Source organism: Homarus americanus, unplaced genomic scaffold, assembly GCF_018991925.1.
Source record: "Homarus americanus isolate GMGI-L3 unplaced genomic scaffold, GMGI_Hamer_2.0 scaffold30231, whole genome shotgun sequence".
Lineage (NCBI taxonomy): Eukaryota > Metazoa > Arthropoda > Malacostraca > Decapoda > Nephropidae > Homarus > Homarus americanus.
The window spans coordinates 1054296-1198474 of record NW_024756966.1 but is presented as its reverse complement, the minus strand read 5'-3'; the positions used below and the strand labels follow the sequence as shown (position 1 = coordinate 1198474).

Sequence of the window (144179 nt, the reverse complement as noted above, 5' to 3'; positions counted from 1 at the left end):
CAACAACAACCACAACAAACACAATCAACAAACACCAAGAAAACAAGAAAAACAAACAAACAAACTAATCAAGAGATATAGTATTTATGAACAACAGAAACTTTATGTACAAAAATTCCCACGACGAACAAAATTACATATTTCTCTTTTTTCTTTTAATAACAATAGTTCCATAATGTATCGACCAATTGACATTCTACGCTGGGACGGAGAAGACGAATTTCTTATCAATTTTTCTCAATATTATGCAAGACAAATGAAAACGAGTGATAAGATATGCAGTCGTTTCATTACCGAGAGCTCGACATGTGTGACCTTTTTATGTAACTGTAGTTGTGTTTTTCTGGTTTTAAGTTGACCTTTTTTTTTTTAGTTCAGGTTCATGATGAGAATAAAAAAAGTATGTAAGGACTTTTATAGTTAATGAATTTTATTAATTATACGTGTTTCTTGACCCACAGGTAAAAGAACTTAGATCACTGTACCTGTTGGCTTTACCTGAAGAAACACCTAAGTCACGTTCATATTAACTATGTATATCAAACCTACACTAGGAGTATACATATCAACCAATACAATAACTATGTATATTTTTTTTTCATTTTTATATCAACAATTGATTTCTAAAGGCAAAAAAAAGGAAACTTGAAAGGAAACTGGAGAGTGAATCGGGTCAACTCACTCTTCTGTGATTCGGTAGGTGGGAGGGCAGGGTGAGGGGGTGAGGAGAGAGGTGATGAGATGAGGGGGGGAGGGTGGAAAAACAAACAAACAAACCTGGACGACAGTCACCAGCATCCCTCATCAGCAGTATGTATTAAGTTTTCTTAATAACATCCTGAAGGATGATGCACACACACACACACACACACACACACACACACACACACACACACACACACACACACACACACACACACACACACACACACACACACACACACACACAAAATGCACCCAAACCACTTAACTACATGTAAACAAACCCCTCAATGGCTCTATAGTTCCTCTACATCACGAACACAAATTAATGTATAAACTGTAAAATTTGGGCTCAAAAATAAATAAACATTCTAGGCCTATTCCCTGGTTCCCTCTCCTATACACCAAGTACATAGGCCTACTTTGTATACCTGTGACCTTCATCCCTGGTAATGTTAGTGATGAATTTATGCACCTGCTCTAACAAAGGTACCATTTGGCTTTCAGATACTACTACTACTACTACTATTGCTATTTCTATTACTTCTACAGCTAATACTATTATAAATACAATTACTACTACTATTATCCCTACTGCTATTACTATTAAGAAAACTGATCCCTGTATAACTAAAGGCAGTTCATCACGAACGACTTAAACTGCAACAAACCCTAAAATATCCGTTTAAAAGCATTCAAATAACCGAACATATATCCTAAAATATCCGAAAACGCTACAAGTAAATCCGTATAACCACTTAAATATCCATGATACAGTCCTTCAAATACCCCCCCCCCCAAAAAAAAAACGTAATCGAATATCCGCAAAAACGTAGCCTTAAATATCCAGAAAAGTCGCTCAGATATCCATGGAAAAGAGAAGGAGGGAGGGAGGGAGGGAGATAAAGATGGGATACGAGGAGGTGGTGGAGGAAGAGGAGGTGGATGAGGAGGAGATGTAAGAGGAGACATTGGTGGAGGAGGAGGAGGAGGAGGAGGAGGAAGGAGGAGGAGAAGGAGGAGGGAGAAGGAGGAGGAGAAGGAGGGGGGCCAGATCAAGCGAGAGGTCGACCAGATTGTTTCTCGATCTTTCACCTCAATTGGCTTCCCCCGACCGCCCCGTCTCGGCTAATTGCTTCCCCCCTTCCATAAACTTTCCCTGCCGCTTGTCTTTCCCGGAATTGTGAGACTTTTCCACCGGATATTTGACGAGTTTTTCGGCAGGGGGGGTGAGGGGCGGGGGAGGGGGGCAGGTGGGACAAGGGGTAAAGCGGGCAGGGGGCAGCAAGGGGCAGGGGAGGGAAAGGGGAAGGGGGGGGGTGTTTGTTTTGGTTCCTATCCACTTTTCTCTTTCTCTCATTTGTTTTGGTTAGTTTGTTTGTTTGTTTATATTGTTTGTTTATTATTTATATCATTTTAATCTATTTTATTTTATTGTATTTTTGTTATTATGTTTTTCAGTGTAAAATGTTAGTCTGTCTGTCTGTCTCTCACACAAAAATCCCCTTAACTAACTTATATTATTTATCAACATTGTTCTTTTTCTTCTTCTTTATCTCCATTTATCACATTTTCTATAACTTATTTTTACGGTTTTTGTTTCCCTTATTCTCCATCATCACTTACTGTCCTTTACTGAATTGAATTGAATTTGAATTGAATTGAACTGTCCATTTTATGACAACTATGAGACTTTCTGACAGGATATTTGACAGATTTTCGGCTGTTTGTTTAGCCTGGTGTCTCCTCCTTGTCTTGTTTATCTTCCTTTGTTTACTATAGCTTTGTTTATAACGTATATATGTATAGCTTTTCCTTATATACTGCAACTAAAAAAAAATCTCGAATGTATAGGAATTTATTTTTGAGGGGTCATTTTGATGGGTTAATCTGGGGTCACTTATTTTTACTACGAGAAGTTTTTATTTGGGTGATAATTTTGTTACTACTACAACAACAACAACAACAACAATAATAATAATAACAAACTGCGCCTCGAACATTTCTTCTTAGCAGTTAATTAAAGTTTACCAATGAACAAATACAAACAAATACAAAAAAAATCGTACAACTGTCGACTGTAGCTTCAGTCTCTCTATAAACTGACATCACTAAGCTGACAGTCTTCTCTCACGCCCTAGAGACGTTCTGTAACACCACCACCAGACAACAAACTCCTATGTCCCTCCCTCCCTGCTTCCCTACCTCCCTGTGTCCCCCTCCCCCCCCTCCCTTCCCTCCACTCGTCCAGATTAACACGCGTCGGATACCAATGTCCCAATTAATCCGATCAATTAATTGAGAGACACGACAATCCATTTGCTTCCACTAATCTCCCCAATCAGCTCCCGAAAATCCGTGGGCGAGAGATCCCAACCAAACAAGAAGCCATTGAGACTCAGAGGAACAAATCTCTTTTCCTCCCCAGTGCCCTTTCTATCCCCCCCCTCCCCTTCCGACTTCCCTGGCACCCTCACTATGTCTCTCCCCCCCACACACACACACCCTGGCCCCTAAGACTGGCATCCATCTTCTCATGCCCTTAAAATTGGCACCTATCCCCCACAAAGACTGGCATCAATTCTAACCTCCCCCACCCCCTGGCACTGGCACTTATCTCCCATTTCCTCCTCTTTTCTCACCAAACTGGCACCCATCTCCCCAAAAGACTCTCCGACTCCCCATCCCTCCCTCCTCCTCCGACACTTCTGCTCTCCCCTCTCCTCTCCTTTTCCCTCCTCCTCCCACACTGGCACCTATCCTTCCGTCTCTTCCATCTCTCCTCAAGACTGGCACCCCACCCACCCACCCCACCCGACACTAGCAACCTACCATCCCTCCCCTCATACACTGGTCCCTTCCAAGGTCCAACACGTCGACTTAATTGGCCAAACAATCTATCAATTAATTCCCCGGGAACCAATCTGGACAAATAAACTCCAGGAGAGAAATACACCACAGCCTGACCAGCCAACCAACCAACCACACCCACCCACCCACCCACCCACCTGTCCGCCCGGGGGAAGAAAATAAAGAAAAAGAAAAAAAGTGTGTGAGGGAGGGAAAAAAAGGAGATGAGAAGACCATTCCAGGAGAGAAAAGAGAAAGTGTTCCAAGAGTCAAAAGAAAATCCAGGATTCCCTCACCTTCTTCCTCACCCTCCCTCTCCCCCTCACCCTCCCCCTCCCCCTCACCCTCCCTCTCCCCCTCACACACCCTCACCCCCTCCCCACCATCTCGTCTCACCTTCTGGTCTTCAGCCTCGAGTTAATTGTCCCGGTGATCACTCGGCCGCTTTAATCAATTTCTACTTATCAAAGACGCGAAAGGAAACCAAAACCACAAGAGGAGAGAGGAAAAAAAAGTTATAGACAGTGTCAGAGGGAGAAAATCTGGTGGTGGGGGGGGGTGAGGAGAGGGGTGGGGAGGGAGAGAGGGATAGGAGAGTGAGAGGAGAGGGGAGTGTGCGTCAGGGGAGGGAGGGGAGAGAGTAAGGGGAACGACTTGTGCTGGACGCTGGTCATCGACGTTAAATACACAACCTCGAGGTGAACGATATATTGAGAGGGGGAGGAAAAGTTGGGAGACACTGTTGCTGCTGATGTTGTGTTACGGCTGGGGAGAGAAGGGGGTGAGGGAGGTGGGGAGGAGGGAGGGAGGAGGGAGGGAGAAATGAGGTGAAGAGGGATGGAGAGAGAGAGAGAGAGAGAGAGAGAGAGAGATAATGTTTAAGAAAGATGAAGAGGAGGACAAGGAAGAGGGAATGAAGATAAAAAGGGGGAGAGATGGGGAGGAGGAGGAAGAAAGAAGAGAGAAAGAAGAGAGAGATAAAGTAGTACCCAAAATTTACATCATGGGGCTGTGATGAGAAAACAATTAAACAAATAAAACATGAAATGAAAGTAACTTATCCATAACGCTTAAAAGTGGAACAAATCAGCACACTAAAATTAATGATTAACAACAACACTACGGTACAATTGCCTCGTTTACTAATGTTTAAAATGAATAATTATTATTTCCTCGGGGTGTTGTCCATCCACATAAGGTCAACTATGAATAATATCCCCTAGTTGAATGAGACGTCGCTTGTCACATAATTTGGTATATGGATAATACCATCCGCGTTCAATAATACCAAGTGACAGTATTATTATCCTCTCTTCATAATTGGTTCTATTACTGCTACTGACTGTATGGTTAAAGTTCACCACTAACTGTGTTTAACCAGTTTAACTTACGGACCTCATGACGGTCCTGTTAAGGCATTACCTGAAGAATCTCCACCCCATCTTATTTCACCTAAATATTAACCACACTAAACTAACCTTACCTAACCTAACCTAACAGCAAAACAGGCCAAAGGTAGTGGTCAAATAATACTCTTAAACGGGTCAACAGACAAAAAACGGCTCAACGGGTGAATAATTAAATTAAACAGGTGACTCCGAGAGGCTGCGTCTCACCTGTACCTGGGCAAGAATTAAGGTGTGTTAACGAGGGGGTCGGCCACAGTCACCCAGGGCATAAGTGACGTTCCTGTCTCCCTTCTCAAGCGGACACACACACACACACACACACACACACACACACACACACACACACGAATAAAGCATGTAATAGACACAACTAACAGAGGAGGAGGGGAGGTGGAAAAGAACAAAAAGATGATGAAGAGGAAGTGAACAAGGAGGGAACAAGAGGAAGAAAGAGGACAAAGAAGAAAATGAGGAATAAAGGAAGGGAGAAGGGCGGAGGAAGGTTGAAGAGAAAAAAATGGAAAATGAGATAAATTGAGAACATGAAGAAGAGGAAGATAATTAAGAAGAGGAGGAGGAGGAGGAGGGGACAAGTCTTAAATCAACACCAAACACACACACAGTAGACCGAACCTTGAGACCACAAAAAAACACCAAAGTTACAAAATAAATAAAATACTAAATAAATGAGAGAGAGAGAGAGAGAGAGAGAGAGTAGCCGCCGCCGCAGAGGTCCAGTATTTAGCACCTATTAAGGGGATTATTGGCGATTATTTGCCAGCTTTTTCCACTCGGCGGTGCTCGAGGGGGAGTCAACAGCGCTTCCAGGCTGATGACTGCCGCTGGTCACCCTCCCTCCCTCCCTCCCTCCCTCCAACCATCACAAACTTCCCTCCCTCACCTCCCTCCCATCACATCCACCCCAAACACCCAAGCGACAACTCCCTTTCTCCCCATCTCTCAACCATCTCCCCATTCACCCAGCTAACCTTCTCCCCTCCCCCCTGTCAATCTGTCTGCAGAAGTCTTACTCCCCCTCTCACCAGCCCCTCTCCCCACCAGCCCCTCTCTCCCCACCCAGCCCTTCTCTCCCCACCAGCCCTTCTCTCCCCACCCAGCCCTTCTCTCCCCAGCCCCTCTCTCCCCACCCAGCCTCTCTCCCCACCCAGCCCTTCTCTCCCACCCAGCCCCTCTCCCCCACCCAGCCCCTCTCTCCCCACAGCCAGTTAGTAAGTTTTAATTATCTCGTGATCTTTGTCCATCCCCAGCAACGCTTACGGTGGCCTGGAGGAACAAGCGTCTCTCAGCACCTTCATCTAGAAACACTCAGCAGCAACACTCTCTCAGCACACTCAGCAGCAGTACACTCTCAGCACCTTCATCTAGAAACACTCAGCAGCAACACTCTCTCAGCACACTCAACAGCAGAACACTCTCAGCACCTTCATCTAGAAACACTCAGCAGCAACACTCTCTCAGCACACTCAACAGCAGAACACTCTCAGCACCTTCATCTAGAAACACTCAGCAGCAACACTCTATCAGCACACTCAGCTAGGGACTCTCAGCCACAATCTCAGCTTCAAGGACTTGGAAAATCTCCCCACTATTCAACCTGTGACTTAAAAGTGATTGTTAATACTCGATGGTCGTCCTTGAAGTCTTATCATCGAGTGCTTTGTTTACACAGACACACACTCACACACAAAGAGAGAGGGGGAGAGAAACAGAGAGAAGAAGAGTGAGTGAGTGAGTGAGTGAGTGAGTGAGTGAGTGTGTTTTCACAACTATTATGAGTTCCACAAATAATATGGATTTAAAACATTTCATGTAAGTAAAAGTTCAAAGTGTTTTTTTTTCCATTTCCCAAAACTTCTCAATGTTGAAAGAAATCCTAAGAAAAAAAAACGTTCTGGATTAATTAAAAACGTTTCCAATAGCTCTTGGCATTATAAATAGTAAATTTATATCATAGTGAACAATTAATTGGTATATTAAGAACTTTTGTCACCTTGTAAAGTAGAAAAACATATCAACACCTTTTATGAGTGAGTGAGTGAGTGCGTGAGTGAGTGAGTGTCCATCAGTGTGTGTGTATCGATCTCACAATACATCGTTCGTTCGTTCGTTCGTTCGTTCGTTCGTTCGTTCGTTCGTTCGTTCGTTCGTTCGTTCGTTCGTTCGTTCGTTCGTTCGTTCGTTCGTTCGCCATCTCAGAAAACTCATGGATTTATCTGTAATAAACAACCATAACCAACTCAAATAAACTTAATGTAACTTTTATAGACTAAATTTACCGCAGCTTAACTAGTTGTCGCCGTGGTAGAAGCTCTGTACTTGGGCGTCCCTCAGCCCACTCACCCATTGCTGGAGATATGATTGTTTAAGCTGTCGTAAGCTGTGTTAATTTACCTCTACCAGTCACTCTCATTAACTTCTTCTAATGAATACTATAAACTATACCTCAAGTTCCCATTAACTTTGAAGAGAAAATTTAACCCAAAAAACTAAGAATTTTCACTAAATTGTAAAATCATCCAAGGAAAGTTAAGACCATAGGGGAAAATGATTAATACTGCTTATAAATTCATGAAAACAAATAAACAAACAAAATTCCACGAAGGAGGAAAATTGATACAGGTGAAGGCGGAACACAGGTAGCAGGTAAAAATAATTAGTCTCACCGCAGTCAGTTGAGGGAGAGGTTAACAATTTTGCTGGTCACTTTCCAACAATATTCACCAACTGATGTTATGACATTCAACTTGAAATCTCACTGACCACAAATGATTCCCAACCTCAAACGTCTTACATGTTGACCTAAGACCCTGACCTCTGACGACACAGACATTCTTGATTAATAAACTTGATCATCTAAGTCTTCCAAATAACTAACCTTCGTATATAAGACTAAAACTATACACAGCCATATCTAAAGAGAGTTTAACAACCAGGTGACCTTAAAGTGACCATGACCTTTATGATTTACCCAGATACAGACCAGAGATTTCCCCGTGTCAAATATCAAGACAAAAAAGATCAACAGATTCGAAAATTATAACACACACACACACACACACACACACACACACACACACAAACAGAAAAACACACAGACAGATGCAACCAATTTGTCCTACTCAGTTACAGAGTGGTTGGTAACAACAATAAGAGGAGTGATCCATCCAGGTCTATTCACCTTCACACTAACAACTACTGAATTAATGCTAAGGTCTTTTTAACTCAGGGAATATAACATAAACTGTTTGATGGAATAATGACAAACTCCTACCCACCCCAGCCCTCAAGCACCCACTCAACAGATACCGAGCTCCTGGTGACAAAAACACACGGTACAGCTGACAGAAAATGGGGTACTGGTGACAGAAAATGGGGTACAGCTGACAGAAAATGGGTACTGGTGACAGAAAATGGGGTACTGGTGACGAAAATGGGGTACTCGTGACAAAAATGGGGTACTGGTGACGAAAATGGGGAACTCGACAGAAAATGGGGTACTCGTGACGAAAATGGGGTACTCGACAGAAAATGGGGAAGTGGTGACGAAAATGGGGAACTGGTGACGAAAATGGGGTACTCGTGAGAAAATGGGTACTGGTGGTGAGAAAATGGGTACTGGTGACAGAAAAAATGGGGTACTGGTGACGAAAATGGGGTACAGCTGACAGAAAATGGGGAACTCGACAGAAAATGGGGAAGTGGTGACGAAAATGGGGTACTGGTGACGAAAATGGGGTACTCGTGACAGAAAATGGGGTACTCGTGACAGAAAATGGGGTACTCGACAGAAAATGGGGTACTGGTGACTAAGAACAGGGTACCAGTGACAGAAAATGGGACCCAAAAAAAAACCGCAGTCCTCCTTACATAAATATTACTGTTTGGTGTAATGAGGAAAAATTTTCAGTGTGGTAAAAGACAATGTTTTAACCTTTGACCTTTCGTGACCCTGACCTTTGACATAAACGCTTAAATGTAGTAATGAGCACCTTGGTGATGACACATACCCTTGTGTGGAGTTTTAGTGATGACAAGAATTAGGACATGGATAATGTTTGACCTGTAATATGAATACATTTGTTTGATCTAGTGGAACGTTTTGACCTCTGGCTTTCCTATGACCGTAACCTTTGACCTGGAGAGTTATGTAGATCTCCTACCCTCTCCAACACCCTCTCAACAGCTCCTACCCTCTCCAACACCCTCTCAACAGCGCCTACCCTCTCCAACACCCTCTCAACAGTTCCTACCCTCTCCAACACCCTCTCAACAGCTCCTACCCTCTCCAAACACCCTCTTAACAGCTCCTACCCTCTCCAACACCCTCTTAACAGCTCCTACCCTCTCCAACACCCTCTCAACAGCCCTACCCTCTCCAACACCTAACAGCTCCTACCCTCCAACACCCTCTTAACAGCTCCTACCCCTCCAACACCCTCTCAACAGCGCCTACCCTCTCCAACACCCTCTTAACAGCTCCTACCCTCTCCAACACCCTCTCAACAGCTCCTACCCTCTCCAACACCCTCTCAACAGCAAGACAAAAGAGGCACTCCTCTCTTAATTCTTCTGGAGCATAAAATAAAAATCCTCATAAAATACAGAAAAAAAAATTCCCTCACTCACTAAAAAGACAAAATAATCTATCAGTCAAATCAGGAATGGCGAGAGAGAACTAAACAAAATAACAAAAGATTAAAAGTGTTTCCATAAGACCAAACAACAAAACTTAATCCTGGAAGCAGATTGTCGGGAGCAAGTACGATAAATTTTTCCCCTTAACTGGAGATGTGAGATCGTATTAGCTAAACTGATTCACTTAAAGTCATAAAAAAAAAAAAAACACAAGTAAAATGAAGTCAAGTTTACCCAGAGACTCGATGGATCCTCATATATCGTATTACTTCAACTACATGACGTAAGAATCCTTGAAAATACGAATCTTAAGAGAATCCTGACCCCTGGTGATTCTTGGTAACTAATCGTGAGCAATGGAACCAATTTACCCTTCTTTCATTTACACCTCTGCTCCCCTTCTCTCTCTCTCTCCCCTATTACTCTCTCTGTCTCCTTATATCTTGCCTTTTCATTTACACTTCTTCCCCTATTCCTTAACCTCCCCCTATTTATCACCTTTTTTATTTTAGCCCTATTTTTGACCACACAATTTCCACTCTTCCCTAAACCCCTATTCCAACTTTCCCCATTTTCACACCACCTCATCCCCCCTCCCCTGCACCCCCTCTTCAGTAGCCTGTAGGAGGGGGGGGTGGGGGGGGTGGGTCAGGAGCGTTGTTGACTTCATGTTCAACAGTAATAGCTAACACTTGGGCTTTGTTATTGGACGACCCTCGACTGGCTCTCTCTCTCTCTCTCTCTCTCTCTCTCTCTTACTGTATTCCCATATTTCTACACTCCTTCCTTTCTATCTATTCCTTTAATTTCTAGCTATAAAGTGAGTGAGTGAGTGAGTGAGTGAGTGAGTGAGTGAGTGAGTGAGTGAGTGAGCCATAAGCAATATCCGTCTAAAATATCTGTCTTGAGTTTTCCAATTATTCATGGGAAGCTGTAGGAGCAAGGACACACACACACACACACACACACACACACACACACACACACACACACACACACACACACACACACACACACACACACACAAGACAGTGTAGCCAGAAGACAAATACACAAAGATGGAGAGAGAGAACAAGGAACGAAGAGGGAGAGAGAGAGAAAGAGGGAAGGGGAGGATAAATGAACAGGACAGGGAAGGTGAAAGGGGTGAAGGATAATGAAGGAAGAGGGAGAGAAGGAATGATGAGATAGATAAATATATAAAGGTGTGGAGGAACGATCAAGGGAGAGAAAGAGGTTAAGACGGGATGAAGTAACAGAAGATAAAGAGACAAGAGACATCCACGGAAAAGAGAACGAGAGGAGGAAGAGAAGAAGAAAGGAGAGAGGCGGATATAAAAGAGAGGAAGATGAGGAAGGACAAAAGAGTGATAGTTAGATATGTAGGTAAGCTGGGAGGGAGGGAGGGAAGAAAGGAGGGAAGAGGAAGGGAGGAGGGAGGAGGAAGGGAAGAAATGAGGGAGGAGGAAGGGAGGAGGGAGGAGGAAGGGAAGGAAGGAGGGAGGAGGGAGGAAGGAGGGAGGGAAGGGAGGAAGATAAAGGACTGTCTCATTGGAAGTGGACAGACCAAGGGAGGGGACCTAGCGAGGGAGAGTGACGAGAGGGAAGAAAGGGAAGGAGGGGAGGGAGGTAGGGAGAGGAGGGAGCGGAAAGGAAAGAATGAAGGAAGATAAAGGAGTGTGCCCTCAGCGGGGGACAAACAGAGGAAGGGGACGAGGCGAGGGGAGAGATTTGTGGTCAGCTGATGACCCTCCGCCCACTAATTATTATGACGTGACCCCCTCCTGCCTGTTGCCCCATTACTGTCTCTCCTCTGTCCTACTGTGGTGGGTGGGGCGGGGCGGAGGATACTGTGGGTGATGGAGGGGTGGTGGGGTGGGGTGGGGTGGAGGATGGGGTGGGGTGGGGTGGAGGATACGGTGGGAGTGATGAGGGTGGGGTGGGGTGGGTTGGGGTGGGGTGGGGTTGGGGTGGGGTGGGGTGGGTGGGGTGGGGTGGGGTGGGGTGGGGTGATGGTGGGGTGGGTGGAGTTGGGGTGGGGCTTGAGGTTGGGGTGGGGTGGGGTGGGGTGGGGTGATGGTGGGGTGTGGGGTGGGGTTGGGGTGGGGTTGGGGTGGGCTGGGGGGTGGGGATGTGGAGTAGGGTTGGGGTGGGGTGAGGTGGCGACTATGGGGATGAAAGTGGTCAGTGAAGAGGTAAGTTTCAACACCAAATATTACACGGAAACAAATTAGGGAGATGAGTGGCCACCACCCTACAGGGCACTGACAGAGGCTAATGATACAAGCCAAGAGGGACGGTAATGGCTGAGACTGTGTTGGTCACGTACTAACACAACAACAAGCACCTGAAGAGATGCTTCCTGTATTACCTGACAGTAGTTGAAGAAGCAGTAAATAAATTATCTTACATTTTTAATAAGGTTACATTAGGAGTGACAATGGATGAAGAAACTGTATCAAAATGAGTAAATCTCAGAGTTCGTTCGGAGGTCTTGCGAAAATTGAATTAAAACACAGGAGGAACTCGGGAAAAAACAAAAGAACAACTTTACGACGGGTCTTGGCATAAACTCACCTAATCACGGACCAGCTGAACTTTAAAGACATATAAAAAATAGATGGAAAAAAACTCAATAAAATTCTCTCTAGCAAAATTGAAACCGCAGACTGGAGAACTTATCGTATATAAGAACCACAAAACACACGATATGACCTGACCTTCACCTTACCTTGACATTTGACCTACTTTCTCCAGACAAGTTTGACGAAAATCGATAAAAAAAACTAATATTTTCGCTCCATGGCACGCAGACAAACACACACACACACACACACACGCAAGGTCCAAACTATGCCAATACTTGTTCACCCACATGACGGGAGTACTACGTACACACACACACACACACACACACACACACACACACACACACACACACACACACACACACACACACACACACACTTGTAAACACAGAATGGAATTAAAGGTCTCCTACTACACACAAGCACTCGTTTAAGTAAGTTCAGACACGCGGGCGCGCACACACACACACACACACACACATACGGTATCAAACGCATACACACATCACACATACCTCATGTTTACTCACAGAACACAAACACAAGCAAATTACACATACACAAGCAACACACACACACAGTACAAACAAACAACACACACACACACACGCACATACACACACACACACCAAACACGTGTTACTAGTTTGTGTTCATATTTTTAACAAAGTCACAATTTACAGCTTAATGCACGACAACCACACGAGCCCACTGTTATTGTTGCTCGTCATGGGCGTGTGGATGTGGGTGGGGATGGGTGGGAGAGTGGGTGGGGATGGGTGGGAGAGTGGGTGAGGGGGTGGGCGAGGAAGGAGTGAAGTTGGCTGGGTGGGTGAAGGAAAGTGGGGAGAAGGTGGATGGTTGAGATGTGGATGAGGATGAGAGAGGGTGTGGGTTTATAGAGGTGTGGGTGGAGGGGGTTGAGGGTGACTAGTGACAGTGTGGGTAGTGGTAGTGATGGAAGGGTAAGAGGAATGGAGGTGAGGGAAAGGAAGGGTAGGGATGGCTGTGGGAGAGGGAAGGTGAGAGGGTGGATGAGGTGAAGTGGTGGGTGAATGTTGTGGGTGAGTGGACAGATGGATAAGGATAGGTGAGGAGGAGGAGGATAGAAGGTAAGGACGTCTAACAACACTACACGTGACGTAGGTGGATGGAAAAGTGTGGTTTGGTGGGCGGTGTTGGGTGGAAAGGGAGAGTGAGGTGGGCGGAGGTGGGTAGAGGGGGAGAGTGAGGGGTGGAAGTGGGTGGAAGGGGAAGAGAAGCAGAAATGGGAGAGGTGTGAGAGATGGGGGACATTATGGGGAGCGAAGAATGGGGTGGAGGAGAAATCATATATTTGGCTCTAAAAAGTTGGAAGGGCGTGGCTCTACGGAGGGGCAGGGTGGGGCGTGGCTATAGTGACAGGGGGCGCGTCTCGAGATGGGTGGGGCGTGGCTAGATATGGGGAGAGCGTAACTATAGCGATGGGTGGGGCGTGGCTCTAGCGATGGGTGGGGCGTTGCTGTGGTGCTGTAGCGATGGGTGGGGGGTGCGTGGTGGGGTGTGGGCGATGGGTGGGGGGCGTGGCTGTGGTGATGAGTTGGGCGTGGCTGTAATGATGGGTTGGGCGTGGCTTCAGTAATGGGAGGGACTTGTCATAAAAAGTAGACTTCACTGTAGCATCAAAACATATATATTTGGGCAAATAATACACACGCCCACACCTACTGAATCTATGTGTGTGTGTGTGTGTGTGTGTGTGTGTGTGTACTCGTAACTGTGTAGTGGTGAGTGACTGGGTGTTGGCAATGGTTGTGAGTGTCTGGCGTGTTGTTTGGTTGGCAGTGAGTAACCCCGTGTTGATGGTGGTAGTAGTAGTAGCGGTGGTAGTGGTCGTGCCTGCCTACACTACCCCCACTCACTCTAATTACAATTACGGTTCGTTATTACACCACCACCAACCACCACCGTCGCCCTAATTATCAAATAACACGGACCAACACACATACAACCAGGTGATATAAAAAAGACTACATAATTATCTTTTTGTTTTTTCTTTAGCACACACGTCATATATTATTTTTGTTTTTTAATTCTTTTTGTTAGTTTATTTGTTCTGTCATTGCTCTTCTTGTTATTGTTGTTAACTGTTTTTATTATCGTATGCATCATCTCATCTGTTTTTATTATTTTAGTATTTGTCACTATTTTTGTTGTTTTCATCATTATCGAATCTATTAATGTCTTTGTTAATGCTGTTATTTGCTATGTCTTTGTTGTTCTTGTCATGGCTGTTTTTATTATCATTAGTGCCAAAGTGATCACGTGAGTAGGAGGGTCAAAGTCACCTGTGTATAACTAATGACGTCACATTTCTCTAATTCAGGGGCAGGTGCCTTTTGTATTTTTTTCCGGGAGGGGGGTGTGGGAGGTGGGGCTGGGGGTAGGGGAAACAGTGGGGGGTCAGGGGAGGGGGGGGTAACACGAGGAAATAGGGACAAGGAAAACTACAGGAATAACAAGGAAACAAATATTATCCTAAACTAGGGATAATTGAGGGAAATTTAACTCATTGGTCTATTTTTTCCTCTTTTCTGGGGATTTTTTTTCTTCTAGGGAATAAATTAAGACGTTCTAAGAAATGGGAAGGAATTAAGTCAAGGAAAAATTCGTAAGTTTAATGAATAAGAAGAACAAAGTGTCATTCTATACTTAAGGTTGATGTCTAGGAATAAATCTAATGGGGGTTTAATCTCTATTGCACCATCTTATAAATCTTTCAACATGTACAAAGTCATTTAATACACTACCTAACTCGTATTAACTTAACCTAACCCAACTCGTATTAACCTAACCAACACGTATTAAAAATTGATGACAAGTAGTAACATTACATAAGGCAATCCAATCTTATACCTGTAATTATAGTACACAAAGGTAACCCAACCTGTGAAGATATTAGACACGTAGGTAAATATCCCTTAACAAAAACATCAAATAATAATAAGAAAATATATATTCACCTCTGTTCAAAATACATAATGCAGTTCTGGTTATGTTTCAGAGTCTAAATACCCAAGGTCAAGGTGGTGTGAGCTTACGACACTACGCCTGGAACTATGCTGAGGTAAATCTCTTATCAAAAACACTCTATTAAACTGACCCTTAAGACCTAAGCTGACCACCGGAACTGACTCCTTATGACCCTGGCTTTATCAGGGTCGTTTTAACTCGCTGATTCCTCTAAAATCGAAGTCGTTTGGATTAGTGGGTTTTCTGTGTAGTCGTGTAGTCGTTTTTTTGGAGGTTAGGATCCCATAGTCGTTGTTATAGCATTCCTTGAGTCGTCTTGGTCAGTCAGTTACCCTCATGGTTAGTGGTCAAGGAGTCATACATCACTGTGTTTACTACTGACGGTGGCAAGGACTTGACTGTCTGACTGCCTGACTGTCTTGTCTTGCCTGGTCCTCCGTCAGAAGCGATGTGTCATAGCTCCCAACACGCTCTGTTTTTCCTGTCACTTATCCGCCCATCTTCCAATTCTGCATTAACATTCCCCTCCTACCCCCCTCCTCCCCCCCCACCATCCCCTGAATCCTCCGCTCCTCACTCCCAACTATCTAAATCCTCACTCCCCGCTATTCCTCCCTAATCCACCTTTACTCACCTCCTCCCCATTCCCATCACCTTGCCTCCGTCCCCATCCCATCACCCACTAACTCCCTTCCCATCATCCCATATAGCCTCCCCATCCCCCCAACTCTCCCCCACTACCTCCAAATCCTCTACCCTCCACATCACTTCCACTCTACTCTGCCACCGCCACATCCCTAATCCCCCCACTACCTCCCCACCCTCACTCCCCACACCAGCAGCTCCCCACAGGTCGCCACAAGAGGTAGAGACACACGGTGATTACCCTCCAAGGTCAGCCCGCATTTGTTCCCTAAGACACGTCTCTCTCTCTCTTCTTAATACACACTTCTTAAACACACGTGAATGGGTGAGATATGTCGAGTAGGGGGTTAAAGGGGGATTTCACCAGGTCTGAGTGTGTGTGTTTGAGCAGGATTTCACCAGGTCTGAGTGTGTGTGTTTGAGCAGGATTTCACCAGGTCAGAGTGTGTTTGAACAGGATTTCACCAGGTCAGTGTGTGTGTGTGTGTTTGAGCAGGATTTCACCAGGTCAGTGTGTCTTAAACAAGGATTTCACCAGGTCAAAACATATCAAGAAATGAAACATCACCAGGCCCAATATACCACAGAAAAAAAAACAAATATATATATATCACCATACAGAGTATCTCAAGAGAGAATTTTTCACCAGGTGGGGATAGTGTGTCTTAAGAATCAATATCACCAAGAAAGAGAGTGGAACCGTGAAGTCCTTGTCATGGTAATCTCCTACTGTGTGTGCTCTTCCCAGTGTTCACCAGGCAGGCAGTGTTGGTGCTGTCACAATGAGCTGGCCTCGTCACCCCGTCCTCGTTCCTGTAATTCACCAAACACTTCACGTCTGCCTTTCTCTGTTAATCCACTTAACGTTACATTATTCTTCAGTCTGTGTTCGGTCAGGTCCAATAACCTGCTTACACTGACCTTACTGATGGATGTAATTTTCCTTTAAAGTTTATGAGGGATGTATTTTCTAAAGTGTGGGTTAAGGGATTTTTAAGGGAGAATGAAGGGATTTTAAGGTATAATAAGGGTTTTTAGGGTATAATAAAGGGGTTTTAAGGCAGAATAATGATTTTTATGGCAGTTTAGGGATTATTAAACCACAACAAAGGGGTTTTAAGATAATTTAAGGGTTTTGAGGCAGTTTTAAGGATTTTAAGGCATATTAAGAGGTTATGTAGTTCAATTTAAAGGTTTTACATTTTAATAAAGGGTTCGGTACTTGGATATAAGACTTGGTGTTATCATCTTCTACTCTAAGAAAAAATAATAATTCTTTAAAATTTGCATATAGCGGAATTAAAAACGAGAAAGAAAGAATAAACAGGAACGAAAAGTAGAGAAGGAGGGAGGATGGGGTAGTAAAGGGGAGAGGATGAAATAAGAAGGAACTGAAGGAAGGATGAGAGGAAACAAGATAAAGGAAAAGGATGGGTAAGAGATGAAAGGATTGTCAGGTCCTTCCTTCCTTCCTTCCTTCCCTCCTTCCTCTTCTTCCTTCCTTCCTCTTCTCCTTTCCTCCCTCTTACTCTCCCTCTCCTCCTTAATCTCCCTCTCCTCTTCCTTACCCTCCCTCTCCTCTTCCTTAATCTCCCTCTCCTCTTCCTTACCCTCCCTCTCCTCTTCCTTAATCTCCCTCTCCTCTTCCTTACCCTCCCTCTCCTCTTCCTTACCCTCTCTCTCCTCTTCCTTACCCTCCCTCTCCTCTGCCTTACCCTCTCTCCTTTCCTCCCTCCCCTCTTCCTCCTGTCCCTTAAACTTTGCATTGGCATTCGAATAACTTTTTAACGAGGCTGAGTCTGCCAAGCTCACACAGGCTGGTTCACCCTCCACCCGTTGCCTGAGTCATCCGTCAGTGGATGGATGAGTGAGTGGGGTGGATGAGTGATAGTGGATGGGTGGACTGCTTGGTTTGGGTAAGTGGAGTGGGAGGTTGTGTGGGTGGATGGAATAAATGAGTGGGTAGATGGATGGATGAGTGTGAGTGAGGCAAAAGAGGAAAGATACAAGAATTTAAAACCACGAGAGAGAGAGAGAGAGAGAGAGAGAGAGAGAGAGAGAGAGAGAGAAGGTGTAAAAGGAGAAGAAAAAATCTGACAGACCTGTTTATTTACAAGGTGTTAACGCATTCATGGTTAAGTGTTTGAGTTTCATTGCGCTGTGTACCAAGAGGTGTCAGTGCGTAGCGTAGGAAAAATAAAAGAAATTTTTTCATCGCAAACTTGAGGTGTTACGGTAAATTAACACCACAATTTAATTATGTCGTAAAATCACCGACTTTAAAATTTTAGGAAATGAAAAATACTGGGAAGTTGTTTCATCACAGTGTTGAGATGTTAAGTTTGGGAGTTTTTTTTTTTTTTTTGCAAGTGTAAAAAATATGAACTTTTTATAAATTTTAAATGCATTTGAGTTTTTAAATCATCTTGACGATTCTGTTATAATGAATAATATATAAAGGTAACTTAACACTAATTCACTATATTCAGGTAAATTTACATAATTATCTTTTTTATATTATTTCAATCCGCCAAAATTAAACCAAAACATAAAAAAAATAATTAGTATGTTCATGAAATCTCGTCGTTCTAGTAAATTAGTCAGTTAAACAATTTCCTTCAATAATTTTTTCTTCAATATATGGACTCAAAAATAGTCTAATTAATCACAGGTAAAATAAAGAAGGTAAAAAAAAAAAAAACATTGAATAACATGACCTATATTGGGGTGTGGTGAGGTGTGTGGAGGTGGGATGTAGAGTGTGGGGAGTGGGGGTGTAGTGTGTGTGTGTGGATAATGTGTGTATGTGTGAACGTACGAGGAGGAGGAGGGAGGAAAGTGAAGACGGAGGGAGGGAGAGGAGAATAATGAGAAGGTAATGGAGGAGGAGGAGGCGGCAAAAGAGAGAGGAGAGAGAAGAATTGAAGGAACTACTCTGATAGATTACAATATTCGAGGAAGAGAAAAACAGGAAAGAGAGGAGAGAGAAAGGGGAATAGGAGAAGGTGAAGGAGAAAGAAAATAGCAGTAGGATGAGGATGAAGAAGAGGAGGAGGAGAAGATGGAGGTGAAGAAGGTAAAAAATAGGAGTAAGAGAAGGATAAAGAAGAGGAAGAAGGGAGTAGGAGGTGAAGCAGCAACAGCAGGTGTATACAAAGGTGATCTCTGTTTATATTTAGCAGTAATGGAGAGGACAGCAGGTAAACCTTCCCCATGTCCTAAAATGGGGTTCAAACAGACAGACTGACAGACATACCAACTGACAACACAAAGGATATACTCGAGGTAAAGTGAAGAGGTCAGGCATTAACCTCGTCACCTGGACCAAAAAAAGCTTAAAGGTAAGATTCATATTAATGGTCAAAAAAGCTTAATACTAGTGGTAAAGGTAAGCTTGACTGATATACAGGTACGGGGAGGGGGATACGATAGAGATTAATATTAAGCTAGGAAGGGTAAGGGAGGACTAAGCTGAAATAGGTAAGATTAGTGTACCTGGATGAAATAGGAGAGGGAAGGGTACTTGGTTGAAATAGGTACAGTGATGGTGGTCTTGGTTGAAATGGGTACACAACTACATAGACACTTGTAATAACTGATAAGAATATGTACTTTCTTGTAACCAAATTGATTAGCGCCATCGACAAAAAAAACAATAATTTTTTTCTAATATTCCTCTGTAAGTAATGAAGTTATAGACAAAATTTACATCCATTAGTTTTCGTCACTTAAATTTTTTTTTGAAATTTTGCATCTTTTTCTCTCTAACAAAGACCTTTCATCAGTGGTCCTTCAACGAGCTACCAAAACCTGACTGAAATACCGACACAAAAGTCAATCCAAAGATCACTTACAATTACCAATATTAAGATCCCATGATGACTAGATTAACACATATTCAGTCACAGTGTATAAGGCACAATTAAAGTTCTTCATTTGCATATTGTCTATAACCCCAAAGATTATAAGGAAGTAAATAAAAGAATTCCTCCGGCTACTTGCATAACCCTGGTTTAGACTTGCCGGCTTCTCCTTGTTTCGTTATTCCCATCTTGCACTACCTCTTTTGTGTTCCCTCCACGCGGTGACAGGCTCAACTCCCTCCCTCCCACCTCCTGTAATAAGACCACTAAAGGCTTCCCACTTACCAACTTGTCTCATCTGCTTCATCTAAGAGCAGTCTACCCTCCTCCCCCCCCCCATCCCTCACATCCCCACCTCTTCACTCCATCACCTCCAACCCCCCACATCTACCCCCTTTCCCTCAGTTCACCCCCACACTTGCACGTATGCCACTGAGACATGACCCCTCCCTCCCTCCTCCCCCCTTTGGGCCCCTCCTTCACCACACACACGTATGTAAAAGGATTTCCCATTAAAACATGAACTCGTTGGGGAAATAAAAAAGACTCGCAGGTGAATGTGTCAATAAAAAAAGTGAAATAGTGAAAGCAATAACAACAGAGTAAAGGTTATCTCACCACCCCATGACGCTCTGTGGCCATCACCCCTCCCTCATGACCGTAGGTGTGTCTGTACTATGTTAACTAACCAACCCTTCCCATATAACAAAGGTTCCATCCTCTCCATACTCACAACACCCTTCCCAGATGTTCCCCTATGCACTTACAACACGTAAATCTCCTCTATTCAGCCAAATTCCCCCCTTCTCCCCACCTCCCTCTCCTGCACGTATGCCACCCAGCTCTCCCTCCCCCCACCGTACTTGTCCTTCTCTCTCCCCCCTCTTAATCTCCCCCACTGCACGTGCACTACCACCATGGCCCTCACAAGGACACACCAGGAGGACCCAGGACCCTGCACCAACTAGCCCTGTCGGGGCCTTCATTGGTTAATGAGTCGGGGAGGCCGTCTGACCTAGAAACACAACCGAGGTGAAGACGGCTCACTCCTCACTACGTCTACCTCCCTCACACACCCTCACCTCCCTCACACACCCTCACCTCCCTCACACACCCTCACCTCCCTCACACACCCTCACTCTGATTCAATGACACTCCATTTACATAAATAACAGTACAGGTTTAGGTAAAGATATCTCTAAAAAATGAAAATATACCAAATCCTGAAGTTCGACGTGCTTACGTAAAACATTTGACACATGGCACGCGAGGAGTCAACACTCGTGTGATACATCTAAGTAGAACAAATATGTCGACTTACTCAAACGTTTTACTCAAAGCATTTCGTGCACGTAATTTACCGATATGGACAACAATATTTTTAAACATATCTACACAATTACGTAAACCACATTACACAACATATTAACACGCCCTGGTTTAAAATGTTCCTACACAGTAACGCCTAAACCCAGAAAATTATAATCACCTTCACACAATCACCATACCTAAACAATGACTCACACCTGAAATCCTCACAGTCAAGTAACCATCACCAATACAATCATAAAATAAACTCTCCTAAACTGATGGAACAATTTAAGGTGTTCTACTTTACACACTTACTCCATAAACCTCCTAACACACGTACACCAGAGAATCCCTTCATCATCTTAATGCATAAACAGTGTCACACCTTAAAAGATGGACCACACTTGACGACTTCTGAGTAAGAGGAGTCATCACTAGTATATGCAGGACATTCTTTATACTGTTGGGGGACATCAACACTCATCACTCCTGCTCCTCCTACTGCCACTGACCACCCCTAACCCCCTACCCCACACGTCCTCAGCTACCGTGATGTGGGTTTAATGGGTAAAGGGTGGGTTGGGGGATAGGGGGGATGGTGGGGAGGGCGAGAAGTGGGTAGAGAATTGTCCCCAACTTCTGTAATGGCGTAAGAGAGAACACAAAAGAAAGGGGTTGGAATCCTCTTCCTCCTTACTCTCCCAACGGCTTCTACAGACTATGTCCTAAATCCCTTCCGATGAGGACATAATGGAAGGGCAGGACGCAAAAATAGGGTTGGACTCCACACCCCCCCCCCCCTCTCACTCCCCAATACCCTCTAATGGGGACATAATTGAAGGAAAAGAACATGAGGCAAAGTTGAAGTTTTTTCCCCTAAATTCGCAGATCAATGAGACGATATCCTCAACCTTTCTAATGGAGACATAATGGGGGAAATGGTCTTAGAAATAATGGGAGGAGACTTGTCATGGGGTATAGACGATGTACAGGCAAGTATTTAACCTCTGTCGTATGGTAGAGTGAGGCATAAGACCCATGAATGGTAGACGGCCATCATGGGAGTAACGATGGGTCGGAAGAGAAGGGTGTAAAAAAGTGGGAGAAGAAAGGAAGAGAATGAGTGAGAGAATAATGAAGTAATGGGTAGGGAGGGAAAGGAAGATAGTTAAGTAATGGGGCGGGGGAGAGGATAATGGGGTACGGTAATGGGTAGAGGAAAGAATAATGGGGAGAGGGGGGCTGATGGGCGAGTAGACAGAGGAGGAAAGACAGTGTAAGAATGACATAAATGACAAATACACGAGTGACCAAAACCCTTCTCGTTAAGACACCAACATACCTGTACTGTAGTTCCCCGAGAGGTCAACAAGACGACCTTAAAACACCTTTAACACACAACAACTCCCTCAGAAACACGTATCACACTTGACTCACGCTAACACCATTACCTAAAAATTTATTAAGAGCGAAATGTTAACTAGACAAAATCCTTTACTTAATACCACCAAAAAAAATTAAACTAGACAGATAATTGTTAAAGTTAACCTCCATCACGTGGGATTTGTTCACCTGTGTTGAGATTTACCTGGAATATATGCACCAAGGGTCATACGTGTTACTAAAATATAAAACATTTTCCCAGGTACAATAAACTTATTTTTTTACTGTTATGAATAATGATGTTTAAACACGTCTCAGGCCTTAAGAGTACAGAACATTCTTAATACTAAACATATCTCATATCTAACATACTTACTGATGACAAATGAGTTATAATTAGTCACAGAGAGATTTTCGACTCAAAGCAAAATAAAACTAAACATTAATACAGACACATTACACGAATATAACTGTGATAATAACACCTGTTTAAGTCATCACTAACAGGTAATTACAAGGAAGGTTTAAGCCCCAGATTAGTTTATGTTATTCTTGGTTAATAATTAAACTCGTGAGTTGTCGTTCTTAGCTCTGGAAATGGAATGGTCAGGTGTACTGTACTAGCCATAAGAAGCGACTATTTGTACTCCTGTGCCCTGTACTCGTACTCCTGTGCCCTATACTAGTACTCCTGTGCCCTATACTCGTACTCCTGTTCCCTATACTAGTACTCGTGCCCTACCCTCGTACTCAACCACAGCTCACCAGGTACAGCTGTGTATCACATCACCCTGACATAGTGTTTTGCATGTTATTCAGACATAATTAATAATGAAGACCAGCGTTCATAAACTTTAAATCCAATAATATATTCAACACCAAAGTAACTAACTGCCAGGCACCACCAATTACCAAGGCCGCAACTGTATCTTGGAGAAATTTTATTACAAGCGTAAGAAAGTACTTGTCGGCCCTACAACTGAAGAGGTTAAAATGGGATCGACTTAAGGAAGAATATTAGACTGAGGTGAGGTAAGGTAAGGTAAGGTAAGGTCATAGGTTATGCGCGCAGCTCAATAAACTAGAAAAATAACTCATTGGATAAAAATTACACCTTCAGGCATAAGTTACTTGTCCATTACAGGTGTGAGGTGACATCTGTGTGGAGTATAAACGCCCAAAGTTGATACAATAACTTTATGCAAAAGAGGATTCAGAAGTAGCTGTTGTCGTGAGTTGTTGTAGAGCCCTCTGCTGGGTCTCTACAACAGTTACATACCACGTAAAGTTACAGCCAGACGTAGTAATGACACCTACAAGTGTTACTAAACACGGTGGTGACGACTGCTAATAACAGACCAGCAAGCAGAGTACAGTAAGGATGAAGGGTGGCAGGTGTTCAGGAATTAAGTCAGGAAAAGTTGATGGAATGGGGGATTTTTTCTCTCTCTCTCTCTGTCCCACAACACAAAAATCCCACCTAATTAGTTTTTAAGAAAGTCTCAACACACTATGAGGTTAGGTTAGGTTATTTTTCCATCCTATAATCATCATACAGCTTTCAGAAAATCAAAACCCCTTTTTTCGTTCTAATAATGTAAATATCAAATTCCACCCTTAATTAAGACTTAATTGGCATTCCAAAGATTAAAACCCAAGTGACGAAAAATATATCAAATGCCCTTACCAAACACAGACGTCAGGCACCTCTCCTACCACAGTGTCTTACGGATTCCTTGGACGTGTAGCTGTCAAATCATTAACAGCCTTGTGATTTGGAAGCAATAAACAGTGCTTCATACCCTATAGTCCAAGGCCTGTATGTTAAATGTTAAGAGTAAAATGTGTACTTGGCGAATAACAATCAACATTCACTCGACCTTGTTACCCACACATCATCATAGTCTAAAATAACTAATGAATTACATCTCCTTAACATTCTTATATAACTAATTTCACATAGGGAGAGGTAACTTGATGCAGTGTTTTGGTTAGGTATAAACACATCGTTTCACTGTCAAGAGAAGCTAGTTGTGGTGTCCTATCCATCACGAAGAGTACCTACACACTCTACTAACAGTAATTTTAGTCTCCAGTTCAGCGGCGAGGAAAATGACCTTGTGTCTAGCAGCTGGATGTGCCGTAGACACTCATCCTTGGGGACTTTACTCTAACCTATCCTCAGAGACATAAGTTCTGCATGATATAAACGGCAGTGAGGAATGAGAGAAATAGTAGAATGTGGTCGAGTGCAGGAGGTTGAGTGCTGGAGGTTGAGTGCAAGAGATTGAGTGCAAGAGGTTGAGTGCTGGAGGTTGAGTACAAGAGGTTGAGTGCAAAGTCTCTACCACTCAATGAACTTAATGCTATACAGTGCTCGAGGATCAGGCCATGTAATTCTCGTCCTTACTGTCTTAGTGAAGGCTTATCAGAACTCAGACGTTTACTTACTGTACAATTCAGTACAGTTTAGTGCATCTCTTTAAGTCAGTCACTGAAACACACTCTCTCCTTAGATACTGTTTTTGTTTAATATGCTCCATTTAACTGTTACTTGAGCCAACTACAGTTACTATTCAGACCCTACGTCACTGACTGGTGGCCTTAACTGACTGTTGGTGTTACGACCATTAAAAGTTTATTTACACGAAGTCGTTATGAGGGGAGACGACCCCGGCCTGGCACGCTTAGACGACCCCACAAACAAACTCAACGGCTGACTTAATGACAACTTTATTCTCCCAGTTTGAGAAGTAAATAGAATTAGCCACAATCCTTTTATTTGCAATCCCCAAATAAAAATAAATGGTGGCCATGTGTATTACCGTGAGCGATGGTTATGTTGTTGACGACCAACCATCATTACCGCCTTAACACGTGTCGTAATTGGCCGTTACCCTGAACAAGGACCATGAATCCTCATTAGCCAGTCTTGCATGAGGACGAATCGTTTGTTACCAAGCCCCGCGTGGAACAATGCCGGATTTTATGGGATTAGCGTGTGTTGTGGTCAGGCTGCATACCATCATATACCCCGGACTGCGGTGACATCACGCTGCCACGGTGACATCACTTTGGCTACCAAGTACTTCACCACAGTGGCTCATGTATACAACTGCGGTGACATCACACCAGCTGCAAAGTAGGTAATCAGACTGACTTAAAGACGTAACTAAGGTGACAATACGCTGGCGGTCAAGTACGTAGCCACAAAAACTCATGTATACAACTACGGCGACATCAAAACAGTTGTCAAGTACAACATCCACGATGACATCACACACTGGCAGTCACAAAATCCTGGCAGCTAGACTCGGGTAAATGGCACACAGCGGCGGCTAACTTTAATAAACCATATGATATGACACGTGTCCGCGAAGCTTGCATGCCATACCACATGACACTGACATACATTCCATCACTATTACATACCAGGACATTAACCACGATAATTTAACACCGCCCATCATCACATGCCGCAGTGGTGCACGTAGCTACCACCACCACCTACCACCACCTACCTGCAGATGATTGGAATCCGTCAAGGTACTCAACCACCCATGACTTGAGAAACAATTCCCCTTGATTCACAGTGACATCAACACTCTACCTTAATAACCTAACCTAACCTAACCTAGATCTGTCACCCTCTTATTATCAAAGACACATGACCCTGCAACGATAACATAACCATCAAATTAAAACTAAATTACAGGGGGGAAGGGGAGTGACCTCAAATGACCCTATATATCAGTTAAACAGATTCTTAGACCAGTTTTAACCTCGTATTCAATAAATAAAACACCGGATGGTCAAACAAAACACAAAACAAACACTCTCTCCAAGCCTTAGTAAAGAAAGTATGTAAATAAAACAGAACGGAAGAGCTTAATCATTGTGGTAAAACACCTATTTGTTTCACTTGTGGCAGGGGGGGGGGTACACTTGTGTTGTTAAATAAAAAAAAACACTAATTAAACCACAATTAAAACCGGTCCCACTTGGCCTGTGTTTATTCGACTTTGTTTAGTCTTATTAACGACGCAATTTACTTTGTTTAACTCGTCTCTCTTAATGTCACTTAAGTTTGATAATTAACATAAAACAGCAACTTGTTTATGTCCTCACAATCATGTTTTAAATGTTTTGTTTGTGTATTAAAGTGTTTGTTTGTTTTGTGTACTAAGTGTTTTGCATTGTTTGTGTACTAAGTGTTTGTGTGTGTGGTAAACAAACACACCGTAACACAGATAAATTAACAAAAATACAAAATATACACAAACAATAATTATCTATACATTCTACTTAAAAACAAAAAAAATAGTCAGTATTTAAATCATATTATTAAACAGTAAGTTATTTTATACAAGATCAAATACTTAATTATTAATATCTTCTCAAACATGTTTATCCAAAGTCAATAAAACACAGATTCCATTCTATACTCCCCCCCCCCCTAAAAATGTCCAGTGTACAATATTGCCTGATGACTGGTTCAACTCCTAAGGTGCATTTACCATTCTGGGCTGGAGTGAAGTAAGTGAACAAGGAAGCATATCAGGTACCACTTTAAATACTGTGGTCTAATGGGGACTCGTCAACCACACCAGACTAAGGCAGAATTTTTGCAGGAACTTGTATTTTTAGATCAATTTTTAGACCATGATTGCATTTTATTTTTTAAGCATGGGGTGAAAAAAAACTTATATTTCCGGCTTGATACTTGTGAGTTTCAGAATGCTGCTATTTCTCTGGATTTGCCTTGTAATTCAACTAAAAAGCCTTAAGCATGCCAAGTACCAAAACCAAATTGTGGCATTCTGCTTTAATCGATTCATCTACAAAACTAAGAAATCATATTAAGGATACACCACACAGCCTTTCTCAAGATAGACTTCACTAAACTAATCTTTTTTATGATTTAATATTACCTGCCTGTATACGAAACTTTCATAAGACCTGAAAATAGATTTGTCACATCATAATACGTCAGGAGCGTGAGGCATAATTTCACTTTATGGTAGACTCTGTTTAATCCATAAACCTAATTACATTGTCTCACCTTTCATATTTTTTTTTACTACAGATGAAGATATATTGTTGGTATTGTCAGCTGGGAATTATTACACAAGTTAATAATATTTATCCTTGGTATAGAGTCACGACACGTAATATATCATAAAGCAATTGAGTTAGACACGTGAAATAATAAACTGTGGTACTGAGAATCCTGCTGTACCTGAATAATTATTTCACCAGTTACAGTACTACGAGCCACGCCACACGGGTACAGTACGAGCCACGCCACACGGGTACAGTACGAGCCACGCAGGCCACAGGTACAGTACGAACCACGCACGCACGCCACACAGGTACAGTACGAGCCACGCCACACAGGTACAGTACGAGCCACGCCACACGGGTACAGTACGAGCCACGCCACACAGGTACAGTACGAACCACGCCACACGGGTACAGTATGTAGCATTGCCGGGCGTAAAGTGCGTAAAAATCACTGTACTGTATCGCACTAATTACGAATTGTATCTTGTAACATAAACATCGAAGGTATAACGTCACACACTATGCCAAGGGACGAGTTCTCAGTTTTTTATAACCTAACCTAACCTAACCTAACCCCTGACCAATTCTGACTAAAGGATCATCAACACTGTTAAAATCGGCTTATAAATGCGGTTACTCCAATACTAACAGACAGACAGACATTCACTTACGGGACCATAAAGATTGTCAATGTACTTTCATAGTCAGTCAGTGTGTGTGTGTGTGTGTGTGTGTGTGTGTGTGTGTGTGTGTGTGTGTGTGTGTGTGTGTGTGTGTGTGTGTGTACTCCCCCAGACAGAAATTATTTTAATGTACTATAATTTTAAAACTGCAACACATAAGTAGAGTAAAAAAAAAGTGAATCTGAACTCAGGAGACTCACGTGTTAGGTTAGGTTAGGTGTATAAAAGAAGTCAATAACACCTGAACTATCCACTAAAAACAATTAACTATGTCTTTGTAAAAATAAAAATAAATAAACCAACATAAACGAATCAAATAAAATAAAAAATATATATATAAAAACACTAACTGGTCTCTCGTCTACTATAATTTTAATACAAAACAAAAAAGAAAAAAATGATATGAAAACGTTCCATAATGAAGTTACGAAAAATCTTCCCACGATATCTCCAAGTTAACTACACAATGACACGCCACAGACAATCTTACTGGAAAGTTGTACAAGGAAGGAAAAATAATCATAACGGGATGTAAGATGTACTGGTAGTGTGTGTTTTTATGTTTAAATAATAGTGAAACATTATTTTTGCATCTGGCTGTATTTGTTCACTGAATTGTGTACGTATTAAAAAAAACACATGAGTGAACGTAATGTATATGTAAGTTAAAATTGCCATGTTCATCAGAGAAGTATTGAACATATATATATACGTAACATACATTGACGTACAGTATAGTTGTCGAGTTAAACCACATCATTATTAATATTTTCGTTAACTAGTCATTCTTAACTACAAGTCCCCATCCGTCCCTCCCAACACGAGACAGATTAGTGTGGTAACTCAGTGGTCAGTGTTGGGTGGAGGAGGGTTGTAGCCTATTAAAAAACAATGATAATCTACAGTAAGTGAACCTAACCTAACCAAAACCTCATCCAACTCACCGAAAATTAAACCAAAGCATCCATCATCCATCGGTAATATATGAAAACTTGGTGAATTCTTACTATGTACTGGGAGTTGTTAGACCACAGTATAAACATTAATAGCACTGCCTGACAAAATCACTCCCAGATAACAATTTGCCGTGAGCGAGACGAGGAATTCACAATTGACCCATCGAGACGAGTTACTTAAAAAAAAAATCAATAAAACAGGAATTTTATCGTCAACGGTACAAAAACATCGAAATTAAGTTCTCCTCAGATCAAGATGCACCGTAACTGTTAGGTCGATAATGATGGGTCAGAGCAACATAACCCCACCCTTACTGACGATGATTACACCTGACGTCGAAATAGAGGTATAAAATAACTTAAATTTACACCTCAGAATCACATGTCAGCTTTAAAATCAATAAAAACAACAAGAGAGAACAGGTATATACACTCACTCTCTTGCCACTCAAAAAAAAAACTTATCACACTATCAATGTCTAAAAGGAAATTCGTCTGGTTACTTGAAATCACTAAATTAAGAAGAATCAAATGCTTTAATTACTCTCAACAAAAGCCACAAACAGAATCAAATCCTTTAATTACTCTACAAAAAACACAAACAGAATCTATAGTCAACAAACCTACATCATTCAGATTTAAATAAACCGTAAATAGTAAACTTACTTCTACTTATCCTTTGGAATTCAACCATCTCACCACTAGCCACAAGACCAGTTAAAACACTCCATCAGTCTACCTGTACAGCCCGCCTCATAATGCTATTAAAACACTAGTCTGGATTTTTCTCCCAGATATTGTAAAAATCCAGATAAACAGAAAATTAACTTGTTAAAAAAAATAACTCCACTGGAACAACAAAAAACGCAAAAACCAGCATCGTCACTAATTATTTTTTACAACAGCGTTAAATTATCCGGGGAAATCTTGTATTACTGGCTAACTTTCTCGGTAATTTCATAGTTTACATTTAGCTTCTGTAAGTCACGGTAATTGATAAGTTCCACCAGGGAGTCACTTACTACGAGAGAGTTTTAGCAGAAGTAGGAAAAAACTATCATGTGAGATTTCTAATGGCATTGTTTCATATCGTTCTAATTACCTTCAACAGTGGAAAAACTCCTTTATAAGTTAATTTACTATTTTTAACTACAACAAGAAGTTAAATAAACTGAAATATTTAGTAATAACAAAATACAACAATGAATTCATAAGAAACTTTCCTTTTTAAGTTAAATAAGCGAAACGCAGTAACTGATATATTACTAATGACAGTCTTTAAGTGATGCTGGGAGACGCTGGCAGAGGGACTGGTACAGTGGTCATTATAGTTGGTTTACCTCACACTTAACTTCCCTTGACCAACATGCTGAGAGAGAGACGATGAGTGGGGGAGGGAAGGAGGTGGGTGGGGGAGGGAAGGAGGTGGGTGGGGGAGGGAAGGAGGTGGGTGGGAGAGGGAAGGAGGTGGGTGGGAGAGGGAAGGAGGTGGGTGGGGAAGGGAAGGAGGTGGGTGGGGGAGGAAGGAGGTGGGTGGGGGAGGGAAGGAGGTGGGTGGGGGAGGGAAGGAGGTGGGTGGGAGAGGAGGTGGGTGGGAGAGGGAAGGAGGTGGGTGGGAGAGGGAAGGAGGTGGGTGGGAGAGGGAAGGAGAAGGAGGCAGTATGTTGAATTTGATCAAGATTAGAAAAGCTATGTACACACGGGGACACTCGCCCTGGTATAAAAAAAAGACAGACAGATGTAATCAACGCTCCATGCCGACGATAGCGGGGCATAATAAATTCGTTATTAATCTACTAACCTCTAATTTTGTTATAACCACGAAAGCAAAGCAGCCAACTAAGCGTGTCGGCTAACCATTACACAAATGAAGTTATTTTTCCAAACATACTCGAGGAAAGTCATTATGTCTTAATAAATTCAAAAGCAGTTTAAAAAAAACGTTGGTGACCTCTGTGTGTGTGTGTGTGTGTGTGTGCGGGCGCTCTTTTGAATAACATTTCTGCCAACTCAAATAAAACTGTAAGTAAAACCTGACCTGACCTGATGATAGCTATTCATTGCAATAAACACTCTCCTGGCTATAACGGACACCTAAGCTATTATTGATTCAGTATTTTGTCCTTAGGATGAACAAACTACATCTCATCCACGAGGTCACTGTTTATATACTGTTACTGTGGCCGTCCTTATACCGGTATTACCAGAATGTATTGATTAGTAAAAAAAAAGTTCCAATTTACCAAGTTAGGTTAAATAATAATAATGTTGGGTGGTGGATAGCGCTGGTTTGGTTTAGGTGAGTTCAGGTAAAACTTGGGTTAGGTGAGACTACATTCTTCCCCCTCCAGGTAAAACACGACTGATGATAACTGTCTGGAAAAGGTTCGTTATCTTCATTAATTATCTGTTTTCGTCAGGATTTTGGCTTCGATGTTTGTATTAATGGATAGAGAAGGACAGTTAACCCGTGACCTCCCTCTCTGACAGACACCCATCACTGAACTACGTCTGAGCAGGAATAAATAACACGGTACTCAACGCAGCTCAAATCAGACACTTGCTACAATCCAGACACCACCAAGATCGTTTCTGTTTTGGGTAACGTAATATTATGAGAAATTCCACAATCTATACGAGTTATTACCGGTACTTATAATATCCCTCCAGATAGACCAAATTCCTTTAACACTATAACCAACCAGTTTACAAATCTCTTTAAAATCTTAAATCAAATAACAGTTCCAGATAACGTCGATACACGCAACATTCTTCTAATAAAAAAGTCAAAGAATTCCTCAGATAAATGTCAATGGTGACACCGGCTGCACCTCGACCTAGGAATATTATTGAGTAGTTTATATTGTATTCACCTCAGGTCACAGATAGTTTACCTAAGGCTATTAATTTTTTGATCAATTAAGAGTTTTCCCAAGACTACTAATTTTTGATCAATTATTTTTAAAACTGATTCTGCCATGATTCGAACCAGACACCGGGAAATGCCATTGGCGGAAAATAATCATATGTAAAATTATACTCCAAAAATTTAACATAACATTAATAAACTATAAAATTAAACTTTAATTTGTTTATCATCACTGCCACCTTCAATGGTTGGCTAGAATGAAACCTTAAAACAAATTTAGAATGCTACATGAAAAGTACTGACTCAAGTGTATTTTACAAGAAATTTAGGTGTGAAGGTCATTACACCTGTCTTATATTTCGACGGTATAACTAATCTTCGGGACACACAGGCAAGTGACTCGTGCAGGCCGCTGTAGGGAAGACCGGTAGGTTGCATCCACAGTATCATTACTCGATAATACTTTACAACTATCACCTCGAGGGATCTTGTTTACGTTAAACTTGTTGCTTGAATGTAATTGCATCTAACGGACTTGGTATTGAGTCTGAGAATAAACTACTTTTTATTTCCTTATGAAACAACAAGTACTTCGTGGCCCCAGTGCCCTCGGCTCTCCAACAACCTGACAGAAATCATTACGGGTTAAAGTTTGATTTTAAAATTAAATAAAACACTAAGTGATACATATCAAAATTTACCTGTTCTACGTGATTCGTTTTCCGATAAAATCAAAGCTATTTTCCTGCGGCTTTTTACCACCCCGAAGCGACCAGCCTACATATCGTGACCTCAGTAAATCCAGAATATTTTTTACTCAGCTCAAACACCTGAACACTCCGTTAAACTACAGGTACATTCAAGTCACATGCTAAAAGTAATCCACAAAAACTGAGTTCAAAGTGCCCCTGTAGTAAGTTATAATCATTACTTTAACAACACACACCGGTTTTTAAGACCAAACTAATAATTAGTTGGATACAATGTGATGAGGAAGAACTCGCCCTGTTGAACGAGCCGTGGTTACACCTCAGCTACCGTAGCGACCTTCATCCCTTCAGTTAAATAAATCAACTTTCTATAAACAAACTCACTCGTTAACCATAGGTATAGTGGTCAATAAAAGCTCACAGACTCTTAATGTTCACCAGAAGTTCACAACAAGTTCACTATAGTAATTCAACGAAAAATTCCATAATTACAGCCCATTTCATCGTTTTTAGATGATCATAATTTTTTCTAATGTAAAATTGTGATTAATATCCATTCACGACCTTCATTTCTTGTGTATAAACCTAACAGACAGGGACGGTTTTTCGTTATACACATGAATAAAAACCCAACAAAACCAGACCTAAACCTACTGTGTGTGTTGGTATACGTTCTCGAGTTGTTGGTTAGGTTTAATGTGAAGAGTTTCTGAATGTTTCTGAATGTAAAGTGTACTGATATGATATTGTATCTGATGTTCTTGCTAGGAGTAGCGGCGAGTCAGACGTATTAACCCATAACCATTTTAATAGCTCCGTGTGCCAATTATAATACATGGCATAACACTAACCAATACCTAACCTAACCAAAGTTTTAATCATACCTTCATTTAGATTCCTGGCGGAGAGTCAAGCCAAATCCTGGTGTAGTTAACTGTGGTGAACCCTCTTGTAGTTTCCACGTGTATTAATTGACTTCACTTCAAAATGCACACCTGGAAAATTCACTACGGTACCTCATCGTACTTTTAATATTCACTAAAAAGGGACTTCCACACGTGAATTTTTCCTTAACCTTCAATTAAGCTCACTACCTCCGTTAACACTATTTATTTCCATTAATCCAATCAAGTTATGGGTCCACAACACTTCACTTGGCATCAGTGACAAATATCCTCTAATCACATCGAGTCACATCAGTTCACTTCTTCACCTTTTAACCAATATTTCCCATCTATTAACACAACACTTCACGTTACGGGTCCTCCAGTACTTCACAACACCGAACACTTCCACTTATATCAGTATATAGCACCGAAAAAGTATCAAGTTTTTAAGGAAATTGTTAAAAATGAAGGAATAATGCGCGTCCACCTTGACCACTTAAGGGACGAACAGCAAATAGTGTGGTTTTAGTCTTCAAGGTGCCCATACATGTTGCCATATCGCTGAAATTTATTTATTTTTAATTCTCTATCGTATAAATCGTTGATGATGTTAGAATAATGACGGATGATATCAATTATATTCTAAATTATCTTATTACTCTAAAATAAAACCTTGGTGAGCTTTATTGGAAGTAATAAAGAAAATAATTAAGAAAGAAGGTGGTGGCAGTCCCGATATCAGTCCACGAGGAACCCAAAATGTAAACAAACGAGTGAACTATCAAACACGCGCTGGAACGACCCTTTACGGTACTTTAATAACAATTCACTAATTATTTCATCACTCATATATTACCGTTGCTAAGCGAGATTTAAATTACTTTGTAGCAGATTTTAACGAACACGAAATATAAAATAAATAAATAAATAAATTAATTAATTAATTAATAGGAGGAGGGAGGAGAGACAGTCCACACACTACCTCCTGCACCTTCATTTATTATCATCTTAATAAATACGTACAGGGAGGTCACACACACACACACACACACTAATGACTGTTGATACGCAGTTTTATTTTGACTTGTTTTTTGAGGACACCTTTTTTCTGTAATTAACACACCTTTACAAGTGTTTTCGATGCTAATTAATTAAACAGTGGCGGCGTTATGGCTATAGATCACCGGCGTCAAGAATTACAATAGTTTTTACGTCCTAGATATCTTGGCCAACAGCAGCGTAATAAGGGAAGCACATCACTGCCATCCTGCGTTTTAATTAGCGGATTTTACATGACGTCATCCTGTACTGATATTAATTGCGTGTTTTTTTTATTACGGTTAACTAGTAATAATGTTAAGAGTTCATGTCAGGAATTCAGTGTTGGTAACGAGACAGTTGTTGTGACGTTTATATTGTGTGTAAGGGTAGAGTAACTCATACACTCTATACACGTCTTCACACACACAGAGCAGGGGTGAAATACTCAGCTGGTAGGGCACTGGCTGACGAAGGTATACACATAACCCACCGCCAAGGGCATGTCTCCTCCGTCAGCTGCACGTCGTAGTATAAAAGAACGCCGTTAAAGGAAGGTAAACATCTGTTGGGTGTAGCTTCCATCAGTATGTCACTAAGGGGTAGAGAGAAGGCGGGGGGGAATGTTCATCTTATCTCCTGTACTTAGTTTGCAGTCAGGTGAACGTTCGTCTGGCGCAGGTAAGACAACGTTTATCTGGTGTAGCTACCGTATGTGTACCATTATGGGGAGGAGATGAATGCCAGACGTTGGTGATTTCTCATGTTGGCGTTGTGGTGACTGCTCGTGTTGGCGTTGTGGTGACTGCTCGTGTTGGCGTTGTGGTGACTGCTCGTGTTGGCGTTGTGGTGACTGCTCGTGTTGGCGTTGTGGTGACTGCTCGTGTTGGCGTTGTGGTGACTGCTCGTGTTGGCGTTGTGGTGACTGCTCGTGTTGGCGTTGTGTTGTATGGCAAGAGCAAGAGAGTTGTTGATGTATTTCGGCACTAACTGGGGAGGAGGTGTTGTGGTCTGGCCAGTTCCGTGTCTCCTGTACTCAACTATTATTACACCTGATATTTCCGTGACTCAAGGACCACTTTACCAAGTTATTTTCTAAATGATAAAGTCAGTGGTTGTTATTTTATTTGGGGTGAGGAGGGGACGGGAGGGGTGAGGAGTGGGGGCAGGGGTGAGGATAGGGGGAGGAGAGGGAGGGGTGAAGAGAAGGAGGAGGAGACGGGTGAGGAGAGAGGGGGGAGGAGGGCCGCCATCAACCACCTGGGTCATTACTGCCAGACATAACTACGGCTTCTCACTTCCCTATAGCAAGTAGTTAACTATGTACTTACTACCATTATACCTCATGATATGTCGTGATACAACAGATTACTTTATGAAGTTGTTTCGTAGTTATCCTCTAAATTTGAGGTTAATTAATGCACGGATAACGTCAGCCATGGCCAGTTACCCGAAGCACTCAACACATACTTGACTTTCATATGGCTGTTATTACGCCAAGGAAATCTTTCATCACACACCAAGCTCCTGCACTCCTGGTAGAAATATAACCACCATATGGGTGATAACAGGTAAAAATAAAAAACATTGAAAGAGATAAAATAAAAAAATAAAATAAAACAGTTCTACACAAGGTGAACCAAACTGGACTTTCATACATTTTAATGAAGGCAAGACAACCAGTATCGTTAAGTTGTGTTTTCAGTTTTTTTACCTTCCATTACGGTGTTCTGGTCGCTCTAAATCTCCCCTAACTGTTGATACTTAAGTCTTGATTATTATTAACAATATTTTTTAGGAAGTTAGTACCAACACGATAACATTTTTACCGGGAGAAAAAATTCATGTGTACGTGTGTGTGTGTGTGTGTGTGTGTATGTGTGTGTGTGTGTGTGTGTGTTTCTCATGCTTCCGGCCATCCTTCATTTATTTACTAACATATTTTTATCTCTTAATTGCCATCGTTACCTGGACTCTGATGAATTACCTGAGTTTACCTTACCTTTTTGTACCCGCCTACAGGGAATATACAGTTTGTCTTGTGTTGACGTAAGTGTGTCTCTTGAAGTAGGTATATAGACTCATTTTGGTTGAGGTTACTGACCCGGATCTAGAGTTCAATAACCTAATCCAACCTAACTTAATCTGAATTAAAACTAACTTAATCTGAACTAAAACTAACATGAAGTAAACTACATGTATTTTAAACTAAACCAGACCTAACTTACCCTAAACTAGAGCTTTTATTAATTAGTCTAACCAAACCAAACCAAGCCAAGCCTTTACCATTATTGTTAGTATAGAGTCTGGACAGTAATCAATGACACCCACTGCAGTTCACCCATGCCGTGTGACCCGGGCCAAATCACCGTCGTGGTAGCGTGCGGGTGCCGCGCTTACACCGTACACCAGGTAAGGCTCACCCAGCGTCTCCAGCGTAAATAAATTATAAACAGGTGTGTGTGGGTCAGCGACAACATAATCTCTGTTTTAATGTTTTTTTTTTTAGGTTTATGTTTAATGTGTATTGGTTTACGTCAAGTTTTATAATGGAGACGTTTACTTTGATTTTTTGTTGAATTGTCGACGTTTAAATTGCATTCATGTTAACTAAAATATTTGATAAACACGATAAAAATTGAAAATATAAAATATAACGAAATAATGATAAAAACTACAACTACTATTACCACCACCACCACCACTACTACCCACACTAAAACGCCACACCTCCTCTCCCATTCAGCCCCACATGACCTGACCCCACGGATATAACTAACCTCAAATGACCTCAAACACCACTTTAACTGACCTTTGACACAATGTAAAACACTATCACATTGTGGAACTTGTCTATTTGTGATAACCTTACAAAATAACTTGTCTCAATAGGACAGAACAGCTACTTGAAATGTTTTTTTTAATCTTTAAGCCAAAAATCTTAAAAAAATTCAAAGGGAAATAAAAAATGGAGTTTATGAAGGAGGTACGTTTAGCTACTTGTCCGTATATTAACAAATACTGTACGTTTATCCACCTGTCCGTAGATTAATTTACTCAATTTTGAAAGAAAGGCGATTAATTATAACCTTTTTTGCCTTAAGAAATAATAAAAATAAATAAAAATAGGATGTGGAATACGTTTGACACTGATGTAGAATATATAATAAGAATAACAAGTGCTAATAATACTAATAAGAGTAATGAAGAAGGGGCAGAAAACACAGGTAATTAATACACACCTGTCAGCCACTACCCAATCTTACCTGGCTCTAATAGTATATTCATTTGCAGTATTTTTTAACACACCTTCCGTTCCGCCCAGATAATCATCCCCAGTAAGGGAATAATTGGCACAAATAATCGGGGGTATAATCCGCTACCAAACTGTCATTCGCGTCATTATGCCATTTCACCACAAGCGTGAGAACGACAACAACTTTTCCTAACACATATATCCTTTTATTTATCTTCCTTACCAACTGCGGTGAGAAAGAAACCAAGAGAAACGACCTATAATTTCTTAAACTCTATCATCCAGACTGAATTATGACCCACCAACATAATCTGTGACGTTATTAAGCCTATAGGAATTATCATACATCGTCCCGCTTACCTCGTGGGGCATTAATTCCCTTTCTTATAAAATCAAACCATGAAAAAATTTATTCCCCCGTGTGAAATAATTTAATAATCCCCCCCACCCCCCCTTCCCCCCGTGTGTAAATGAGCACCTGGGGATTATTACTTTGGTGATGAAAGACTTAAAAGGTAACAATTAGTGAGAGATTATAGAGAAAATTAATCAGTGTCGCGCAATGGCCATGGGAACCGGAAGAGGATGTTGACATTTAGACAAGAGTGATTAATAGTGACAATTAAAAGAAAACGTACTTGTCCATTATAAAGAAAACGGGAGGTAATTATCTTCTATAATAATTACAAGTTATATATCGTCCTTTTCCTCACCTAACTACACTAATTGTGGGGAGATAAGTGAAGTAGTTTCTTGATTTGTGGCAATTTGCTTTTTTTTTTTTTACAATTGCCTCTTCCTTCGTCGGTCCGTGAATTATAAAGTCCATTTTTTTGCCTGTCCGTAAATTAACAAGATCGTTTTTATTACCTGTAAGTAGATAAACAAGTACGTTTATCCACTTGTCCGTAGATTAACAAGAACATTTTTTTACCAGTATCTATCCGTCGCTTCGTCTGTCCGTCCGTCCGTCCGTCCTATGCGCCGTCAGCAGGTATCAACACCACTTATATACCTTCACTATTACCCTTAACGTACACACACACACACACACACACACTTCCGGCGTGGTCGTAACAAGCAGAGGCAGTAGTTGTACACACACACACACATATATACAGACACATACTTACACACCCATGATAAGAGTTGATCAAGTACCAGAGAACAAAGACATTTAATTTATCTAAGTTACTTTTGTGTAACTACCTGTATACAGTAACCAACAATAAATGAAATTACTCTTTTTTGTGTTACAGACGACGAAAAGGAGGAGAAGAAGAAGAAGAAGAACAAGAAAATAATCTTCGCTATAACGTTAAGTGTTAATCGTGAAAGGAAGAAGAGGAGGAAAGAGAAGACGAAGCAAAAGAGGAACCAGTGAAGGTTTTCTTGCTGTCCAAAACTTTTCCAGCCACCCGCCTTCCGGCAACTCCCAGTAGAGACCCCACAATTAAGACTGATAACAGCAATCTTGAGTAATTAGAGGCAAGGTTCCAGAGACCAGCAGACACACAGCCAACTCTCCCTGGAAATTAGACCAAGTGGGGGGGCGGGGTCGTCTTCCAGTAGGGTGATATGGATGCTGGAAGGTTAGTGACGATGGCAGGGGTGTGGGGGGGTCGTCTTCCAGAAGGGTGATATGGGTGCTGGAAGGTTAGTGACGACAGCAGGGGTGTGGGGGTCGTGTCTTCCAGTAAGGTGATATGGATGCTGGAAGGTTAGTGACGATGGCAGGGGTGTGGGGGTCGTTTTCCAGTCGTCATCTAAGTAGTAAATCCCGACTCTGGAATCTGGAATGGCTGACCAGGAAGGGTGCGAGGAAATAGTTGACGATAGATAGAAAAACAGAGAACGTATCGAGTACCATTAGTTTATCAAATGTCTGTTGACAGTGGAGGTGGGTGAAAATAATGGTGGTTTTTATGGCTTATGGGAGAGTCAGAACAGGAGCAACACATCCACAACAACGGTAGCAGATAACGGGACCAACAGGCATCCACAACAACGGTAGCAGGTAAAAAGACCAACACACACACACCTATAACAACGGTAACAAACTACAGGAGCAACAGACACCCACAACGGTATTAAGCAACAGGAACAACAGACTCCACATCCACAGTAAGAGGTGAAGCTAAAAATAATGAGAGGTGAGGTAGTCCTTGAGAGCTGTCGTTAAGTCGCACTTCGATCCAAATGACACATAATGAACCTTCAAGCCAATTAACCCTAAGAAAAATGGTTCGCGTTTGATTCATGGTTTCGAAACATACAATTTGAGATATACGGTGCAGTGATATGTCTATTTTGATCTGGTGTTTCGGAATGTGCTTCGTTGTCTAAAAGGATTTACTATTATTCTTGTTGTTATTGTGAGTTATTATTATTATTGTTATTATTATTAGTATTGTATTTTCGTATTTTTAATCTACTCACTGATCCTTTTATGCCACTGCAGGTGATGGCAAGGGAAGGGTTAATACGTAGCCTCCTTTCCTCCCTGTCTGTCTGTCTGTGGGTCATCCTGATACTCAATGATGTGTATGATTCAATGTGTCTTTGAATCAACTATGTGGACAACCGCTTCAAGTGATAATCATAACTGGTTCGTGAAGCTTTTTTTCGATACCGATTCATCGATCCGTTCACACGCTACTAAACGTGATGATTCACAAAGCCGTGTCCTCTCGAACTATAATATCTACTGATTCGGTCACATGATAAACAGATTCCCTTGTTCTCGAAGCTTCTCTTGTTTTTGTTTTTCTCTTCGTAGCACACGGAGCCATATGTTACCAGAGCCAATGGTTCATGAAGTGTCGAGTCATTTCGGATCAGTGGGTGTCAATTGCAGTGTTTCCGGCGCCTCTCATCGTGACCCCAGCCACTTGTGTCTTGTTACAGGCGCCTTGTTCCCACCATCACCCATTACCACCTACACCACACCCCCACTATCACCTCACCACCCCCACCATCACCACGCTTCTCTAGTGCATGTATCAAGCTGCTGACGTGAACAATGTTGACACTAAACCAAGACAAAACTCTCACCAAAACGGAAAGGATTTGATCTTTCATTATAGAATCAAGAACTTGTACGAGTATCACTGTTAGTTCATGTTTGGTTTGTATTTATCTAGTAAAGGAAGGGTTCAAGTTGGCCGCCCTAAATATATCTCCAGGAGCACCATCAGGTTCGAGTACAGACAATCAAGATGTTAATATGTCTCTATCAGCTGGGTGTAAGGCAGCCCTTATATCATCCTTGGAAAAAAATCTTTCAACAGAGAGATGCGGCCACTGAGAAGAGAGGGAAGGAAGGACGCAGCCACTCAGGAGGGAGGAGGCCACTCAAGAAGGAGAGGGAGGGAGGGACGACGCGGCCACGCAGGAGGGACGAGGCCACTCAAGAAGGAGAGAGGGAGGGAGGGAGAGGGACGACGCGGCCACGCAGGAGGGACGCAGCCACTCAAGAAGGAGAGGAGAGGGAGGACGCAGCCACTCAGGAGGGACGAGGCCACTCAAGAAGGAGAGAGGGAGGGAGGGACGACGCGGCCACGCAGGAAGGAAGGAGGGAGAAAAGACCGCAACCACTCAGGAGGAACGCGGTCACGCAGAAGGGACGCAGCCAAGCAGGAAGGACGCGGTCACGCAGGAGGGACACGGTCACTCGGGAAGGAACGAGGGAAGGACGCAGCCACTCAATACGGGACGGAAACTCCAAGTACCACCGGTAATGAGTCACCTAGAAAGGAGTGCTTATTAAAACACCATCTATTGATATATGAAGGTGCTTTGTCCCTTGTTATCACCACCAAAGATCGAGTCACTGGGGCCCGTCTGGTCGAGTCACTGGGGCCCGTCAGGTCGAGTCACTGGGGCCCGTCAGGTCGAGTCACTGGGGCCCGTCAGGTCGAGTCACTGGGGCCCGTCTATGTACTGTTGTTGCGTCATGTAATTATTTATTTTCTGATGTCTAATATGATATTAGTGAGTTGCCAGGTGTACAGTCACCCACTAAACACCGGTAACCTGCTTCAATATTCTCAACCCCCAAACTGAGACTTCGAGCTACGGCCGACTGTCTACGCCTCCAGCTCCGAGATCCAAGATATTGTCTATAGGTTAGCCACAGATGTCGCTCCTGTACGCAACTCAAATATAAAAAAAGACGACATTGGCAGGCGTAAAGTTTGGTGGGACTAGATAGTTTAGTGTTGGTATGAGTTTAAATAGTAAACAACATGTAAACAAAGGAAGACTTTATCCTCCATATTCCTGCTGTGTGAGACGAGAGAACGAGAGCATCACGATAAGTCCTTTAATATTAACTGTACAGAGGCAAACATCACCGTTGTGAGGGACTAATAATGAAATACAGGTAAGGTAACCTAACCTAACCTAACCTAACCTAACCTAACCTAACCTAACCTAACCTAACCTAACCTAACCTGACCTAGTAGAGGGATAGAAAACATGACCTCCCCTTCTTTCAGACGGTGGGGGAAGAGGAAGAAATGGGAAAAAGTCGAGAAAAATACGTAAACAAAAACATTCGAGTTAATACTTAAAAAATCGTAAAAGAAAATCATAAAATAACCTTCATTTCCTTTAGTCCTTTTGTTTACCACACTATCATCACCCCCAGCTCAGATTCCTCCCGCTCCCTCACCTCCCGCGACACTACCTTCCCTCCCTCACCTTGCACCTCCTCCCACTTTACCATTTCCTCCATCTTGTAAACTTTCCAATCATTTATACCTTCCATAATGAAAATCAAAACAAACATGTAGTTCCTTACCTCTTGAGAGTAGACCACAAGCAGCGTAGATCAGGGCTTAACAGCAGAGTTAGATGAAGCCTTAAGAGGACTTCGGGCTCTCAACTCGTGTCCACCACTTTGTCAGTAATGTTTTTGGTTTTTTTTTTTTTGGTCCACTCTGTACCTTTATTTTTCTGGCTAAATATCTTTTCAATATAAGTAGCAACAGATTATATCCAGGCCTATATACTTAGCATTAGCAACAGACAATATAGTAACCACATCCAACACTTACACTGGACAGCAACAGTAGATCGTGTCATTCAGCAAGAGACACAGAGAGGAAAGATAGAGGAATTGTAAGTAACGTCTAGAGATGAAGTTTGTGGAGCCGAAACATAGATGGCGGTCATCTCAGTCACTCTTTAGGCAGCCGACTGTTGTATATACTTGTTAGTTGTTAAGTAGGAGATAAATGTTTGATGTTCTTGACTGTTTAATCATTATTATTGTCATTATAAGTTGTTTTCAGTCATTGGGTGTTATAAATACGATGGTCTCGAATTGTTTATAGACTGGGATGGTTAGGTAGTGTATAGATGACAGTAGTTAGGATCATTGAGCAATTCGTTATCCCAAATGAAAACAGAGATGAAAGTTGACTGATTCATCCGATGCTTCGAGTCGAGATAAGAAACATTATTAACTATTCTTCAAGTTAACCTCAGTGTAGCAACACACTGATCAAATTAATCACTGATAATTAATTTGATGTTCATTGTGGTTTAGAAGATTAAATCCAACTTATGTTTTAAGATTCAGCAGACTTATAACTTCAGCTTTGCAACGATTTAATGTTTTTTTTTAATTTGATTCATTTTGGGTTTTTTCATGGTCTTGTGTTTTAATGCATTATTGAACATCATCATACAGTATATTTCCTTTAGCCAATAATCTATTTCTTCTGATTGAAATAAATTGTTTCCCATTTTGTTTTCTTTAATATTGAAATTCATAATATTTTCTGGTTTTATATCATGGTTTAATAGGTATAAATCAACATGGTTTTCATTTATTTTATACCATTGAGTATTTTTTTTCCATTCAAGATTTTTTGGTTTAATATTTTCCTTTTTTGGGGGGGGATTTACTCACCAAATTAAACCAATCTCAACTTACCTGTTTATAGATATAGTGTTCAGTATCCACCATAACAAACATACTCTTACTCTATTCCATAAGTATTTCCCATATCAAAACATCTCTATTTTCTTTTAGTGTCAGAAATAAGACAAACTTATCTCATCATTCATAAGGTTCAAAACAAAACAAAATATGACTTATAATCCTTCAGAAAGGCGAAACCAAAACAACCCAAGATTTTGTTTACAATTAGAGAAAAGGTCACAAGAAAACAACCAGGCATTTTTGTTGATTCTTTCACATCATTATTGATCAGCATAAGCAGACTACATGGATAAGGATTAGAAAAACCTAAATATAACTTATATATACCAAAATAGAACTGCACAATATGTATAAAATAACATCTACATCTAAAGGGACAAGGTTAAGGGTTTGTTCCGTCATCAAATATTTACTCGTATTAAAAACTTGGGAGGGGAGGAGAGAGATATTAGGTGGGGGGGAGGGTAGAGAGGTGGGAGGAAGGGTAAGGGAGGGGTAGGGGAGAGTTAAGAGGGGGGGAGGAGAGAGGGGTAAGGGGGAGGGGGGTTATGGTCGTAAGGTTCATGTGTTGTGTATAAATTATAGGCAACATACATAATTATTTCTTGAATGAACACAACAGCAGCGGAGTGTAATGACTGTACAGGTGCATCGATAACTAATCAAACCGGATAAGTTCGACCAACAGATAAGTGCGAGACCGTCGGGGCTGATGCCTATTGGTTCGTCAGCCTTTATAGGTAGGCACTCCATCTTTGGGGGATATTTGTGACGTCAGGAGCTCCAGCCAATTAGATTGCAGCCTATTTGATTACGTCATGAGGGTTGGATATTGGGATTGGGGTGTATGGGGTGGGAGTCTCTGTCGATGACGTCATGATAGTTTAAGCCAATAAAAAAGAGGCTTATTCAAAGTGATGTCATAGACCCAAGCTCCAATCAAGTAACTGGAGCTCCTAAGACGCTGGGTATATCAAACTGTGACAAGATCAGCGACGGAAGAACCTTTACATAGACAGCTTCAGTAAGACTTGGTTCTCTCACTCACTCGAGAGAAAACTACGCGAAGAACCTTACTGAAGCGTCACCTTGAAGGGTCAACCTCGCTTACAGTCACCAAGAAGGGTTAACCTACAATACTTGTGACCTAGGACATAATTATAGTCAGGACTTGCTACACACACAGATATAGTGCCATTTGGGGGGAAACACAACTACGTGACCAAAAACAACCAATTATGAGCCTTTACGTAGACTTCGTTGTATCTCAACTTCCTTCTATTCACAGCAAACGTGGAGAGATGGGATCCACAGAGGTGGCTAAATAAGGGCCCATAACCACGTAAGTCGTCACACTCTCTCTATACATACATACATATACATATATATATACATACATATACATATACATACATACATATACATATATACATATACATATACATATATATACCGCCCCTGCTCAATCCTAGGAACTTGTTGTGAGGTAGAAGCCTTCCCTCGTCATTAACAACCTAACGTTATCAGTAGGCTAAAACGTCTTAAGGTTCAGAGAGCTTCTTGGGAGGTGGACAGCGAGTCGACTGAGCACATCAACCTGGGATAAATTCTTCACCTCCAGGTGCGTCAGATAACCCTCGGAGATAAGATGTGACGTCTAAGTGTGACGTCACAGGGAGTAAGTATGATGACATTTCTGTGTTCATTATGACGCCAGAGATGCATCACGACGACAGGGAATAAAGTTATTATTTAACTGTGACGTCAGATATTAAAGTTTATGCTGTCAGGGAATAATGTGACGTCAGGGCGTAGTGTGACTGTTGTTGAGCGTGACGTCAAAGACAAGTTATGACTTCTATGTTTACAATGTGACGTCACCGATACGTTTTGACATCAGAGAACAACGTAAACACTTTAGTGTTAACAACGTGACGTCAAAGATACACTGGACTCAGATCTCCACGTTATACAGATAAAAAAACCTCACTAACTCCTGTCACAATGAACCACTAGTGTCTCGAACAGTCATGAACCGAATCTGAACCCTCGATACTAACGCCATTTTAGACCCCCAAGTTCAACGATCAGTTCAAAAAGTTCTCATCTAACTTTCACTTCAACCCTTATTACAATCACCTAACTGCATAACGATAATAATTTTCTTCGTTTCGTTCTTTATTTCACTTCCATAATTCTTCAGTTCAACGATTACAAGTCAATTTCACCCATAAGGTCACCACAATACCTTAAAACCACTACAATATTTTTCTACCTGTATATGCAAATCGGGTTTATTTTTATAATACATCCAACTGTGTATATAAGTGGGGGACCCTCTTGAGGTAACAGAAAACGGGAATTTATCAAAACAAACGATGTATGTGGTTGGTCGCTTTTTTTAGTCTTCCTTACCCACCACCACCACCTACTGTACTTTCTCATGTATTACAATCTACTACAATGTATAAATCTGTAACTTTGAATTTTTTTTTATTAAAGGATTGTATTTGTGATAATTCAATGTGTATTAATGTCGTATAATACAGCACCTGTTGTGTAATACTTTATATACGTATTCCCTTTATTTACTGTTTTATTGTATGATAATCCTTTAAATATTTGTTTCATGGATCAATATTCACTGTATTAATTCCCTCACTGAACAATATTTCCTCATTAATTCCCTCAGTGATCTGTCTCCAACAATTCCTTCTCTCAATATTCTCTACAACAACAATCTCCCTCAATTCTCAATGGTCTCTCTCCAACAGCTGCCTCCATTAATTCTCAATGTTCCTTCTCCAACCTTCTCCCTCCCCTCAATTTTCTCTCTCCAACAATTCCTACCCTCAATATTCTCTCTCCAACAACTCCCTCCCTCACTGTCCACCACCAGAAGCCCCCAACAAACGCCCTTCTCAACACCTACACTAAACAGGCTTGCCAGGTGTGGGAGAATTTGATTGATTACACTGACGTAAAAAATAAACAAGAGCGACTACCTACTGTACCTTCAGACACGACCAAATAAACAACAATAGTTAAACAATAGTCCACGGTGGTTAACGATAGACGTGAGATTATGAATGAATTACGTAATTGGGTGATAGTAAACAAACGACGTTGTTGTTGAAATGTAAACAATGACGTCACTGTATTGAGAGTAAACAATACGTAAGAGTTGAGAGAGAGAGAGAGAGAGACTTACGCTGCAAGTTGTTTCCTTAACGTTGGATCAAAGTCACTTATCGTAAACCAGTTAATTATCAATACTAAAATAACCAATAATGATTAATGGAAAACTGTGATGACTTCGAAATATAAAACAGAAATTTAATCCAGGGGTCAGATGTGTACACGTGTCTCCTTCGTTAATAAGTAATAATATTTACTTTGGTGTTGTTCATAAGAGGTACGTGTGTTTGTCACTGAGGAAGAATTGTTGTATAGATGTTCTTGTTAGGCAGATCTACAAGTGTTCAGGTTAAAGCCAGTGTGTGTGTGTGTGTGTGTGTGTGTTACCTGGTTAGTATCATAGAGGTAAGCCTCATTAACACGCGCCCTGCATGTATAAATAATGTGTACTAAATGTTCATCATGATACACACACACACACACACACACGTTGTCATATTCTAAACAATCCTCAATCATCCTGTTGTTAACGTGTACATATGTGTTAGGCAGTTTATTCACCACTAATAAACAGGTGTTGTGGCTTACAGACAGGTGCTTCCTGCAACACACAGGTTACCCATTTCACATCTGGTCTACCTAAAGTTTATACCTGCAATAAACTTGAACACTTGCCTGCACAGATACATATATTTCACCACGTAAGACAGACACGGCGGAACTATGGCCCCGTGTCATGAAAGATAACGCCATCATGAGCGACCAACAGTGCCTGGCGTTCATTGCCACTCTCACAGTGACACGGGTGTGGAAGGCATTAACCAGATACACGTTCGTCTGCCTTCTACCTGCAGAGGCGTTCTTTTAATGCCAAGATAATTTTTAAAGTAATCTTGTATGAATGAGTTTTAAACACATCAAAATATTAGGTTTAGTAAACTCGGACAACAACAACAACTGGTCAGAGGCGGAAATGATTTACGCATAACGAACAAATAACTTACATATAACGAACATTATATAATGATAGAAATCGTCGCTCAAACAGGGAAAAGGATGTGTGAACTAGCCGACAGATTCACGAAAGGTTATATTTATAGGTAACGACACTCAGGAACTCAACCTTAGAGGGATTGGCAGAGAGCATTATCACCCTTTCTGAACCCCGATATCAAAAAATTGCGCATACGGACAGCCAGTTTATACCTTATCTATGCTAATAAGCTCTTGAAACCCCAAATCCTACATGATGCAATACACCATTTTGAGCTTTAGATACGACTACATTAAGGCCGAGTTTTCCAGTGGTTGGTGGTGAAGAAAAAAAAAAAACCTTATTCGAACTGCATTGAAGAGTTACAACTATGAGTTTGAAGAGGAGCCAAAACAAACAAGTAGGAGAGTGACGTGATTGGCTGGTTCTGTAAAAAAAAAATCCCAGCCTACCAATGAACGTTCAGCTTTTCGTGCCCAGAGATTCTCCTTTGACGCCCCCGTAAACCAAGTTGGAATTGTATCAAATACCCCAAGTGCAGCTTTTTAATTTTTCCACGCCCTAAAAACACCCCCAGGTTGGTCTAAAATTTGATTACCTCAGATGACATTTTTTAGAATTCAGTTTTAGCCATTAAAGTTTTCTCTTAGAATTCGATACCTAAGCCTCAAAATTGCAATTACTGCCACCTATAATCAGCGATCCGATACCAAAGGAGAACAAGCCGATATAACCCTTATGCTACTAGCGCCCGAGACCTAGATTCACAAACAAGACTTGGATATGGAGCAACTCTATCGGGTTCACTCTTCTAATTGGTTCCCTTCTTCTGGCGTGGAACGTGATTGGCTGTTGGGTTAAATGCCAGATATTTTCCAAAGTTTTGATTGGTTCCTTATTATCAGAGTGACTACACAAAGTTGAGATTTATGCTGAGTTAACACATCGTATACTATTAAATAAGTAATGAAAATCACAAACATTAAATAACTTCACCAAATGTCTACATGAAGTCCACCCCCACTAAGATAAAAACGTAAACACGCGGAAGTCATTGTCGTTAACATCAGCTGTATCTTGTTAGCAATTACGTCCTCTTGCTAGTGACAACCGCCAGTTTGCCACCCGGATTTATTCTCACCACCGACTGCCCTCCCTCGCCTTCATCACTTTGAAAAGAAACCAAAGATACAAAAAAAAAACACTATATTGTCAATTTTTCATTTTCTCGCTCAATTTCACTTCAAGAGTTTCCACAAGAACATATCCGAGTAGTTGGCTTTCTAACTTTCTTTCAACTGAGGTAAGTTAAGTTCCGGTAAAACTAGCTCACTCGGTTAACCAATTAGAAAACAAGATTCACAAACAAATCCCCATAGTAATGCTTAAACCTTGAAACACATATATAATTAACTCCATTCCCCTTACCTATAATTAATTAACATCAGGTAACCAATAAAAGATGAAACAAGTCGTGTTTCTAAATAAGGCGTCACTCTGATCACTTCTCATTTGGCCATATTGTCCAAGAGACGCGGCGGCGCCTTTCCCTCCTCCTCTCTCCCTGAAAGACACTTGTTACTACACACTCCACGGCAATTTTTTATTAGGGGGGTGAGGGGAGGGGGGGGAGGAGATGAGTGGAAATAGCACAGGATGATCTCTAGACGGTGATGATCGCTTTACAATAAACTACTGTACTCGACTCACCCTTCCCCCCCATGCAGCTTCAAACTCAGGACTTACTAAGAGTTTCAAAAGATCCGTAAAGGAGGAATTTTTTATTTTTGTGTGTTTTTCGTAAGTAAGTAGGGATTTAAGTAATGTATTTAACTTGCCTCATTTGCTTCCTTCTCCCCCTACCCTTCTTCCTACTCCTCCCCCCCCCCTTTTCCCCTCCCTTCCTTCTCCTCCCCCTTCCTCTGGTGGTATAACGACTAACTAATTCTCAGAAACCCCTACGTTAATATTTTTTTTTCTTCATGATTATTGATCTTTAAGACACTTTTCGGATTCGCTCGTAAGTTTATCCGTAACATTAATGTTTTTTCGTAAGTTTGAGTTTTAAAAGAATACACTTCATTGAGTCTTTATGCCATAATGATAGTGTCAGAAATTACGAGTAACATTTATCTCCTCTAATTAATTGCGGTCATTCACTCTGTGTTGAGGAGGACAAGTTAAGTTACGAATCTTGGGGAAAAAGTTACGAATCTTGGGGAAAAGTTACGAATCTTGGGGAAAAAGTTACGAATCTTGGGAAATCTGGAGCGAGCACTAACAGGGTACCCATGATGCCTGACACACGCACGCCTCCATCCGCTATACAAGGAACCATTTTGCACAGACAGTCGACTCAACCCAAGACCAATTTCCTATACAAGTATTTTTATCGGGTTTTTATCTATGAATCAACACGAATAGTAAATAAAACACGAATAAAAATAATTAAAAACAACTAATATCATCTTTAAACGCAGACAACAACAGAAGTGAATATTGATACAAATAATTCCTGTTATTGATATTTATTATTAAATGTTATTGAAATGATTCATGATTCACCATCTAACTCTCGCCGTCTTTACTGAATTGACATATAGTTCATAGATGTTAACTGAGTAATAAACGACTTGTAATTACCATCTGATAGTTAGGTCATATGAGGTCATTCTACTTACTCTTTCCCCATAATTTCACACTAAGACGAGAAGATTGGAAAGAACTTGCTACTCTACATAACGAAACATCGGAAAAATATTTATAAAATGTAATATTTTTATGATATATTAGTGATATCCCTCAACCTTATCGTTATACTCGCTGTTATGAATACTGATAACAAATTTGCTTTCCAGTTTCTTCAATATATATTTTATTTATCAACTTGTAGTTCTTCCCCTCTTAAAAAACATCTCCTTATCCTATCTGCATATTTTCTCAATTTTTTTTCATATGATAAACTACAATTTTGTCCTGTAATACATTTAATATATTGATGACAGTTAATAGTTCATCCTGGGGGTTGTAATCTCCTCACACAGGTAGCATAGGGAATCATTACCTGTAAGTTGTCCAATTTACATCAGGTGTAAATAATCAACCCTTTCCTTAGACTGTGTGCATGTGTGTGGCCAGAAGATATCTCCTCTGACCAGATAGATCACTCGAGGACGACCTATTCCATCCGGCCAATGAAGAACATCCTCCTCCACACGCACACAGACCCTCTCCACCACACACGGCAACTTGGGACAAATGATAGAAAGTGAAATCATACAAACATTCAATACAATAAAAGTTGTTTCAGCTATAATGAAAAACTACCCGAGGTTGTTGTGAGTTTATTCATTAAATCATAGGACCACTTGATAGGTGTTATTAACTACGACAATGATAAACAATACTGTGTCTGTGTACTGTAAGAGAGTTAAACCATGTGATTGGTGGAGTCTTAGCAAGATTAATATCATAACCAAAAAAATGTGAGACAGAAAAACCCGACATTTTTTAAACTAATTAAAAAAAAATCCTTGATAACTTAATTAATTCCATATAACACACACACCTTATCACATAACATTACTTGGGCTGGGACACTGGAACAATGCTTTAGCCTCTACCAAACTATCATCAGATCTGAGTATTTTTTTTTTTTTTTTAAGAGGGACAATTTTCCTATTAATAATCTCAACAAAATTAATGATAGAGGCTTTAAGTGTCATTCTAGCATCCTTTACAGGTTACGTCATCTGCTGCTCCTTGTTCAGTCCTAATCACCATCATCACAAATCCTACAAAACACCTTCCTTTCTTTTATACACTTCACATATCCTTCACAAAATCTTCTAAAAAATACATCCTACTTGACCATACCTTTGTCCTTAGAGCGCCAAAATATTATCACAATATCACTAAGGAACAAAGGTAGGAATGTTATCTTTTTTTTTTATTTATTATTGTTATCTTAAGAGAGTAACGTGAGGTAGGAGTGTGATCAGCCAATCACCAACACAATATACAGAAAACCCTCATTGTTATTGGTCGTGACGTCACAGTTCGCATCTCACGTCACAAGAGGTACATTCAAATCCATCTTTTGTTTGTGTTTTTTTTCTCTCTCTCTACAGTACTTGCTAGTCCAGACCGTCTAGGTGGGGGGTGAACCATCTAATAATGCCAGGCCTCACATCACTCCTCAGAGGAACATAAAAACTTTGAGGATTTTATTTTTTGTTGTATATAAACGTGTATACAAATATTTATTTTTTAGTCATAAATTAGGAACATTGTCAGTAACATTTAGTGGCTTCTACGCCATAACACAGGTGAGATAATGACCCTAGTAACAAGTAATGACTCTACCTGTTTATATTTCTGGTACCTGGTTGATACTATACACATAATTATAACTTATGGTGAGGGTGATGAGGTATTGTAGTGTCACGTCACCATACCACCAGCCATGACTGTCACGGAGGCATTTAATTTGTTACTCGGGTCATTTTCCTTCCCTGGGTAGACGAGAGGTCACCTTAGGTCATCCTGTGCTCCCCCAGGTGTAAGTTAGGTGGTCAGTCTCCCAGCTCAGCTAACTCAGTCATAACAAAGATCAAAGCCAAACTCCTTTTACCGTGATCCCGGGACGAGAGGAGAAAACGCCCGTGTGATCAAACTGCATCAAGTGGTGTGAGCTTACGACACAACATCCACACACTCCCCCCTACACCACCACTTAAGTGTTTCTTACAAGAGGTCAGATGAAGACAAAAAATCAAATATACAGGTACAGATTTTGTTGAGAATTCATAACACTAGACACAACCCCCCCCCCCCCCTTTTGCTGTTGTGTTATAAGCTCACACCACACGAAGTTTAATAACACGTAGTGATGTGTACTGGTGGTGTGCGTGTGCTGGTGGTAAGGCTGTCCCTTCACCCAGGCCCTTCCCTCTCAACTATTGGTGGGTTAAATGACACCCACGCCTGACGTCACTCCCTATACTGGCTCATAATTGGTCGAGTCAATAGGTGAGAGAGATAAACTCGTTGGTATTCTATCTGACGTCACAGTAGACTCGCTTTTACACTAACGCATCGGCCAATCAACAACCACTTCGGATTATTTTAGTATTTAGCCGTAATGAGCCTTAATTGGTGATTCTGCCAAAGGAATTCTGTACTTTTCTATCGTCTGAAGCAAGATGATGTCATTAACTCTGAAGCAAGATGTCATTAACTCTGAAGCAAAATGACGTCATTAATTCACTGAAGCAAGGTGACGTTACTAACTCTCTAAAGCAAGATGTCAAACTCTGAAGCAAGATGACGTCATTAACTCTGAAGCAACAACAAACATGTCTTACCATCCTTTTGATTCACATAGACTCAAACACCGACGCTAAAATCCGACAAAATTTATTTTAAATTTATCTGGTTTAAGTTATAGAGTAAAGGTCAAGTCTCGAGGTAATTTCGATCACATTTTTGTTTTGTGTTTTATCGTAAGTCAATAGTTGAGATGTTTCCTACGAACCATTGAGACTAGTGGGACAGTGGACGACTATGTGGCGTCATCTGCTCAAACTACGCGAGAAATTTTGTCGTGTCGGGAGATCACACGACGGGAAAAAAACCTCTCAGATAGGTTAACATTGTGAAGGACCCTGGGGAGAGAGACAGACACTCAACGCTGAACAATTTGTACCAACCGTGACTAAAGAACTCAAGACTGAACATCTACTGTACGTTAGTCTGTCTGTTTTAGTTTATTCTTTACTTCACCGTTAAATTATCCACTGTTTTGTTTACTTACTAATATTATGAAAGTAGGAATCACAGAGACACAAATAGGAACTTGTTACCTTCTTTCAACCCTCGTTAAGTTCTTCAGCTGTGTGCATAGTGTGGGTGAGTACTGATGCTGTGACACGGGAGGAACAAAATATCTCTGCTGCAACATCCAATAGGTGCTTCTTGTACTTTGCTCAAATATGTACTAGGAAAGATCAGTGTATAAAATATATCAGTCTGTTTGATATGTATTATTGGTTTTTTTAAGGAACATACAACCGTTTGCATTGTCATTTAAATGCCATTTTTTTTTGGCACCGAAATGTGAGCTGAAATTTGCATATCTTCATTCAATAGAACTGTCTTGATCTACGTTAGTAATGTTGAGTCACAAACAAGCGTGCATGAAACTCTTGAACGTTTATATAAGACTTATGAGGAACTTTCTACCTTGCTCTCAGGAACTCTAAAATGGCAACGCTGGGAGATGACCACCTGATATGGCACCACTGGGAGATGATCCACTACTATAGAAATATCTGGGATGGCAACACTGCTCTGTACTGAAAACACTGCACCTTAAATGTCTAGGATGGTAACACTGCTGAATGACCACAACACATGGCAACACTGCTGCATGTCTACAAGACATGATGGCACACTGTTGCAAGATCGCAAGACATGGTAAACACTGCTGCATGGCCACAGGACATGGCAACACTGCTACATGGCAGCAGTACTGCATGGCCTGGAGACATGGCACTCCAGCGTCAGGCTTGGCCACATGGCCCTGCAGTGGACAAAAGGTGGATATTATTGTTCATTTTCTTAAGAGTAAAATATAAACATAGTTAACCTGGTTAATTTTTGTTGTTAAAACTTACACCTGTCAAGCGAGCTAACTACCATGGCACTAACGAAACATTAAAGAATTATAATGACTCCTCTAGTGACGAAAATCGTTTTATAAGTTTCCGCTACAACATGGAGAAAGGTCGACAGCAAATGGTAATTACTGATAGTTTGTCGAATATAAGAAGCTAATCCTAACTAGCCTACTGTAGGCGGGTGCCCGTGCCAGGTGGCCGGGCACCGCCCCTGAACACGTCCCAGGGCACCAACACCGCACCGCCCTCACGCCGCCTCAAGGGGACCTGACCAGGTACTGGGCGCACCTGCGCTCCTGGGCAGCGCCGCGCCTCACACTCTGTTCTTGCTTCTGTTTTGACCCCGACAGACTGACCTGTACTCACCTCCCTTTACCTGTGTTCACCTGCCATTAGTATCATATCACTCAAACTATCATGACTCATCTCAATATAATCAATCCAAGAAGTCACTGGTAATTTCATGTTAAATTTGACCGTCTTTTAGTGCAGGTGAATGTTTCCAGGTAAATTAAACCATCATCACCCATAACTCCACATGACTTATCAACACTTTTATTTTCCTCAACTCTGGAATATAATTTATTATTAACTTCAATTTTATTAACTACAACCATATATTTTTCTCTATGTGATGACGTAGACAAGAGGCGTGTGTGAGGTGCGGCGCCCCCCAGGCTGTCTGTAATGCTTCGGAAACATAAATGTTGGTTCTGAGTGGTGCGGCCTCGGGGGTCCTTCTCGACACTCACCTGTAACAGCTGGACAGGTAAACAAACAAGTTTCACGTAAACAATGAGCTTCTTAGATCCAATTCTTGCCAGGACTGATGAGTGTCGGTAAGACCCCTGAGAGCTGTGAGGGGACTCTTAAGTCTTGCCTCCACTGATGTGTCTGACTGTGAGCGTCAAACTCTGCTGCGATGCTCTGTAAAAACGGAATCAAAATATATGGAGAACTTGGTCACAGAATGTGTGTAGCCGGACGGTGTGGGTGCTGGAGACGTCCTCCTGAGGGCGCCCCGTCACCCTCACCGTCAGCCACACTTTGTATTGCTCTTGACCTCGTCCTCTACAAAGTGACGGATCAGCGACTTGAGCCTTCTATCATTACTCTCTGTCTATCTATTCTGAATAGCAAAAAATTACCCTTATCAAACCCCAAGTTAAAGACTAACACTTGCCGATCACATCACAACCATTGATAGGAACTATGGAACCGGTCTAAGGATTCTTAACAATTGAGAGGTAGTTCGGTAGTTTGCTTGCGGTTGCCTCAGGCAGGTGAGCGGTGTCAGTGCCCAATTAACCCGGTCTTCCGCGCCAACCATCACAACAATAGCACACTCATAGTACCATAGTTGGTCCACCAGGCTCCCGACACTACTGACCCCCCCCCCCCCTCCTGGTCCCTCCTCTTATGTTATTAGAAGTTCGACACAAAATTCTACTGTGATGATTTTTGAGTGTCGTTATTTCCTATGTGATATTTTTACAACCTTCTTTGTTATTCTTGATTCTCTTTTATCATGTTATAATTCGCTCTTGTTAGTTAATTACACTTTGACAACATTATGACCTCACTAGCGTCTAAGAGAAGTACCAATAACTCACACTTGTTCCTGGACAATAAATATAAATTCCAAAAGCAACTCTGAACAAATGTTAATTAAAAAACAGCTGGTGTGAGGCAACAAGAGCAATGAATCTCTAAAGAATTTGACACAAACTGAGTTAATGAAGACACACACATGACTGGACACACACATGACTGTAAACATGAAACGGATTAATTTCTTCAGCAACTGGTAACAAGAAGGTTTTTAACTGTAGTGACGATTAGGTTAGGTTAGGTTAGGTTAGAGGAGAATATTGAGGCTGGGAAGAGTTATTAAGTGACTTGTGTCTCTCCACCAACAGGAGTTATTAAACTTTCCTCATCACATGTTAACTGATGCTCTGGCCTCTTGGCTTGACGTCCTGTTAGACCCAAGAAGCTGCGTCAAGAGGTTTATGAATAACTAACAACAACGCTATAAACCGTGAGGACCGAGGACCTGTGAGGGCCGGCCAGTAGTGCCAAAGGTGCCTGCCAGAAGTGCCAAGAGCCTGGCATTAGTACACAACAAATTAATACGCCTACTATTAACATCTCGCCACTGCTCTTCTTCTTTCCCTTCAAACTGTAGCCGTCCAATACATGCGTCGAGGTCGTCAGCGGAGTGTAAACCTTCTGCACCACTTCAGGAAGGTTCATTTTATCAACATTTTGTGAGTACAGATAAGAACCTATCTGAAATATAACCAAATACAAGGTTCCTATTCGCTGACACCATCACTGTGTATCACTAATAACTCTTGTGTGGACTTATGGTGTAGTTCTTGATAAACCTCCGAGAACAAGTTGACGGCTTGCATGTATGTGTGGGGGAACGTGGATAAAACTTTATTTTTTCTATTTTTTTTTTTTTTTGCATCAGAATGCACTTGTGTATATATATATTTATATATCCCATGGGGGAGAATCTAGTGTGCAGATGTTAGGGAATATATACTGAAGAATCTTGCGAGGTTTCCTTATCCTAAGGTTTCAGGATTATCACCTTGACAAGTGTGAGTCCTCCGCTGCTTCTTGTACACCTGGGCAGGTGAGGAACTGGTGGACGCTCGTCAGCGTCGCCGGAGATAAAGTAAAGAAGCGGCCCTTGACCCGGGCAGCGCGGGGTCGCACTATCGCTACAGGAACATAGTACTGGCCACGATAAACCTACGTAGGAACCATTACCCACAGGATCAATTGATTGTATGAATGAGTGCCCTCGCCCGTGCCCGCGCCGCCCGTGTCCACCAGCGGCTACCGACACGCCCACGCTTCACACGTGCATGCGGCCACACATTGTGAGGCCTTCCAGGCTATAGCGTGGGTGTGTGGGGGTGGTGGTGCGGGCGGCGCGACGCGGGCGTGGCGGTGTGCGGCGCCTGGTGACCGCTAGCTAAAACACGACAACGTCTACACGGACACAGGAGCGGCGAGGCCACAGCGACACACGACACAGTTTGTGGGGCGCCGCCGCGGGGCGTTTACTGCGAGGCGTTAAGTGGGCGGGGCACGAGGCCCGGCCTGCGAGGAGGGGCTTGGCGGCCCGGGCCAGGGCGGGCCTGGTCCAGGAGGCCCGGGGGCCGCGCTGGTCACTGAGGGTAGCAGCCAGATGGCCGATTGGGCCGGAAATGGTCCACCTTACTGGCTGGAAGCCGGTTGTGGCCCGGGGGTGGCGGCAGCGCTGTCCTTGTTGATGTTGGCGTTGGTGTCGGTGCTTGGATGCGCCGCCTGCGCCAGGGCAGTGATCTGCTGCACCACCGCCGCCACCTCGGCATCCTCCACCATGGGGCCGCTGGCCGAACTCACAGGCACCGAGACTGCACGATGTTGCTCGCTGTCCAGGTGGCGCCGGTAGTCGGCTAGGGTGGCGGCGTGGTGGCGGCACGAGGTGCACGCGTACAACAGCTGCGTCAGTCTTAGGACGCCGCGGGTGTGGTCGAGGGCCCGCTGGTGGGCGGCCAGGAGGGCGGGCGAAGGGAACACAAGGCGGCATGACTTACATACCCACCCCACCTCTCCTTCAGCGTGCTCGGCCGTCTCGCCCGCGTCAGTCGCCCGACCCCCATCCAGCGTGAAGCTCGCCCCTGACGATCCTACAGACCTCAGGTGGGCACTGAGCTCGGCGTGGGCGGAGGGCGGGAGCTGCAGCATGGAGAGCGGCGTGCCGCCCCCGTAGGATCCTCCTGCTACCTGCTCGAACCCACAGCCGCCCATGGTGGCGCCACCTCCACCACTGCCGCCGCTGGTGCTGGTGCCGCCGTTACCTGCGGAGAGAAGATCACCGTAAGTCATGGGCCACATGGTCACCACACACACTGTACATTAATATACCAACACGGCCTCTACTGCCTCTACTGCCTCTACTGCCTCTACTGCCTCTAGTGCCTCTACTGCCTCTACTGCCTCTAGTGCCTCTACGGCCTCTACTGCCTCTACTGCCTCTAATTACATATAAGAAACACTAAAAATTATTAAATATTAGTATTAGTAAAAAAATATTAGTAACACAATTATGCCACAGTATAGTTAAATAGACCCTTAGTACAGTACCGTCACTCTACAATGTTCAAGTCAAGTTTCACAATGGTTAATGGGGAGCTGAAGGAGGAGACAACTTCACGAGGTTAGTAACTCACGATACGACGGAGAGACAGACGGACATGATCGTATAAAAGACATTCTACAATAATTTGTTTGTTATAGTTTACCTCTAATCCTTATAACACACACACACACACACACACACACACACACTCTGTCACTGCCTCTAATATCTCGTCCACTTGCTGTCCTAATGGGTCCGCCCACTCGCCCACCACTCCCTCCATTAAGTCCCTATCTCTAAGAACTCATCCATTTGCTATCTAATGGGTCCACACCCTCATCACACCCACTAATATCCTCCCATTACTTTTCTAATGGGTCCGCCCACATGCCCACCACTCCCTCCATTACACCCCCTTACCTCTAGGATGCCGCCCATTAGCAGCTAAGACGGCCCAAGGACGCTCCTCTTCCTCCTCCTCCTCCTGTGTGTGTGTGTGTGTGTGTACCATAACAAAAACTATATAACGTCACCATACAATTTGACTTTATACGTAATATAAAACAACAAATAACAACAAGTAACTTAACAAAAAAAGGTAGGTAGGTAGTAGGTAAGTAAGGTGTGGTGTGACAGGGTAGGTAGGGTGTGGTGTGACAGGGTAGGTAGGGTGTGGTATGAGAGGGTAGGTAGGGTGTGGTATGAGAGGGTAGGTAGGGTGTGGTGTGGTGTGGCCGGGGTTAGTTCACCCTCGAACAGTAGCAGGGTAGCTTCCAGTTCACATAACCTCCCTCACACCACCATATCCCCGCCACATCATTAAGATCCAGGTGGTAAGTGACACAGTACATGACTCTCCACCTTACAGCATCACCGGGTATGACACTCTCCTGCCCCCACCATCCACATTTGGCCTTGATAATACCCGCTGTCTCAATTTGCCGTAATTAATAAAGAGTCGAGATAATTAGACACATCCTAGCCAGGCTACTCCGGTTTACTGCATACACCAAAAGTTTCCACAACAATAACAGATGGTTTTAAGTACACATACAGTACACACACACATACACACACACACACACAGATATACATACACACCAAGAGCCAGAACTTACCTGTCTCTACCCACCAGTAGCCTCGCCATCACTACAATGAAATAAACTTTTTCTTTTTACTCCACTTACCTACACTAAAGCCTCGATGAAATTGCATGGAAGAGCTTCTAATGATAGTATTTAATAGGTGGCTGCCATTAGACCATAGACCAGTGGCTACTACTTCGGCGGAGGAGCGGCCACACCACCACCACCCCCCCCTCCCCTCCCCCACTGGTGCTCACTCCCAGCTGTTCCGCCTACCAAGGTTCCACTATAATTGAATAATGGAGCCACCACTGCAAGCCGGCCGGCGCCTGGCCACCTCTCCGCTTTATGAGGACGCTGCTGCCTCACCCACCAAGGAACAACACCATCATCAACAAGGATTCCAACCTCACACTCATCAACATTCTGCAGTCATTACCTGTACGTTCCTCAGGTAAATGGAAATCAGAATCACACTAAGACAACAAAGAGGAACTGTGTTGCGAACGTGGCTCATCCGGTAGGGGTCAAGGAGGAGGAGGTACGAGGAACAGGAGGTAAGAGGAGGAAGAGGAGGAAGATGAGGATGAAACCCTCGCAGACGCAGCCTTCACCGGGTGATTGTAATTTCTTAAGGTGGTATAATTTGCGAACATAATTTTGCATACATTAATGTGTTAGTTCGGGAGCCGCTGCCCAGCCCTCCATCCCTCTCTCCCCCCCACCATTCCCCCTCCCTTCCCCACACACACGCCACAATCAACCGCTTCTTTGGTGGTCATGTTAAAATTATTATTACGATAATCACAGCTTCTGGTGTTATGAATGTTACCATCTTGGGCTGACGTACTGAAGGTGGTGGGGGAGGGGATGGTGAGGAAGAGGGAGAAGAGATGGGGAGGGGAGAGGGAAGGAGAGGGAGGAGGAGATGGGGAAGAAAGAAACAGGAAAGATTAAGATGAGCAGGAGGAGAGGAGAAGCAAAAGGTTGAAAGCAATAAGCGGAAGGGAGGGGATGGGAGGGTGGTGAGAGAGAAGGAGAAAGGAGTAGAAGGAAAAGATGGAAAGGAAAGGAGAAAAGGCCCGGGTTCCTCTGCTACATAACCATGAAATAAACCATAACACCTTTACACACCTAGATAAGGGTTATGTATAATTAGTCACTGGTACAGGTTAACACACACACACACACACACACACACACACACACACACACACACACACACACACACACACACACAGCCTTCTCTCACCCTCTCCCGTGTCTGTGTGTGTTAGTCATGCGGGTAGCCTGGTGGGAGTGAGTGTGTGTGTGTGTGTGTGTGTGTGTGTGTGTGTGTGTGTGTGTGTTTTGCGGACGATTCATCCACTTGTGGCTGAGATTATGTGAATACGGGCGTAGTAGGAATATACTCAGTGGGTATGAAGTGGATGGGGGCAGCTGTATGTGGATATAGAGATGGATAGTAGGTTAAGAAGGATAATGTGGGTGTGAAGTGGATGGGGGCAGCTGTACGTGGATATAGAGATGGATAGTAGGTTAAGTAGGATAGGATATGTGGGTGTGAAGTGGATGGGGGGCAGATATATGTGGATAGGAGGTGGATTCACGATTATCCGGACCATTTCTAATTATCCGGACCAATGCTTAAATGGACTAGTGTAAATAACGCAATTCTAATGTTAATACTATATGAATTTTCGATTATCCGGACAAAAACTAATGCTCACAAGCCCAGGTGCTCACAAGCCCAGGTGCTCACAAACGCCTAATGCTCACAAGCCCAGGTGCTCACAAACGCCTAATGCTCACAAGCCAGGGGACACACTCATGTAGGTCGTAATGAAAGTGAATTAATGCGCTATTCGAGTCAACGAAGCTTATGTCGAAGTGTTCCCTGGGCCCATGGTCGTCGCTAACTAACTCTCTCAATTGTATAATGTTGGTAATTTGTGTGTTAAGGCTTATTGAGTCAGTGTTGGAGCCTTTTCTGGTCATCTAGCCCTTTGGTCCTGATTAAAGACTAACTTTTAGCATTAATGTCTGTTCCAAAATATATCGTCGGCACTGAACCCCTTCAACGGGGGTCTAGCAGAGGTGAACGAAAAATGTCCCCAAGGTGAACATTAGTTAGGGTGAAAATTAACCTTCCCCATCAGAGATTAGAGTCAATGTTGACCCTCCATAAAGCTTGGGTCATGTTTCATAATCTTTCATGCTTTAATGGCCCCTTTTTTGTGGCGCTGCCTGCGTACTTTTTTTTTCCACTCCGGTCCGAGAATACGGGACGAGGTGGCCCTGTACACTGTGCCTTCCCGTTGTAAACAAGAGGATAGAACGATAGCTTATCTTCTATCCTCCAAAAATAGTCCTTGACCCCGAGCCTTGGCAGACATAGGTAAGAATGAGGTGATATCTGAGGTAATTGAAGCATTTGGGGCAGTTTAGTACTAGAGTTCAAAGGTCACGTAGGTTGATATTCCTATTGTGTGACGGTGGTAAACTTATCCTTAAAGGGGAGGAGGTCAATAGGTCCTTGTGGTTGGAGGAGACGTAATTCTCTGCAGCTTGCCTTGAGAGCCATTATGAAGATTGACACGTGTTTTCATCGTCAGCTCACTCCTCATCATCATTATCGTCATTTTCATCATCATATTCATCATCATTTGAGGTCAAGATAGTCTATGATTCTCCACCCTCTTGGCACCTTCTTCAACCCCCTCCCCCTCCTCCTCCCCCCACGTTACCCACCCCCTCCTCCCCCCACATTATCAACCACCCCCTCCTCCTCATCACTCTCATCCCCTCCCCTCACCCCACGATCATCACCACTATCTCGTCACCACCACCACCATCATCATCACCATCACCATCCATTCTTACAGCTATTCACAACCAACTATTCCATCACCATAAAACGTAATCACCATCCTGAGTACTCTAGATCACCATTACAATCAGTTATTTGAGTACTATGATAGTCCCATGAGTACAATGAATTGATCTGTGAGTACGTTGGCAGCACCCATGAGTACATTAAACATGAGCACAAGTAATAAGATATTTTAACCCCTTGAATACGACTTAAGAATTGCATACAATACCTTAAGCTCTTGAGTACGATGATGTACCAAGAGGTTGTCATTGTATTCAAGGGTTGAGAGAGAGAGAGAGAGAGAGAGATCCCAACAAAACAGAAACACACACACACACACACACACACACACACACACACACACACACACACACACACACAACACACACACACACACACACACACACACACACACACACACACACACACACACACACACACACACACACACACACACACACACTCTACAGCCTCTTCCCCTAAAAACAAAAAAACAAAAACAAAAAAATTCATTGTCATAATCTCAGTGACAAACAATAGAAATTGTTCACTGCCATCATCCGGTTCTTTGTGAGTCACTGTTAAAGGTTAATGAAGTGTCAGGTAAGTTTCTGTTGCCCTCTCTCCCTTCCTCCCTCCCTCACTTATGATCATTACCTTAACCTAACCTAATCTAATCTAATCTAACCTAACCTAACCTAATCTAACCTAATCTAACCTAACCTAACATAACCTAACACCCTTCAATTTCAACCATTTTTCTTTTATATCGCCAATCCATCAATTAACCCAACTTCCTTAACTTTCATCAATCCGACCATGTGTTAGGTTAGGTTAGGTTAGGTTGTGTGGATAAATTAAATTAGTTAAGGCTGGGTAAATGAAAAGGAGAGACAACTTAAGCCAGGATGAACTAAATGAAAAATATGACGTAGGGTGAGGCAAGGTGAGGCAAGGTGAGGTAAGGTGAGGCAAGGTGAGGCAAGGTGAGGCAAGGTGAGGCAAGGTAAACCATGATGAATAATAGAACGGCAGGTAAAGTCAGGTTTAAGTTATGGTTTATGATAAGACTCACCTGAGGTAAGCTAAATTGAACAGGTGTGACAAGATGAGGTTAAACCAGGATTATGTTAAGGTCACGTTACATGTACCGGTAGGCCAGGTATCCATAGGTACCGGTAGACTAAGTGTCCTCAGGTACCGGTAGGCAAGGTGTCCATAGGTACCGGTAGACTAAGTGTCCTCAGGTACCGGTAGGCAAGGTACCTCCCCACCCCAGAGGGACTTAACATAGATTATCGTGTCATTGTCTTCAATTGTGGCCATAAGTAGCACACAACAGGGCCATAAGTAGCACACAACAGGGCCACATGTAGCACACAACAGGGCCACATGTAGCACACAACAGGGCCACATGTAGCACACCACAGGGCCACGGGGGCCACAATCACCTGTCATAAACACAGTGGCCACATACCAGTCTTACTGTCATAATTCTTTTGTATTCGCCATACTTTTTGACGCCTCCTTCTCCTCCACCTCCTCCTCCTCCTTCTCCACCTCCTCCTCCTTCTTTTCCTTCTACTCCTCCACTTCTTCTTCTCCTCTTCCACACACACACCCCCACCCCCTCCACCCCCTCCCCACCCCCCCTCCACCCCCCCCCTCCCACCCCCCCCCACCTCCACCCCCCCTCCATAGTGCCATTTAAGACCATTTTACATTCCACCCACCTCTCTCTCTCTCTCTCTCTCTCACTCTCTCTTCTCCGGCACTAGCCACTCAAAACACTAGGAACTGAGCCATTAAGGGGATTAATATTTGATACTAATCCACCGCTTCCACCTTTATGCTGAGTTGCTGTATTGTACTTTTTTCCCCTTTGTGTTTTAAGGTTTAATATAACACTAAAGGTATATATACTATTTTGGTTTGATTTTTATATTGTTTGGGATATATTTTATTTGTTTTGGTTTATTTTTGGGGGATAATATAGCAAGTTGATTGGCTATATTGGTTTTATTATTGGGGGTTTAAGGTTTAATATAGCATTAGTTTTTTATTAGTTTTATATCGATTGGGGGAATAATATAGCCAGTTGTTTTATATTAAGTTGCTATATTAAAGTAGTGTTTTCTTTAAGTATTAATAGAGTATTAGGTAGGGTAATAGTGCAGGTGAGAGGCAGGTGTTAGGGAAGGTGAGAGACACGTGTTAGAGAGTTTCAGGTGTGTGTGTGTGTAATTAACATGTGTGTCTGGGACTCAGGTGTAGTGTCTTTAGTGTCTTGATCACGCTACCTAATTACCATTGATGACTCTCTCTCTCTCTCTCTCTCTCTCTCTCTCTCTCTCTCTGTATTTCCCCATGTATCTCACTCTTTGTCTCATCCCTCCATCTCTCTCTAACTCTCTCTTCCTCTCTCTCTCTCTCTCTCTCTCTCTCTCTCTCTCTCTCTCTCTCTCTCTCTCTCTCTCTCTCTCTAAGACTACCACATATAATTTCTATAGTTAAAATTCCTTCCTTTCAGGTGTGTGGAAGGGAAGGTGGAGGGGGGATGGAGGAGAGTGGAGGGGGGATGAAGTGGAGGGGGAAGTATCAAGGTAGAGGATGAATATTTTAACATTGTACCGATTTACAGTAAGCCGAACACTTGCGTTAATATTTGATCGTTATTAGCACCGTTGATAATTCATTGTTAGTGAGAATCAATGGAATGGTTTAACAAATACTGTGTTCTTATATATCCTGTAGAGCCACCATATTAATATAGGTAAACTAACATGATTGTAATATTAACTAACATGATGGTGATATAACGTAACCTAAGCTAACCTAACCTATCCTGCACAGCCACCATGTTAATATAATTAAACTAACATGGTGGAAATATTTACTAACATGATGGAAACCTAACCTAACCTGATGGTAATAGGATTTAATATAATATTATGTTTTCTCGAGTCGCCATGGTAATATAAATTGGATTCAAGACCAATGGGTATTTTGTGTGTGTTTCTCTCGTCCATCCCTTAATTCCGGGTATTGCAGGAGAGACTAAAGTAAGTAACACACACACACACACACACACACACACACACACACACACACACACACACACACACACACACACACACACACACACACACACACACACACACACACACACACACACACACACACTTCACCCACCCCCCATAAAAACAAACAACTTATTCTTCCATCACTAAAATCTAGTTCACCTGGGGAGATAGTCACCTCATGAGGAGCCATTAAACGACCTGCAACACGAGACACACCTTAATAATACATGCTACTTCTACATTCCCTCCCCTCCCCCCTCCCCCCTCGACCACGAGCTGAGGGGGGAGATGGGGAGGGGGTGAGGGGTGAGGAGGAGGGTATGGTTTTGGTGGTGGGTGAGGTTTAGTGGGGTGGAGTGGGTTGAAGGTGGTGTTTGGTGGGGTGGGGTGGGTTGAGGTGGTGAAGAAAGAGGTTAATGGTCGGGGATGGAAAGGGAGGAGGGTGGTTGATGGTGGGGAGGATATTGTTAATGGTGATAAGGAAGAGGGGAGAAGGGGGAGATTAATGATAGGTGAATATAGTGTTAATAGTGAAGTAGGTAAATGCATAAAAATAATAAATAACAAGAAAACTAATAATTATTACCACTGAATACCACACGGCTAGCATTACCACCACCAAAACCATTCACTAAACACCAATAATACACAAACATACATAAACATACACATCCGGCGTACAATGAGGCTATAAAGTATATTTCTTCAATACACAAACCGGTTTATATTTAGATCCAGTTTTTAGTAAGGAGATTTTTTTTTTCCTTTCTGTAAATATTCCGTTTATTCGAATTTTCTTCATATGATAGTTTATATATATATTCTTTTACGGTGATTCAGTGTTTTATTTATCCGAACTGTTTTAATATTTTGGGGGAATTTTTGTCGTCTGTTTAGTGTAGTTGGTTTGCCTTTACTGACTTGACTGATAGATGAGGTTTGTCGTGTGAGGAATTTTATGTTGTTATTGTTTTTGTTGTGGGGTTGAATTCAGACAATGATTCATTCTTGGTTATAAACTGACACCTTGACTAACCTAACCTAACCAGATATCTGCCTAACCTAACCAGATGTCTGCCTAACCTAACTTGACATAACCAACAGTGTCAACCAAAGTAACTTAATCTAACCTAAGTTACCATATATTAACCTAACTTTACCTAAATTAACCTAACTTAACCTAATCTAACCAACAGTATCAACCAAACAAACTTAAACTAAATTAACCCAACTCAACCTAAATTAACCAACCGTGACCACCAAACTAAAGGCGTCGATTGGATATTTGCGTTCGTACCACTAATTATCTTCAGCTTTCGTGCGTATCAACCATTAATTTGTCGAACTCCACCAAAAAAGTCTATTGGGAGCACGAGAGAAGAGAGAGAGAGAGAGAGAGAGAGAGAGAGAGAGAGAGAGAGAGAGAGAGAGAATCATTCTCTCTCTCGGTTTTTTCCTCCTTGTCGTTGTTATTGTCATCGCTAGTACGAAGAATGACCACAAGGTGCGCCACAGTGAGTCATTCTACACCTCTCAGATTAATTCCATCACATACCACATGCAAACAGTGTACCATCGTCCCTCAGCAGAGACCTTTATTGCTTGTGTTCTGCCTCCCTGATACCTACCCGCCTTCCCTATCTTAACTGATGGATGTCGGGTTCTGGCAAATGAGGGATATTTTTTTTTTCTTCTTCTAAGTACAGGTTAACGAGGCTAATCAATATACCTGTACTAGAGAATTTGGCATCATTAACTACCTGTAAATTACTGTAGTTTTGTACCTGTATTTGTACCTGGAGTTTTGTAACTATACACCTGTTTCAAAATAGATCACGTGAAGATTAACTTATCTCACCTTACGATTAAACTCACCTAACGAAACCTAACCTAACCTAACCTAATCCCACAAGGTAGTATTAGGGTGTTTAAATCATCAGGTGAAATAAGCTAGAGGGGGCAAATCTTCACCTGAGCGTAAATTACAATAGCATTAATGGAAAAATCTTCAACCGCGTGTAGTCATTGGTCTGCTGTAATCACTGTAATTATAATATTTGTTTATGTTAGATGACTAATTAGGATGAGGTGTGTAGTGTACAGGTAAAAAAAAAATACAGGTATCTTATTGTATAGTATTTTTCATTATTATTTTATTCTATGGTCAAAGGATTTATTATTATTATTATTATTATTATTATTATTATTATTATTATTATTATTATTACCACCGTTACAGTTATCAGTAATGTAGTTAATGACTTTGTGTTGAAGTGTGTGTGGTCTTGCCGTAGATATTTTTAAGGTGTAAACAGCAACAACCAGAACGACAGGCAGTGCATGGCGTTCACAAGCTCCGCCCACTGCAGAATAAACCCACCAATCACAAGCCATCAATTAACATTACCCAGCTCCTCCCACTTGTACATAATTAACCAATCACGGAGCCTAGCGTGACACATTTCAGTAAATTCCACTGGTGATTAATCAACCAGAAATAAAAGCAATTCAACCGTGACTAAAAAAAAAACCTCCAGTTAAAACGAAGCAAAACACGAAAAAAAGGTTATTTTATTTTTGCTTTTATTTCCGGCATTAAATATAACGCCTATAAATACTTACAGTTAATAGGATCTAAATTACAAACAAAAATGGATTAATTTTTTCCCCTTTTCATGTTTTTTTCCCCACGCTATAATGCTGTATATGGTTTGGACTTGGGAGGAAACTAGGGAAGGAAATACTCTCTCTCTCTCTCTCTCTCTCTCTCTCTCTCTCTCTCTCTCTCTCTCTCTCTCTCTCTCTCTCTCTCTCTCTCTCTCTCTCTCTCTAACATCTGTGTGATCACCTTCCTAGTTTACTTTCACCTGATGATTAAACAAACACCATTAACGTTACCTGGAAGAGGGGGTAGGGTAGGTTAGGTTAGGTTAGGTTTTATGTTATGTTATGAAGTGTATAAGTTGTGTGTGTGTACTTCCTTCCTTCCTTCCTAGGGGTGGTGAGTGGGGTGGGAGTGGGGTGGTGAGTGGGAAGGAGGTAAAGTGTGGAAGTTAAGAGTGGGGAAAAGGGGGAAAGGGTGAGAGAGGGGTGATTGAGTGGTGAGTGGGGAGAGTGGTGTTGAGTGGTGAGTGGGATTGAGTGGTGAGAGTGGGATTGAGTGGTGAGTGGGATTGAGTGGTGAGTGGGAAGAGTGGGATTGAGTGGGGAGGGTGGTGTTGAGTGAGTATCTTCTGAGAACCCTCATATCTCATAAACCATCTCACAAATAACTCATCATGCAGGAATGTGAGTTTCTCCTGTGAGTTATAAGAAGCTGATCAATTATGAGTTCCAGTGAGTTGATCTTTATGAGCTCTTAACAGTACCCGTCGCCCTCTCACACAACTTATTAAGATAATTATGAGTTATAAGTTATGAGATCATTACGAATCTTACTTTATGAGGTCGTGAGTGCCGTTCGTTCCTCTCACAACTCATATAAGAGCCTTGTGAGTGATGAGGTGCCGGTTTTTGTGAGTTATGAGGAGTCGATCCTTAATGATGAGACTTTAAAGCATCTGTCGTCCCTCTCATAACTCATACACGGTCATACAAGGAATTATGAGTCGTAATCACCCCAACGGACGATAAAAACAGTAAAAACAGTTCCATCAGGTATTGTAACTTTACCTGTCGGGGGCCACAAAAAACAACATCATATTCCCACAGTACTAAAATTTCTATCGAACCCCAAATAATAAAAAATTCCTTCGGTCTTACATCCCCAATCTACCCCCCATCCTTAAAAAGAATCCTCCTCCTTCGGTCTCTCATCTTCCCTCCTCTGTCGGGCCCAAAATCCACTTCATTCATCTGATTTATTAACCCACACTGGGGACAATTTTCCACTCGGAACAAGTCGGTGATCATTATCGTCAACGGAGTCTCCTAAAACGCACCATGAGGACGACTGACCACTTTTTACGTTCTGTTCTCCGCCGTGCTAAACATTCTAATCGTTCTCACGTTCGTCTCCATCGCATTTAGTTCACCCTGGCACCCAACGTTCGGCCATGGGAGGGGGTGAAATGAGGGAGGTGGAGTGGAAAAGTATAGGGTTGAAGGGGAGATGGAGGAGGTGGTGAAGAAAAAAGGGAGAAGTAAGGAAAGTAGGGGCTGAGAGAGGGAGGGTTGGGGGAAATGAGAAAGGAGGAAGTAGGGAAGGAGTGGAGGAAGCAAAAGGAGAAGGATGAGGAGGAGGTTGACGTGGAGAGAGGAAGTGAGGATGATAGGAATGGGAGGCAAGTTGAGGGAGGATGAGGTGAAGGTGGATGAGGTGGGGGAGAGGTGGAGGAGATTGGGGAGTGAGGGATGGAGGAGAGGGGGATAGGTTGGTGGGGGAGGGGATAGGTTGGTGGGGAGGGGGATGGGTTGGTGGGGGGAGGGGGGATAGGTTGGTGGGGGAGAGGGGATAGGTTGGTGGGGGGGATAGGTTGGTGGGGGGAGGGGGATAGGTTGGTGGGGAGAGTAGTGTTGGGGTCTCATCTGGCTTCGCTCTACCTTTGACACTAACACAATATGTGGAGTATTATCAGATGCTTCATGCCTTGTGGGGAGAGCATATGATTAAACAGGTAATAAAAACACAAAACAAAATAATCTCTTCAGGTTGTACTTTTCACCAACAATCCTTCACCACACACACCTTCTCCACCCTCTTCCTTTCTACAACAACCACTAACAACCCCATCACAACTATCATCCCCTCCCTCCTCCTCATGCCACAAACATCATCCCCCTTCTCTCCCTCACAAGCCCCTCCCTCCTATCCCCTAGCCCCTCCTCCCTCCTCTCCACCCCCCACCTACATCAGCGGGCAGAGATCAAAGCCAAAATAAAGAAATGTAGAAGAATATTAAACCTTTTTTTTTTTTACATTAGCGTGGGCAACCCTGCAAGAGATGGATTCAATCATCAAAGAAAACGGCTTAAAGAAAACGAGAGCTAGTCAGGGGAGGCGGGCTGTGTTTATCAGTTCATCGAGGAGAGACAGAACGATGTACAAGCCCACGCGCGCGCACACACACACACCACACTCACCTGATAACACCTGACCAGTAATGGATAGCCAGATGTGACGAGGTATTGCACGGTCCTCGGGTTCTAGTATGGGGTTTATTTCTTCGTCAGGGTCTCGTGTCTATACTCATTTTATTCCCTGGATGTTGGACAGTCAAGCACAAGTCCTAACCTAACCTAACCTAACCTAACCTAACCTAACCTAACCTAACCTAACCTAACCTAACCTAACCTAACTTAACCTGATTTGATCTGATCTCTGCTTCGTCTTAATTATTCAATGCATTTTACTTGTCTAAACACTCACCTGATTCTATTATCATTTTTCTATAGTTTTCGGTTTTTTTCTTATTCTTACGACACACACACACACACACACACACACACACACACACACCTCACCCCCACACACACACGGGCGACACTTCACAGATAAAGTCTTAACTAATTAGCCAACTGGACAGGTGACACGAGGCTTGGTTTGTGGTTTATGTGGGTGGAGGAGCGGGTGGGTGTGTGGCTGTGTCTTATAACTGTTGGGTTTTAGTCGCTTGATACTGACGATACACGCGAGTCTGAAGCCAGGTGTGTGATTGTACCTGTGTGATTGTGTGTGATTGTCCTCGTGTGTGTGTGTGTGTGATTGTCCTCGTGTGTGTGTGATTGTCTTCGTGTGTGTGTGATTGTCCACGTGCAATTGTCTTCGTGCGTATGGTTCTAACAGTGTATGAGCGATTCACACCGTGTATGAGTGAGTCACACCGTGTATGAGTGAGTCACACCGTGTATGAGTGAGTCACACCGTGTATGAGTGAGTCACACCGTGTATGAGTGAGTCACACCGTGTATGAGTGAGTCACACACCGTGTATGGTGAGGTCACACCGTGTATGAGTGGAGTCACACAAGTGTATGAGTGGTCACACCATTATCGTGGAATCACACCGTGTATGGAGTGAGTCACACCGTGTATGAGTGAGTCACACCGTGTATGGAGTAAAGATCACACCGCGCGTATGAGTGAGTCACACCGTGTATGAGTGAGTCACACCGTGTATGAGTGAGTCACACCGTGTATGAGTGAGTCACACCGTGTATGAGTGAGTCACACCGTGTATGAGTGAGTCACACCGTGTATGAGTGAGTCACACCGTGTATGAATCACCTTGTGTATAAATCTTACCAGTGTTTAGTCTGGCTTTTGATCCAGAGTGAGGGGGGAGGAGGGGGGATGAAAAGGGGAGGGGCAAAAGGGGAAGGGGGAGAGGGGGAGGGAAGGAGAGGCAAGGGGGAGGGGAGACGGGAGAGGAAAGAAGGACTGGAGGAGGAGAAGGAAGAAGAAAGAGACAAGAGGGGGAGAAGATGATGAAAGAGAGGAGAAGAGGGAGAGGAGAAGAGGAAGAGGAGAGAAGAGGAGAAGAAGAGAAGAGGGAAGAGAAAAACGACATCAAGATTAACAGTATAAATAACCTCACCTATACTATACTTACGGTAGAGGGGGAAAAGGTACTGACTTACCTTTACAAACACCTACAATAATTTAAGAGCTTGTCTGGATATACAAAGTGTGAAACATATCATAAATAACTGAGAATATGTCTGTCTGTCGTACTGAAACAAGAGATTTATTTATTTTTTACCGTGTTACTACGTCTATGGTGATTCCTCCCTCATTTGCATATACAACATCCATCAGTCGGTTCAGGAAAGGCGGTGTTTGGATTTGACTCAGGAACCAACAAGAGATGGGATTTAGATGGATATATTAGGGTGTAAGTGGGTATAGTAGTGGATATACTAGGACTTAAGTGGATATTTATCATCCTACATAAAACCAGACCAGGAAAAAATACCTAAAAATTATTAACCTAAATATTACCTTAACTTAAAATACCCTTAAAATCACAAATTATGTCCTCTTAAATATTCTCCACCCTAAAAGAAAAAAATCACCAGACAGACAGAACGAGCCACAGACAGACAGACAAACAGAACGAGCCACAGACAGACAGACAGACAGAGCGGGCCAGCCAAAACAGTGGTCTAGCCAACAGAGTTAACAGCGGGAACCACCAATTTCACCCCTCCGCTGATCTTAAAATTGGGGCTAATGACTTGTGATTGACCTCGAATTGTTCTCCTTCTGATAGTAATTTATAAAACCTCGGCTGGCTAACTCACACACCACGTGCATTAAGGTCGTGTTCCTGGCGGTCTTAAGAGGTGATTTTCGATCTTAAGGAGGAATCGTTTGACTAGTGTTTACTCTTAAGATGTTAGGAACGTTTGTTGTTTGCTTTTATGATTAGAGAACGTTTGTTTGTTTGCTTTTGTGATTAGAGAACGTTTGTTTGTTTGCTTTTATGATTAGAGAACGTTTGTTTATGTTTGCTTTTGTGATTAGAGAACGTTTGTTTGTTTGCTTTTGTGATTAGAGAACGTTTGTTGAGATCAGCCAAAACGTTGACGATGTGTGAGTGCGAAAGTTGTAAAAAAAGACATATTTTAGATAGATTTATATAGCTAATTTATAAAACTGAATTAATATAAAGGTCACATATATTACTACACAGGTTACTCTTGAGTTTACAAAGAAGAAAAAAATGGTGTCAATATATTCTCAGGTCAAAACACACACACACACGACCACACACACACACACACACACACACACACACACACACACACACACACACACACACACACACACACACACACACACACGACCACACACACACACACGACCCGTACAGACACTACTAAAATAACTTTCGTCCTAATCCTTACATGAGAATAAATTACCCCTAAACATACTCACAAACTCCAAATTACAAAGTAGAATCATTAATTAGTCGTTAATGAGGAAGGTTTGATGGATAGTTATGATTCCTACATCCAGGGGGAGGATAAAGGGGGAAAGATAAGAGATACAAGGGAGGATAAATCTACAGCCAGGGATTAGGACACGGTCTCCACCCTCACGGAACAGAGTCATAAGGCTGGCATTTATGACATTCATGCACGGAGTCGAGGTTCTAACAGTGATACCAATACCCGTGGAAATAAAACCTCTCGGGTGACAAGAGTAGTGGGCGGGTTGTATCAAGGATGTGTCACACTCTTGTATCTAGCACGACGGAAATACTCCGGGGTTGTGATTGGTCAATGGGGGCCAAGTGTCAATATTATCTAGCTTATAGTTGGTTTATTTTGAGGGGTTTAAATCATAGAGGTACGTTTTCTGTCAACTCGGACGAAACTGTAAAAGATGGCAGAATTTTTATTTTTTTTTTCCATAAATTCACACGTAATATTTGTTACCTTAATTTACACGACATTTTATTTACTTAATTTACAAGATATTTTTTTTTGTTACCTTAATTTACAGATTATTTTTGTTACCTGAATTTACACGACAGATTATTTTAAGGATAATTTTTAAGGTTAATTATAGTTTGAGTAATTTTACAAACTTTCCCTCGACAGTATTAATAAAAAAACAATAAACAAGATCAGGTGCTAAGTAAAAAAACAAACAAATACGAAGTAAAAAAAGTAATGTAATGGTTACTGGGGCGAACTTGTTTATTTGTTTATATTGAGTAAGAAAATAAGTAAGTAAAGAAATAAGTAAGAAAATAAGTAAGTAATCTGCTAGTTTAAGAGTTCCATTCATCTATGTTAATCTCGGATCACAGGATATGTATGTGTGTGTGTGTGTGTGTGTGTGTGTGTGTGTGTGTGTGTGTCTAGGGGAAGTTTGGTGTAGAATAGTAAATAAAGAACTCGGGAAAAATTATTCCAAAACATAAAAAAAATATGAAAAAAATAACCTAACCTAACAAAAAATCCAATAAAAATAAAAAACACAAAAAATCAAAATAAAAGAGACCAGTAACAAAATACCAAAAGAAAACAATACCACAAAAACAATAAAAAATAAACCAAACAAGACCACAAAGAAAAGTTAAAATAAACCAAACAAGACCACAAAGAAAAGTTAAAATAAACCAAACAAGACCACATTTTTTTAAATAAACCAAACAAGACCAAAAATAAAATAAAATAAACCAAATAAGAAAAAAACCAGTTAAAATAAACCAAACTAGTCTAAATAACTTCACCGCAATCAAATTAATCAGGCAATCGCGTTCAAACTTTCAACGCCGTTTTGTGTGGCTTCCACCGGCCAAATACTACAGGTGAAATATTGACGATGACGTTACGAAATAAACAGGAGATACCCGATCGATCCCCGCCGCGTTTCGGATAATTATTGGTCGGGTGGAAGGACGGTGGAATATGGAGTTAGTTAGTTAGTCGGGTGCTGGGATAGGTTGGGAAGGTTAATTTATTCATGTGGTTGGTTGGTTGATTGATTGGTTAGGCTAGTTGGATGTTTTGGTTTGGATGGTCGGGTATTTAATCAGATGATCATCCTACACTCTTCTTCCTCCTCTTTCTCCTCTCCTTCCCATCCACCCCTTTCCATTTCGTCCCCCTCATCCTCCCTCCTCTCTTCCTCTTCCTCCTCCCTCTCTTCCTCTTCCTCCCAGCTTCTCCAATCATCGTCTCTGACCGCATCATTATCTTAATCAAGCCGGACCTTCTGCGTGATGTGAACGATTTTGGTTTAAATCTGCCCAGTTAATCTGTCTCGCGAGCCCCTGTTCCGTCCTTCTTATCAGACGGGCGAGAGAAAACGGGATATACAGACAGACGGAGAAACAGACAGACAGATGGACGGACAGAGAGAGAAACTGAGAAACAAACACAGAAGATAGATAGATAGATAGATAGATAGATAGATAGATAGATAGATAGATAGATAGATAGATAGATATAAATGGATGGAAGGATAGATGGGTGGATAGATGGACGGATATACCTGTATGGTCTTCCTTATTACGCGAGTGTCATACCTATTACGCTTCTATCCATACGCCTGTGCTCTTTAGGTCAAGTCAGGTCAAGTCAGGTCAGGTCAGGTCAGGTCAGGTCAGGTCAGGTCAGGTCAGGTCAGGTTGGGTTAGGTTTGATTCAGTCCATTTAAAAAAAAAATAATCTGTAAAAAACAAAAAAATATGTCTCTTGCTTGTGTACATTTACCCAGCAATTTGAGGCCATTAATCCCGCTGTCTTGGTATGTAAAGTATCTTAGTCACTGGTGATGTTTTTGATCAGTCTACCACAGTTCTAACAGAGTCTACCACAGTCTACCACACACCTTAGTCACGTCTCGTCTGTTTTTTAATGTGGTTGTATGTGTATCATCATATTCATTTCTCATGATATGGAGGAGGTGGTGGCGGGAGGAGGAGGAGAAGGAGGAAGAGGAGAGGAGTAGAATGAAGAGAGGAGGAGGAGGAGGAGGCGATGGTGGCGAAAGACAGAACTAACCAGGACCGGACACGGAACCAACCCCTCCCCCAACAATACCCCCCTCTTTTCTCACCCACTCCCCCCCTCTCACCCTCCCCCTCCCTGGTTTATTCGCTCCCCCCCTCGTTCCTCCTTCTCTCCTTCATCTCAACCCCCTCCCCTCCTTCCCTCCCCCTCTCCCCCTTCCCCGGTTGATTCGTGGGTGTCGTGTGAGCGTCCCTTAAAAGCATCGGTTCGTGATTATGTGAGTTTACGGCGACAGGTGAGCAGATCAGGTGCTCTCTGACTCACCTGAAGATTAGGCACCCCTGTTTGTTTAACCTAACCTAATCTACCAAACTTAACCTAACCTATACCTAATTTAATCTAACTTACCTAGCAAACCTAACCTAACTTACGCTAACCAAATCTACTTAATAACCTAACCTAACCTAACCTAACCTAACCTACATTCTGTCCAGCATCAAGAATCACCACAACTCTTCCTCACAACACACCTCATGAATTACTAAACACTAATTGTAGGTCAGTCAGGAGACACAAGTATCACATGAAGAATAACCACCCACAGATTATTTTACCTGATGATTAAACACCCTAACGATACCTGAGGGGGGTGGGAGGCTAGATCAGGTTTGAGTACATAAAATTAAGTTAAGTTAAAGGTTGGGTTAAGTTAAAGGTTGGGTTAAGTTAAAGGTTGGGTTAAGTTAAAGGTTGGGTTAAGTTAAAGGTTGGGTTAAGTTAAAGTTTGGGTTAAGTTTAAGTTATGTAATGTTTGGTTAAGTTACGAAAGGATAGAGTAAGTTATATAAAGCTTAGCTGGATTAGGTTATATTTAGTGAAGTTGGATAAGGTTAGGTTAGGTTAGGTTAGATTGATGATACATACCAAATTGAGTCAGTTGATGATAGAAAGGAGAGAAGTTGATTTAGTAGTGAGAGTTGATGGCTGGAGAGTTGAGGAGCCGAGTAGTAGTAGTACCTCACGTGATGGATGGAGGGAGTGAGTTGTCAGTGGTCAGGAATGTGTCGTGGCTGGTGTGGATTAAGGGGCAGGTAAAACACACCTGTATGACGTAGACTAATCACCCAGGTAAAGTCTAGAAGCAAATGGATACAGGAGTCACAAGAGATAAATCCAACTGTTCAAACTTTTGGTCGTCTATCCATTAGCCAGGTACATCCATCTATCTTATCCATCTATCTACTATAACTCATCCACCAGCCGTCTAGCCCTCTCTACTCATCCAACTGGACATCCAACAGCTCTCATCCATCTGTTTAATCATCCATCTGTCTAGCCATCCACCTGTAATGGTTTTACCTATCTATCCAGAAATCTGATTAGTCGATTTATCCATTTGTCATTTATCCAACACATAGGAGGCAAAGCAACAAGACAGACAGACAGACAGACAGACAGACACAGACAGACACACACACACATACTTATTAAAAAATCTGAAGTCAACAAGCCAACGAAAACACGACCCAACCAAAAATAAATAAATAAATAAAATAAAAAATAAATGAAAAATAAATATTAATAAATATAAATACGTCATCGAAAATAAGTATTGGTAAGTAGGTTTCAAGTCACTGAGTCTCATTAATAAAAGCAAAGGTCAAGGAAAGTAAAATAAAAAAAGAAGTAAAATTAAGTAAATAAAAGGCTAAAAGTATATTAAACTAACACTAGACATTTGACAGTATTACCAACACGTGAGGAACTGTTCTTGGAAACTCCCGGAACGAATGTGAAATTTCGTGGGAACTAACTTCAATAAGAAATAACTTCAATAATGTTAATGAACGTAATGTTAACTTCGCCAAAATTATGTTCACTAAAACTGACTTCACTAAAGTTAACTTCATAGACAGCTAACATCATTCAAGTTAACTTCAGCAATGTTAACTTCACCAAACATAACTAACTAACTAACACAGAAGCTATGCCAGGTCTGTTCCATCGCAAATCACACCTTAATTCATCTCATTAAAGTCCCACAATAGAATCAATAACATTCTTTTTCGTGGTTTAAGGCAGACATTCTTCCATTCCCGAGAGGTGTGTCCCTTGGCATTAATATACACCAGGTGAGTTAATGGAATTTACAGGTGTGCAAAGGTAATCATGGGTAGATATGTTGGATGAAGGATTTTTACAGGTATGGAAAGGTAATCCATTGGAAGGAATGTTGGATTAAGGATTTTTACAGGTATGAAAAGGTAATCCTGCGTAAGAAATGTCAAAATAAAGTCTACAGGTATGAACAGAAAATGGGTAATCGTGAGAAAGGTAATATTGGAGTAATGATTTTTTACAGGTATGTCAAAGTAATCCCTCTCCTGTTAGGTTGAATTAATGAAGTCACAGGTACAACGAGGTAATCCAGAGCCTGGCAGCCGCTGGGTCGCATGTGTGGTGGTGGTTAGGTAGAGAATATTGCTGTTAATCCTAGGTTAGTGTTTTTCCTGTCTAACTGATTGCTTTCATTCACAGACTTTGGCTAAAAATAATCACCAAGAGCCGGGTGGTTGTGGGTAGTGGTGGTAGTAGAGGGGTAGTGGTTGTGGTAGTGGTGGGGGGGGGGTTGAGGTGATAGTGGTTGTGGGTACGGCTAATGGCGACAGAAAACTTGAATAGCGAGAAACTGAATAAATATGTCTGGTGGTAGTGGTAGTGTGTGTGTGTGTGTGTGTAGACTAGTTACTCACACACACGATCAATACCTGTGTCATGTCACCTAAGCTTCTTTACCACAAACAACAACAAACCACCTGGCTACACCCCCTCACCTTTAACCCTGTATGTCAAGTCTAGGTCATCTGCTGTCACTTAATGCCACTTTTTAACACTTTATGCGCCACTTACACTCAAGTCAAAGACCCTATAACACACACACACCCCCCACAGCACTTATCATCGCTTAACACGCTACTTACACGTAAATTAAGGACACTATATCACACTCCACAACACTTACTGACACTTATCAGAGTATTTACACTTTATACTACAAGATTGAACACAGCACTTAACATAGCTTCACTACACTCTACTACACACATACTTTACCAAACACCACCTCACTTATAAACACTTAACACAGCCTAACTTCACTACAGACACTTTACACCGTACTTATATTCACTTCAACACAACCTAACCACACTATAGACACTTTTACCTCACACTAACACACTTTACTACACTTAAAACATTACTTAACACTACAGTCATAAAGCATTCACCTCTGATAACACCGCCACTACGAGCAATCAAACACTACCCTTCCCATCACATTGACGCTTTTGGGAGGCGAACGTGTGCCCGCCTTCTGCCAGTTATGTCGTTCATTTATCGTCCAAATGGTCTACATATTCTGGTTTCTTTAGTATCACACCTCTGCCTGACCTCTTACCAAAGGTCAAATAACTTTACCTACGTCATTAATAAGAGTGTGGGTCAATCAAGGTGTGGAAACGGGGGAGGAAAGGTGAGAGAGGGAAGAAGTCGGAGGGGTGGTGGAGAGGTGGGAGGGGTGGGGGAGAGGTAGGGGAGGGTGAGGGAAGGGTGGAAAGGGGTGGGACAGGTGGGGGAGGGGATCTTATGCGATTGATGGTGAGGGTGGCTGTCACGGTTCATGGCAACAAGGACTGTCACATCTTATGACACCAGTTGCTGTCCCAAACTCATGACACCAGTTACTGTCCCGAACTCATGACACCAGTTACTGTCCCGAACTCATGACACCAGTTACTGTCCCAACTCATGACGCCAATTACTGTCCCGAACTCATGACACCAATTACTGTCCCGAACTCATGACACCAGTTACTGTCCCAACTCATGACACCAATTACTGTCCCAAACTCATGACCACCGTTAATAGTCATGACCCACATCATCTGAAACTACCCACAATAATTCATGACATCAGCTACTGTCACTTTCCATGACACTCGCAGCTACCACCAGTAATTCATGACACCACAAACTGTCACGGTTCAGGAGAATAAACGACCACACTCCCTCATGACACACTAACAGTCAAGGCACTATATGACACTTTAACTGTCATGTCATGTCACAATGGCTAGAGAATTATCCCAACTTAGTCATAGTCTTCTAGTTGTTCGTATTTGTGGAAGTTATTACTTGTGTGTGTGTGTGTGTGTGTGTGTGTGTGTGTGTGTGTGTGTGTGTGTGTGTGTGTGTGTGGAATGTTCATTATATATGCAGTAATGTCTCTCTCTCTCAGATAATCTATATTGCTCGGTGTGTGTGTGTGTCAAAACAGTGTCATAATATTGTCAAGAGTGCCATAATAGTGCCAATTGTGTCATAAGTCTCAAAAAGGTGTCATAAAAGTATCAAAACAGTGTCATAAGTATCATAAAGGAAACAAAATAGTGCCATAATAGTGTACAAAAAACAAGTGCGGGAACAGGCATTGCAGTGTCACAAAGCAGCGTCACAACAACCCCTTAAGTGTCAAAAACATGGCATATGTCACGGGCGCCGGACAGAGTGCCTCATACCTCCTAAAGGCGGTGGGTGGGAGAGAAGGAAAGGTGGGAGGAAGGAGGGAAGGAAGAGGAAGGAGGAGGAAGGAGGGAAGGAGGGATAAAGGACAGGAAAAGAAGCGGAGAGAGAGAGAGAGAGGTGGGGGGGTACCTGTATTAAGGTGTCTAGATCAATAAGTGAAATTCCACTAATTATAATCCCCAGTGTACCTCTTATACAGAGTAACCCCCTACCTACCCTACCCCATCCCCCCACCCCACCCCACCATACCCCCCACCCCTCATACATCATCACAGAGGCACGCTAATTGCACCCGTTTGGTAATGACCGCCAAGTGTCACCTGGGGAAAAAATAATTTACCTCAATCATCGAAGGTGTGGAATGACATACTGAAGCCTGAACACGTTAGGTAAATAGTCTTAATGTTTATTAGAGGAAATGTGAGGAAGTTGACACACACACACACACACACACACACACACACACACACACACACACACACACACACACACACACACACACATTCCTGGTGCATTATTTATGGTGTATAATGAAGGGAGATGATGCCAGGGTGCTGAGACGCTGATAGTAGAATGGTGGTGATAGTAGATGAAAGTGAATAGTATAAAGGAGAGAAGTGAAATGGAATAGAAAATAAAATTGAAGGGAATTTTAAGTCGCGTTTTATGCCATAGTTACAATAAACCACATCCACCAGTTAGGTCAGGAGAGACAGAAGTTATTTGACCTTACCTAAATATATATGAAATTAACTAATGTATAAGACGTAGTACTCATTCACCCAAAACAACAACAACAAAACAACAACAACAACAAAACAACAACAACAACATTAACAACAACAAGACAACAACAACAACAAAACAACAACAACAACAAGACAACAACAACAAAAACAATGAAAAACAAGATGGCGGAGTCACTGCTTGGCGTTCATTTGTTTATGTAAATCACGAATTATCAATCACCTGAAATACAAATAAACTGATGTTGGTGTGTATGTGTGTGTATGTTTCTATAATACACACACACACACACACACACACACACACACACACTGTTTACTCTCTAGGACAAGGGAGGAGAGACGTAGGGAGGGATTAAGGAAAAAGCTAGATGGTGAAGCTTCTTGGCTTATGTTGTCTTAATACTCCCCCCCTCCAACACCCTCCAACACCCAGCACCCTCCCTCCACCACCCACGTCTCTCCACCACCACTCGGCCTCTTTTCAACACCCACCACCCACGCCGGCCCTCCAACCCTCCTCCACCACCACCAACACCCGTCCTTCTCCACCACCAACACTCCACCACGTATTGGAATATTCCTAGATGGATTAACTAAAAATAATAATTCTCTCTTCTCATCCCAACTTGGAATATCCCATAATGGGTTGAGAAGTTAACACTAGTAACACGTAATATAATATCAATGGCAAGACTTATCCATTCTATCATATCCCAACTTAGAATATCCAAAGACAGACTATAGTTGGGATATTATTCTATATATGAAAATCCCGAAGACGTTCTGTGAACTGTTATCATTATTCCAACCGGGAATATTCCTACATCGATGCATTCCCGGGAATCCTCATCATTCCAGGGCTCCTTGACGCTGCGAGACCTTTTTAACACGACCTGTACTCACTCCCGCGGAAACTTTACACACACCCTTATGTTAGTGGTGAGGGTGAGGGAGGGTGAGGGGGGTGAGGGAGGGTGAGGGGGGGTCAGGAAGGGTGAGGGGTGGTGAGGGTGAAGGAGAATGGTGATGACACAGAGTAGGCAGGAGTGAGGGTGAAGGTGGGAGCAGGAGGTGAGAGGGTGAAGGTGAGAGGCAGGGTGAGGGTGAAGGTGAGGAGCAGGGTGGGGTGAAGGTGGAGGCAGGGTGAGGGTGAAGGTAAGGCAGGGTGAGGTGAAGGTGAGGCAGGGTGAAGAAGGGTGAGGAGGGAGAGTAAGGGGTGTGTTTGGTCACGGAAGATAGTATACAGAGAGGAAGGTCTGGTGTAGTGATGATGTACTGTGGTAGTAGTGGTGTAGAGGGTCATGGCAGGCAGTCAGTCAGTCAGTCAGTCAGTCAGTCAAATCAACCAGTCAATCAGTCAAATCAGTCAACCAGTCAGTCAAGTCAGGTCCACCAGTCAAATCAACCAGTCAGTCAATAAAAACGCCCACCGACCTTACTAACACAACTAAGACAAGACACATACATCACAATACCACAATTAAAACACCATTTTCTATACCTCTTCCCTCAGCCACCCCCGACGTCCTTTTCTATAACGAGAAGAAAATGGAGGGTGGGGAGGGGGAGGGTGGGGGTGGGGAGATGGGGGGTGGGGTGGGGTGGGGAGAGGGGAGGGAGGGTGGGGAGGGGTGGGGGGTGGGGTGGGGTGGGGTGGGGGAGGGTGGGGAGGGGGTGGGGTGGGGTGGGTGGGGGTGGGGTGGGGGGGTGGGGTGGGTGGGGAGGGTGGGGTGGGGTATAAATTGAGATTTATATAATTGTTTTCCTTTTCCTTTCTCTGAGTTTCTCATAATTGAGACGTTTGGATCTGGCAACAAGTTATACACCTTCTGTCAGGTTATATCAAGCGGGGGTATGACGCCGTTCTGGCTACACTGTTGATCAGCTGATACACGAGGATGATCACGAGTTATGGAGGGTGGTTATGGGGGTTAAATGGGGGGTGGGGTTATGGGGGAGGGGTGAGGAGGTGTGTTGGAGGTTATAGGGAGGAAATGGGAACTGGAGGGTGAGGGGGTTATGGGGAGGGAATGGGAGGTAGTGGGAGTTAATGGTGATGGGGGTAGAATAGGGGTTGTTGGAGAGGAGGTGAATGGGTGGGGAGATGGGGATGGGATGAAGGGTGATAGGGAATGACAATGGGATTAAAGGGTGAAGGTTAATGGGAAAGGAGATGAAAGGATGGAAGAGTTAATGGATGATGGGGTAGGGAGGAGACAGTCACCGTATTAGGGGCAGTACAATAGGCAGTAACAAGGGTCTGGGAGATGGTGATAATGGTGATGTATGAGGCCTTGATTAGTGGTGATTTCGATTCATCATTACGAATAGTGGTGATAGTGGTAATGGTGAGGGATGTGGTGATGGTGAGGGATGTGGTGATGGTAGGATGTGGTGATGGTGAGGATGTGGTGATTATGGTGGTGATGGTTGCCATAATGGTAGTGGTGGTAATGGCAGTACTGTCAAACATCACCACTATCACACCTCACACACAACCACCACCACACAACCACCACCAACCTACACCACCACACACCACACCACCCCACCACCAGCAGGACGGAGTACCGTAACTCGGCCGTGACGGAGCTGGTCACGACAACAGTACAGTATGATAATGTTGAAGATCCCCACCACCCACCCCCTCCAGTCACAGATCACCCTTCACTTCCCAGTCACAGCTCTCAGCACCCCTACCAATCACAGCACCCTCCCCTCCACACAGCTCTCAGTACCCCCACCCGGCCTGTGTACCTTAAGAAGACTCAGCTGGAAAATAATAAGATTGGATAATTCTGTCTTATCCTCCATTGTATCCTTCCAGTGCCAGCCAAGAGACTCAGATACAGGAGTCCTTGTTGGAATACAGCCAGTGAGGGGGGGGAGAGGGACTGTAACTACTATACCTCGAGCTGTAACCATCCAGTGTTCGGGCGGATACAGGGGTACAGTGTCTCTCTGAGGGGCCGTACTGAAGGCTGCATCACTGTGGTTAAATTTGATTTGATTTTTTTTCATTGTTGATATTGAAGTGATGTTTAACCCCTTCGGTAATGTTACTTAACCCTTTAGTATGATGATTTAACCCTTGACTATGATTAGCCCCTTGAGTAACGATAAATAAACCCCTTGAGTATGATAACATAACCCCTTGAGTACGATAACATAACCCCTTAAGTACGATAACTTTAACCCCCCCCCCCAGAGTACAATATCATCATACTCAATGGAACAAGTCATCGTATCCAAAGGGTTAAAACTAAAGACCCCGATAATACTAACACCAAAACACACGTCTTCCCAAGGACTGTATTGGACGTGTCGTTTAAGGGAGTCTTACTGTATATAAGCCTCCTGATTACTGAGCCTTATAATACTCTCTTCCAGAAATGACCCTCTAAAAAACTGGGGTCAAAAACATTTACCCAAATACGTTTTTAAATAAAGTGTATTACCTGTACGTGGCATTAATCCAACATGGGTTCCCAGAGTCTCAAAAGGTTCGTATGTTGGATATTTTCCCCCGTTAGGATGGATGGTAAGCCTGGAATTATGATATCACAAATAACATGAATTTACCCTCCCACCATCATCTCTTCCCTAACCCCCAACACACACACTCCTCCCCACACCCCAACCACCCCAACACCCATCAAGACCCCTCCCTCCACCTCTACTTCACCGGACGCACCTTCCTCACCCTGACAGAGAGAGAGAGAGAGAGATTTGGTGTCTGTGAATGAGTTGTAATAACACACACTCACACAGTTAAGCACCTTGGGGGGGTGCAGGGGGAGGTGCAGAGGTCGTGCAGGAGGAGGTGGGGGGTCGTGCAAGGAGGAGGGACATTAATGTATAAACGACCTTAACTCATGGGTAAACAAAACACAGTCGCAGTTTCAACATTATAATATACACAGCCTTCAGGTGCGGCTACCATGAGAGTTTGGTAACATTGATGGTAAGGTGTGGAGGGAGGGAGATGGGGGATGGGGAGGGAGGGAGGGGATGGAGGAGGAGAGAGGAGGGAGGGAGGAATATGACTGGGGGAGAGAGGAAAAGAGAAAGATAGGTGGATGGAAAGATGGATGGATAAAAGTGCCACAGAGACAATGATAATTAAAAAAATCCATGAAAACAATTAAATAAGTCCAAGTATACTTTTCTATATACTATACACGATATACCACACAAATATACCATAAAATACACAAATAATACTTAAATTTCTCTAACTTCACTTCAACAACTCAACTTGCATACTGTTTACAATTTCGACCAATCAGGAGCCAGCATTCTTAATCAATATGCATGACTGTGGCTTATTATGCAGTATACTGTTGGAGTCAATTAAACAAGTGTAAATGTCTTGTTTAAACAGAATGCAGTGCTTAATTAAGAGCTCCAGATGGTTTAGTATTCTGACCAATCACGAGCCAGTGTTTCGAATTAGTATGCATGAATCACACTCATTGTTTTGTCTGCCGCTCTAAGCATTTAAACGAGTGTAAATATGTGTTCAAGTTTTTACCATAAATGAATCTCAAATTACACCATAAATTAAACGAATCTGATGCATATTGAGTAAAATGATTCGAATATCCTTTAAAACAAATCCGATTCACTACCAGTCAGAAGCAGTACTATGAGTAAAATGATTCGAATCTTCGTAAAAAAAAAAAAACAATCCGATTCACTATCAGTCAAAACCAATCCCACAGCTGTATCATAAACACAAGAATCTCGAACTACGTCACAAAACCAACCCAGACAGGTAGTGCTGCCGTATCTGCCAGGGATCAAGCCGGTAGAATAACCCCCACCCCTCACCTTCATCCTCAAAAAGTAAACCAATAAAAACAACAAAAGGGGAATCAGGAAGGAGGGTGGAGAATAGGAGAAAGAGGATGGGGGTGAAGAATGGGAAGGATGGAGAGAGGAGGAAAGAATGAAGGGAAAAGGAGGAAGAATAAATTATAGGAGAGAGAAGAAGGAAAGTGGGGAGATGCTGAAGATGGGAAGAGAGAGAGAGAGAGAGAGAGAGAGATCCTTAAAAGATGGAAATTAGAAACATTGTTCTGGGTCCGAGTAAGACGTGGAAGGAAGTCATGGTGAGCGTGGAGGATAATGGTGGAGGGGGCGGGGGAAGGGGAGGAGGAGACGAGGGGGTGGGGGAGGAAGAGTGGGTAGGAGGAGGGGGGGGGCGATGATTCACTCCCTCCCAGATGCTGTTCCTTGCTGGTGGTGGTGGTGGTAGTGGTAGTGATGGTGGTGGTAGTGGTAGTGATGGTGGTAGTAGTTGTGGTGGTGATGGTGGTAGTAGTTGTGGTAGTGGTGGTGATGGTGGTTGTGGTAGTGGTAGTGATGATGGTAGTAGTTGGGGTAGTGGTTGGTGATGGTGATAGTAGTTGTGGTAGTGGTTGGTGTCATTATATTCCCTCATTAATAAACTCCTTTAACTTATACATTGCATTACATCAACCAGACCAGACATAACCAGTCGACCATACATGACATTTATTATTCGACCAGACCAACAATTTACTATTGAACAAACAAGAACAATGCCAATCGACCAGATCAGAATCTAACTTATTAAAAAATCTTACTCGACCAACCTGGAATATCTCAATCGACTAAATTTAACATTCTAATATGATAAAAAATTTCAAGTCGACCTGATCACAGAATACCCAATCGACCAAACCTTTAAAAAAAAATCGATTTCCAGATATTCTAAATCGACCAGACCAGAAATTCCAAGTCGACCAGACCCCAAAAATTCCAAGTCGACCAAACCACCTACAATTTACTTTACAGTTGAGAGAGAAATCATCTTAGAAGCAGTATAACGAGCCAGCCTTTCTTGAGACACTCTACACGACAACCTGAGGAGGCTTTCTTGAATGGGGCGGGAGGAAGGAGGGGCCAAGAGGTAGGGAGAAGGAGGAGGAGAAGGAAGGAAGGAGGAGGAGCATAAGAGGGGAAGAAGAAGAGAGGAAAGGGTGGGTGGGGGTAGGAGGAAGTCTAGAGGAAATGGGAGGAGAGGTTTGGGCAGGAGGAGGAGGAGGGGAGAAGAGAGAGGAGGCGAGAAGAGAGGGGAGGAGGGTATGTGGGTGGTAGGTTTTGAAAAAGGAAAGCAGCAGGTTTGGTGAGAGGATGAGGAGGAGGAGGAGGAGAGAGAGAGGAGAGAGAGAGAGATGATGGAGAACAAATAGGACGAGGAATAAGATAATGATGAACAAAGAGGAAGAGAAGAGAAGAGATGACGAAGATAGAAGCAAAAAAAATACCAGATTAGTTATTTAGAAATTAGCACACACACACACACACACACACACACACACACACACACACACACACACACACACACACACACACACACACACACACACACACACACACACACACACACACACACACACACACACACACACACACACACACACACACACACACACACACACACACACACACACAAATGAAAAGAGGGACCCAAAAGAGTTAAAGTAAAAAATTAAAAAAAAAACTTGATTCATCTTAATCGTTATGACCAAATGTCAACAAACTTGCCAGAGTCTCTCCCGCAGAGGTAATTGATCGTGGAAGTAATGAGCCAGGTAAGTGTGTCCAGGTAAATAACGACTCTAATACTCCACACCATAAAGGTGACTTCTGCCTCACTTAACACTACAGGTAGACGATACAATCCTCTCTCTATAACATTTACCTGGTGGTGATTGACGACATTGTGAGTTTGTTAACGAGATATAATTAACATAGGAAGTAAATAACGACTGTGTTTACACGTATCTAATTTATCTTATTAACAAATAATCGAGGAAAATATAATAAAAATGGTGTATTGGTTTATGGAGTCGTGTTCTGTATTTAATCACTGGATGAATATAAGAATTATATATACCTGTTCTGGATCACCTGAAGAATAGACACCCTAGTTTATTTCACCTTAATATTAAGATTAACTATCCTCAAACTATCCTGACTAACCTAACCTAACCCACAGGTAGCATTAGGGTGTTTAACTATCAGGTGATCTAACCATGGGGGCCTAATCTTCAGGTAACCCCTCGTCCTAATTCAATACCTGTGTGAAATAATTAAAACAATGATATTACAGGTAGAATGATATCATACTTAATATGTAAATAGTCATTACAATAATAACTAAGGTGTAATGAATTGGTCATTTGCTGTGTGTAATTGTAACTGGAAAAATCCCACGAGGAAAAAAATTATTATTAGTCAGGTCAGGAAAGGCGGACATTGAGATGGTTTAATGTAATAAAAAAAAAGATACAAACACAATCTACAAACAAATACAACAGCACACATACAACAAAAACAATACACACAAACACACATAAAACACAAACAAACTACACTTACACAAACGCAACACACACACTGAAACACAACAACCATACAAACACACCAGACACACAAACACACTTCCTCACACACAAGAACAACACACACACACACACACAACCACAACACAAACACCACACACACAAACACACACATTTCCTCACACACAAACACAAGTGAAGTACGAAGGAAGGAAATACACATAACGAGGCAAACTGGCAACCCCTTATGATTATAAACTCCATGACAGAACAAGAGAGGATGAAAAACAAAACACTGTCGGGGCCGTGATCCATCGTCTTTAATCCTATAGAAACGTCTAGCAGAGAATCCGACTCTCTTAACGAGGCCACTTTGGAGCGGTGCGTTACTATTCATTAAGCCCTCTTAGATTCTACCTTGTGATTAAATGCTCTCTCTCTCTCTCTCTCTCTCTCTCTCTCTCTCTCTCTCCATCTACTTATCCACCTATCTCCTCCTTGATGTCATTTCCATACTCTATGAATCCGGTCTTAGTATGACTATCAATCCGCGAACGTAAACAAAAGCAAGACGCTGAACTGGAGCCGTGTTTAACATCCTGTACGTCTTAAGCTTGATATACTCTCTCTCTCTCTCTTTATATTTATTCGTTCTAATTTATTTATTCACCTCTTTTACGTGTACATCTTTATCATCCCGAAAAAACACATCGACACCCCCTCCCACCACTATGAATCCGGTCTTAATACGGATACCAATCTCACGAACGAACATATATATACAAGACCTCCAGACGACCAAAACATGAATTTTCTCCCTTCCCTCTTACTTCTTGGTACAGCTCCTTTAAGTCGCCTTCAACCCCCTCCCACTCTCCCTCTCACCCCTCTCTCCCTCTCACCCCTCACTCCCAAGACGGTTCGCTTATGAATCCGCGGGGGTGAGTGTGTTTGTTGTTTTACCAGGACAAACAGCACTCCAGGGGTAATCAATTAGCACGTGAACTTGAAGGCATTTTTGGCAAGGCGTCTGGGAATGGCTAGAGGCGGTGGTCATACTAGATTAAATAACGAAGGTGAGGTATTTTCTTATGTCGCATTTTTTTTCTTTTTACATCTCTACGAAGGATGAATTGGAGAGAGAGAGAGAGAGAGAGAGAGAGAGAGAGAGAGCGCACATAAACCCAGGTGTGGGGGGAAGGGGTAAGGTCATCGAGGACTCCAGGTGACCACAAGAGGCTGCCACAGTCTTCATTAACCTACCTGACCTCCCCTCTACCTCCTCCACCAACCTCTTACTCTCACCCCTTTCTTCCTTACCCCTCTCCCTCCCTTCTCATCATTCCTTTTTACGTCTTCTATTTCATCTCTCTCTCTCTCTCTCTCTCTCTACAGGTAAACTCAGGTGTGTAGCAAAGGGTTGTCACCAGCTTGTGTCTCACCTGCAGCCTCGCTAATGTATTCCAATTTACCTTTTTTATTACCTTTCTCACCTGTCCTCAAACTAATGTGTTCTAATTTCTTCACTCGTTACTCACTTATTACCTAATATATTCTGATTTATTCTTTTATTGCGTGTGTCAGAGAGAGAGAGAGAGAGAGAGAGAGAGAGAGAGAGAGAGAGAGAGAGAGAGAGAGAGAGAGAGAGAGAGAGAAGTAAATAGAGATATATAGTTTGACAGAGAAATCGAAAATATTGACAAGAGAGAGAGAGAGAGAGAGAGAGAGAGAGAGACACAAGGAGGTCAGGGTGTTCACAACTGACATGCTACTGTTTTGGGGAGATCGTGTGTACATAAGGAAACGCTAATACTGCTCTTGTGGACATCTAAAAAAAAAATAGCCAACTTAGGTGAATTTGTTTACATTGCTTCATGATCATCTGAAAAGTTTCCAGGTAGCATGACGTTGGTGATTTGTGGACCATTAAACACACTATTAACGGCTCATGTAAACAGGTTGAAACAGAGGCAGACATCGTGGCAATTCTGAACACCTGATATAGTCCTCATTAATGAACCCTGACAAGATACGAGTTTACCTGGAAGATTGAACAGGTGAGAGAATATCAACACTACCTAATGCAACACCTCTACACACACACACACACATCTACCTAAGTCATATTCTTACTATCCTTTCCTTCCGCTTCCTCCTCCCTCACTTACTCTCCCTTTCTCCCTCCCTCTCCCTCCTACTCTCCCTGCTCCTGTGCCCTGTCCAGCTACCACTCTTATTCCCCTCTCACACCCCCCCCTCCTTCCTCCCTCTCTCCCCCCACTCACGTATTCAGAAGATAAACGGGGAGACAAGCGCCCTTATTCTTTCTCCCTGTAAGGTCGATCTCTCCCTGCCCACCCTCTCTTAACTCTCCCTGAGCCCGAAGACCTGTGTCCATCCGGGTTCTACCTGGGGGGCTCACCTTGATTAATTAATGTTCAGTATTGTTGAGTATTAAGAAAGAAACTCTATTGACAGTCTTAATCAGTCATTCTCCTGCAGGTGTGTGTGTGTGTGTGTGTGTGTGTGTGTGTGTGTGTGTGTGTGTGTGTGTGTGTGAGAGTGTGTGTGTGTGTGAGTGTGTGTGTGTGTGTGTGTGTGTGTGTGTGTGTGTGTGTGTGTTTACCTAGTATATGGTGTTTGGTGGTAGTGTATTTGCAGTGTCTGTCTGTGTGTGTGTGTGTGTGTGTGTGTGTGTGTGTGTCTGTGTGTGTGTGTGTGTGTGTGTGTGTGTGTGTTTCTGTTGTGTAAATTGTTGTCTTTGGTCTGTTCCATTGTCATTAAGTCTGTCTGTCTGTCTGTTTGTCTGTACCGAAATATCTAAACGTCTCTGTCTCGTCTCGTTTCACTTTATCTTTCTATCTCTCTCTCTTAACTGTGTCTGTCTATTTGTCTTTCTGTCTGTATCTGTCTGTCTGTATCTGTCTGTCTGTATCTGTCTGTATCTGTCTGTCTGTATCTGTCTGTCTGTATCTGTCTGTCTGTCCATTTCTTAACACATTCTTGGGATAATACACAAAAGTCACCTAAAACATTACCAATAAGATGTCTAAGTCAATCCACACACTTAGCCTGATGGAAGTCAATGTTTAAGTATGTAGACACACTTAAGATGATGATCAAGTCTTTGCCTGCAGAGATGTAAACAAAATATTAAGTTTACCTTTTGTTTACGGGGACAGTGCTCAGTGGTGTGTAAGTGTGTGTTTGTAAGTGTGTGTGTGTGTGTGTGTGTGTGTGTTTGTAAGGAGTGTGTGTGTGTGTGTAAGTGTGTGTGTGTGTGTGTGTTTGTAAAGTGTGTTTGTGTGTGCAAGTATGTGTTTGTCGGTGTGTGTTTGTAAGTGTGTGAAAGTGTGTGTAAGTGCGTGTGTAAGTGTGTGTCTGTAAGTGTGACCACCGCCTTGAGTGCATCTTTTATGTGTGTAAAAATATACACAAAACTCTGCTGGCTCCTACTCGACCACACACACCTCAGCCAATCAGAGATGAGCTTACCCCACCCACCTCCTCCCCACCCCCACCTCTCCACCCTGACTTCCACCTCTGGATTAACGACTTCATTATTACCCAGACACCCACCTCCACCCAACATCGGTATAATAACACCCACCTCCACCCAACACCATTATAGTATTGCCCACCTCCACCCCAACACCGGTATAGTGACACCCACCTCCACCCAACACCGGTATGGTGACACCCACCTCCACCCAACACCGGTATGGTGTACCACCTCCACCCAACACCGGTATAGTGACACTCACCTCCACCCAACACCGTATAGTGACACCCACCACCCTGAGTACGCCCACACCCACACCTCATTACGGTTTCCGATATCAACCAATTTATTAAAAAGGTTATGAGTGTGGGCGGAGGGAGGGTATGCATGGTGAGGTAGGGTGGCATGGGCTGGTGGGTGGCATGGGCTGGTGGGTGGCGTGGGCTGGTGGGTGGCGTGGGCTGGTGGGTGGCGTGGGCTGGTGAATTGGCGTGGGGTTGAGGTGGGTGGCGTGAACAGTGAAATGACGTGAGCTGGTGGTGGCGTGGGCTGGTGGAGTGGCGTGGGGGTGGTGGTGGCGGTAGAGGTTGGTGGGTGGCGTGGGGTTGGTGGGTGGCGTGGGGTTGGTGGGTGGCGTGGGGTTGGTGGGTGGCGTGGGGTTGGTGGGTGGCGTAGGCTGGTGGGTGACGTGAGCTGGTAGGTGGCGTGGGCTGGTGGGTGGCATGGGGTGGTGCGGGTGAGCATGGGGAGGCGAGGTTAGGTCCCCCGCGGCCCATACTGCCCACAATGACACAACTAATACCACAAAAATCTTGGCTGTCCATCATCAGAGCCTTAATCTTGGTCGTCACAAATATTCGCGTCGAGGCATCAAGACCTCTCTCTCTCTCTCCCTCGCCCTCTCCTTCATCCTCCTGCTGGTAGTGCTCTCCCTCTTCCCCCTTCTTCAGCGTCTCCGGCCGCCATTATAGCTACCTCGCTCTGACGTATCGGGATCGTAACTCCGCCATGCAAATAGAGAGGATGAGACCATGTTGTAAAATCTATCCCAGAAAGACACGATCGGAGGAAAATTTCACCTGTCGGACGCTGAAGGTGGGGGAACCTGTTTGCCTAAGCTCATATTGTTATAAAGGTTGGGGGTAAGAAATAGAGGGGAGGGATTTAGGTGTCAGGATTGGGGGGAGGAGAGGATGGGAGATAAAGGTGGGTAGATGTGTCGGTGGGAGGAGGGGATGGTAGGGAGTGTGAGCTGGAGTGAGAGGCAGTGGGGGGTCCGTCAGAGATATTACAGATATTTTGAAGATGAACAGATAGGGGAGGGAGGAGGAGGTGAGAGGAAGGAGGGCCAGGTAGGGAGGAGGGAGGCCAGGTAGGGAGGAGGAGGGCCAGGTAGGGAGGAGGAGGAGGGTGAGTAAGAGGGCCAGGTCAGGGGATGGGGATGTGATGTGAGGACGGGCCACTGATGATTATGGTCACCCTATTGTTGTTAGTTGACGGTGTATGGCCCTGCTGGTCTGGATACACAACCACACATACCTGCAGTAGACATTAAGAGGTCAATATATAACTTGTGACGTGTGAGCTTCAAAGTTACAGTGAGGTGAGGTCGGTGACTAATGTAACGTGATGTGCTATAGCTGTTATATATAGGATACAAAAGTGACTATATATAATTTATTTAAGTTTTGACTCCTATTTTTTTTTTTTTACGTCATGGCATGTTTGGGGTGTGGGCTGGTGGGGGGTGTGGGGCTGGTGGGGGTGTGGGCTGGTGGGGGTGGCTGGTGGGGGGGCGTGGGTTAGTGGGGGGGGGCGTGGGTTACAGGCTACACTGGACACTGATCTTGCCACTACTTGTTTATTGATCTAATTAAAGATAAAAGTTAGATTAAGTAAGACTGAGAGACTTAAGCAAGGTAATCTCTCCCTGGAGTGTGTTCCTACTCTGGGGTGACAGTGTAAATCCCCCCTCCCTCACCCCCACTACCACCTCTCCCTCCCTCACCACCACACACAAGGCTATTAAAACACTTTATAACACTAGACGTAATTGCAAAAGTTGTATTAGAAATTCACTACGAGTTAAGAAAACAAACATTTTTAGACTAGTTCAAATCCCCAGCATTTTTAACACCAATACAAACCCCAACATTAAAAACCCCAGCATTTAAACGTCCCAGCATTTAAAAAAACCCAGCATTTATAAACCTCAGCAGTTAATAAACCCATCATATAAAAACCATAGCCTTTAAAAAACCTTAGCAGTTAAAACCCAGATCATTAAAAAAAACGAATTTTAAACCAATACAAATCAACAACATTAACACGACTGATAACAATGATTAGGTAATTGTCTCTATAATCCACAACTATATAAAACATCCCTCACACACGAAACACCTCCACCAGTCAGTTCAGTACAACTCAACATTGGAGTAACACAGTCAAGTTATAACTCATTCAAGCCACATAATTTTTCACGTTATTTAGAGGAACAAAAAAATGTTAAAAATTGAAGGATGTTTTAGATTTAGAATGTGGGGAAAAATTTAGAATGTTTGAATGTGATTAACCTTGAATTAATTTGTCCTGAGTATTGTCCCGGCCCTTGGTGGATAGATGGATGGACGGAAGAACGGACGGACGGAGAGAGAGAGAGAGAGAGAGAGAGAGAGAGAGAGAGAGAGAACAAGGGGGAAGGCAAACACTTAAGCGTTGAAGGATAATGATATTCACACACACCGCTCAACTGTCTGACGATTATCTGGCTGGTCGACACAGGTCATCAGCCCCCAACCAGCCCTCGACCAGCCCCCGATCAGCCCTTAGCTCCAGTGAACAGCATTCGACCAGGCCTTAGTTCAGGTGATGAGCCCTTAGTTGCAGTGATCAGCCAATATTCAATTTATGCACGGGCCACTAACTGACCATCAATCCTCCGTCAATCCAAGCGTGTCATCCACTCATCCATCCTACAACGTGTTCATCCACTCCTTCAGGCTAGAGGTCATCCATTCCTCATTTCATCCATCCTCAACCATTTAATCAACTCCTACAAAAATTCATCCATCCGTTCCTTCATCCATCCTCATCCACACGTTTAATCTATCCAAGTTCATCCAACTATCTCATCCACACGACCTTACCATCAGTCACACCCATCTCACCCACTTCAAGTCCCTTCAATCCTTCATCCAACTCTTCCTTCATCCATTCCACCCTTTCATCATCCAACCATCCATCCCTTCCACATTTCCATCCTCTTATCATACCCCATATTCTCTCACCTATTCCACTTATCCCATTTATAATCATCCATCCCATTCCATTTACTTTATCCATTCCATCACCATTTTACCCATTCCATCCCTCCCATCTCTCCTACCCATTTCACCCATTCCTTGTATACATCACCCATTCCATCCATCTCATCTTCTTTACCCATTTTACCTATAATTACCCATTTCACCCATTCCATCACTCTTACCCATTCCACCCATCCCACTCATTACCATTCCCCCAAGCCGTTCCACTCTGGCTATGACTAATGTCTGACTGAATTAGAAATGGCGAAGTCACACCCGACCACTGTGGCTTAGCACTATCATGGCCGGCAAGAATAAATCACCACACACCGTCTTACATACAGTGCTATCCCCCACCACCACCCCTGCTGACTTCACCCTTACGTCAGCGTCGGTGTAAGAGAGTGCTATCACCAGTACGTCAAGATGTCAGTCCCCGATGTCTCTTTCTCTTCGAATACGTGGCAAGATAGTGTTATCCCTACGATCATCTTGACTTCACCCTTATGATGAGGTAAAAAGAGGTGGTTTTTGAAGAGGGACCAGAAACCAAGACAGTGGTATGCTAATTTCATCTTAATCTCATCCTTATGTCGAGATACAAATGGATCTTGCATTGGACAATAGACAAGACAGTGCTATCCTAACATGTGATCTCATCCTTACGCCGAGGTACAAATGGGTCTTGCTTTGGACAATAGACAAGACAATGCTATTCTAAAAGGCGTCCTGATATCGGCCGTGTGGCATAGTTGGTCAATGGGAGGTTAAAAAAAGACCCAACCTTCAGACATTTACCTTCACTAATGTATTCTTTTCTTTTAGCGGAGAGCAAGACAGTGTTATTCCCCAGGGTCGTCCTTACGTCGCCCCCATGACCATTTTGGGCAGCAGGAGATGGGGGGGGGGAGGGATGGGGGAAGAGGGGGTATGGGGGGGGGGGGAAGGATCTCCGATTGGCTGGTGGTCTGATTTCAATCCTATGTCGCGGTTCGTGTAGGAAGAAAGTGCTATTCTAAAACTCTATCTTATGGTTGGACTCTGAGGGAAGAAAGTGTTATCCCAACCTATAGAAGGACTAGGTGGTATCTTATGAGTCAAGCATATGTCACTTGCTCCACCTTTGGTACGCCATGACAAGTGAGCATGGCAGGTGTGTGGTATCGGGGAACACACTAACCAAATCGATCGTATTTTAAGACGAGTATTGACGACGTTTGTTTGACGACACAACAAACATTAATATGGACCTGTGTTCAACGATGAGGAACGGAACATACAGGTGGAACAACAAGGAACAGAGCAGGTAAGATGGAACAACAAGTCAATATCATGAAAATGCTAAACCCGTTGCATCGAGAGAGAGAGAGAGAGAGAGAGAGAGAGAGAGTACTGCAGTATAGTCAACTCACTCCCACACTTGATTCTTTGGTTTTGTGTCAAGATTTGTGGTAGAGGAGGAGGGGGAAGGAAGAGAGGAGGAGGGGAAGAGGGGAGGGGGGTGGGGAGGAAGGGGAAGTTTACTGGTGACGCCTGTGTGTGTGTGTGTGTGTGTGTGTGTGTGTGTGTGTGTGTGTGTGTCCCCAGGTTACATGTTACGACATCCCAATGGTATCCCATGAGGCGGGAGGACATCAGGCTAACTCTGTAAGGACTCTATAGGATATGTTAAGGGACCCTGGACACCTCCCATCAAGAACACAGGAAACTTAGGAGGAAGGGGGGGAGGAGGGGGAGGAGGAGGGGGGGAGGAGGAGGAGGTTCAGGGCGAAACTTTACAAGAATCGAACACCTGATGCAAATATTGAGGTGGGGAGGGACAACACAACCTCCCCCCTCCCCTGCATCCTGGACTACATTGAGGAGGAGGAGGAGGAAGATGTTTAAGAGGAGGAGGAAGAAGATGTTTGAAGAGGAGGAGGAAGAGGTAGAATAAGAAGATGAAGAGAAGACGAAGAAAGATGGAAGAAAAAGAAGAAAGAACGAAAGAAGAAGTATTTTATCACTAGATCACATAGTAATCAATCACCATCCACATCCACCTAAAAAAAAATCACAAAAAAATCCCCCAATAAAAAAAAAATCACAACAAATATCAACCTAAAAAAAAAACCTAGACAAAAGTAAGTGGTGAAGAACCTTAGTCAACAATGATACCAACTCAAAAAAAAAATAAAAATTAAAAAAGAAATCGCTAATAATACAACGAGGCAGTCAACTCTAATTTGGCAACACTCAGGTGACCTCCCCTCCCCCCCTCTCTATGATAATCTTACTCTGCCCTCCTCACCTCGCTAAACCGGCAACCCCGCTTTTTACGAACACCTACCTATACCGGAAACAGGTTAATTGTATCTCTATTTCCTTCGTTACCTTGACCTCTCAGTAGGGTTAAGGGTATAGGTAGGTATGATAGGTTAGAGGTATGAAGGTTAGTGGAGGTAAGAGGTCACACTATATGATAATGTGGTCTATGTTCATTATCACCAAGTCACTGTACCATCGAGTCATTGTATCCCCAGTGTACACCAGACTGGCCATTGTGTAGTATATGTATGTATGTATGTATGTATGTATGTATGTATGTTTTCGATTCCCTGTACCACATGTGTCTTTAGTTAACTCCCTGGTCAGTATATATACACACTACACCATATGTGCCCTCCTTAAACACACTACCGCCAATACTAATCCACATTACATCTTTTGTGTCGACACCGAGGCCTCAAATACACCCCCCCCCCACACACACTCCACCAATCCTCATACTCCACCAATCACCCCCCCACACCAATCACCCCAAATACGATCACCCAAGACATCACCCTCCCCTTACCACCCCTTATTCCTTCGTTCCTCCAGAGTGCACATGCGTCGAGGTGCTCAGTTCCGCCTGCCTGAGCCTGGCGGTGTGTACACGGGAGGTGCTCAGTATCCCCTTGTGTAGATACTGAGTGAAAGGCTATCTTACCTACTTGACAACATGCTTCATTTCTCCAGCAAACCAAACCTGAGCTTAAGTAAACGCCGAGTCAGATATTTAACTCCTAGCGCAAATATAATTAAATGTTCATTTCTTTAAGCGCCTGCACGCACTGGATTAGAATAGGAATCCAGTCTTAAGAGAGAGGGTGGGGGGAGGGTGGGGGGAGGAGAGGGAAAGACAGAGGGAGGGTCAAGGATGGGAGAGGGAGGAGGGTGGAAGATGAGGAACGTAGATGTGGGGTAGTGGAGAGGTAGAGGAAGGGAGAGAGAGGAAGGGAGAGAGAGGGAGGAAGGGAGAGGGAAGGAGGTTCTTCTTGAGACGGTAATGGTAAACCCTGGGTGGACGTCTCTGTAGTTAACCCACCCATACTCCCTCTCACTTTCCCTCTCTCTATCTTTCCCTCTCCCTTCCTCCCACTCACTCCCATCCACTCCTTCTCTCTATAACTATTTGTTTCTATATCCCACAAAAATAAAATAATTTCCAAAAACTGATATAAAACCTAACCCCCCCACAAACCCCTCCCCTCCCCTCCCTAAAATAAGTATAAAAACCTTTAAAACAAAAAAACGACTCCCTAAAATACATACCCTTAAAAAATACTAAAATAATACATCCACATCTGAATTAAACTCCCAAAAATAAATTAATAAATAAAAATCCCCCTTGAAAATAAAATCCCATTATATAAACACCTAAAAATTAAACCCAAGGAAATAAAAATCATAAGAAAATAATCAAATCACCTCAAAATTAAAAACCACCATCCCCCCCCAAAATTTTTCTCCCCTCACCGCCCCCTTCCTCCCAAAAAACCCTCATCGGTTCCTTAATTAATGAGCATCTCAGGTAGAATCATAATCCCAGGTAAAAAAAAAAAGATTGTCGACTTCGGGTTTACCTTTAATTAGAGAAAAATCGTGACCTGGTTGGATGCTGATGACCTTACACAGTTCTTAAGACGTGATTTACTTTCCTGAATGAATCTTAAGACAAATCGAGCACTAGTTTTTTCTCCAGGACAATATAGCAACAGTATTATGGTTTTTGGTTTACCCTATGTGGTCGTAGTGTATCCTGGAAGTTAAAAAAATGGCAGTTTAATTTCTCTCTAAATTTTTTTCATCGTATAATATGTCATTAGTATTGTATCATTATATTTGTGTTCGTAGTGCATCCTAGAAGTAAAAGAGCGGTGTACACTTTATTTTTTATCCTAGTACAATAAATCAAGAGTATTTTCCCCTCTGTTTAACTCTATTCATAAATTCGTTGTTCATCCTAGACGTCCATCGGTAAATTCTATGTTTGTATTTGTAGTTCATCCTAGAATATGATAACGTGAATCGTAGTGGGAGCATTGGCACTTCTGGCCCTATTAGCTTCACAGGCACTAGTGGGATATCTGGCACTCTTGGCCCTACTAGCTCATTAAGAACTCGTGGGACCTTTGGCACTCTTGGCCCTACTAGCCCCCAAGCACTAGTGGAATATCTGGCACCCATGGCCTTACTAGCAAAAGGGCACTACTGGCACCACTGAGGACTCCTGGGACTCCTGGACACTACTGGCATCTCTGGACACTTCTGGCACCCCTGGGCACTACTGGCACCCCTGGGCACCTCTGGTACCCCTAAGCACCCTTGGCACTAATGGCACTCCTGGTCACTATTGGCACCCTTGGCACATCTGGACACTACTGGCAACTCTGGACACTACTGGCACCCCTGGACACTACTGGCACCCCTGGACACTTCTGGCACCCCTGGACACTTCTGGCACCCCTGGGCACCTCTGATACCCCTAAGCACCTCTGGCACTCCTTGGCACTACTGGCACCTCTGGCACCCAGGTAGACAGGGCCACGCTCGGCCACACGACGGAGATTAATAGTGAGTGAACACGGACGCTGGGATATTATGACACGATACAGGGAGGACAAACACCTGCTAACATTACCTTTATATATTTCTGCTTAAAACACCTGCTTTCCTAATTAAAATACCTGCTTTCCTAATTAAAACACCTGCTTTCCTAATTAAAACACCTCCTTTTCTAATTAAGACACCTGCTTTCCTAATTAAAACACCTGCTTTCCTAACTAAAACACCTGCTATATTACCTTCCCATTTCCCTGCTTCCTATAACACGTGTGGCCGCTCGTACAGTGACTTACAGTGACTAAGTACAGTGAATAACATCACATATTACAGTGACCGTAAGAAGACAATGAACTATTATGGTCATTATGAGAACACCACGTCATAACGACAGCTAGAAGCAGAATCATTAGTTAGTAAATAGTTTAAGAATAATGATGATGATAATGATAATCTCTCTCTTCCGTGGCTCCATTGTTCCTCTAATTAGACAGGCGTGTTCCCGTCTCCCCTTTTACCTGTCTGTTTATGTCTGTCTACTTGCATTTCCTTGTCTGTTTGTCTGTCTCAATTCACTTCTCCCTTGTCACTATTGGACGGAGACTCTCATGCCCTTTCTGTCTCTATTTTTCTTTTCTGTCTTTTTTTTCAATTCCTCATGTCAATAGTTGTGTATGGTATTGGTTTCACCTCTCTCTCTCTCTGTTTGTCTTGTTACTCTTAATCTTCTTTCTTCCATATCTACCTTCTTTCTCCTTTTCATCCACCATTCCACAAATTTCTTCCTTGATTTTCCTTTTCTGTTCATTCTTAGTTTCGGAAATTTCTTCCTATCTCCCTCTCCCCCCTTCAAGTAGTGTCGATTATCTCTCTATCCCTCCCTTAAGCAGGTCGAACACCCCTTATCTCCCTTAAGCAGGTCGATCACCCCTTCCATCCCTCCCTTGAGCAGGTCGATCACCCCTTCCATCCCTCCCTTGAGCAGGTCGATCACCCCCTACTCTTAAACAGGTCATCTCTCCTCCTCACCCATTCCTCCCACCCCCATCACCTTTTAACAGAGGGAGGGAGAGAGGAGGAGAGGAAGGTGATCTGGTGAAGTCATGGCCACACTTCACAATAATATGATACGACATCCATTCCACAGAGGGCAACCTGCTGTCCATTACCCATGTGCATGTCACTACGTCGAGGGGTGGGGGAGGGAGGGGTGGGGTGGGAGGTGAGGGAGAGGGAGTGAAAGAGGTGGAGGGTTTTTTTTATTGTGGAGGAGGATGGGGAGAGAAGGATAAGAGAAGGAGGGGGAGGAGGAATAGGGAGAGGAGGAGGATGAGGAGGAAGGTAGGAGAAAATGTTGGAGATATGTGGTGTACGAAGAGCCACACCCAGCCCACACTACCCCAACACCACACCCAGCGCCCCAACACCACACCCAGCGCCCCAACACCACGCCCCCAACCTACAGTACCCCAACAGAAACTAGTCTAAGATTTGTGAAATAAAATGAAATCTACCAAATAGTTACCTGTAATTACCTGTTCGCACCTGTACCTTAACTTAGGAGTAATTAGCAATATATATACCATGTAATCCCGGTATAAAACAAGTAGTATATAACTGAATCATTAACCTAAACCATTACGCCAGTTAGAGGTGTATAGTAATTCAACTTATACATGTGTTACCACTGAGTTAATTACAGTATGGATTTATCAATACACAATAAATGGATTAATAACAGTCATGAGGTTTTAATAATGAAGTAATAAATATTCCTCGAGGACATAATTATTGCAGGGAATGAGGAGTGGGGTTAGGTTAGGTTAGGTTAGGTTATCAGGTTGGTCTATGTTGCTCATTTGCATTAAGAAATTATTGACTGAGGTGCCTACTTACCCATGTACCTCCCCCCCCCCTTCTCCCTATTTCAACCTCCCCTCTCTCCCTTCCCTCCCTCCCACACCTCTACCACTTCAATCCCTACTCCCTCTCAGGCCACTCCTACCACTCCCCTACATCTTCTATCCTCCCCCCTCCCATCCACAACCTCTCCCACTTCTTCCCCCACCCCTTCTCTACTCCCCCCCCACCCCTTCTCCACTCCACCTTCTCTACACCCCCCACCCCTTCTCTACCACCCCCCACCCCTGACCATCTATTAGGGAGGCCTCGCAAAAATCACCTATTGACAGAGAGTTATAAACCGAAGGAGGGAGAGGACTGAGCCTACCGCCGTCACAGAGACACGGTAACGAGACGATAACGAGACGGACAAACACAGGGACGGATTCATATGTAGCAGGGGGCTATTACTACTGGCTAGCCCCCCTCTCTGGAGTGACGAAGGGTGGGAAGGGGTTAGGGGAAGGGATGAAAGAATAGAGAAAGGATGGATGGATTAGAGGAGGCAAGAGGAGGGCAGGTGGAAGGGAGATAAGAGGGAGGGGTGTGGAGAGAGGAAGAGGGTGGGATGAGAGGGAGGGAAGAGTTGTAGACAAGAGGAGGAAGAGGAAAAGGAGGAGGAGTATCAAGATGTCAACTCATGCTTTTAAACTGAGAGAGAGAGAGAGTACACTACCAAGGTTTAATTTGCAAGGTTTTATTGCTGGTTTACTGTGTTGTCAAAACCTGGGAAGATGCTGAGTTTATGTAATTCGACTCCTGAAGAGTTAATTCCCTGAGTCATTCATTCATTCATTCATACAATTAACACAGGTGTATAAATCCTAGTGTTTATTTACCTTATGTAGACTATATGTAAATTTCTTCACCCCTATACAGTCACTCTTACTTATGTTGTGTCGTGAAGTCAAACTAACTAAGGTGTGCTTTGTCGTGTGCTCAAACAAGGTGATAGTTTCTGTGTCGTAACCTCAAACTAACAGACTTGCTTTGTCGTGCTCAAAATAAAGGCACATTAGTATCGTAAGGTCATACTACCGAAATATTTGTTTATCTAACCTAACCTAACCTAACCTAACCTAACCTAACACTCCGCCAGCAACACACAACAACACGCTTGATGCTTTTAACTTTCCACCTATCGCTAACCGCTAACTCTTATGACTTTTCACCTACACCTTGAGGGTCAATTTCTACTGTTTGGCACCTACTGCTTAATCGTCAATTTCAACTACTGATTACCTACTGCTTAATCGTCAATTTCAACTACTGATCACCTACTGCTTAATCGTCAATTTCAACTACTGATCACCTACTGCTTAATCGTCAATTTCAACTACTGATTACCTACTGCTTAATCGTCAATTTCAACTACTGATTACCTACTGCTTAATCGTCAATTTCAACTACTGATCACCAACTGCTTAATCGTCAATTTCAACTACTGATCACCTACTGCTTAATCGTCAATTTCAACTACTGATTACCTACTGCTAAATCGTCAATTTCAACTAACCTTAACGGTGGATTTCGACTGCAACTAATCTTCTGCTTGAACGTCAACTTGTCCTTTGTAACTCTGCTTTAAGTGTTGAGTAGATTTCCAAAACACCATCTCAAGGTACTTTCGAGAGAGTTGTACTTTCTGTCACTGTCACTGTCCATCACTGTTTACTTCCTCCTCTGGGAAGTATCACCACACGACAGTAACTCCTTGATACCTCCGCCTCGAAAACTACAGAAAATGGCTAATTAACTCAATTTATATCTCGTCTTAGATTTGTGTAGACGAGTAAAGGAATTAAAAAGTTCACATACCATCTCTTCTTCTCGCTTCTCTCACCTCCTCTTCTTCTCCCTCTCTCCCTCCTCTCCTTCCTCCCCTCATCTTTTCTCTAGTCCCTCTCTCTTTCTCCTCTTCCCCTCTTCTCCTTCCCCTAACCTCCTCCTCCCGTCCCCTCCTCTACCCTTCCTTCTTCACATTCTCCTCCACAATAAAATAAACCCTCCCTCCTCTTTCACTCCCCTCCCCTCTCCCTCCCCCCCACCTCCCCTCCCCTCCCTCCCCTCCCTCCCCTCCCTCACCCCTCGACGTAGTGACATGCACATGGGTAATGGACAGCGGGTTGCCCCCTTGTGGAGATGGATGCATTAATTATCATATTATTGTGAAGTGTGGCCATGACTTCACCAGATCACCTTCCCTCTCGCCCTCCCTCTCGCCCTCCCTTCCTCCCTCTCTCTCTCACCTGCTTGAAGGGGTGACAAAGGTGGTTGAAGTGGGGGAAAGGGAGATGTTGACCTGTTTGATGGGGAGGGAAGGGAGGTGTGGTCGACCTGCTTGAAGGGGGAAGACGAAGATTGGGAGAATTTTCAGAAACTAAGAATGAACAAAAGAGGGAAATCAAGGAAGAAATTTGTGGAATGGTGGATGAAAAGGAGAGAAGAATGATAGATATGGAAGAGAAAGAGAAGATTAAGAGTAACAAGACAAAGAGAGAGTTGAAACCAATACTCCCATGAGGAATTAAAAAAAAAGACAGAAAAGAAAAATAAGAGACAGAAAGGGCATGAGAGTCTCCGTCCAATAGTGACAAGGAGAAGTGAATTGAGACAGACAAACAGACAAGGAAATGCAAGTAGACAGACATAAACAGACAGGTAAAAAGGGAGACAGGAACACGCCTGTCTAATTAGAGAACAATGGAGCCACGGAAGAGAGAGAGAGAGAGTCATCAATACCAGATAATCAGTTCTCATGCGACCTAACACATTAACCTGAAGCACCTGACACACCACCTGACATACACATGGCCAGGTAGTGCAAAACACACACGCGGACATGGCCAAGTAGTGCAACACGGACACACTGATATGGCCAGGTGTGGAGCAAAACGGACACATAGACTTGGCCAGGTGGTGCAAGCCGTCATGTTCTGTATCTGTCATATATTTTGATGGACTGCACCGTCACGTGACACAACCCGCTGCTGGCGTGAATTAGGGAAAGATTCGTTGAAAAATTGTACAAAATTTGAATAAAATCTAAGTTTTGACCTCAAATGCCGACCCGCAAGGTACTAGGTCAGGTCAGGTCAGGTCACTTTCTCTCCCATTCTCCTCCTCACCTTCTTGTCTCCCCACACACACATTAACAGGACATAATCCATTTTATCTTTGAATCTAAAATATTCTCTGAGGCAACTCTTCTAGTAAACAAAAAGACTTATGCTTACTGAGTGGCCCCGCTGTCAATGATTACACCTACTGAGTGGCCCCTTTACCTCGTCGACTCACTCACCTGTAAAGAAAACGGAAAGAATACATTAATGTTTGGTCAATGTTCATGGTTAAGTTAGGTTAGGTTAGGTTAGGTTAGGTTAAATATATATCACAATGTTGGGTTTTCTTAAAATTCAAGTGACAATAAAATAACAAGAGTTAAAGAGTTAGTCACTAGATACGTCAACATATACTTGGATACAAAAATATGAGGGTGGATGAGGGTCTGGTGAGGGTTTGGTGGAGTCTGGAGGTCTGGTGGGGTTCGGTGGGGTCTGGAGGTGTTTGGTGGGGTCTGGAGGGTCTGGTGGGGTCTGGTGGGGTCTGGTGAGGTTTGGTGGAGTCTGGAGGGTCTGGTGAGGGTTCTGGTGGGGTCTGGAGGGTGTTTGGTGGGGTCTGGAGGGTCTGGTGGGGTTTGGAGGTGTCTGGTGGGGTCTGGAGGTCTGGGACGTGGGGTCTGGTCTGGTGGGTCTGGGATCTGGTGGGGTCTGGAGGTGTCTGGTGGGGTCTGGAGGGTCTGGTGGGTCTGGTGGGGTCTGGTGGGGTCTGGTGAGGGTTTGTGGAGTCTGGAGGTCTGTGGGATCTGGAGGTGTCTGGTGGGATCTGGTGGGGTCTGGAGGTGTCTGGTGGGGTCTGGAGGGTCTGGTGGGGTCTGGGGTCTGGGGGGTCTGGTGGGATCTGGTGGGGTCTGGAGGGTGTCTGGTGGGGTCTGGAGGGGTCTGGTGGGGTCTGGGGTGTCTGGTGGGGTCTGGTGGGGTCTGGAGGGTGTCTGATGGGGTCTGGTGGGGTCTGGAGGGGTCTGGAGGGGTCTGGTGGGATCTGGAGGGTCTGGAGGGGGGGGGAGGGGGGATGGGTGGTGAGGGGCTCTATGTGATAGGAGAGTAACAAATCTGGGGTCAAATACCATTGAAGAGAGAATATTATGTGTCTCAACAATAGCCAAAGACACAAATAAAAAGTCATGGGCAGTTCAATTCTCTTTCTTGGGTGAGTGTGTATGAAATGCTATGCGGTACACACACACACACACACACACACACACACACACACACACACACACACACATTATAAAAGGCCATATAACCAGATTAAACCAAATACACAGTAAACCATTCATAATAAACCACAATAAACCAAAGTCACAATAAACCAAGATACTCGACCTTAATCGACTCGATCATTGGAGCAGCTTTCCAGCCAACGACCCAGATCAGCCAACCTGTCAGCGAGTCTGTCACCCTTCCATCCATCCATCCGGTCAACCAACCTCTCAACCAAACTGCCAGTCAGTCATCCATCCATCTAGTCACTCAGCCAGTCACCCAATCATCCATCCACCCATCCAGTCACCCATCCAGTCAGCCAGTCAGGACGATAAAGAGTCGGTGACACCCTTGACCTCTGACCCCAGGTATCTCGGTGGACCATTGGCACGGGGCATCCATCCAGGGCAGATCTACCTGTGCCCAAGACATAATACTTTGTTTTATTTTGTTGTTTGTTTTTAAGAATGTGTCTAAACCTGAGTCATGGTGTTTTATTGAGGTGTTTGTTATAAAATTGTGTAGATTTAATGTGTTTTATCTATATTATTAGAGAAATATGGATCACCTGCAGATTAGCCAACTTAATTTGTTACACCTGGTGATTAAAAACACCTTAGTGCTACCCTCCTCCTTCTCCCTTACCCTCCTCCTCTTCCTTCTCCCCCTACCCTCCTCCTCCCTTACCCTCCACCATCCAACCCTCCTTCTCCTACCCTCCCCCTCTGCTTCTACCCTACTCAAGGTCCACCTCCCTCAAGTAGATACTCCATCCCTCTCCCTCAGAGTAAGACAAAAGCGATTGACTCAGAGAAGCATTACTACATCACAACAAAACTGAGACGCTGAAGAACAGGTGAGTAATTTATGAGCAACGAGGAAGATGGATGATGATAAATATGGATGATAAAGATGGATGATAAAGATGGATGATAAAGATGGATGATAAATATGGATGATAAAGATGGATGATAAAGATGGATGATAAAGATGGATGATAAATATGGATGATAAATATGATGATAAAGATGGATGATAAATATGGATGATAAATATGGATGATAAAGATGGATGAAAGATGATGATAAAGATGGATGATAAAGAGAGATAATATGATGATAAATAGATGAAAGATGGATGATAATATGATGAAAAGATGGATGATAAAGATAATAAGATGGATGATAAAGATGGATGATAAAGATGGATGATAAAGATGGATGATAAATATGGATGATAAATATGGATGATAAAGATGGATGATAAATATGGATGATAAATATGGATGATAAAGATGGATGATAAATATGTATAAATGATGTAGAAAAATGCAAATGAAGTTACAATGATGAAGCCTGAGCTAGTCTATTCCCTGTCTTAGTCAATCACTTATACTCACTCACTCACTGGTGTATCGTGGTTCTGATAAACTCTTTCCCTTCCCTCTTTCCTTCCTTCCATCCTTCGTTTTCTCTATCTTTCCTTCACTCCCTCCTTCCCTCCCTTCCTTCACTTCCCTCCCTCAAGTAGTGTACCACATCCCCCAACAGAGGTTCTGACCCTCCCTCCCTCCTTCTTCCCTCCCTCTTCCCTCCTTCCTTCCCTCCTTCCCTACCCTCCTCCAAAAGGGCTCAGGGTCCACGTCTGCACAGTCTAATGTATTCTTTCTGGCTATGAAGACAAAGACCACTTGATCTTTACCCATCAAAAAATGGACTCACTTTAAGTATACTCTTGAAGACTAGGTAACTCTCTCTCTCTCTCTCTCTCTCTCCTCTCTCTCTCCTCTCCCCTCTCTCATCCCCATTTCTTCACACCAACGTCTCGCCCTCACTCAACTTCTCTCCCTCTCACCTAACCTGACTCCCTCTCACCAACCCCTATCCTCATTAACCTCTGCTCCCTCTCACCAACCCTATCCTCATTAACCTCTGCTCCCTCTCACCAACCCCTACTCCCTCTCCCTCCTCCCTCTCAATAACCCCTCCTCCCTCTCACTAACCTCGCCCCCACTCGTCAAATTTTTTACAGTGCATCACATATTTCCCAAAACCAGAGAAGCCAATACAAGGTAGCTAGCTGGCTTGACGCTAACTGACTACGACTTGACGTGGCTAACTGACGTGCCTAGCTGCGCGGCTAACGCTGACGTAGCTAACGCTACGCGCGCTAACTGACGTGCTAACTGACGACGGGCACACGTGGCTAGCTGACGACGTGGCTAACTGGCTGACGTGGCTAACTGGCTTGACGTGGCGCTTGACGTGGTTGCTGCGACGTGGCTAACGCGTGCTGGCTGGACGGCTAACTTGACGTGCTAACTTGACGTTACTGGCGACGTGCTACCTGGTAGCTGGCGACGTGGCTAACTGACGACGGCTAACTTGACGTGGTTACTGGCTCGACGTGCTAACGGTGGCTAACTGGCTCGACGTAGCCAACTTGACGTGGCTAACTTGATGTGGTTAACTTGACGTGGATGGCTTGGCTGGCTGAACTTCGTGTGTTACTGCCTCTAGCCTGTCTCAGTTGAGGTGACTACTGAAGGAGGAACAACTCCCTCCAGCAGATCAAACTCAAGAGCTCTCAGGAGGGACGAAGCTTGGATGAAAATTATGTTAACCTTAAATCTTCAAGGAAAAAAAAATACTTGGATCTAAGCGGCCAGAAGGGGGGATAGAGGGTAGAGTAGAGATATGAGAGTGGTTTGAGATTACAGTGTTGCCAACGAACACTTCCCTATTCTTGACTTTAGTACGACTGTCATAAAAAAAATGGTAAAAAAGGAATAACAAAATTAAAAGGATAAAAAAGGGGGGGATAAAGATGATGATAAAGATGGAATAAGAGAATAAAGGTAATGATTGGAGGGTTTTTTTCTCCAATCAGCGAGACGAACAGGTGAACAGGTGAGTAAGTAAAGCCTTGTAGGGAAGACTTTGGTAACACTGCTTCTCCCCAGGTGATGTGTATGCTAATGGTGGTGAGCGGAGCAGTGAACACGAGCATTCTCACCTTGCTACACCATCATTAATTACTCCCATCACACAAATGTACACACGCCCACACACACACGTATGTACACGAGGCCAGACGCGAGTACATATCCATAAACAGAAGACAGTCACATAAATACACGTACATAAATACATGTTATGTCTTTGGATCCAAGTGTGTGTGTGTGTGTGTGTGTGTACTGTAGTCCATTATACAGGTACACACAAGTTAGAGGGGACAGGTGTGCATATGGCCGACTGTGGGGTCCCTAAACTTGTACACTATACATGTTGACTATACGTATTGAGAAGAAAAAAACAAACAAGATGGCCGACCTCCTTGTAAACACCTGAGATTAGTTGAGCTGAGGTGAGATTATTTAATGATCTTTGTATTTATAATTGTTATCAAACACACACACAGCACCCCCACCCCCACCCTCCTACAAAGACCTCCAACACACACATACCTCCATTCCTCCACCCCACATCCTCCCCTCCATCCTCCACATCACTCCCTCCCACCCCCACATCCTCCCCTCCCCTCCCCACATCCTCCCCTCCACCCCCCACTCCCCTCCCACCCCCCACCCACATCCTCCCCTCCCTCCCCCATCTCCCCTCCCTCCCCCACACATCACTCCCCTCCCTCCCCCTCACATCCCTCCCCTCCCTCCCCCATCCTCCCCTCCCTCCACCACATCACCCTCCCTCCCCACACATCACCCCTCCCTCCCCTACACATCACCCCACCCCCCATACACACATACAGCCGTGTTCACTACTGAGACAGGGACACGCACATTACATAATTATGATAATTAATTATTCGGCGTCAGGACACACAGTACACGCCCATATTGACACACACACACACACACACACACACACACACACACACACACACACACACAACACACACACACACACACAACAAAGAACAACACAGAACTTTCGACACAGTAGTCTGATGATAAGAACACTAATAAACATACTGGGAGCACCAACAGGGGAGGGGGGAAGAAGTTGGGAAAGGAGGTAAGATGGGAGGAGACAGAGGATGATGGAGGTGGGAGGAGAGGGAGAAGGAGAGGGTATTGGGGAAATGGGATAAGGGGGAAATGAAGAGAGATGAAAGGTAGTGAGGGAGGTTAGTGAGGAGGGTTAGTGAATGAGGGGATTAGTGAGGAGGGTTAAGTGAGTGAGGGTTAAATGAGAGGTAGTAGTGAGGTTGTGAGAGGTTAAATGAGGTTAGTGAGGTGAAATATCAAATAAATAGTTTATAATAGATATTCATTATTAATAGTTAAATTGGTGTGTGTGTGTGTGTGTGTGTGTGGGTGTGTGTGTGTGTGTGTGTGTGTGTGTGTAACTATTTCTCCCCCCTCTGGTCACAATCCTTCCTCCCTCCCCTCCATCCTCCTTCCCTCCTCCATACCTGGTCTGTGCCCCTCCCTTCTCCCCACATAATTCCCATTGCCCCCATGGGTGCTAGGGCAGTGTTCACGCCCATGTAGCAAGGGGCAAGACATTTCAGATTCACAGATAAAATGAGCCAGGTCTTGTTATCGTGGGAGGGGGCAAGTGGAAGTGGGGAGGAGGTGGGAGGAGAGGAGGTGGGGGAGGTGAGGGGGGAGGGGGTAGAGGAGGTGGGGGAGGGGGTGGGAGGTGGGAGAGGGTAGGAGGTGGGAGGAGGGTGGGAGAGGGGGAGGAGGTGGAGGGAGTGGGAAAGAGGTAGGAGTGGGAATGGGGGTAGGAGGAGGCAAGGTAGGGTAGGGGGAGAGAAGACGAGAGGGGTAGGAGAAGAGAGGAGATAGGGGAGGTGAGAGGGAAAGGAGAGGAGAGGGAGAGGGGCTACTCGCACACAGGTTGCATGTCCACACTCTGTTGACTAAGGCTCTGTTAATGTTATTGTTGTTGTATTTGTTACTGTTGTTGTTTTTGTTATTGTTATTTTTGTATTGTTATTGTTTCTGCTGCTCTTAAATTTTGTTAATATTATTATTGTTGTTATTATTATTTTGTTGTTGTTGTTGTTTGAGTTGTTGTTGTAATGACGTAGTGTGTAAGTACTAATGAAGCTCTGCCGTTGTTGATTTTTTTGTTTTTGCTGTTTTTGTTGTTACTGTCGTTGTTGTTATTTTTGTTGTTACTGTCGTTGTTGTTGTTATTTTTGTTGTTACTGTGTTGTTGTTGTTGTTGTTGTTACTGTCGTTGTTGTTGTTCTATGCCTGTATACAACTACATCTGAGTAACTACGTCAGACACCTCAATACATCAGTGTTGACATGTGTGTGTGTGTGGTCAGAGGTGGTAACATTATTGGAGAAAAAGGTGAATTCTCTACACCCCCCCGACTTCCCTCCTTCTCTCTCCCGACTTCCCCCTTCCCCCCTCCCGACTTCCCTCCCCCTTTTTCCCCTGATTTTCCACCCCCCCACTACCACCCCCCCCCCTCCCACTACACAAGAAAAACACGGCCCCCTCATTCTAAACAAAGGTTGCCCATCGTAATGTAAATTGACCACTCAGCAGGGAGGCTGCCGGTCTGCGGGAACCAATCATCGACCAGATAGTTCGTGGCCGTCCAAATGACACTCCCGAACCACTAAATTGGTCATTTGGGTGATGTTTGTTATTGGAAGTCTTTATGATCGACATCCTCAGACTAATGGCGTTCATTCTTTCAAGTAATGTTCAGTACCTGGTCAGTTGATGGTCACTACTGTGTGTGTGTGCGTGGTACTTAACCCCTAGCACCTCCAACAACACCATTCTCCACCACCACCTCCACCACCACCACACTGCAATATATTACAAAAATATAAACCCGGTTATAAAGCTTCAATTATCACAATGGGGTCCGTCACTAAGCAGTCCTCCGCCAAATTTACATCAAAAGGCTTTTAGACCATACGAGCTTGGCTGCCTTTTGAAACTTTTAAAATGTGTTTCTTGTTAGGAAGGTGAGCAGCGAGCGAGCGGTGCACGCCTTTGACAAGACAGGGGAAGGTACCTCGTGTCTTATTCTCCTCGCTAATAGTTTACTCAACATTTACAACTACATACATATATACATGCATTACACATACATACATACATACGTACATACATATATATACATACATACATATATATACATAAAATTCTACATATTATTACGAACCATTTTCTAACACTAACAAAAATACATTGGTTTTTCTCTCTGTCTCCTTCCTTCCCCTCTTCCTTTCTCCTTTTCCTAGACCTCCTTCTGTTCCTCCTTCTGTTCCTTCTCCTCCTCCTCCTCCTTTCTCTTCCTCCTCTACCAAATGCTATGAAAAAACTCACCATCCTGTAATTAAAAGCTTCAGTCCAGTGATTTTCTCACCTTTCCTCAATAGCTGTAAGAGAGGAGAGCTTCTTCCCTCCACCCTGAAAAACTATTAAATACATACAACTGGGAAAAAAAATCTCCACTCACGCCCCTTCCTCCTCTTCTTACCCCTTACCCACATACTCTTATCCAGCCTCCTTCCCTCCTTCTTGTTACTCCACTCCCTTCCTTCCCCTCCCCTTTATCCACACACCATCACCCCTATCCACCCTCCTCCTCCTCCTCCTCTTATCGTATCCCTCCTCTCTTTCGCCAACAGGAAAAAAAGGGGGATTTTCTTTCCACAAACCTTAAACCTCAAAAATCCCTCCCCCCTAAATAACCCCTTAATCCCCCCATGAAAATTTGGGAAAAAAATCACACCCCCCCAAAAAATTAACCCCCTATGAAAAAAAAGGTCTTTACTTTCCCTTAAATTAAAAAAAAAATAAAGGGTTAGAAGTTGAAGCGTTAGGTCATTAAATATGGTATAAAAGTCAAGTTCCATAACCATTAACACCATTCCAGACCCTTCCAGACCATTCCAGACCAATAGAGAGCAGCTGGTCTTATTATATGTGAGGCCCTTTTCTTTAATTCGGTTCACCCTCTATGTCACACCCGCTATGTCACACCCGTAATGTCACACCCACACTATGTCACACCCTGGTAAAATGAGACGAGAGGGGGGACTCGGTTATTGGCTTCTTTAGGGTCATACGGTTGTCTTTTCTTAGCTTGGGTCTGTACCGGGTCGGCGTTCATAGGTCTGGTTTGTGAGGGGGGTTGAGGAGGAAGGGGGGGTGGGGGGGTGTAGTGGTGGTAAGGGGAGGGTGATGAGGGGTGGTGGTTGGGGGAGGGGTGGGTGAGGGGGTGGTGGGGGTAGAAGTGGTAGTGGTGGGTGGGTGGGTAGGAGGGAGGGGGTAGTGGTGGTAGGGGAGGTTGCTGTGGTGGTAGGGGAGGTTGTGGTAGGGGAGGTTGTGGTAGGGGAGTTTGTGGTAGGGAGAGGTAGTGGGGTGGTGGGGAGGTTGTGGTGGTAGGGGAGGTAGTGGTGGTAGGGGAGGTTGTGGTGGTAGGGGAGGTAGTGGTGGTAGGGGAGGTAGTGGTGGTAGGTGAGGTAGTGGTGGTAGGTGAGGTTAGTGGTGGTGGTGGTAAGTGGGAGATTGTGGTGGTAATAAGTAAGAGACAGTGGTGGTGGTGGTGAGGGTGTGGTAGTGGTGGTGGTTAGGTCAGAGACATTATTAAAGCAAAAAATATATATATCTCAGAAGTTCATTATGTCACTAAATGAAAATCGTTCACCTAATCGCTAATTTTATGTCTACTTAATGCAAAATTAAATAAATATCTCCTGTATATAGATTTCTAATTCACCTAAGAACCTTCAATATCTAATTCAAATATTCCTGGCATTTCCTTAATTAAAATATTACGTAAGTCGGTTTAGACATTGACTTAGATATTAGAACTGTATTAATATCTTCGACATAAAATATATTTCATAGCTTGAATAAAATCTTCCAGTTAATTACGACTAGTTCTTCAGCCTCTGTCTAATGTATATCATAAGAGTACGGGAGAGGGAAAAAAAATCCGCTATTATATTAATAATCGATAACATTAAGATTACCATAAATTGTGTGCTATTAGGTATGATTTATTTCTTTGGAGGGGTTCAATTACCGCTATCCATCAATTACAATGAAAAACGCGGACTAATGTTTCAGAATTCATCATCCGTTCACATCATCCACAAACTTGACTGATTCGTATATTTTAAAAGCATATCTAAAAGTCCTCTTCTTGTTGCCACTGTGTTAATGATTATGTCGCCGCTGGAACAAGAGTTTCTCCTTATAACGGTGTAGAAGCTTTAAACAGGTCCTCAAATGCCGGCTGGAGTAGGAGAGCAAAATATCGGGGCAGTATAAATGTGTGTGTGTGTGTGTGTACAATTACCACAGAGCAGTGGACTGACGCGGCGGGGCCCTGGGCAGATCAGCACCGTCGTCTCTCCGGGCAGGGACCACGTCGACAAAAACAATTACGACCGATCCGTCAAGCCAACACGCCAAATGTATATCATTCACACCGCACACACACACACACACACACACACACACACACACACACACAGTCTCCTGTTTCCCTCTCTATTTACATCAAGACTTTTAGACAACTTCTCTCACCTTAATTACCCCAACACACGCACCTCCACCCCCCCCAATAGCATCGGTACTGAGAGAGAGGAGGGAGGGAAGAGTGATGAAAAACCCAAGATTAATATTTACAAACTCTAAGAATCATAACCTATACGACGAGAGGTCTGGCCAGGTACGTTCATCACCTGTCTGCGTCAATATCGCCTCAGGGATGTTGAAACCTGATCACTCTAATGATTTGCATGCCGACCAAGACACACACAGTACCCATGTTAGGATCTGAGCCGCCGGGGTACATAATCACCAGCTTTAGTCTTTCAAGTTATATGCTTGGACAGAACGTCAAAGTCTTAGCTCCGGAATACCTCCCTCTCCCCCCACCCCAAAAAATAATACTCCCCTCGGTACTAAGATCTAGCTGGACCTCGTGAGTGATCAGGAGACACCTCATACACCTTAAGTTTCTCATTCGTCATGCTGATCTTGATGATAGTTATGGGGATTCTATTTCCTCGAAGCTTCGTGTCCAGCGTGGAGGTGGTGGGAGAAAAAGAAGGGGAGAAAAAAAATCGTATGAAGGTGAAGTATTTAAGGACTTATTTCATAGTGGTAGTTGACAGTGGTTGTGTGGAGGGCCGTGTAGGTGTTGATAGTGGAGTGTGTCATCTTCTACTCCTCCACCCCCTCCTCTCCTCTCCTTCAAACCCTCTCCCCCCTCCCCCAACCCACATTACCTCCTTCTCAACCACACAACACCACAACTATGTCATTCACTCGCAACATTCCATTCCACCACCCCATCCACACACCACCACCCCCATCCACACTCCACCACCCCCATCCACACTCCACCACCCCCATCCACACACCACCCCAACCACACACAATATGCTGGGGGGGCTAACCTTCAGGTGACCTCACAAAACACCTCTCGAGTGTAAAAACTACCAGTCAAGTCAGCAGGTGCGTAATGAGTAGACCGAACGCTGCTAAAAATACAATTATACGTAATAATCTGACTTAGACACTGCAGGCATGGGTAGAGGAAATTGTTTGCTAACTAGTACAAACAATGGCTTATATATAACTTGTTTACAAAAAATTATAAGAAGTATATAAATTCCCATAGACTTAAAGTATTATTTAAACATACAAATATATAGAGAATCTGACTAACATATGAGTAGAGACAGAGGTTAACCCCCAGATTAATTCATCTAAAGACTAACCACTATAACCTAACCTAACCACCCCCCCCAAGTAGTATTAAGAGTGGGTAATCATCAGGTGCAAAAAGCTGTAGGGGGTGGCTAATCTTCAGGTGATCCAGTGATTAATATACGACCCTATATATTTAAGTCCAATTGCATCTTGGTGATTGGGAAACGTGTTAATTGATTAGAGATTTGCGAAGTTCTCTCGTTCAGTGAGTGAGTGTATCCTGACCTGTGAGTGTATCTTGACCTGTGAGTGTATCTTGACCTGTGAGTGTATCTTGACCTGCGAGTGTATCTTGACCTGTGAGTGTATCTTGACCTGTGAGTGTATCTTGACCTGTGAGTGTATCCTGAACCTGTGTGTGTATCTTGACCTGTGAGTGTATCTTGACCTGTGAGTGTATCTTAACTTGACCTGTGAGTGTATCCTGACCTGTGAGTGTATCTTGACCTGTGAGTGTATCTTGACCTGTGAGTGTATCTTGACCTGCGAGTGTATCTTGACCTGTGAGTGTATCTTGACCTGTGAGTGTATCTTGACCTGTGAGTGTATCCTGAACCTGTGTGTGTGTAAGTCACCACCATTAATCGTTCCTCTTATCAGCGCCTGGCCAAGCAATAACCCCCTCAGGGATGTTTTGCCAGCACCCTGAAGACTCCCTAGATAAGCACCACTTATGGCATTAAGGTGTCAACTCTCTGATTCCTTGTTATCAATTAGTCTTATCGCGGTGACTTATCTGTGTGCCTTGCCTTGCCGAGTAAGGAGCAACGTTACCCAGCAGCACGAGGCGTGAGGGGGAGGGGGGGTGAGGGGGAAGCTGGAGGGGCAGGGGAGTAAGCTGGGTGAGGGGGAGAGGAAGAGAGAAAGCGAAAGGAGGAGGAGGATGGGGGATGAGGTGGAGGGGGTGGGTGGAGGTGAGGAGGGAAGGAGGGTGAGAGGTGGGGAGAGGAAGGAAGGGGTGCAGAGAGGTGGGGAGGAAGGAAGGGGTGAGAGGTAGGGGAGGGAAGGAAGGAGTGAGGGGTAGGGGAGGGAAGGAAGGAGTGAGGGGTAGGGGAGGGAAGGAAGGGGTGAGGGGTAGGGGAGGGAAGGAAGGGGTGAGGGCAGAGTGGGGTGAAAGAAAATCCTACGTCAATTTTTCTCTCGTAATGGCTTAAAAATTACATTGAGACTCTACCACAATTACGTTCACTTAGCACCAGTTAAAAAGAGACAAAATTATCGTAAACAAAAATTATCTCCATCTGAACTAAATTCTTAAAGTTTGGTTACGGTAAATTTTCTTCATAACTGGTGGACTGTGAATGTATGCCTCACTTAAGCTACGACACAGAGAATGATAATTACGACTTTCAGCAGGTAAAACTTGTTAGTATTTTAACATAATCATAATTTTACACCAACCATTGTTAAAACTAACCTAGATACAGCAACTGGACACTTCAAAGACCAACAACACCTGTGATAATATTAACATGGTAATTATCTCACCTGTACCGTTAACAGTGTTTTTAAGTTAATTCCTCGTGGTGGAGTGGGAGTGGGAGTGGGGGGGGGGGTTGTTGTGGCGAAGGGCAAGAGAAGCTTTTCTTACCTGGTGTATTGTTATAATGAGAGGCACAGGTGTACGACTGCTCATTAGTGGAGCGTCAGGTGATGAGGTGTAAATTATGCAGGTGGTAAGGAGGTTCAGTTGTGGTGTGTGTGTGTGTGTGTGTGTGTGAGAGAGAGAAACACCTACATAGTCTCCACCACAGGGAACAAGATGACCAGGTGAGCCTCATTACCTGACATTCTCCTCTGATGACTAATGGAAGTGACTGATGATGGTGTCAGTTAGCTAAATACATGCCACTCCTAACTGACTGACTCACTCATTAACCTAATGACTGACTGACTGACTGACTGACTGAATAACCAACTAACTGACTGACTGACTGACTAACTGACGGAGACGAGCATTCCTCACTAACCTAGCTCATGGTGATTCTTGGGTCACCGTCGTTTAGCGGAACTTCAGAATTCTCCATAAGCACAAACGGACAAGCTGACGGACGGACGAAAAGACGAACGGACGGACATAAAAACAGACAGACACACACGACGAAACGCACACACACACACGACGAAACGCACAAACACACACACACACATTGTAAACGACTTCCCCACCATTATCACACTGGCTGTTCTGTGTTGCGGTGTGTGCAGTAATTGGCCAGGTAAGCCCCACGTGATGTAGCCTCGTTCGTGTAAATAAACCTTAATAACACAGCGAGAAGAACAACCCCGGCAAGAACAACACGGGTAATGGTTAGGTTAGGTTAGGTTAGGTTGAGTTAGGGTGGTTAATCTTCAAGTGAGATGAGGTAAGCTCAGGTGTCTAATCTTCAGGTGGTCCATAACTTCTTTTCTATTATCCAGGTAAACTGTGTCAACACCTGGACAACGTAATCAACACCTGCTTGGTACTCAGGGGTACTCAGTCTGACGCTTCACCTTAGTAGAATAAATGCGTTTAACCCACTTGAGTATGATGAGTTAAGCCCTTGAATAGTGAGTTAATTTTTTGAGTACGATTGTATCATTAGTCCTCACCCACCTCCCACCCCCCCTTACTAGCACACCTGAGAGAACGACCACCAAAACACTACTCTGGCGACGACGACGAAGGTAAAAAGTAATTACTGACGGAGAAACAGCTCGTGAGTATCCTGCACCGTCGGCACTGTGTTGTTATGCCGGGACAGGCGGAGGTAACACCCGCCACCAGGGGCGTGTGTCACCACCAACACTCAATTAATGAACAGAGGTGTTTTGCTTGCGAAGGGGAGACGGGAGATGGTGAGGGAGGTAGGGTGGGGGACGGGAGGGGTGTGAGTGGGGGACGGAGGGGGTGGTGGGGGACGGAGGGGTGGGGGACGGGAGGGGTGGAGGGGGGACAGGAGATGGTGGGGGAGGTTTTGGTGGGGGGACGGGAGGGGTGGAGGAGGGGGACGTAGGAAGGGTGAGGGATGACTGAGAGGGGTGGAGGGATGTTGGGAAATCTGTAAAGAGGGAGTGAGTAATGGAAGGTGGGAGGGGGTAGGGTAGATGAAGAGAGAGGGAGTGGGAGGGGGGTACTGAGAGAGAGAGAGAGTGGGAAGGAAGGGATAAAACTGGAAGAGGGACGGTGTTAAGATGAAGGGGAGGAGGGAGGGAAGAATGGAAGGGAGAAAGAGCATCAATATTATACTGAGACTCTACCCTAACCAGATACGTTCACTTATCCTAACCTAACCCTAACCAAACCTAACCTAACCCTAACTTAAGATATCTTTGTTAAGTAACTCTCTTAAGACTGTTCCAGCTCTCTCCCTAACTTACACACTTGTATTAAGTAACTTTTTCACCTTCAAGAGCGAGGCAGCGTCTTGAGAGAGCTCAGGAGTACTCAGGGCATCTTGGGGATCGTCACACGGGCCCCAGTCCTAATGGGCCCCAACCTGACCTATAACCTCACGTACTAGGGAGTTCCTCTAATGGGACCAGTCCTATTGAGCCCAAGTATTAAGAGGTTTAAATACTAATGGGTCCATGTTTTAATGGGTTCAAGTCATCATGGGGCTTTTTTTAGAGTTTAAAGTTCTATGAGTTTCAAGGATTTAATGGGTTCAGTTTTTAATGGGTTCTAGTAATAATGGGCGTTAATCATAATAGGCGTAAATCCTAATGGGCGTTAATCCTAATGGGCGTAAATCCGAATGGGCGTTGATCCTAATGGGCACTAATCCTAATAGGCATCAATCCTAATAGTCCACAGTCCTAATGGTCGTTAATCCTAATAGACCTGAGTCCTAATGAGTCAGGTAGGATTAGGGGTTTTATCTGACATCCATCCGCCTCAGTCTTCACACATCGATTATACATCCACGCGACCTTGACCCCGTGACCTCACAAGGGTACAGCTGGAGGGAGGTAAACAAACAGACGAACGTAGCCAACCGATCAATATACACCCACTGAGGGGACTATTTTTTTCCATTTTTTAGTAAACAAAACTAAAATAAACAGAAAACACCTGAAGTTTAGACACTCTAACCTAATCTAACCTAACCTAACCTAATCAAACCTAACCTAACCTAACCTAACCTAACCTAACCTAACCTAACCTAACTAGTATCACCTGTCAGGCCGATTCAGTGCCGATTATACGTGGACGATGATTCTGATATACGAGTCTGGCTCTTACGTCCCATATACATAAAGAACATAGTAACGTTTGTAAGTAAGTAAGTTTGTAAGTAAGAAACGTTTATAAGTTAAGTGAATTTTAACATAAGTGAATATATAAGTAAATTTCCTTCATTTGAAAATTTTTAAATAACTGACAGCGTCTTAAGTAATTCCCCCCACCCACCCCTCTCCCCACTTCCCCTCCCCCTCCCCACCCCCTGCTCACACACACACACACCCTTGGCATCTTGGGCCAGGCTGGTAGGTACATCGATTATTCAAGACGCTACACACACACACACACACACACACACACACACACACACACACACACACACACCTGGTAAACGGGACGCCCGAAGTCAATAGACACACCTCTATTAGTGTCGTTATAAATACCGTAATAACATTAATAGTAAAATATATGAATATAGAATAAAAGTCAATAGTGATTTTTTTCTTTTTGTTATTTAACTTTTGTTTTGGGAGTTATATTTTTTCTTATAAGTAACTTCATTAAGAAAGAATAATTACGTTCATTATTATTTTAAGGAATTGTTACCTTACTATAATTCGATTTTTTTTAGGGATTATCTTTTGTAGGATTATTAAAAACTAAGGAATTATATTTAATGGGTCTTTAAAACTAATTATCTTCATTAAATAGGCTGGAATATAACCAATTTCACAGCAATTAAAAGAAACAATAATTATTTACCAAAATAGTCATTCAAAAATTATTTCCCTCCACGATTTTTTCAAGACTAATTATATTCAATATGATAATTAAAATATTTATTACCTCAATAATAAAGTAATATAATAATCAATCACGCTCTTTAACCTAAATGATTTGAAAACTAATTGCATTTATAGGAATACCTGTCCATTAATTAGTTTCATTAAGAGTACTCTAATATCTATAATTACCTTCGTTATTTTGGTCATTAAAAATATAATTGACTTCATTAAAAAAGTAATTTCAAAGATAATTGCTAGAGAGGTAAGAAAAGTTTATAGTAAAATGGAATTATTTAACGAAACTATAAAAGTATGATATTTTCTGTATGAAATCATAATAAAACTATTAATACTTTTCTTTTCATATACAAGTAACTTTTTTTTAGATTAATTAACTCTTCCTCGTCGGGAATGACAGTAATTACGTGACCCAATTGTAACTCACACGCAGTAGTGGATAGTTGCTCCTCGCCTCAATTATGTATAGTGTTTTAATTGGGCCGAGACGAGAGGTAAGTTTCCTAGCACCTACCTGTACCCTTCTGCCCCCTCCTCTTCCACTCCCTCTTCCTTTAACCCTACCACCTCAATTCCCCCTCTTGACTCGTTCTTCCTTCCACCTCTTCCCCATCTTTATCCTTTCCACCTCTCCTTCCTTCTCCCTCTTTTATTACCCTTCCTCCCGTGTGTGTGTGAACAATCCCTCACAGACGCCAACTACGTGACAAACACCCCCAACAGACACAGCGCCTCACAGACAGCAGCTAATGTAATGCCACACAGACAGCAGCGGTAGGCGTAAACAGACAGACGGTAGACACAGAGGGTCAACAGCGTCCGAGAACGTCAAAGTTGACAGCAAGACGCCCTTGTGTAACGCGGGCGAGGCAGGGTTAAAAATTTTCCCTCCCTCGGGCGCTAGTTTATCCACCTTCGTACTCCTCCGCCTCCTACCTGGCCTACACCAGTGTTACCAAGCCTGCACACTCCATCCTCGCCTCCCCGGCAACACCTACAAAAGAAAACCTTAAAATATTCAAAGGTCTTTCAAAACCGATATCGCTTGGAAATGAGTTGCAGTATCCTGACTTCCTCCATGAACGAGGAATTTGCAAGCAGGACTTTCTTCAAGACAGCAATGGTTACCAAGACTTACAAAAAGAAAGGATTTACCGGCGAACTACAAACACTGGCTACACTGATTTCAAGACCAGCTGATACTCTTGTTTGCTTTCGGAAGATTTCTCTTTTGGATAATATATCGCCCAGCTGAGCTCGTCACAACACCCACCAACACAACGACGTACGCAGCTCCTCCTTGAACCTGAGACTCATGTTGGAGGACGACCTGACAGAGGTATAGGTACCTGAGTGAGTGCCATGGAGATATATGGGTATAGAGTGCCAGGGAGGGGACACTCGCAGGTGCCACGCTGTCCAGGTCGTGCCAGAAAACACACCAAAACCTGTGAAACCTTGGAGGCTGCCTGGAGACTCCCGCCACAACCCACCAACACAAATCAACCATTAAGACTCACAACACGCTAACTTTTACCTGGGAAATACGACTTTAAGACCGGCCGTTGTTTGATCTCCTGATGCCCCGAGACCTCCTTAAAGAAACTTGGGACGAGTTCAGTGCCATTCTCTCGGGCGTCTTAGGTCAATCGACTCGTGTTCCGGGAAGGGCGGTGCCGACCTTACGCCCGGCTGTGGCTTAACACTCTCTTGGATAAAACGCTTCATTTTGCGGGGCCTTCTTGAGAGAGCACACTAATTACCTGAGGCCTTTCATCCCAGCCCCGTGAATATCTTAAGGAAGTCGACCTTTTTGTTCTTACGATTCTAAGAAAATGAAACGAGAGGCTGCCTAAAGAAAGGAGGAGGAGGAGGAGAAGTGGAGTAGGAGCTGCTGGGTGGAGGAGACGGAGAGGGTGGAGGCGGGGTGAGTGGATGAGGGTGGAGGAGAGGGTGAGGAGGCGGGGTTGAGGGCGAAGGCGGGGTTGAGGGCGGAGGCGGGGTTGAGGGCGGAGGCGGGGTTGAGGGTGGAGGAAAGGTGAGGTGGAGGCGAAGTGAGGGGAGGCAGCGAGGGGGGAGGAGAGGGAGAGGGTGGAGTGAGGGTGGAGGCGGAGGAGGGTGGAGGCGGGTGAGGGGTGGGAAAACAGCTGAAAGAGTGATAATGAAGAGTCTGAATGTGGAAGAGGAAGAGGGAAGAGGTAAGTGGAGGTGATGGAGAACTATGAATAGCAGTAGAGGCGGTGGTGGTGGTGGTGGTGGTGGTGGCGGTGGTGGTGGTGGTGGTGGCGGTGGCGGTGGTGGTGGCGGTGGTGGCGGTGGAGTGTTGGTGGCGGTGGCGGTGGTGGCGGTGGCGGAGATAAAGTAAGAGTGGAGGTGGAGTGGTGGTGATTGGACTAAGGGTGGAGTGTTGGTGGTGAGTGGTGGTGAGTGGTGGTGGTGTTGGAGGTGACGAGGACGACGTGGTGGTGATGAGGGTTGGAGTGGTGGTGATGGTGACGATGATAATGGTGTTGGTAATGATTGAAACGTAATGGGGATCGTATGTATGTATGTATGTATGTATGTATGTATGTATGTATATATGTATGTATGTATGTATGTATGTATGTATGTATGTGGTAGTGGTGGTAGTTAATGGTGGTAGTGGAAAGGGAATAATTTTATTTCCTCAAGTAATTTAACATAACAGACACATAAAGCTAACATGTTAACAGACACACAGAAAGTTATCACAGCTATTTACGTACAGCTGACGAGGGAAAAAACAGGGGTCAACAGAGCTTCATTACCCGGTCAAAGGTCAAACAGATGAGAGGGAGGTCAAGTGAGACTAATGAGGGGAAGGAGAGGGAAGGAAGGTAAGAATGAGAGGGGAAAGAGGGTAAAGGAGAAGGAAGGAAGGAAGGAAAGGAGAGTGAGAGGTGTGGGTAATAAGATGGAGGTAAGTGAGAGGGGGTAGATATGGTGAAGGAGGGGTGAGGGGGAAGGGGGAGGGAAGAAGGAAGAAAGAGTGAGAAACAGGGGGTTAAGATGAGGGAAGGGGGGATAAGAGGGTGGGTAATAAGGAAGGGGAGAGAGGAGAAAGAAGGAAGGAAGAGTGCGAGAAGGGGTATAAGATGAAGGAAGGAAGGAAGGAAGGAAGGAAAAAGAGAGAGAGACAGAGAACATTAAGTTACAGTAAACAGGAAAAGCATTAAGGTAAAGCTTGAAGGATCTGGCGCTGTCAACAGGAAAAAATGTCCCAAGGAAAAAAAAATCTGGGAAAAATTACCAATGTAAAAAAAAAGAAAGTCAATTGGGAAAAATGTTTATAGATTTCAAAATGTTTTCTTTCTACTGATACATAAGAATATTTTTTTCCTAATTTTAGAAACAGGTGATAATTTGTTTTTTCTCTTAAATACTATAAACTAAACATACTAACCAACAACTTTAAGGTAAACTAATTAATAAAATGCTTTTCTAAATAAAGGAAAAATTACCCCCCCCCCAAAAAAAAAAATCAGATTTTTTTATTTCAATTCCACGTAAAAATCATAAATTCTAAGACAAGAGATTCCAAGAATTCCCGGAGAGCCCAAGAGAGAGAGAGAGAGAGAGAGAGAGAGAGAGAGAGAGAGAGAGAGAGAGAGAAAGAGAGAGAGAGAGAGAGAGAGAGAGAGTAGCATCATTTTAACTTACTCAAAACCAAATCAAACACAAAACCACCTTATACTAAAATAATTCATCCAATATCACAAAATGAAAACTAAAACCCAAAAGAGAAAAAAAAACCCTCATTTAACTAATCTAAAACTAAATTAACTAATACCCTAAACCCCTCCCCAACCCCCAAAAAGCAGCACCACCTCCTCCATAAATCTAAAACCAAAACAAATGAGAGTAACCAACCATCTTGACTATGAAGAGCAATTCCCTCCCTGTATATAAAGTGGTATTAGGGACCTCCAGGGAGCCCTGTGTTTACCTCCCCTGTGATGGTCGACTCAGCACTAAGACACAATAGATTTGCTCACTTAAAAAACAAAAACATATATACTTCCCTTCTCACGACACAATGTAAAAGTCGAGTAAGAAAACTGGAGGGGGAGGGGGGGAGAGGGGGAAGGAGGAGGGGAGGGGGAGTGAGGTCGCGGCAATGAGTGTGTCCCAAGATGGTCTCTGTTATTGTTTCATCCAGGATGTACGACATACGGGGGGGGTAGAGGGGGGGAGGGGGGGGGAGGAGGGGGGGAAGGGGGACCATGGGTGGTGGAGAGGGGAGGAGGGGAGAGAGGGGAAGGGAGGGTAAGGGAGGGAAGGGGACATTGTGTGAAGGATGTCTCAGATGTTCATTTATTATAACTGACTCATTATTATTATTATTATTATTATTATTTTTATTATTTAATTTTTACTTTACATTTATTATTGTTTATGAATGTTTATTATTTCCTTATAGAAGTACTTACTTAATAGTGTCCAGCCTCCAGTACCACACTCATGGAAGATTCACCAGACGAATGTTCGCCAGTCACACGTTCAGCTACACCCAGACGAACGTTCGCCCGGGTATAATCACCAGCCAAGAAATTAGTGTGAAACTGAGGTGTGTGAATGTCTGTCCACCTCATTAACATAATCACTCCCAGCTGGAGCAATTAACAACCTCCTTTATAACCTTTACACATGATTACCGAAAAACTGGAATCTCAAAACTGGAATCTCAAAACTGGAATCTCAAAAACCCGGAATCTCGAAAAAAAAAAGGAATCTCGAAAACCAGGAATCTCGAAAAACCAAAATTCCAAAATCACGAGACTTTTTTAGTTCTATTAACAGCAATAGAAGGTGTAGTAATTACCGTGATGACATGAACACTCGCTATTTTTCCTCTTTTTTTTATAAACATTCACTCCTGAGATTTCTTAAGACGCATTTTGGTTCTTGTGAATGGTCAGAGTCTTATTAACATTGAGCCAAAAATTCTAACGCAAATTTGGGTCTTTTTTTTTTCATTTCCCTTCACTTTTTTCTTTTTTTTCGTCTCGCGTCTTTCGTTTTAACACCAGTACGAATAATTATGATAACTAAGTAATTATCTTTGTGAGGTAGTTTCTGAAATTGTCATTATATATTATTTTTTAATTGTAATTTATACTGTGATGAAATAGTGAGTCTGATTTTAATTGTCTCGTATCATAATTACCTGGAGGAAATAGGGAGAGTATTCACATTACATCAACACAAAGAGGAAATTGGGTACGCCTCGCTCTTAAGATTAATGTGGCGAAATAGGGAAAGTCTCTCTCTCTCTCTCTCTCTCTCTCTCTCTCTCTCTCTCTCTCTCATTAAATTTCACTATATTTCTCTCTACAGGTATATCAACTTTTCTATCTTTTAAGTACTAAATCTCAATTCTTCTCTCTATCTCTCTCAATTATTCTCTCTTTCACTCTCTCTCTCTCACCGCCTCCCCCCCTTCCTTTCCGGCCAGTAAAGAGGAGGGGAGGGGAGGAGGGGAGGGGAGGTGTGCACGCGAGCCCTGCTTAATACAGTACTTTTAGCTAGTACTAAAACAATAGACTCACATGCAAAGTCTCTCTCTCTCTCTCTCTCTCTCTCTCACTCTCAGTGAACAAGACCAAAGCTAACAATGAACCAAGACCACAGCTAATAATGAACCAAGACCACAGCTAACAGGGATCAAGGTGGCCACATGTAAACATAAAATAACAATGTACAACAATTATCATGCTCTTCCCTTCGCGATGATTATTACTGCGCCTTAATTATCAAATTATCCACAATTATCCCTAATTATCACTAATTACCAGAGTCTGTGATGATACACTCACACACACATCAAACTCTACACTAGTTTTACACTCCTTTGTTTTTGCGTTTAGTGATTGTCTTAATTACACCAAATTTGAGGAAAGTATACGCGTGTGTGTTTTTAATGAGCAATTTAATGTACTGTGGACGGAGCTAATTTAACTCTTTTCAGCTAATCGAAATTATTATTAAATGTGAAACGAATTTAAGGTGAGCGTGTTTTTAATACGGTATACGTGTGTGTGTGTGTGTGTGTGTTTCTAACTTTACCGTTGAGGATAAGATGACGGTCGAGTACAGTGCTTCCTTGTATACAGTAAAAAGGTTATAAAATACACAGGTTAAATATAGTTTATCCAACTATTATTATTATTATTATTATTATTATTATTATTATTATTATTATCGTTAATGTTGTTGTTTTTGTTATTGTTGCTGTTGTAAATAAGCAGATAAAAATATGAACGTAAATAAGTAAAAAATAGTTAACATATATAATATATTCCAGGTGTAATTTATGTCAAGGAATATTTTTTGGGGTTTATGTCGACTTTGTATTTTAATCTGTTTTTGTTGCCATTGTTTATAAACACTGGAGGAGGGGAGGAGAAGGGGGTGGGGGAGGGAGGAGGATGAGAGAAGGTGAGGGAGAAGAGGGAGGAGGAGAGAGGGGGGGAGGAGGAGTAGAGGAGATGGAAGAGGAGGAGGAAGAGACAGGTAGGGAAGGAGGAGAAGAAAGAAAGAAAGGAGGAAGAATCGAAGAAGAGGACGAGAATGATGGAGTATAAAACAGGGAAGAAGAAGAAGAATAACAGTAAAAGGGGTCAAAATTAGTTCCCCATATAAGCCAACAAAAAACTTACCTTACACCTTCGTTTTCTACGTCTCCAAACACCTGCACATCCAAACACCTGTACTAAGTCCCCAAACAACTGTACTACGCCCCCAAACACCTGTACTAAGCCCCCAAACACCTGTACTACGTCCCCAAACACCTGTACTAAGCCCCCAAACACCTGTACTAAGCCCCCAAACACCTGTACTACGCCCCCAAACACCTGTACTAAGCCCCCAAACACCTGGACATCCAAACACACAAACACACAGCCATAACATTAAAAATAAAACATTCCTAACATTCACACATACTTTACTATTCAATTACATCCCACTAATATTCCCTACCCCTCCCCCTAACCCCTCCTAACCTCCTTCAAAAAACCCTCAATTGGCACGAGGCTATTCAGGTATAATGACCTTGTTAGTCTATTTGTGTTATTGTTCTAACTGTTATTACGATGAAGTTTAACTGATGTTTATTTTTGTGTTTAGTGTGTTAAAGGGACATTATGTTAGGTGAGTAATCATAAACAATGACTCGGTATAGATGTTTTCATTTATTGTCTGTAAGTTGGTGAATTATTTGTTTCCTCGACAGACAGACAGACAGACACACGTGGACAAAGACACAGACAGACAAAAAAGACGAGAGATATACTGTATGTATTTATGAACACTTACACACATGCCAAACTCTGTACACACCTGAAAGCCCTATTATGTCGTCTAAATGTACGTACACAGAGACACACACATATATATATACACACACGTACAAACACACACACTGGCGTTGATAGAATGACAACCTTGTGAAACGAATGACGATAGTAGTAGTAGTAGTAGTAGTAGTAATAGTAGTAGTAGTAGTAGTAGTAGTAGTAGTAGTAGGCCAATAGGTAAAAACAACACAAACATTACCTAACTACTGTACAACAAACCAGATGCCCAATACACACACATCCACCCACCCCACACACACCCACACCTCCACCCCACCCACAACTCCCCCCACTCCCCCCTACCCACACACACTAAAAACATAACATTCCGCGAGTCAGAGTGTCAACAACCAAACACTACCTGAATTACTTTTAAAACACAACTAAATGACTGCAGTTTTCCGGGAATTTTTTTGATTGGTCAGGTACGCTGGGGGTGAGAAATGGCCTCTTTAATTATCTTCACGCTAACTATGGTGTGTAAATGGCCCGGGAAAAGTTATTATTTGAAATATATATAAAAGTCTGAAGAATTTTCGGGTTAAAAAAAAAAACATGAATCGGGTAGTGGTTAGGGATAATGTTTACGTCAGGCGTTTAAGTGAAGACAAGCGAACTATCGCCAGGCGTAGGAGATGGTGGTGGTGTTTTTTTTTCGATGTTAAGAGAGACAAACACACAAGCAGGAAGATGTTGACCACACAAACACACACAAGCAGGGAGAGTAACACACTAACAGACACACATGTTATGGCAGGAAGGAGTTGATAAGAGTGATGTTATTATGCCCCTCTCTGTCAGGCCAAGGGATGGAGGGGGTAGCTGTCTGTCAAAGTAATTTATTGGTGTTTGTCATGTTTTTGTTTCTTTTTGTATCATATTGTCCTACTTTTCTGCCGTGTGTGTGTGTGATGATTTGTTTCTACTCCCGTTTTCTCTTATTCTTTTACACACACACACACACACACACACACACACACACACACACGGCAGCATTAGACTACTCTCCGCGCCATTGATTGACTTCGTGTTAGAGGCCCCACATTCCTACAGGGACATATGGGAGGAGGCGGAGGGACATGCAAAAATACCCATGGAACACTGTAGGGACACACTGGGACATTCGTGAGGTACACTGGGACACGCTGGGACATATCCGGACACGTTGAGATATGCTGGGACACACAAGGAGCTAGGTATACGCTAGGACTTGGTGACATACGCTAGGGTGGCTCCAGAACACGCTAGGACACGCCAGAACACGCTAGGACACGCTAGAACACGATTAGGACACGACAAGACAGGTTTAGCACACGCCATAACAAGCTAGGACACGCCAAAACACGACGGCACACGTTAGAACACGATTAGGACATGGCAAGACACGCTAGGACACGGGTAATTATAATCTCTCACACTCATGCAACCTTACTCAGGAATGTGGAATAATACTTTTCCTACTTTTTGCGTTACTTTTTGCTACTTTCTCACACCTTTCTGTAGTTATTAGCGTCTCTTTTTTTTTAACCAGAAGCAGCTACTTTATCCCCCTGGTTAAGGATAGTTTCGGTTAGGTTAGGTTAGGTTAGGTTAGGTTAGGTTTGGAAAAAATTTTCTTTATGGTTAATGATTTTTCAAGGTAATAAATGTCTAACTTGGAAATAAATGTGACTGACCGAGTGACTAATATGCTAACTGTGACTAACTGACAGACTCTGACTGACTAACTCAAGTATGTTATCATCTGAGTCATTATAAATAATTCCGAGACTTAAAAGACATTCACTGTAAAAAAAAAAAATAAATAAATAAAAAAAAATAAAAAAAAATAAAACACAAAAAAACTAAATAAAACAAAAATTACACAAAAAACCACAAAATAAAACACAAAATAAAACATTAAAACAATCCATTACTAACATACAGTACGTGTCAAAGGTCATTACATTCACATCATTTAAAACACTAACTTCCTATATTGACACACCACAAACATGTAAAACCATATATTAAAGTTTTATATATATTTCATTTATATATTTTTATCGCATGTAAGTTTTTTAATATATGTAAATACACAGTTTTTATTCCTATTAAAATATTCAAAACAATTACCTCCTATTAGAAACACTATAACACAAACCAACACACCTGTAATAGCTACCAAAGTTAATTAAATATACATAAAAGGTAAAAGTTTTTTTTTTTAAATTTATCATATGAGAAGCTTTTATATACCAGGTAGTCTTAGGGTCGCTGTTAACTATTCATCATATGTGAGTTATCAGCTATGAACCTGTCAGCTAAATGCATTCAAAGGTCTAATGAACAGCTGACATCTATTATCTAACCCTTTCACAACCCGGAGATATACTGATCACTTCATTGTTCTAAATTAAGTGAGGGGAGGGGGGCACCTCACACACACACACAGAAGGTCCACACCACCGTATATTAACCTCCCCCCCTGAACCACCCCCTCACCCAAACCACCTTCCTTCCTCTCTCGCCACCACCCATCCAACCCCTTGTCACCCTCTCACCCCTACCTCCACCCCCAACAGTCTTATCACCCCCCCTCTCCACCACCACCTTCTCTCCTCCCCGACCACCGACAATGACTCCAACACCAAACTACCGAATTGCCGCCCATAACCATCATTAAGCTTATTAAGTAAAGTTATCATATAAGTGTCGCCATTATGTACAGTTGTTATAAAGGTGTCATTCGTAATTTGTATTTACACACACACACACACACACACACACACGTAAATATAGTAGAGGTAAATAGTAATAAATTTCCAACCATAATCACTCGTGTGGACAAACCTACTGCCCCCCCTCTTACCCCTCCCATATCATCCACCGTCCCCCTCCACTCCACCTCCACCCCCCTCTCCCACCCACTTACCCCCCCTCCACCACAGGAAACAGATACCGGTTATCTCTTAATTCGTCCAGTAGTTAAACGGTTCCTCTGGCCAGCATCACTTTACGACCGGATGACCTCGTTAAGAAAACCGGCGCCTGCTTTAATAAAATCACTTGGCCGGATATTATCTAACTAATCTCTTAAAGTCTTGATGTTCAGTAAGTAATTGTAAATGTATTTTCTTAATTTTTTTGTTTTCATTATTGATTTTCCTTGAAATTTGGGGAAATATTTTAATTTAGGGGAAAATATAAGTGTAGGGAAATAGTGTGAGTTTAGGGAACAATATGAGTTTGGGGGTGGGGGCACTAGGGTGGGGCATAGTGCCATTATCACCATTATACAGGTCATGGTGGCACTCCACATCAAAACACACACATAATAATAGTTGTCCCTCGTGTAACGAGGATGGCCGGCCCAAGGGCCACCTAGGCGTGAATTTGTTTAAGGTGTAGAAGCTGTTGCCAACACAACAACTACACCCTGAGTTAACGAGCTGCATGACCCAGTGTCAAGGAATAGTCCGAGAAGACCGGACAACCCGCCAACTGCACTGGCTAACCATTACCCCGGAACATGATCCGCAAATCGATTAACATCCAGGTTCCCAATTACTGCTGGGTAGACAGAGGCAAATGGCGTAAAGAAACTTGCCCATAGTTTCACCTTGACCGGGGATCGAACCCGGGTCCGCTCGCTTGCCAGGTGAGCATACTGACCATTAATTACACCACATATCGTCATACACACTACACTACAAAGAGGCCAGGGGGTGTTTACCTAAGGGAATATAACTCTTAAGTGCTGGGGCAACAAGGCCGGTTTTTACCCTCGTCTGCACACAAGTTATTGTCGGCTAATTAAGAATACATCGATGGTTGTCAGCGGCCAGTTAGACACGAGAGGTTGTCTGGTCACTGTCACCAACTAATGTTTATTTAATGTTCTCAAATCTGACATCTAGTTCCTCTATCTTCCCGATTTTTGGGGGTCATATTCTCCGTTTCTTTATCTCAATTTTCTTATATGGTATTACCGAAAGAGGAATATTCACTTAAGGGAGAAATATTCACTTAAGGGATAAATATTTACTTACAAAATATTCCTCTGATGCATTTTAACTTTATTTTAGCCTTAATTTTATCATTTTTTTTACCTCGTATTTCTACTTCTGGCGAGTCACTTATTGATGTGACATGCGGGGGAGGAAGACCACTAGGTAAGGTTAGGTGAACCCGTCAAGAGGTAAGATACATCATGGGGTTAAAAGGATTTGGTGTGAAGGGGAAGCCAGTGTGATCCACCGTGAGGAAAGACCCGTCGAGATATAAGAGAGAGAGAGAGAGAGAGAGAGATGACAGCTGTGACATTTACTAAGTTGTGAATGTTTTTGTTACCAACTATCGCCTGACTTTTTAATTGTCGGCTAAACTCTTCCATGATCAAGTTAATTATTCCTTTGATAAGTCGGATTCAATGATTCGGGGCGGGGAGTTAGATTAGGTGAATCAGTTAAGTCAGATTAGGACAGATTATGTGATTCGGGGAGTTAGATTAGCTTGATTCAGTGAGTTAGATTCAGATTCAGAAGGTTTGGTTATGATTCACCTCCTTCCCCACGACCAATACAAAACACACATTAAATATTTCCCGGATCTGTAGTCAGCCGGAAGAACTATTTCACCGTATCCGGGAGTCCTCGACCACACACACACACACACACACACTCATACACACACACACATTCACACTCATACACACACCCAGCCCCCCACGCCCCCCACACACAGCCCCTCCACACCCACACATTCACACTGCCCCCCACACCCAGCCCCCCACACACACTCTGATCACCAGTATCAATATTGAAATTAGCGCAATGTTCCGCAGACGTAAGCAAGTCGCCAGTGTATAGTCCCGGGAATCTAAACATCACATCAGAAGAAACCAGGCAGAGGTGGTAACCGAATCTAGGGGCTGTTTTCACCCCATCATCCTATAGGACTTACGACCTTAATGGCTAGGGTAGGATAGCACTATTTTACCCTTCTATTTGGAGAAAAAGGACCTTAGGAAGTCGTGACGTCATAATGTTTTGACCTCGTTTATATGACTCATGCACCAGGACCTCTTTAATTCGTATTTAATAGAAGAGGTGGTTTGATGTCATTCTATGTGTCTGTATGTCTGTGTATGGCTGTGTATGGCTGTGTAGGGTGTAGTGTAGGGTGTAGTGTAGGGTGTAGTAGTGGGTGTAATGTAATGGGTGTGTGGATATAAACAGTGATTATTGCTATTTTTAGTTCAATGACATTGTTCGGTGGACTGACTGCTTCAAGGAGTAAATGACTGCTTGCCTAACTGACTGATTGACTGACTGTATGACTGATTGACTGAAAGAATGTATCCGTATGAATGACTGTGGTACTGTATTAAGTGTAGCTCTGCCTGTATGAATACATGTGTGTGTGTGTGTTAACGTGTGTGTGTGTGTGTGTGTGTGTGTATGTATGTATGTATGTATGTATGTATGTATGTATAAGTTCATCTCTACCAATAACGCGTCAGGGAGTATTATCACACTGGGCCATTAGTCAGGTGATTAGTCCTCATCAGGTGAGACATGCCCTAATGGTTGTTAACTCCGCCAGGTAGTTAACGGACTCGTGGGCTGAGATGTTAACTGGCCACTTAACTCAGGGTGAATTAGGTTTAGTAATTTCAAGATTAAAATACAATCTAGTCAACTCTTATCCAAACTGGTCTAGCCAAGCCAAACTCAAGCCTATGCTTACCTAACCTGACCCAACTTAACCCTAACCTAACTTAACCCTAATCTAACCGTAACCCAACTTAACCTAACCTAGCCGATTTTACTCTCTCTCTCTCTCTCTCTCTCTCTCTCTCTCTCTCTCTCTCTCTCTCTCTCTCTCGACCCGTGTATATGATATTCAATTTCGAGGTGCCTTAAGGAGGGTAACACAAGCGATCGTCGACCCAAGAGCCACTGACCACTTAGAGTGAATGACGGGTGCTAAGACAACGCGACTCACGCCCTTAAACGCTAGAGGTGGTATAGCACCGTGTTGCCCCGGAGGCACATAAATCTAGCTCAAGACGCGGCGTTTATTCCTGGCCCGCTGCCGTCGCGTTATCGGACCTTCGCTTAACCGGACTACATGCTTGTTTGTTGGTACAGTCGTTCTGTATTTAGCTTTATACGATCTCGTTTAACCGGATCATAAGTTTGTTAATCCATGTACTGCCCCCGTCTTGCTTAACCGGACCGTATGTTTTTAATGGGTGCGTTCGTCCATACAATATGTCTTCGCTTAACCGGATTCCATAATTGTGAACTGATACATATTTCGCCTAATAAAATGGCTGTTTTGTTGGACCTACGTTTAACCGGACCACATCTATTTATAAGTACAACCTTCGCTTTATCGGACCTACGGTTAAACGGACCACTATTATATACACAGCCACAGTCCCTGCTTAATCGCATCACCGGATAAATGAACCACGTGTGTACCTCTTATCCGCTGACGACCGACTTAAGACAACGATACGAAATTAACCGGACTCTTCCTCCTCCAACTCCCCTCTTCCTCTTCCCCCTACTTTTCCTTCTTCCTCTTCCCACTTCTTGTTTCCCCTCCTCTTCCTCCTTCTAAATCTTCTCCTTCCTCCTCCCCTTACTTTCCCTCTTCCTCTTTCTCCTCCTTACTCTTCTTCATTCTTCCTACCTCCTTCCCCTCCTTACCCTCCCCTCTTCTTCCTCCTCCTCAAGACCACCATTAAGACACAACCAATCACTCCACCATTTCAGTTCAATCAGAGTCAACAAACACCTGGCAGCTGTGTCAAGGTGTTACGATCCCCAGTGATTATTAATTAGCCTCGAGAGGAGATGTGGCACCATTGCAAACAGGATGATATGTGGCAGCGGCGTCTGGTGGGGCCGTGACGTCACACTAATGAGAGCCTCTGATAGGCTAATGGCCGGGAGGCGGTGCTTATCTGAGCAAGATGATAATTCGCCAGTTTAGCTAATGGAAGTTCGCCCGGCCTGGTATAATTAAAACTGGAGGAGACCGCCCCACTCTTCCCCTCTCTCTCCCTCTCACTATATCCACCCATATACTCCACATCCACACATCCACACACAGCCACCTATATTCTTCCATACACGCACATCCTCGCTCCCCATACCACTTCACTCACACACTCACACACCCTCCACCTCACACAGCCTTCCACACACACCCTACCACATCCCCCCCTCCCACACCCTACTACCCACACACCCACACTACTGCTTATTTACGTACTGGGAAGTCTCTCGTGTTTTAGGATGCAATACTTGATTGTGTCTGGCCGCCCACTGTACATCTCAAGTGTGTTTTCGACTTTCAGAACACACGACCAGAAGACTGTGTTTTTAATTAATTCTTTGAGAGATTTATGTTCGTTTTCATGTAATTCAATAATGTTTTTAATTAAATTTATTCATGGGGACATTAATTTAGTGTTTGTTTAATTCAATGGGTAAATGATTTTAATGTTGACGTAAATTATATTTTTTGTAAGACGATTTTTTTTGTTTGGTTTTTAATTTTCATTATTTGGTTTTTATTTTTGACTTTATATGAGATTAATAAACTTACTCTACATAAAATTTAAAGACGGAAAATAAATTAGTTTTTTTGTTTTGCTTTTTTCTCAAGTGAAATTATTTCCATTTTTTTAAGTAATTGACTTTTATAGTTTATTTTTCAAAATTTTTCTCATAATTTTGTATAAGACCTATAGGCTATATAACGAAGGAGTAGAAGGAGGAAAAATAGGAAATAAAAGTATATAAGAAAGAAGAAAATCATAATAAGCAATTAATAAACACAAAACAAACACCGAAACGCGTCAAACCTTCCCTGATATACTGTACAACCCGGATAAACGAACTGTACAACCCGGATAAACGAATCGTCTGCGATAATACATTAGAATTAGGGACCCATTAGAATTTGATGCCATTACGTCTAAGCCCCAATAGGATTATGGGCCAATTAGAACTATAGCCTATTAGAATTGAGACCCCATTAGCACACAAGGGTCCATGACTGCTAGCTTTTCCTTAATACCAAAATATCAACAAAAATTACCATTAACTTTCAAAAAAAAAATTCTACTAACACAAAAATCGAAAAATCACCCCCCCCCCAAAAAAAAACTGCAAAAAATGTTTAAAATCTGCAAGAAAATTACGCCTAAAATCCTCAGGTAACCAAACAGGTGAGTTTAAACAGGTAGTTAAAGAGACATAAACATGACGTAATGATGTTTGTATATAATTGGAGGTAAACAATATTATGTAGACACAGGTAAACACTAAATACCTGTTACGCACACATACATACATACATATTCACTCACTCACACACACACACACACACACACACACACACACACACACTATTATTCACTTTATGACAAATGCTGATTATATTAAGTGTGTAAACATCTGCAGGACAACACAAGAGGTAAAAATATGCATTCGTGTATAAAATTACTATCAATTTTTATCGAACTTAAACATGTCAATCCCACGAGTCTAAAGATGACGTGTCGAGAGAGAGAGAGAGAGAGAGAGAGAGAGAGAGAGAGAGAGAGCTGTTTTTACATTAAGATTAAAATTCTAATAAAACGCAAATGACGTCATTATTGAATACATTAAACTTGTGATGTGAATTTCAAAACACACTGTTAAAATTGACCTTCGGAAGAATTTTTTTTTTTTAGTCCATCTATCAGGTGAGTTTGGAATGTTAAAATATATGTTTGTGTTTTATTTCTTGTTAAAATTGTTTGTTAGTGTATTAGTTAAATTGTGTGTGTGTGTGTGTGTGTGTGTGTGTGTAGGAGAGGGGGAAGTAGGGGAGGTAGAAGGAAGGAAGATAGAGAAAGAGAAGGAGGGGAGAGGAGAAGGAAGGAGGGGGGGAGTGGGGGATATTCACGTGTTTATTCAGCTAACCAACACGTCTTTTAGGTGCGTGCTTCCGTGTGTGTGTGTGTGTGTGTGTGTGTGTGTGTGAATCAGTCACTACATTTAATGGTTCATCACACTCTAAATATTTAAGCAATTCTGTTTTATATTGACTTCCTCGTGGGTGTGACTCAGTGCCCGCCCACACCCACACTCCCACTCCCCGCCCACACACACACACACACTCCCCGCCCTCAACCAACTCTCTCTTGTGCCCCTAACCTGTCTCTAGATCCCTCTCTCCCTTCCCCGCCCATCTTCTCATTCTCTCTCCCTCCTCCACGCCCTTACTCTCTTCCACCGCCCACAACCCCATTTTTCCTTCTATATGATGTCACTGTCAAAATAAGATGTCACAAATACCAATAATATCACTGCCAACAATGATGTAACTGCCAACGATAATGTCACCGTCTAAAGCTGTCACTGCCAACCACTAAGTCACTGCCAACAAGAAACATCACTGCCAACAATGGTGTCAGTGTAGGTAATAGTATCACAGCGTCACGTCACAAGCCAACACCCCCTAATTATTCCTGGTAATAAACTCAAAACTGCCCCATTGATATATTCCTAACAACTTACTTTAACAACTCATAATCAACGTCTGTCTGTCTGTCTGTGTCTGTCTGATTGTCTGTTCTATCTGTCTATCTGTCTATCTGTCTGTCTGGGAATCTTCATCAGTCAGTAAACGAGAGGATTGAGTTACACGAGGAATGAGTTACACGAGGAATGAGTTACACGAGAGCGAGAGAGAGAGAGAGAGAGAGAGAGAGAGAGAGAAAGAGAGAGTCAACACTACAGCTCGTTCATCACCCAGTCCGTGTCAAATATAGCGACCATACAATAACTTCCTAAAGATTCGATGGATTGGTTTGGTTAGGTTAGGTTAGGTTAGGTTATGGTTAGATCCTTTTGGAGTACTAATTATTTTTAAGTAGAGGATAAAGACCTCACAGTAAATATGGGTCCTTACAGGCAGTGCGGATATAGTATACTGCAGGGTAAACGAAGCCATTATATTCTATACACACACGAGGAGAAAACATGGCCGGTACTCCACTCGCCTGCCTTCACTTCCCTAGATAGATAGATAAGTGGATAGACAGTTGAATAGATAAATAGATTAGACAAAGATTAATCAAACCGACATATTATCAATATCATTATTATTATCATTATCAATCATTATTACTATTATCATTATTATTCTCATTATTGCAATCATTATCAATATCATCATTATCATTATTAAGCAGTAGTAGTATCAATATTACCATTATCATTATCATCATTACCGTCATCATCATAATCACCACTACACCATCATCATCATCATCATCATCATCATCCCTTATTCATCAATCACCTCGAGTCATAGTGAAGTGTGTGTGTGTGTATGCAAGCATATATCAATGATCAGGAGTCAGTCAATAGGTGTAGTGGCTCACGACGACTTTCTAAAACTTGTAGCAAATCGTCCACCACCACCACCATCATCACACACACACTCAGAATTTAAGTGGGATTGACGGGGATTTTTTTTTTTTTTTGGGGGGGGGGGGGGTGGTTGTGTAATTTGGGTTTAGTGGTTTAGTTTGTTTGGATTTTGAATTTTTTTAGGGGGTATAATTCGAGTTTTTTGTGGTATAATTTGGGTCTTTTTTTTGGTATAATTTGACTGTTTTCTATAGAACATTTAACAAGTTTTCCCATTGTGTTTTTATGGTAATTTCTCACCATAAAAACATCAAAATTCAAAGGAAAATTTACAAAGGCGTTTTCCGCATTTAAAAACAAAATCCAAACTAGCGTTCACTTGCAAAACAATTGGTCAAATACACATAAAAAAAAGTGAACCCCACCTTTAGCGTTCACCTGTAAATAAGAAAAAAACGAAACAGGTAAAAAAGTGAAATCCAGGTTAGCGTTCACTTGTAAATAAGAAAAAAACGAAACGCGTAAAAAAGTGAAATCCAGGTTAGCGTTCACTTGTAAATATAAGTCAGAATTTGAGGAATTATTTGGCCAGCGATTTACGATCATCTCATCATATGTAGGAATATTAAAACGAGCTGGTGGGTCGAGGTGAAGAGAGAGAGAGAGAGAGAGAGAGAGAGAGAGAGAGAGAGAGAGAGAGAGAGAGAGTGTGTGGGGTGAGAAACAAAAAGTATATAAAGTATTAAAAGTACTTCTGTATAGTAAAAATCATCGAAAAATGTATAAAAAAAATATTAAAATTAGTTTACACAGTGCATTTACAACAGTACTTAACGATGTACAATACATCCAAAGCAGTAATACAAAACTACAAACTGTATTTATGTATTAGATAAATAACTACGTTGGTATTTTTTTTTCATGAAAGTATCGGTGAGAAAAGTTCTAAATGACTAAACTATTCCCAAATCTATTATAAGTGTCAGTTATAAAAATTGGGGTAAATAATTAAAGTAACTTAGATTTATATGATCAAAACGTAGATAATAAATTGAGTATAAGAATATCATTATGGAAAACAGTTAAAGTGTACTTAAAACACAGTAAAAGTTTGTAATTGTTTGGAAAAGTAAACACGATATTTTACGAGAGATATATGAGTAAAAGTTACCCGATCAAAAAAGTTTTAAAATTAACAAAAAAGTTTTAAATGTGTAGGTATCGGAACTTTGGGTATTGCCCCACACACACACACACACACACACACACACACACACACACACACACACACACACACACACACGAGTCTCTTAAAACTGTGAGGTATTCCAAGACAAGAGCTTGGCATTCATAGCAAGGTGGACAAGTGGAAGGTAAAAAGAAGTATTCGACTCTTGCCCCAGAACCTAACCTAACCTAACCTAACCTAACCTAACCTAACCTAACCTCAAGACACTAAACAAAGAAAAAGAAAATAATAAATTATGATCAAGAAAAAGAATGAATGTCTTTGTTCTTCACCACAGTGCAGAACAAAGACAGAGAACTGAAGAACAGACATATAACATACGCTAATATATGAAGGATGTAAACATACCTTGAATATATTAAGACTAACAATATTAAACCTAACCTCAGGCAGTAGGAGCTATCATGTCTTGTCTCTAGTTTACTCTCCCCACACTCTCCCCTCTTCTCTCCTCCCCACACACACTCCTCCCATCTCTCCCGTCAACCACATCCTCTCCTAACACTTTTACCCCATCCACTTTCTCTCCCCAACCCCTCACTCTCCCTTCCCCACCCCAGTCTCTCCTCCCAATCTCACCCTCTCCTCCCCAACCCCTCACTCTCCCCTCCCCAACCCCTCACTCTCCCCTCCCCACCCCAGTCTCTCCTCCCAATCTCACCCTCTCCTCCCCAACCCCTCACTCTCCCCTCCCCAACCCCAGTCTCTCCTCCCAATCTCTCCTCCCCAACCCTCACTCCTCCCCACCCCAGTCTCTCCTCCCAATCTCACCCTCTCCTCCCCAACCCCTCACTCTCCCCTCCCCACCCCAGTCTCTCCTCCCAATCTCACCCTCTCCTCCCCAACCCCGCACTCTCCATCCCACCAACATCTCCTCCCCATCTTCCTACCTTCATTTATCTTCTGTGTTCAATAATGAAATGCAAATCAATTCTACTATTACCATTCAAATTTTTGCCGGAAACGGGACCACCAAATACACACAATCGTAAAAATTGATAAAAATGACTGGCGTTCACTCTGGCGTTCAAGTTAGGAGTTACATCCGTTCACCAGTTGGTTACAAAGGAGTTCACTGGACTCTCACCCGTTCACTAGTAATACCTGGCGTTCATTAAGGCATTCCTCTCATTCTCATTCGTTCAATAAAATATCTGAGTTAATTTTCCCTTCCGTTCACCCTCTACTATTAGCGTATAATGAGTGGGCAAGGGTGGGTAAGGTGGGTTTAGAGAAGGTGGGGTAGGATGAGTGGTTACATGACGTACTGTAGGGTGGGCACGGTGGGTTTGGAGAAGGTGCAACAGGGTGGGTGGGTGGGTGGGTGGGTGGGGGTTGGTGAGGTACTATAGGGTTGGGAGTGTGAGTGGGTGATGTACTACAGGGTGGGCAGGGTGGGTGGATGTGGGTGGTAATGGCGCTGCTATACCAATTACTTATCTGGGATGCCGCCCATACGCCCAGCTGTTAGTGACTGTTAATGGGAGAAGATTATGGGCGTGAGGTGAGTGGGTGGTGGGTAGTGCCGGGATGGTAGTGCTATACATTGACCCTATCTTGCCCTTTTAATGACCTTGCCTATAACCTACCTATAACCTATCTACAGCCCAACCTATCCTACCTCTAACCTATCTATAGCCCAACCTATCCTACCTCTAACCTATCTATAGCCCAACCTATCCTACCTATAACCTACCTCTATCACATCTATAACCTACCTTTAACCTCCAAACAACCTACCTATAACCACCACAATCTATCTATAACTTAACCTATAACAATGGTCTTCGTGTAGTCAGGTACTGTAATTACACTTTTGTTATTTGTAATGTTTTTAAAAGCTTTTGTTAGAGGTTAGTGTTTGTTTACCTACAGCTCTCGTGTTATTGGTTGTTTAAACATCAAGGTTATGTTTTCAGTATTGTTTAATATACTGACATTCCCCCCCCCTCCATCAACTAACCCCCCCCCCTCTTTCCTCCCTTTCCCTTTTACCCCCCATCATCATCCTCCCCCTCTCTGTCATGCTTCTCTCACTCATCCCTCCCATTCCTCTCCACCCTCCTTTCTATCCCTCCCATCCCCCCCCTCACCCCTCCCTCAAATCCCTCCCCCTCCCACTACAGCGTTTACTACCAACTAAAATACATTTATTATCACTTTTATGTCAATTTAGAAAAGTGTACATTAGGTAAATAATAGTTTGGTGGTTGTTTTAGGTCACCTCTGATATTAGTGGTACAGGTGAGTGATGTTGGAGATATTTCCATTACGTTTAATATTACTGAGTTTTTGTGGAATTATTACAGTTTTATTCATGATTGTAATGTATCATCGTACTGAGTTAAGTCCTAGTAATATATTTTTTTATGATTTTATTACTTTTAAATAATAAATAAGATAGAAATTAGTAATATTTAGGGTATTAATAAACTTTAAGTGAGTGAGTGTGTGTGAGTGTGTGTGTGTGTGTGTGTGTGTGAGTGTGTGAGTGAGTGAGTGTGTGTGTGTGTGTGTGTGTAGTTACAGTATAGTCTCAGCTGAATTCCGACGCCATATTTATACCAACTAATCTACAAGGTCAGTCCGTTTGTCCCTCCGTCTGTAGCACACCACACAAACTACCCAACTAGGTAATTGTCCTGGTCATGCAACAACTCGACCCGTTTTCATGACTTCACCAACCAACACTGAGCACCTAAGTCACCGTCTTTAATCCTTAAGTAATATTAATTCTTTATCTTATTATTTATTCTCTTGTTCCTTTGTATCATTTATTTATTTATTTATTCACTTGTTTGTTTATCTCATCTGTTTATTTCTGTTTGTTTATTTCTTTCGTTTCATGTTTACTATAATTAATGTATGTATGTATGTATGTATGTATGTATGTATGTATGTATGTATGTATGTATGTATGTATGTATGTATGTCGAGCGGTCTAAGGTGGGAATGAAGTTTGTTGTGGTGTTCATCTCACGTTCACAGACCCCAGAGTTGTTCACCTGGCACGTTCACAGAGCCCCGGAGTTCACCAGGTAACTAGCAGCAGGTAGGTGATTAATTAACGTTTCACAGGTACAGTACAAGTTACCTGCAGATCTCCAGACCAGGTAATGTTATGCTTAAGACGCGGTTAACTGTGAACACTAACCAACCCAGCCTAGTTAACCAAATCAAATCGTCTGGCGTTAACCAAATCAAATATTAAAACAGACGTCCCCGTAGTGAAGAGGTTAAGGCTATACATCTTATTAACGTCCACCTGAATATTTGTCGTTAATTCCTTGAAAACCTAATCCATTTTTGCCTCTATGTGAAGTATATATAATTATGTGTTTGTATAAATCAGGATTATAATGTCGATATATTTATTTATTTTAGTGAGTAATGATTTCTTTTATAATATATAAAAGAAAATTTTTGTAGGTAAAATTATTATTATTATTATTATTAGTTGTTGTTGTTGTTGTTGTTGTTATCATTATTAGCTATCATTATTATTATTATTATTATCATCATCATTATTATTATTATTACCGTGTGTGTGTGTGTGTGTGTGTGG

General features: G+C 42.9%; 3 protein-coding genes across 3 annotated transcripts in view; 1 reads left to right on the top strand and 2 right to left on the bottom strand.

Annotated features, from left to right (window-relative positions):
• Positions 1 to 51296: 51296 nt before the first annotated feature.
• On the bottom strand, positions 51297 to 105835 carry LOC121857336. The gene is made up of 2 exons (XM_042353345.1): positions 105769 to 105835; positions 51297 to 58510 (listed from the first exon to the last, which is right to left on the bottom strand). Exon 2 carries the CDS (start codon positions 58458 to 58460, stop codon positions 57885 to 57887), a length of 576 nt encoding a protein of 191 aa, XP_042209279.1. The 5' UTR covers positions 58461 to 58510; positions 105769 to 105835; the 3' UTR covers positions 51297 to 57884.
• A 162-nt stretch (positions 105836 to 105997) lies between these two features.
• On the bottom strand, positions 105998 to 113973 carry LOC121857344 (vegetative cell wall protein gp1-like). Its single transcript, XM_042353357.1, has 2 exons — positions 113874 to 113973; positions 105998 to 106680 (listed from the first exon to the last, which is right to left on the bottom strand). The coding sequence occupies exons 1-2, from the start codon at positions 113971 to 113973 to the stop codon at positions 105998 to 106000; spliced, it is 783 nt and encodes a 260-aa protein (XP_042209291.1).
• Positions 113974 to 143566: 29593 nt separating this feature from the next.
• The window catches only part of LOC121857343 (histidine-rich glycoprotein-like), a 6578-nt gene continuing 5965 nt past the window's right edge, over positions 143567 to 144179 (top strand). The window contains exon 1 of the mRNA XM_042353356.1: positions 143567 to 143652. Coding sequence (XP_042209290.1) covers positions 143567 to 143652 — 86 coding nt within the window. The remainder of the gene's footprint in view (positions 143653 to 144179) is intronic.

Bases quoted from the DNA above. Each gene is read 5' to 3' on its own strand.
- LOC121857336 (XM_042353345.1), bottom strand. From the start codon at position 58,460: ATGGGCGGCTGTGGGTTCGAGCAGGTAGCAGGAGGATCCTACGGGGGC.
- LOC121857344 (XM_042353357.1), bottom strand. From the start codon at position 113,973: ATGAACGCCGACCCGGTACAGACCCAAGCTAAGAAAAGACAACCGTAT. The intron at 106,681-113,873 runs GTGTGACATAGT...CCTATCACATAG, and splicing joins TCTCGTCTCATTTTACCAGG to AGCCCCTCACCACCCATCCC.